At 44.7% G+C, this 144,179-nt stretch overlaps 3 protein-coding genes across 5 annotated transcripts; all 3 read left to right on the forward strand.

Moving 5' to 3' along the window:
- The first annotated feature begins 2,851 nt into the window (after nt 1-2,851).
- LPCAT2 (lysophosphatidylcholine acyltransferase 2) lies at nt 2,852-35,929 on the forward strand. The gene is made up of 14 exons (XM_053400115.1): nt 2,852-3,100; nt 12,760-12,899; nt 14,248-14,465; nt 15,956-16,068; nt 17,773-17,833; nt 19,739-19,797; nt 22,317-22,351; nt 23,273-23,327; nt 25,392-25,474; nt 26,056-26,181; nt 26,660-26,813; nt 32,946-33,044; nt 34,192-34,333; nt 35,609-35,929. The coding sequence occupies exons 1-14, from the start codon at nt 2,903-2,905 to the stop codon at nt 35,836-35,838; spliced, it is 1,713 nt and encodes a 570-aa protein (XP_053256090.1). The 5' UTR covers nt 2,852-2,902; the 3' UTR covers nt 35,839-35,929.
- CAPNS2 (calpain small subunit 2) lies at nt 26,824-29,873 on the forward strand. The gene has a single exon (XM_053400116.1). It carries the CDS (start codon nt 27,265-27,267, stop codon nt 28,177-28,179), a length of 915 nt encoding a protein of 304 aa, XP_053256091.1. The 5' UTR covers nt 26,824-27,264; the 3' UTR covers nt 28,180-29,873.
- Nucleotides 35,930-50,734: 14,805 nt separating the features above from the next.
- Nucleotides 50,735-115,071, forward strand: SLC6A2 (solute carrier family 6 member 2). Of its 3 annotated transcripts, none has more exons than XM_053400118.1 (15): nt 50,735-50,909; nt 55,614-55,923; nt 73,695-73,826; nt 77,260-77,500; nt 84,542-84,680; nt 86,412-86,546; nt 89,987-90,090; nt 92,523-92,647; nt 94,451-94,563; nt 96,882-97,010; nt 97,568-97,667; nt 107,147-107,247; nt 111,853-112,020; nt 113,896-113,967; nt 114,847-115,071. In XM_053400118.1, the coding sequence occupies exons 2-15, from the start codon at nt 55,620-55,622 to the stop codon at nt 114,868-114,870; spliced, it is 1,887 nt and encodes a 628-aa protein (XP_053256093.1). In that variant the 5' UTR covers nt 50,735-50,909; nt 55,614-55,619; the 3' UTR covers nt 114,871-115,071. The 3 variants fall into 3 exon arrangements, with proteins under 3 accessions (XP_053256093.1, XP_053256094.1, XP_053256092.1); XM_053400119.1 differs by lacking the exon at nt 50,735-50,909 and adding an exon at nt 54,921-55,010; XM_053400117.1 differs by lacking the exon at nt 50,735-50,909 and having other exon boundaries at nt 55,370-55,923.
- The last annotated feature ends 29,108 nt before the right edge of the window (nt 115,072-144,179 follow it).

The raw sequence follows: 144,179 nt of genomic DNA on the forward strand, positions 1-144,179 counted from the left end.
TGGATATGGAACAACTGATTTGTTCAAAATTGGGAAAGGAGTACGACAAGGCTGTATATTGTCTCCCTGCTTATTTAACTTATATGCAGAATTCATCATACGAAAGGCTGGGCTGGATGAATCCCAAGCCGGAATTAAGATTGCTGGAAGAAATATCAACAACCTCAGATATGCAGATGACACAACCTTGATGGCAGAAAGTCAGGAGGAATTAAAGAACCTTTTAATGAAGGTGAAAGAGGAGAGTGCAAAATATGGTTTGAAGCTCAACATAAAAAAAATGAAGATCATGGCCACTGGGTCCATCACCTCCTGGCAGATAGAAGGGGGGAAATGGAGGCAGTGGGAGATTTTACTTTCTTGGGCTCCATGATTACTGCAGATAGTGACAACAGTCACAAAATTAAAAGACACCTGTTTCTTGGGAGAAAAGCAATAACAAACCTAGACAGCATCTTAAAAAGCAGAGGCATCACCTTGCCAACAAAGGTCCGTATAGTTAAAGCTATGGTTTTCCCAGTAGTGATGTATGGAAGTGAGAGCTGGACCATAAAGAAGGCTGATCGCCAAAGAATTTATGCTTTTGAATTATGGTGTTGGAGGAGACTCTTGAGAGTCCCATGGACTGCAAGAAGATCAAACCTATCCATTCTTAAGGAAATCAGCCCTGAGTGCTCACTGGAAGGACAGATCCTGAAGCTGAGGCTCCAATACTTTGGCCACCTCATGAGAAGAGAAGACTCCCTGGAAAAGATCCTGATGCTGGGAAAGATGGAGGGCACAAGGAGAAGGGGACGACAGAGGACGAGATGGTTGGACAGTGTTCTCGAAGCTACAAACATGAGTTTGACCAAACTGCGGGAGGCAGTGGAAGACAGGAGTGCCTGGCGTGCTCTGGTCCATGGGGTCACAAAGAGTTGGACACTCTAAATGATTAAACAACAACAAACCAGCATGCAGTTCTTTCCTGATGTTTCCATGGGGGAATCATGGGGGAACAGAGGCACACATGTGCGGAAAGGTTGGGGGAGTATTGGTATTGTCCAATGATGTTCGTTGATGTGATTTCCAGATGGAGAGGTCTCCTTCAGCCCTTGGGTCTGATGTTCTCAATCTTACTCTAACTACTACACTACTTTCTGGAAACTTATGTTCATGGATCGGAAAGACACAATTGCTATATTGTTTATTTCATGACAGCAGCAATCTGCCCAGTTACAGATAGCCTATTATAGGATATATTCCACACTGCAGGAGCAGAGGTCCGAAGTCTAGTCTCTTGCCCTAGCTGAAAAACTTTCTGGAAAACTTGCTGGAAACCACAGGAGGGAAGAGTGCTCTTGTGCTCAAATCTTGTTTGTGGGTTTTCCTTTGAGGCATCTGATTGGCCAATGTGAGAACAAGATGCTGGACTTGATGGGCCCTTGGCCTGATCCAGGAGGCTCTTATGTGTTTTATGCAAAGACCTCTTCCTGAGTTATGTGGCCAGTACAAGAGGTGTAATACAACTGCCACTTCTTCGGAAAAGATTTACAGTGGTACCTCGGGTTAAGTACTTAATTCATTCCGGAGGTCCGTTCTTAACCTGAAACTGTTCTTAACCTGAAGCACCACTTTAGCTAATGGGGGCCTCCTGCTGCCGCCGCGCCGCCAGAGCACAATTTCTGTTCTTATCCTGAAGCAAAGTTCTTAACCTGAAGCACTATTTCTGGGTTAGTGAAGTCTGTAACCTGAAGCGTATGTAACCTGAAGCGTATGTAACCCGAGGTACCACTGTATTACCAATACACTTCCCAAGCTTAGCAGTTCCTGATGGCCGTTGCTAAGTGAATGTTTTCATATGATTAAGCTTTATTTTATTTATTTATTTATTTATGTGTGTGTGTGTTTAAAAAAGACTTCCCTTTTAAAAAAAGCAGGTGAACGGGAAATAACCTGCTTAAATATTTCCTCTTTCTAAAGCTTTGCATTTCCTTTTCATTCTTCCTGTTTTATTTTGCTCTTGGCTTCTCATATGGGGGGCGGAGAACAGCACAGCTCTTTTGTTTGTCACATAAACCCATATATGGGGGCAGAACCTGCTATGAGTAACTCCTCAGGAAAGAGATCTGGGGGTTGTGGTTGACAGCTCATTTCTAACATCAGGTCATTGTATGAAGAGGCAATGCAAAAGGGTCCCAGGAGCCAGGGATGAGTTTGGCCAAAAAGGGAAATACTTTCCTTCACCACCACGATTACAACAAATGACATCTGTCTATGTATATAAGAGACTTTGCCATCCTGGCGCCCTAAAGATGTATTGGATTACAATGCCCATCAGCCCAGCCAGGGGGGGGGGGGATTTGATTCAGTTTGCATTTAAAGGCAGAGTTACCTAAGTTACACTTTTCAAGAATGAGAACTGATACACAGTCATCCTTCAGTTTACGTGCGAGATTGCCTCACTCCATAAAAGCTCCCTGGACCGCTCTGATCTGCAGAACTGGCACCTGTTGCAGGTGCCACATAAAACTTATTCTGCATTTGTCAGAAATTGATCTTTCAGCGTGGCAGCACCTACACTTTGGAAATTATCACCTGCTAAAGTCTCCGCAGAGGAAGCTGCTCTTAAAAGGCAGAGGAGCAGGTTCCGGTCAATAAGTTGGCAACTGTCCCAAACAACCGCAATTTAGAGTCCTAATACAGGTCTTCCAGCACAGCTAACCGACCTAAAATAGCCACCGCCTGCTAGAGTCCGCCGAGAAAACTGCTGTTAAAAGGCAGAGGAGCAGGGACAGGTGGAAACGTTGGCAAATCCCCCCTCCCAGCTCCCAGGTTGATGGATTGTGCGCAGGCGCCCTGGAGACAAGGAGGAGCGAGCGCCTTTCGCAGCATCTCCCGGTTCTCCTTTCGCCTGGCCGCGATGACTCTGTGCACAGAAGCGGCCGTGGCTGCGCTGGGAGGCGGATCTGCAGCCCAGGCGGGAGGCGGCGGCATGTCGGAGCCAGCGCTGCAACCGAGGGCGGTCTTCACCTTGCCCAGGCAGCAGTCGCTCGCCTCGCCGCTGGTGATCAACCCCTTCGTGCAAGAGACGCGCCTGGATGCAAAGGATAAATCCCGGGTACAGGGGATTGACAGCCGCTGTAAACAGACCCCGGGGGTGGGGAAGGAGGATGGCCGGGGGCAGCCTGCGAGCTCGCTAGGGAGGGGGTTAAAGGGGCCCTTTGCAAATGCCTCTTCAATGATGATGATAATAATAACAAAGCGCGCGCGCGACGCTGCGCTTTGCAAACATTGACAGGCGTATTTAAAGCAAAAAGCCATGCTGAAGATTGCAGAAATGAAATCTGTTGCAGTTATTTCTGGGTCTTCGTTCGGTGCCCGCCGACAGAGAAGGGGGCGGCGGCGGTTCTGGCTGAAAAGAGTCTGCCCTCCTTATTACATAAGCAGGCGAAGAATGCGTTCTGTTAGAATTCCTCAGAGCCCCACCTGCCTGGCGCTCCCGGGTCAACTTCCTGCAAGCGAAAGAGGCAGCTTCATCCTTCAGTTGGCAGCTGGATGCTAACCGTTTGCATCCTTTCTCTCTCATTTTTTGTATGGATCATGTGAGGGTTCTTTGGTTTTTTGGGGGGTGGAGAGAGTTTGCCCTGATCTCAGCCAGGGCCTCAGCTGATTGATCTGTGAAATGGGGATAAGGCATCGTTTACAAGCAAGGCAAATAAAATGGGGATAGTTTATATAAATTTTCTAGTTAGCATTGCCCCCTTTTATGGTTCTAGTGTCTTTTAATAGTTGAACTCCACATGTGCTTAAACCAACAAAATCTATTTTCCTGGTCAGAGATATGAATATGTGAACTTGACTGGAGTCAGACAGTGGACTTTGATTGGTGGACAATATCTGGGGTCCTCAGTGGAGGCCCTTTAGCCAAGCTGGAAATGTCAGCATTGGACCCTCCTGGCTGTGAAGCCTGTGCTCTGCTTCTGTGGCCCCTCCTTATATGATGGGCTTCTCCAGATGGGATGCTTATTGAGCATCCTGTTTTGCTTGGATGCTGTGGTTAGTTTATAACTGGCTATATTTATTTAAAGGGGAAGTGCTATAGATAATCCATTTTGCACACAGAAAGTATCCAGTTCAATTCCTGGCATCTCCAGGTAGGGGCTGGACAGGTCCCCTACCTGAAAACCTAGAGAGATGCTGCCAGTCCGTGTAGACAGTACTGAGCTAGATGGAAGAATGCAGTGGAAGGCAGCTTTCTATGTTCCTTCTATTTAAGGGCAAGGGTTGCCGCTCATTGGTAGAGCATCTGCTTTGCAGGCAGAAAGACCCGAGTAAAGTCCCCAATGCCTGGAGTGGGAGAGACTCCTGCCTGAAGCCCTGAAGAGCCTCTGTCAGTCAGTGTAAACAATATTGAGCTTGATAGACCAATGTATGTTTTGTTTTGTTCATTTATCAGTTGAATGTATGTACTGTCCTTCATCCGAAGATCACAGGGTGGTATACAACATAAAAATTCAAAATGAGAGCACAAAATTAATAACCAAGAACCAAAAACAACACCCACCAACAAATTCAAAGGCCAGAGATAGTTTAAACAGCCAAAGGCCTGATTATAGAGGCCTGGTTATGTTCTGACTTGATATAAGGCAGGTTCCTATGTCCACACAGGCGTGGCAGGAAATTGTTGCCGTTCTTATTTTCTATGTGCAATAAATTAATTTGCTTCCTTTTGCTTTCATACTGCTGCTGTTAGGTAAGCCACTATTCTTTCCATTTTAAAGATGAGAAACTGAGTCCATGCTTTGTTGGGGGCATGCAGACTTCAAGCCTGTTGGATCTCCTAAAAGAAAAGAAAAGAAAGAAACCCAAGAAGTACCAACAGAAAGCATACTGTTAGAATTAAAGAATGAGCCTTTGAGCATGTTCTGAGCTCCAAATTTTGTTTTCAATGCAAGAATGTGAATTGAGCTTGCAGCCCTTTAAACACAAAATAAGTTCATATCTGGTTTGCTTTCTGCATTCCTGTGGCCTAATTTAGAAGTGGGAAAAGTATTTTGTTGTTACTATTTTTAAATATTTGGAAAGTTTTGCTGATCTAAGGCAGATTGCCCAGAAATATATTATCAGTGGGTACTGTCCTGTTTTCTCCCCCCTCCCTTCCACAATGTATTGGGAACAGCATAGCTCAGTATGACCAGAATATATTGCTGATGGTCCAAAAGTAAGGGTGGCAGCTGTTTCTCCATCCACTTTTGCCTCTGGCCACACCAACTACTGGCATGCAAACTCCCCTACAACCCCCCCACCCCCCGGCCCAGCCTGGAATATTCAGGGAATATGGCCTTCCAGCTGAACATATGTAGATTCCCCACCCATGAAGTAGGCGGTTCTGGGACAGATGAACAAATTGTCTGACCTGGTAGGAGACCGCTTCTGGTGAACTTAACTTTATAGCTAATGGGATCAGATTTAGACATGTAATCTCCATGTCATCTCACCTTAAGGTGTTTCTGGAATTCCAGACATACTTCAAACTCCAACCTCTGCAAATGGTTGTATTCCAGTACAGAGTATTGTTATTCTAATACTGCCATAGATTAGATGTGAGGGATGCACACACACACACACACACACACACACACACAGAGTGGTACATACCTCGGGTTACAGATGCTTCAGGTTACAGATGCTTCAGGTTACAGACTCCGCTAACCCATAAGTAGTACCTCGGGTTAAAAACTTTGCTTCAGGATGAGAACAGAAATTGTGCTCCGGTGGCGCAGTGACAGCAGGAGGCCCCAATAGCTAAAGTGCTACCTCAGGTTAAGAACAGTTTCAGGTTAAGAACGGACCTCCGGAATGAATTAAGTTCTTAACCCAAGGTACCACTGTACAAACTAGCAATCCTGGCAACTTGATGCCCCCCTCTCCCCATTGCACAGATTTCAGATTAGCAGTTGCTTTGTTCAATATTCTTAATAAAGTGGTATGTTGAATCCTGCATTGTGGTGGGCTTTGATCATAAAAATAAGATTTTTGCTTTACGCAGACATTCTGATACTTTCCTGACTTCTGTTTAAAGCCAAGAGTTGTCAGTGTCTGGTTCAAACTTCTGCTTTCTCACTTCTCAGCAAATTCTCCGCCCCCCCTCCAGTAAATGTTTCCAGGATTTCCGTATTGTAAGTTTCTTTTAGAGGAAGAAGTAAAAGAAGTTTTTTGTGAAATGTTAACCACAAGAAAAGTGCCACTGAAGTGACATTTACCACAGATAGCTGCAAGCACACATTAAACTCTGGTGTAGACAAGTGCTTGTAATCAGAATGAATGCTTCATAAAGATGGAACATTCATTCAGATTTGTTGAAAGGACAAGACTATGTTCTACCACTTGTTGGAGTCAGCCAGTAGACGCTACTTATATTGGAAGATTCAGGGCAGGTAAAAGAAACGATATTTTCATGCAGGAACTTGCTCCCACAGAGGGCAGTAATGGCCACCAACCTAGATGGTTTTAAAAGATTAGACAGATTCATGGAAGAAAGAAGAAGAAGAGTTTGAATTTGATATCCTGCTTTATCACTACCCAAAGGAGTCTCAAAGTGGCTAACAATCTCCTTTCCCTTCCTCCCCCACAACAAACACTCTGTGAGGTGAGTGGGGCTGAGAGACTTCAGAGGAGTGTGACTAGCCCAAGGTCACCCAGCAGCTGCATGTGGAGGAGCAGGGAATCAAATCCGGTTCACCAGATTATGAGTCCACTGCTCTTAACCACTAATCCACACTAGCTCTGGCCATGATGGCTGTACTCTGGCTCCACAACACAACAAAGAGGTGCAGGGACTCAGTTCCAGAAGGAAAAAATCCCTGCCCATAGGCATCTGGCTGGCCACTGTTAAAACTGGATGCTGGACTAAATGGGCCATTGGCCTGATCCAGCAGGCTCTTCTTATCTTTTTTAACATCTGATGTCACGTGTAACCTTACTGCAAACTTTGCACAAGCAAATTGTGTTGAACCCTCAGCAAGAGGGCCATCTGGAAGTAACCTGTGTTGTTTTTAGCATTGTATCATAGTGGATGACCACAAACTCTGCATACAGGAAGTCCTGTGTTCTACTGCCAAATTCTTTAAATGGGGTAGGGAATAACCCTGCCTAAAATTATGGGGGACACAAACACACACACAGTGTCACAGTCTCCACCTCTGCCTTAGTGGCTTTCTAAGGTTGTTCCCAAGTTGCTAGTTTGCCATGGACCTCTGAACTACACCCTGAAGAAAGGCACCCTGCCAACATTTTCTGAGGTCATTTTAATCCTAGGAAGATGACAGGTTGATCCAGAGCATCTAAATCATGCCCATGGAATGTTTTCTGCAGCATGTCTGAGCAGATCAGTGCTTTACCGCACAGTCTGATACAGGTCTACACGGAAGTAAGTGCCACTGACTTCACTGGGACTTCACTTGTCAGGGATTCTTTAGCTGTGATTCCTGCATTGCTGGCAGTTGGACTGGATGCCCCATCGTGTTCCTTCCAGTTCTACAATTTTATGATCCTATGTATGTGTTGCGTTGCAGTCTAAACTGAGTAGTGGGGGCAGAGGGCATGCAAGCCCAGCCAACAGAACTAGACGAGCAAAGAGGAAGCTTATGAAACTTTGTGTGTTTCCTTTATGCGGCCGGAAAAGAGGGCTGACTCCCAGCCAGCCCTGTGAAACTTCTCCACTCCGGACCCACCTTCCGTTTCGTTGAGAAGTGTAGTGCTTCTCTTCTATCTTGTAATTTCAAAGCTAAGATAAACCACTTCCCTTCCAGTCCCCTCCCGCACTCCAAAAATATTGGAGGCCCTTCCACATGCCCAGTAGTGGATGACTGGGAGATACTTCTTTCCTGCTTCCTGAAATTGCTATCTTTCAGGGCATCTGACTGTTTTTTTAGATGCTCTTAATGCGTTTAAGTGATTTCAATGTATTTTTAACCAGTTTAATCCAGATTTACTGTTTCTGCAGGGTTTTGGTTTTTTTTTTTTTAATCTATCCAGATTAAATGGAAACATAATATGGGGTGACAGTTTGGTGAGGATGATGTGACATTGAGACTCCACAATAAACTGCTATGGGGAAGTACCCAGAGCATATCTGCCTTGGTGGCAAAGAGGGAGACTGCACAGTTTTCAAACCCAGGCTATCAAAGCAGACCCTGTTCTCTGCCCTGCTTCCACCCCGCAGATCTTCTGCTTTTTTCACCATGACCTGCAGAAGGGATGTTCTCAGTGCAAATGAATTGAGTGCAGCAGCAGGTGGCATTATGGTTTTTTTTTGGGGGGGGGGGACCTATCAGCAGATTTGAATGTTCAAGAAGGCATGTGGGATGGTCCCTTCAGGACCAAACCACTTTCAAAATGCAGGTTGAGGGTGTTTATATTTTGAGTACTCTCCTAATATATCAGAGGTGGACCTTGGGACTTTGCCCAAGGCACACCCTTCACCAGCCTGCTGTGCCCCCTCATTGAGAGTTTTTGGCTGGCTAGGATGTGTCCTTGAATGGCGATAGTGCCTATTCCCTGCCAGGATGAAAGATGGAAAGGTGTAAACCTTTGACTTTTCAGTGGCTAGATCAGAGCCTCTTGTACAAATATTTTAAAAGTGTCAATTGTTCCAGCCACTGTTGCCTCTGGCCTGCCCACCACTGATGTTCAGCCCCCAAAATGCTTCATGGATTGAAAAAAGTTCCCCACCTCTTCAGTGCAGAATGCTAAGTTTTTCCTATGCACAGGGAAGGTTGTTCTTCCCCCTGCTCTGGGTATGGAAATGGAACCATTGTTGCTGCAGCTGGTGATAGCTGTTGGTTACAGAGGTCATACTCCCTGATACTGTTCCAGGTGAAATGTTATTTACCTATTTACCGCCAAAGATCACAGGTTTTTCATATGGCTGCAGGACCAGCATGTTTCCTCATGTTTCCTCAAAGAGCAGGTATAACCTGACATTCTGAAGAAGTGTTGTAAACGCTCATTAATGCTCTAAGACAGTTTTGCATTACTTGTTGCTCCAAAAGCCTGCAAGGACTGTAATTCTCTTCATGTTCAGTACCATATTTAGAGGAAAGCAATTCTTTTAAAAGCTCTGTAAAAATGTTTGCTAGAGCCTTTTAAAGCCTTTTAGAGCCGCCCAGAGTGGCTGGGGAAACTCAGCCAGATGGGCAGGGTATAAATAATAAATTATTATTATTATTAAAAAGAAAAAGAAAAAAACTTGCGTGAGGGACCAAAAACATAATTTTTGATTTATTTATTTATTTTTAACAGCAAAAGTAAGCCAATAGCTTCTTGCTCCATTTTTCAGCAGATTTGGCCGAAAGTTGCCTTCAGGGATCTGAAGAGAGGCCACCACTCCATGTGAGGAAAGGCTTCTTCATGCATGGGTCCTTTTTACAGGGAGATACAAATCTTCTCCATGAAGACAGTCAAGTCCTTCTCTGTAGTGTGTTGAAATTGGCAGACTTTTTGGGCCTGGGCAGCTTCATTAATAAATACAGTTCACATTCTGCTAGAATTGATAAGCGCCTGAATATGCCATGGTAGAATATGAATGGTAGAAGTGATCTGCATTTGTGGCTTCACACATGTGGCTTGCTCTGTGCCACCCATTTGCTGGGAATCACAAGTGTGGAGAAGGCTGTTGCATTTGGGTGCATGCTTTCCAGTGGCCTCTGGTTGGCTCTGTGAGAACAGGGTGCTGGATTTGATGGGCTTCTGGCTTGACCCAGCAGGGCTCTTCTTAGGTTGTTATTATTATTTTGGGCATTGAATCTCATGTGTGCATGTTTTAAAGTCCCATTTTTCAGAATGGAGGTCTTGTGGATTCCACAATTTCAGTCGTCTGTTTTGTCATGGAGGTAATCTGAGGTTGCATTGCAGTTTATTCTGTATTCCTGATGTTCCCCTGACTGTTAATTTCCACGATAGTTCAGCTTTCATACTACATAAAAGCCACTTCAGGAAATATAGTGGAATATAGCACACTTTTAGCGTTCATTTCAGTGTTACCGGCTTCCAGAATAAATCCATTTGCAAATAACATGGAAATGAGGGCTAAACTTGCTCTATATTCCACTATATTTCTGAAAGTGGATTTTACTTTGTGTGAAAGCTCAAACATAATGCGGAAATTAACAGTTAGGGCAAAGTGGGGAAGTGAGCTGCCATGTGAATGCAGCCAGAGAATGTTGATTCTCCTCCTCAGTCAGGGAGGCCCAAGCATCATCATTCACAGCCAGGGTGTGAATTCACATCAGGGAATTGGGGAAGGGAGTCTGTGGCCTTCTAAGTGCTGGTGGACTCCCAGATCCCATCATCCCTGACCATTGGCCATGCTGGCTGGGGTTGAGGGGATTTGGATCCCATCACAATCTGGTGGGCCACAGGTTCTCCACCCCTGATGTGCATGACATTTTTTACAACAGACAAAATCTTAGGATGTCATTGTTTATGAACATAAGAAGAGGTCTGCTGGGTCAGGCCAGTGGCTCATCTAGGCCAGCATCCTGTTCTCACAGTGGCCAACCAGATGCCTGTGGGAAGCCCTCAAGAATGGAGCAGAGCACAAGAGCCCTCTCCCCTCCTGCAGTTTCCAGCACCTGGTGTTCAGGAGCATTGGTGCCTCTGACAGTGGAGGTAGGCATGGGCCACCCAAACTTCCTCAAACAACACTGATGAAATAACTCAAAAACAGGAAATGAACCTGGTGTCCCTAAACTGCGTGGCTAACCTTTCTTGACCTTCATGAGAAGACATTACAAATGTTTTGTACTGATAGGAAATGGTGATTATTTTTCTGTAAGCTGACCTCAAATCAGGGGGCAGCCACCCCCTTGTTTTGGCGTCATCCATTAGATCATCAGCCCCAGCCTTTTGCACCAAATTTCCAAAGCTTCTCTGTGAATCTGTAAACTTGTATTGAATACCTCACAGGAAGAGAATTTCACAACTTCCTCAGAACTTCGTTCTGCTGTTCCTCCTATAAACATCAGATGACGAGACACAGTGTTTGAAGGTGAAATGCTACTGGTTTAGCCGCAAGTTAATAATAGTAATAATAATTGTTACACTTGTCAGGGATACTAATTGGCCCATTATCTTATTTGGCATAAATAAACTGCTTTTACCCGTCTTGCCCCTGTGCGGACTTGCCCCTTTGCACTCGTTTTAATTTGGAGGAAAATTTGCTTCTGTCTTTCAAGTTTCTCATTCAGTGTGAAGTCGCTTTCTGTGTTCCTGAGTTAGTTATGTAACTTTGGTGTATTGTGATCTGCTGGGCTTCTAACTGATCCTATTCTGCCTTTATCCTTGCAGACCTAGTTGCTGCGAAATATGAGAGAGGGAAATAGGCTTGTTAGAAATAGGAAGCTTGGCAAGGGTTATGACTTGAGGCTTGTTCAGATGTTACGCTGAGCACAGGTACAAACTAGCTCTACCCATGTACAAATGTTTGTGTGGAAGTGTGCAGTGGTGGTGGTGCAGTGGTTAGAGTGCCGGGCTAGAACCTTGGAGACCAGGGTTCAAATCCCTATGTGACCCATGAAGCAGTCATCACCTTTCAACCTAACAGGGTTGTTATGAGGATCAAATGGAGTTGGGGGTAGGATAACGATTTACACCGCTTTGAGCTCCTTGGAGGAAAGGTGAGATCAAAATGCAAGGAGAAACAGAATCATAGGGTTGGAAGGATCCACTGGGGTCTTTCACCCAATGTGGAGCTCAAACCCATGAACCTGGAATTAAGAGTCTCATGCTCCACTAGGCTGAGCTGACCAGCCTCATGCACCATGAATCAGAGTGTCTGCCAATGAAACACCTGTGCATTGCAGAACCTCTTTTTTGGGGGAGGGGGCTTCACATCAGTTTACATATGTCAATGCTCTTGAACCCTACTTCAGTTTGTGTGTGCCATCTGTGACCAGAAATCCAAGTATACAACAATGCATAATGCTGTGTCAGTTTGTCTTCAAATATTTACATTAAATTTGCTTTGAGTTATCACTTTCTTTAAACCAAAAAGGAAAAACAACAATCCCATTCCATGTTAGAGCCAATACTTAGTCAAATAATGCTAATCAGGAAGTTGCTTTCTGTGTATTTTGGCAATTGGTCAATGATTAGGTAACTAGCAAGTTATTTCCAGAGACATCTCTGCCTGGGACGTGACCAAAAGACTAACTGAGAATTCTAAGGGTGTAGGGAGCCTTATAGCAACCCAGGCAGAGCATTTAGCTCAGTACTGCCAACACTGGTTGGCAGCAGCTGTCCAGGATTTCAGACAGAAGTCTTTCCCAGTCCGACTTGGAGATGCCAGGGATTGAACCTGGGACCTTCTGCATGAAAACCACTTGCTCTACCATTGAACTGTCCCCAAGCAATTTTCTGCGATGCCTAAATAAACCAGGACTCAATTGCTTGGGACTTTTGCCCGCTACATTCCTTGTATGTCTGTATGTTACTGGGTTACTTGGCCTTTGATGACTAGGCAGCCTCTATTGGAAACCACAGCATTTTGAGGTTATTGTGTTATTGATTTATTTACTTCTTAGTTGCCAAAGAATCTTCTAAGCCATTTACAGGTATAAACCCAATTACGGAGGGGGGGGGGAATAGGCATGCATAATTAAAATACATGATGAAACAAGGCTACCCTGTGGCATGTGTCCTTTGGAAACAAACAAGTGAATTAAAACATCACTTGTGGTATATCTGACTGGTTGACTCTGTCTTTTTATTTTCCAGGCTTTCTTGTTTGGGCTGATTCTGGTTCCTCTCCGTGTCCTATGCATGCTCTTCATTTTGCTGGTGGCTTGGCCGTTTGCAGTCCTTGGAACTTCCTGCACCCCTGAGAAGGGGACTAAGCCACTTCTGGGATGGCAAAGGTAACATGGCTGTTGAGGATCTCTTAATAGGGAAGGCTTGCTGAATACAGCAGGACTTGTCCTTGTAACTGCTTTGCACATTATTTGCAAGGACCTCTTTGTCCTCATCCTGGAATGACGCAACCTCCACAATCACAGGTACAGCATCTCTCCACGGACTTCCAGGAAATAAGAGTAGTTACATGGCACCCAAGGTTGCAGTCCTAAAAAACATTGCCTAGGGAAGTAACTCACATTGAACTGAGGATTGCGTTGTGTAGGCCAGCACATTTTGCAAGGCAGCCAAGTGTTTTTACTGCCTTTGCGATGTAGAACTTAATGTGGGAGAACCATCGCTTAGAATGTCCTTGTCTTTTTGGAGCACTGGGATTTGCAAGAACCTCAACTTTGTAGCATATTCATATGGCACCATCAGATCTGCCCCTTGGCACACAACGAGGTCCTGTGTCCTTCCCAGTTAAAAATAACAAGAAAGGCTTTTTGGCGTGCCTCTTTTGATGGGGGTTTTAATATGTTTTATTTGTTTTTGAACGTGTGCAGCCGTTTTCCTTGTAGTTTTTTTGTGGCGTATGTGCATTTCTGAATATTACCAGTTTTTCATCCAATTTTGTGTATGGGATTGCTGCCTAAGTCTATGTAAGGTGAATGATGGTGGTAATGGTCACCAATGTAATTGTCATCATAATAAAGTAATAATAACACTGATGTACCTGAGAGGGAGTTGCAACAATATTATATATGTTGAAAGATTTGGGACAGATGAAATAAAGAACTGTTCACACAGTGAACAGTTAAGCTATGGAGCTTACTCCCACAGGAAGCAATGATGGCCACCAACTTCAGTGGCTTTCAAAGAGGGGTAGACAAATTCATGGATGACAAGGCTATCAGTGACGACTAGCCGTGACGGCTCTGCTCTGCCTCTGCCTCTTCCTTCAGGAGTAAATGCTTCTGAATACTAGTAGCTGGAAACCACAGGAAAGCAGAGTGCTCTTGTGCTCAAGTCCTGCTTGTGGGTTTCCCAAATGAGGCATCTAGTTGGCCACTGTGAGAACAGGATGCTGGTTTAGATGGGCCATTGGCCTGATCCAGCAACCTATTCTAATGTTCTTAAGGCAGGCTAAGCTCTTTATGAATTTAAAAGATGTCATATATATTTGTTTATATGGTGCTCTCAGTGTACATAACAACACAAAGCATGTGTTGGGAGCTGCAGACCTGGGGAGCCAATTGTGGTCCTCCGAGCTTCTCTGTCTGGTCCTCTAGTTTCTCTCCAGTGTTAGGGGTAGTGATCTTGGTGATGAGTGAAGTAATGAGGTTCCCAATTTTCTTTTCTGTTTTCCCTTAGGAGAGTATGCTATGCCAGCCTCACGCTCTTAGGCCGTGCCTTATTTTTTGTGATGGGCTTCCGAGTCAAAGTGAAGGGGGAAATAGCTAGTCCTGAGGAGGCACCGATCCTTACTGCAGCACCGCACTCGAGCTTCTTCGATGGGATTGTCTGTGTTCTGGCAGGCTTGCCGTCGACGGTGTCTAGGCAAGAGAATCTCTCTGTGCCCATTCTTGGGAGTAAGTGTTGTTACGAGGCTTGAGGGAACGTAGGCAGAGAGAGGGAGGGGGAGAGAGAGAGAGAGAGAGAGAGAGAGAGAGAGAGAGAGAGAGAGAGGTGTGAATGAGATGGTAGAGTTCTTGGATCATAGAACAAAATCCAGAATGATGCAGCATTCTGAAAAGAGATGGAGAATCCTCTGGTCCTCCTGACGTTGTTGGACTCCCAACTCCCATCAGCTGCATACAGTGTGGCCATTGGTTTTGACATGCCAACTTGTCACCCATGTGTTGGTGACTGCGCTCAGGACTGCACTCCAGATTCTTTCCTTTGACATAAAGTCATGTGACATCATCTGATTGACAGGAGGGCAACCCTTACCCATCTATTAAAATCGCACGAGTGGGAGCTCAGGATCTGGCCTGCCTGCCAGTGTGTGGCAGCTGCGAAATAGGTGAATTCCATGCTAGGGATCTCCAGGAAAGAAATTGAAAATAAAACTTCAGACAGCACAATGCCATTACAGTGGTACCTTGGTTTAGGAACTTAATCCGTTCTGGAAGTCCGTTCTTAAACCAAGGCGTGCTTTCCCATAGTGGCGGGGGACTCAATTTACAAATGGAACACACTCAACAGGAAGCGGAACATATTCTGCTACCAAGGCAAAGTTCACAAACCAAAGCACCTACTTCTGGGTTTGCAGCGTTCTTAATCCAAGTTGTTCATAAACTAAGCTGTTCTTAAACCAAGGTACCACTGTATACAAATCTATGGTGCAACCACATTTGGAATACTATGTACAGTTGTGGTCACCTCACCTCAGCAAGGATACTGTAAAGTTGGAAAAGGTTCAGAAAAGAGCAGCCAAAACGATCAAGGGGATGGAGCAACTCCTCTGTGAGGAAAGCTTGTGACATCTGGGATTTTTTAGTTTAGAGAAAATGTGAGTAAGTGATGTCGTCATTTAAGTTAGTAAAAATATAGATGGCATAGAGGAAGTGGATAGAGGACAGGTTTTTTCCCCTCCCTCTCTCTCAACACTAGAACTCCAACGCTGGAATGTTGGAGGTTTAGGACAACGTTAAACTATGGAACTTGCTCCCAACTTGGATAGCTTTAAAAGAGGATTGGTCAATATCATGGAAGATAAGGCTAACATTGGCGCCTATCTTTGACAGCTGTTCACTGCCTCTATGGTTGGAGGCAGTATGCCTCTGAATACCAGTTTCTGGGAATCACAAGTGAGGCGAGTGCTATTGTCCTCAGCTCCTCTTTGTATTCTAAAATTCTGGTTAGGTATTTTAATATTGTTATACCATCTCCTCCACACATGATATGGGAGATAGTCTAGAAATGTTCTTAATAAATAAACCAATTTTGACTGGTGCTTAGGGTCAATGAATAATTCTTAGATTTTTTGGGGGTGGGTGGATGGGCCTTGGAAATGATAGGAATCTTTCCTTCCTTCCTTCCTTCCTTCCATCCATCCTTCTTTTTTGCTATCAAATAGGGATCCTTAGTGCTCTCCAGCCTGTTGTGGTGTCCCGTGTCGACCCTGATTCTCGGAGGAACACAATCAAAGAAATAACCCGTCGAGCAACTTCAGGGGAGCAATGGCCCCAGGTAAGATTTTTAAGATGGTTTAGCTGCTGAAAAGCTGAACCATCTTTGTGCAAATTGTTCCTCCAGGCTCTTCATGACAAATGTTGAGAAATGAAGGAGTCATCTGAGATAAATGGAGGATGTTGTAAGCATAAATGAAAGAGCCCTGTTGCCCTGTAGGGGTCCAGGTAAACAGTTGACCTAACCTCATTTGCATTATACATTTTAAGCAGTTTCATGCAAATGTAAACAGTAATGGCTTCTCCCAAAGAATCCTGGAAACTGTAGTTTATTGAGGGTGCTGAGAGTTGTTAGGAGACCCCCTATTTCCTGTTAAACCACTCATAGTATTGTGGTTTGAATGATAACTCATTCAAAATTATTCATAGATGGTACCTGATTCCCTGTAATCAAATACTAATAGCCCACTATGCAGGAGAGCTTAAGGAGAATCAGGTGCCTATTTTCATAAGTGGTGATCTTGTGAAAAGATACAGGAAAAAAATATAGATATATATTATGAAGTGGGAGTTATCATGGACCGAATACTGGACTTAGTTCCCAGGGTGGAATTGTTATCTATATTTGATTAAGAAAGTCAAAACATTACAAACAAGGACTCATTACAATTCTTACTATCCATGACACGCTTGACAATAGGTAGAAGTTGGCAAGTTTCAGGAGACAACTTGCTGTCTGAATGGTACCAGCAAATTCGGAAAATTGCATCGATGGTAAAACTGACACCAAAGGTGAACGACAGGAAGAATTTCAAAAAAGGACAGAAAAGAAGTTCCAAACAATGTGCTATCTCCTTATTAAACAAGTAGCACAAAAATACATAACCGGCATCCACATGCGGACTCTTGTGGAACAACTGTGTAAGATGACACTAATAAACAAAAATAATTTTGGTTGTAATTAAAGAGGCACAAATATTTTACAGCACAACATAGATTCAATCAATGCTCTTAGCTATATGCTCCTTACATGTTTATGATAATGTATTGGGTGGTGTCCCCCCCAAAGCAAATAAAGTGATTTAAAAAAAAACAACAACTGCAGGTTTGAAAGGTTCAGTCAGCCATCTTGATTCAAAATGGTTCCCCATGATATCCAGACATAGGAAAAAACCTGCTCTGCTATCTCAGGAGCCATCATGCAACATTTGGTTATGGCATCTTAAGTGGTGTCCAAATGTATAGCAAACAAACACATTTCCAAAATATGTGGCAGATATGGCATATGCAAAGTGGAATGGAACAACAGAGGCGGAATTAGATCAGGGTTATGGAGGCAGAAAACTCTGACAGTGATCCATGGTTTGAGAACTGGGGTGTTATAAAGGTGTTCCTGTTTTTCTTCCATCAGATTTTGGAGCGTATGTATTGCAAGATGCAGGACAGCATTCCTGGAGTGTCACAACAGGTTCTGTTATTGTAGGGTCTTCCCTGGCCACTGTTCCAAACAGCCCTCCTCAGCATCTGACATCTCCCATCAGCCCCAGCCATTGTGGCCAGTGATCAAGGATGATGGGACTTAGAGTCCAACAATATCTTATGGCCCACAGATTAAGAAAGAAAGGTTCAGAAAGATGTGCGCCCCCCCCCCCATTGCTGTCTGAAGGAACCATTGGCAAATGAGTCTTGAACAAGAATTGCTGAATTTGTGGGACAGTTTAAATTAATGGAATATTCATGTCTTCTCCTCTTTTTTTGATCCCAGGTATTGATTTTCCCAGAAGGTACCTGTACAAACCGTTCATGTCTGATCACTTTTAAACAAGGTGAGGAAGGCTGTGTCAGATGCATTGTTGCTGAAAAGCTAGAGGTGTGTGGGGGGGTGTAACATTTGAAAAGCAGATTTAAAGCATGAACCTTTTCAGAGGAATGGAGGAGGTGCATAACCCTCTAATGCAGTGCAAAGCAATCCTCGAGGCTACAGATTCTGAAATGGACCCATGAATAAGAGTTCTGGGGTTGCAAGGTAAAGGTAAAAGATAAAGGACCCCTGGACGGTTAAGTCCAGTCAAAGGCGACTATGGGGTTGTGGGGCTCATCTCGCTTTTCAGGCTGAGGGAGCTGATGTTTGTCCACAGACAGCTTTCTGGGTCATGTGGCCAGCATGACTAAACTGCTACTGGTGTAAGGGGGCACCTTGATGAGTGCCAGAGTACACGGAAACACTGTTTACCTTTCCGTCGCAGTGGTACCTATTTATCTACTTGCACCAGTGTGCTTTTGAACTGCTAGGTTGGGAGAAGCTGGGAGCAACAGGAGCTCATCCCATCATTTGGATTCAAGCCGTCGACCTTCCGATCAGCAAGGCCAAGAGGCTCAGTGGTTTAGACCACAGCACCACCCGCTAGCTGGCCCTACTCAGAGTACACCTATTGAAATCAATGGAATTATTCCAAGTCTACTCTGAATAGGAACAGCAGTGAACACATGATCTGCCTGGATCAAATCAGGAGAGTCTGCTTTGGAGTATGAGTTCAGTTCCTTCCTTACCAGGAGTGAACTTTTTATGCAAGGTAGTGATGTTCTAGTACTGGGGTGAGGGGAATGTATTATTGAGCTCAAATGTGCCCCAGTAATCCCAACTGCATATCTTTTACACCTGGGTCTGGTTGGTAGATCCCTTGGGGTTCTTGTAGAAAGCTAAATAACAATACTGGAACGTGCCTGTTTCTGGAATAGATGTAATCTGACTTGGTTTAAGGCAACATTCTGTCTTCTGTGAGGAATGCTTCTTTATATGGAGAGCTTCCCCCTTGTGGTCTGAAGCGGTAAAGTCCAGAAATGAGCCTAGATCTCACCAACACAATAGACTTCCAAAAAATAATAGACAACCAAAAGTGTTGATGTGCTTTTCTGCCTAGGGAGTTGGAACCGATCTGCACTCTGTTGTTACAGGGTCTTTAGAACAAAACAGAAAGGGGATTTAGGTGGCAACTGTATAGTTATGTATGTTTTATCTGTTGAATTTTATTCCCCCCATTGCAATCTTTAAAATAGGAATGGGGAACCTTTGGTTCCCCAGATGTTGCCAATCTGCACCTCCCATCAGCCCCAGAAAACTTGGCCTAATAGCCAGAGGTGCTGGGAGTTCAGCAACATCTGGATGACCAACAGTTCCTGACTCCTACTTTAAAGCCCAGGCTTCAGTTCCAGACTTCAGCTGTCTATTCCAGTGAACATTGAATCCCTCCACTCTCCTGCTGAGAGCCACCCAGATCCAAGGTAGTGGTAAAACTGAAACTGGCCCCGGGACAGGACCCCATACTATCAAATTTGCCTAGATTGGTGGTCCTCATTCTTCAACCTGGGATGCACCTTTTAACCATGACATGCTTTAGGAGACCCAATTAATTTTTGACCACATATTTGGTGTTAGCGCTTCAGTTGTGATCTGCCTTTGATCAGGAAACTGGTCCAGTAGTAGATCCACCAACATGTGGATCTCAATAACAAGTCTGTTAAGGATGTGGCCCCTAACAGCTGTGATTTCCTGGGATTTGGGAGTCTGAGTGAACATGGAAAGCCCTTAACTCAACATGTTAAACTGAATGGTTCTTGTTGGTGGTGTCCATTGATTATTAATCCTGAGTATGGTTTGTTCTCTAGGCACAAACTATAGTCCATGTAATTTCTCCCCATGGTGATTTTTCTTGTCTGGCTTGCATTTCCAGGGGCCTTTATTCCCGGCGTTCCTGTTCAACCAGTACTCCTTCGGTATCCAAATAAATTGGTAAGTTCCCCCCCAATTATTTTATTGATAGAATAAGTTGGGTAGGGAACCTCAGACCTGGGGGCCAAATGTGCTCCCCTGAACTCATTACCTGGCCCAAAGAAGTCTTTGCAGGCCACACCCCTCATTGCCCATGCTTTACATTCCTCTTGAGTGTTTCTACCTGGCTGGAATGAGTCCTTGAATTCTGATAATGCTCCTTGCTTGCCTGGACAGAGAATAGAAAAGAGCATATTAAGACATTTTGCTTTGCTTGTGGCCCACCTCCCCACTACTGGCATGTGGCCCTCAGAAAGTTGCCAGAATGGAAATATGGCCCTTGGACTGAAAAAAAGATTCCCCACCCCTTTAAGAAATCAAAAGTCTTGGCTTGTTGCAATCCCTCTAGAATGATCCATTTCCCTGATACAAACTATGGACACATCTGCACTATACGTACATTTAAAGTTCTGCTTTTAATAGTTGTGGTTTCCCAAAAAACCTCCAGAAATTGTATATAAAGAGTGCTGAGTGTTATTAGGAGACCCCCTTTCCCCTCACAGAACTATAATTCCCAGAGTCCCCCATGAAGAGCGATTGTTAAGCCACTCTGGAAATTACAGCTCTGTGAGGGGAATAGGGGTCTCCTAACAACTCTCCATACCCTTAACAAACTGCACATGCCATGATTCTTTGGCAGATGGTATGATACTGCTTTAAATGTATAGTGTAGACAAGGCCCCTAAAAGCATTGTTTGCCTGATGTGATCTGAATGTTCTGCCTGTGGTTCTGGGTCTGCGATGGCCCATTCACACATGCTGACCACCATTTGGGTGTGTGAACTATCCCACAATAGGCTCCCTCTATGCATTCTGTCATGCTGCCTGCTGACTAAGAAAACTCCACCTGAAATACAGCTGAGAGCACACTCTGCTATCCTCTCACCACAGACACCACCATCACCAAGGGCAGGAAACTGGTTAAGCTTTTCCACCAGTGGTTTCTGCAAGTTAAACCTCTTGGCATTGCCACATCTAAGTAAACAACAGTTATTTGCTCCTGTGAAGGAACATGACAGGCCTGTGCGGTCTTGCCTCATATCGTGTTAGGTCTGAGGAACCTTTTTCAGCCTGGGGGCTGTGTTCCTTCTGCAGGGTCAGAGACAAAAGTGAGCAGAGCAGTGGGTGTGAATGGTAACCGCCCCCCCCCATTGTTCAGGCAGGCAGGCGAACAGATTTTTCAGAGTTCAAGGACACATTCCAACCCCACAAAAAGATTCAAGGAGGGTTCAAAGCAGGAGCCGGATGGAGAGACTCAGGGGGCTGCATTTGCCTCGCTGGGCCAGAGTCTCACCAGTCATACTATATGTTATGGTTTGGAAATTTTGGGTCTGGCGCTCTGTACCTTGTCTGTTAGCTCACAGTAGGGATGGGAGGATGTGCCAGATCCAGCCCTCTCGGCTTCTCATTTTTCCATTCTTGAAGTAGGTTTTCTACATTTCTGCACCAATTTATGTTTTCTTTAAAAAAAAAATCTGCGTGAAAATTCTTCAAAGTGATAGTGTGAATTTCTCTGCGTGAACACACTTTTATAATGTGGTTTTGATGAATGTACACATTTCACCAGCAATTTCTCTTAACATAACACCATTTTTGCATGTCATTTTCACTAACACATTTTAGTGCACACATTTGCCCTCCAACACATGCATTCTTGCAAACATTGACAGGCATCGCAAATTTCAGATGAGTGCGAATTCTGAAAGATGCCTGCATTTTGGTCCTTGTGTTGTTTTGGGCAGTGCAAATGTGATAAATTTTCCTTTAGGTGCAAACAGAATCAAGTTTTCTCCCCCATCCCTTGTCAGGAGCCACAAACCAATTTCTGCTCTTGCTGTTTGTTTATTTAGAGCATTTGTACCCCTACTCTTCAGCCAAAAAGGCTCCCAGACTGACTTATATACAAACAGTTAAAACAAGACAGCCCCTGCCCACAGGCTTAGAACCTAGAAAAAACACCACATACTGTAGAAGGAGAAAGGCATGGGGAGGGGATGATGGGTGTGGTCAAATTCTGGCACCAGTTCTTAAATAGTTGTTCTTATAATGACCAGTTGGCATAGTTCAGGGGCAGGAGGTGCCTGATGAAGGTGGCCTTGTGGCAAAGCTGATGAAGTGAGTGAGTCCTGCTGGCCACCTCTCCCACTGAGACAGCCTAGTGATATTCCTGTCCCTATGTGACTGTTGAGGGAGAGGAGGCCTGATGGAGCTGTTGAAGTGAGTCCTGTGTCTTCTCCTCTCTTCCATCTGATAAGGTGGGGGGAGGTTGTGGCCCTCCAGGTGTTGCTAGATTCCAAGTCTAGTGTGACCAGTGGTCAAGGATGGTGAGACTTGGTCCACAGCCTCTGGAGAAACACAGTTTTCCTGCTAGAGACTTGCTAGCGAATCACACCCACGTCCTGGTCTCAGCGGTGCTTTGCTTTCCATTTGTCCAACGAGCTGTTTATAACTATTCATTTATTTTATTTGCTTGCCTCTAGGATACCGTGACGTGGACTTGGCAGGGCTACAATTTGTAAGTGGCACCACCCTAATGACAAACGTTCTTATCGCTGGCAGCTGTTGACAATAGTAGTTGCAGCATCTTTGTATGTGCTGCATATACAGATCTTTAGATATGGGTGCCATGTTCAGAAGGTTCAGAAGGTTTATATCGCAGCAATTGTATACTAATGGGGCAGCGGTGGGGAAGCATTCTCATCCCAAGGGCCGTGTTCCCTTCTGAGCAACCTTTGGGGTATGGGGGTGGGGCACATGCTGGTAGTGAGCAAGGCCAGAAGCGAAAGTTGGTGGAACAACACATTACCTCGGTCACTCATCCCTTCCTGTCCTCCATCCAGGTAAGCCAGAAACATTATCCAAGTTCAAGGACAGGCAAAACACTCAATGAGGTTGCAAGCAGGACTGTTGATGGGTTGTAGCCTGGATACGGCTATCAATGGTTACTACCTGTGGTGGCTACACTCTGCCTGCATGATTGGACGCACTATGCTTCCGAAAACCAGTTGCTGGAAATCTCAGGGGAGAGATGCTGCTGTGCTCATGTCCTGCTTGCAGATTTCCCCCAGGCCACTGTGAGAACCATAACTTGAACTCATTTGTGCTGGGGTCTTAAACAAGCCCCTTTCCTTTCAGATTCATCCATAATGATGCTGTTTTGCTTACAGCGTCTAGATTGTCGGCCACTCTGGAAAGGCCTTGTATAAATTGCATAAAATGTTAAAATGCATTAAATAGCCTATCATCTCAAGGCTGTAGCAAGGATGTGAAACACTTCATTGCAAAGCCTAATTATCATTACAAGAGCCTTCTAAATTTTTTTAGATCTGCTTTATTTGTGATGTCCATTTGAAAACGTAGCTGTTTAAATGTCACATTTAAATGGATTGATTTGAAAATGATTTTCAACCATTGTTTTATTTTAATTCTTTTCCAGCAAGGAGGCATTAGTCTTGACTTTGTGCCAGCTGTTTACAAAAGTTGAAGTGGAGGTGAGAACCAGAGAAATGCTGCTATTTTAAATCTGAATGTGTTGATTAGTTTGCAAGCAATTAGTTTGCAAATGTTTGAGAACTGACATGGAGCAATGACAGAAAAGCTTCCTTTCTCTTCTTCCCTGCTAAATTGGACCTAGAGGGTTTGCCCCTCTCCCCAATCTTTAAATAAACTCTCATGTTCTTTTTCTTTTTAAAAAGCACGTACAGCCCTACACCAATGGTTAAATTGTTGTTGTTGTTTAACCCTTGGCCTTTGCCAAAATAATTGGAAATATTTGGTTTGAGAAAGATACATTAATCAGGTGATAAAATTAAAGGAACCAGGGATGGGGGAGAAGGGAAGTCGTAAATGATTGGCTTATTTGATAGAAAGATATGGATGGGGAAATGCTTATTTTAATGTGAAGGTGATTTTGAAAAATGTAACACTGAAAAATATGAATAAAATTAAAAGTTGATGCTTAGCATGTTAAGATGTGAGAAATGCTGAAATCGATTAAAACTTCAGTACCCCCCCTTCCTCCTTCCGTTTTGCAGAAAAAGGAACAAACTATATTCCTTTTTTTACCATTTTTATTGTAGTGCTTGGGGCCACCATCCCTACTTGCATTGCTCACCAACCCCTGCACCAAAAGCCCACTTCCTCCCAAGACATAACCCCCCTCCCTTTATACCTAACCCAACCCCCTCGCATCCCCGCTGCTCCTTCAAGCTCCCCCTGTATCCTCAAAGCTCTGCCATGTCCCTTCACCCCTGCTTCATTCAACCCTCTGCTGTTGTTTAAAACCACCATTTTAAAACCAGCCTCAGCTTTTGTCCCCGTCCCCTACTGTGGCTTCATGCAAACCAGAATTCTGATGATGCACTAAAAATCTTCCATTGCGAGCTGCACAACGACAACCTTACCTTTTTATGTATATAGGAAGAAAACATATATCCATTTTGTGAATCCAGGCCTTGCTTATTGATAAGAGAGACTATGCAGCCACCTTCAAATAGTAGATCATGTCTTGACATGGACACACACTGGGGTCAGCACCATGCCAGCTAGCCTGCCCTCACTGTTGCACATCCTCTGCCCCAGCCCTCACTCCTGATATCCCCATGTCCAGCATAGCTGTATGGGGAAAGGGGAAGCCTAACCCTGCTCCCAGCCCAAACATTGAAATCAATGCTAACTTCCTAAAACGGCTTGTGCCACGACTGTGTTGAAGTAGCCATCTCATTCTTTGTGTGTGTGCACTCTCAAAAAAGAAGAAATGCAACAATTTAAAGAGTTATGTATAGTTACAGACAGTGCTTTTTTTCTGGGGGTACGCATACCACTAAACATTTTGTGAATCTAAGTTTGGCCTCATTGAGGGGCAGTATTTCAATATGAGTAGGAAAATGACATTTTAACATTTTTTTGGGGGGGGAGCACTGGTTACAGAGGTTTTTAGTGCAGCTAATTTTTGCCATTGAGCATTTTGCTTTTTTAATATATATGGATGTGCTGCCATCTACTGGCAGACCTGCTTATCTTCCCCAGCAGATTTCAGCAAGTTTGTATATTGCATGGGTGCATACACACAGAGGCCCAATCTGCACTATACTTTTGAAGCAACATCATACCACCTGAAACAGCCATGGCTTCCCGCAAAAGAATCCTAGGAGGTGTGGTCTGTTAAGGGTGTTCAGAGTTGCTAGGGGACCCCAGAGCTACAATTCCCAGAGCTCCTGGAGGGGGGAGGGGTTGATTGTTATACCACTCTGGGAATCATAGCTCTGTGAGGATTAGCAAACTACAGCTCCCAGGATGCTTCAGGGGAAGCTATGACTGCTTAAAGTGATATGATATAGACCCATTGATAGATTTGATATATGCATAGATAAATAGATATACAGGTGATAGCCAACAATTGACATACATTAGATCTGTTGAAATAAATGGATTCAAAATCAAATCTGGTGGTGGTGGTAGCGCTGGCAGAGCCCTTTAGTAGTCCTGAAATATAACCTACCCAGGTTATTAAGACTCTACTGGCTTGTGTAACTGCATTTTTATTATTATTTCAGTTTCTTCCAGTCTACATTCCATCCGAGGAAGAAAAGAAGGATCCAGTCCTTTTTGCTAGTGGAGTCCGTAACAAAATGGCAAGGTGACATGGGAATCCTTTTGCAAGGTTACCTTAAGGCGGCAGGTGACTGGTGTAAAATTATATCAGGCTTGAATCCTTCCAGCCTGTGTGAGTGCCACTACATAATGGGTGGAGAGCTCCAGGCTGGGGGCCAAACATGGTTCGTCCACCCTCTCTGGCCAACCCTCAGGAGTCTCCCTAGCCAAAACCCTTCTCTCTGGGGTACACACAGAGAGGTCTCCTAACTGTCAGCACCCTTAACAAACTACAGCTCCCAGAATTTTGGGGGGGAAGCCACAACTGTTTTACGTGGTATGGTGCTTTAAATGTATGTTGTATCAAACATTCCTCAGCCTCCTTGAAAGGAAACATGAGCACATCAAAGGCCCTGCATCACACTCAAGAGAAGGTCACCAAAATTTTCACTCTCTTTGATGATTTTTCAGTGCAGTTTTGTTTCTCATTAACTGATGGCAAACAATCAACCAAAATGTGGGGAAATCTTTCAGCATAGTGCTAGTTATACAGTCAGTGCTTTTACTTTGCCTAGAACAAGAAGTGGTGTCCTTCTGAAGTGGTGTCATACATATGTTTAATTTCAGGGCTTTGGATGTGGCCACTACGGACCACACGTATGAAGACTGCCGCCTGATGATCTCGGCCGGACAGCTGACCTTGCCCATGGAGGCAGGATTAGTGGAATTCACCAAAATCAGCAAGAAACTGAAGTAAGTGCTTTGCTTTTGCTTGATTCGGATGCAAGATTTGTTGGCTGTTGGATGCTTGACTTGAAAGATGCTCTGCTTGTATCCAACATCTGGAAGGCCACAGGTCTTCCTGTCCTTGCTGCATATGGATAGCAAACTCGAATGTGGCTCCTTGGGTAGCTAATCCATCCACGCACAATAAAGAACTCCAGGGTTTGCAGGTGTACAAGGGAAATAATGGGGCAGGGGGATAATCCAAAATAGCTCAAGCAGGGTTGAGTGTGTTTAGTGGCCTTGGGATGCTGGCTGACTGTAGGAAGGGGGAGACAGAACCATAAGGTGAAGGGGGAATGGAATGGAGCGTGGAATGGGTCTGGCTGGCTGGCTGGAGGCATGAACAGGAGCACACTACTTTGCTACTTTTCTTTTACTTTTGAGCTCTCAGTGGCCTTTACTAATGGCAAGTGGGGCCTCTGGACTCTTTCTTCCCTTTCAATAGTCTAAAATGGGACAGCGTCAGAGAGCAGTTGGACCAGTTTGCTGCGATCGCCAGCACCTCCAAGGGGGGCAGGATTGGAATCGAGGAGTTTGCCAACTACCTGAAGCTGCCCGTCTCAGATGCTCTCGAACAGCTGTTTGCCCTATTTGACAGGGTAAGCATGCTCCCCCACTCGCCCCATAATCCTTCTTGCAGAAGCTGTGCTTGTAATTCAATCCTCATGCAGTCTTCTTTTTTAATAAAAAGAATCCAAATTTACCATAAGGAGGAGAGATGATGCTTTGCTGGGCGAGCAGGGGGACAGCATAGAATCAGTGCAAGGAAGGAGGCACAGGGAATGAGGTTAAAAAGAGTCTGGTGTCTCCAGGGAAAGGGTTTGCAACTGCCAATGCACTGTGAGAAGCAGCTGCCTTTGTTCGTGTGCAGCAGAGGGCGGAGTCCTGCAACGCCCATGGATTCCAGCTGTGAAAGACGACATGTATGGGCATGGCAGGCGGTAATTGCTTTGACAGATCAGTTGCTCTTGTAGCGCACACCCAACTGTACTCTCCTCAGACACCCTCGAAGCTTTTTGGAAGGTGCTTGGGTCTCTCCGAGTCTTCGCCATGTTCCTCGTTCAGGCTTTGTTGGACACTGCTACCAGTGGCGGTGGTGGCGGTGGTAGCGCTGGAGGAGCCCTTCTGAGAAGCATTGCAGGAGGCGGAGGAGGTGGTGGTGCTGGCGGAGCCCTACTGAGAAGCATTGCAGGAGGAGGTGGCGGTGGTGCTGGTGGAGCCCTCATGAAAGGCCTCGGAGGTGGAGGCGGTGCTGGGGGAGCCCTGGTGAGAGGCCTTGGGGGGCTCTTGGCAGGAGGAGGAGGAGGTGGCGGAAGCAAAGCGGGGAACATTGTGGGGATCGTCGGGGGAATCGTCAACCTCATCAGCGAAGCGGCAGCTCAGTACACTCCTGAGCCGCCACCGACCCCCCGCAGCCATTTTGCAAATGTGGAAGCCAACGAGAGCGAGGAGATGCGCCAGTTCCGCCGCCTCTTTGCCCAGCTGGCTGGCGACGACATGGAGGTGTGCCCCACGGAGCTGATGGAAATCCTCAACAAGGTGATGGCCAGGCACCAGGACCTGAAAGGCGGGGGCTTCAGCCTGGACACCTGCCGGAGCATGGTGTCCGTCATGGACAGCGACACCACGGGCAAGCTGGACTTCTACCAGTTCAGATACCTGTGGAACAACATCAAGAAGTGGCAGTGTGTCTTCAAGCAGCACATGGGCCCGGCGGGGACCATTGAAATGGCCCGGCTGCCTGACGCCTTCAAGGCCGCCGGCTTCCACTTGCACGAGCAGATCTATGCGCTGATCATCCGCCGGTACGCCGACGAAGACGGCAGCATGGATTTCAACAACTTCATCAGCTGCCTGGTGCGCCTGGATGGCATGTTCCGAGCCTTCAAGTCCCTGGACAGGGCTGGCGATGGCAAAGTCCAGATGAACATCCAGGACTGGCTGCAGTTGACCATGTACTCTTGAAAGCAACCCAGGGGGCAGGGAGGAGAATCCGGCACTCATTCCCAGCTTCAGGCTGCAAGCGCTACTTTTTAGTTACATAAGCTGGACTCTGTTCCTTTCTGGAAACGAGGCAGGCTGACTCTCTCGTGCCATCGCTACATTTTAGGCTTGCCAGGGAGATAGGCAAGGTAGGGGAGGTTGTACACTTACATCTGGCATTACTCAAGATGCTCATTTTAGCTTTGTTGTCTATGATTTGCACCGTTTTCCTTTAAGTGCTTTTGTTTAAATAATGAGAATGGCTGGTGTGTTTTAGAAATGCATTGTTTATCATTTTGGGAGCATGGATACACTTTTTTTGTGTAAGCTGTACTCGTGTCTAGGACCAAAACTGTGTATTTTAAAAAGTGTCTAAATTGGGCAGAGAAGACTGTTCCTTTTACAGGCAGCAATAATATGTTGAAGGGTGTGGGATGTCTCTGATATATAGTTATACTGCAGGAAAATGCATCGCTGTATGGTGCAGGGCAGAACCCCTGCCCCCTCCCAAAAAATCCTCCTCAATCTTTCCCCTCTGCAGATGTTTACTGTACACCATCAGGGGCTTGCAGAGACCAGTTCCCATTCCCATGTCACCTCCCATTTTCATTCCTCCCCCACCAACAGACACCTCATCATACTATATTCGCTAGCTTGTTTTTGGGTGGTGCTGTTCCTCTTCTGAAACGTGACTGGCACTCGGCCACCCAAGTCCGCTGTTAGCTGGAATGCTGTAAACTTCGACACAGGAATGGGTACTGGGGGGGGGAGAGCAAGTTGCAAGCTGAGCAAAGTTGTAGTCTGTAGCTTTTTGTTCAGTGTTTTGCGTCATTTTGCCCAAGGGCACATTTGAATCCCAAGCAAGCACTGACAGAGTAGATATTCGGCTAATTCATGGCCATGAAGGGGTGAAAATAAGGGCGAATAAACTTGGATCATAGCAACAAAGAAAGAGGTTTCTGCCATTTATTTGATCATGTTGCAGCTTGGTATGACCCGGGGGGGGGGGTTGAGAGAAACCTATTTTTGCACTCAGCAATGCAATAACTTGAAAACTGGGAGGGTGTGGGGAAACCCTCGTTGATGTTTATAGTGGAATAGAGCCCAGGGCTTCAGATCCCTGGGTGATACCTCATTTCTTCTTAATGCTTTCTTACTTTAAACCAGAGCTGGGGAACCTTTGACCCTGGGAGATGCACGTGGCCCCCCAGACCATTCTTTCTGGCCCTCAGGACTCTCACCTTTCCCCAGCTCTGCTTTGCACCCTCCTCTGTTGTTTTACACCTGACAGAAATCTGTCCTTGACCTGTGATCATGCCTCAAGTAGCTGTTTTTGAAACAGGAGCCATCAATGAGACCTCAGCTGGTAACCTGGTCGCTGCATTGTGAACCCGTCGAAGTTTCCAAATTGCCTTCAAGGGCAGTTTCATGCAGAGTAACTTGCAGTAGGTCAATGTGAGATGCTGGGCAATGCATCTTTCACCTTCTGCATGCAGAGATGCTCTGCCACTGAGCTATAGCCCTGTCCATATATGAACAAAGGAAGCCAGGTGCCTTATACCAAACCAGGTTCTTTCTCCATGGCACCACATTGGCATTGCAATATGCAGCTACATCGCCAGTCTACATATTTGACCTTCTACCTTTGAGGATGGGGGAGAAGGAAAAGAGGTGCACAGACAGAGAACACACAGAGAGAGATAAAACACTGAACTCCACATTGTAACCTCTCTTCTCCCTTTTTTGTACATGCCCCAGGTTTGCACCTCTTCTAAAACCACCTCTTCATGTTTCCACCATGTTACCAGTTCTGACTTTATGTTGAATCTTGCCTCTGCTCTTTCTCTTTTTCAGACCTAAACCCAGGTGTTTGTGTGTTTAGTGAATGGAGTGTACAGAGATGATTCATATTTTCTTGGCAAGCCCTTTCTCAAATTAAGAAACCCAGACACCTATTTTTGGCATGGCTCATCTCCCCACCCAAAGTGGGAACGCCCTGCCATGTCCGTTGTTCTTCATATCGGTTTTTGGAATGGTGTTATTTGAATAGCTGCAGCTAGTCTGGGAGGGCCTCTGTAAACATTGTGTGATGTGCACAGCCAATCCTTGCTGGCTATTTTTCTTTTCTTTTCATAAAAAGGAGCTGTTTTACAAGGGGGCCATTTGGAAAAGTAGGTGATGGTGGAGTGGGGAGATAATGACTGACTTAGCTGTCTTCGCAACAGGTGCTCCATCTCTAGGTAAAGGTAAAGGTACCCCTGCCCGTACGGGCCAGTCTTGACAGACTCTAGGGTTGTGCGCTCATCTCACTCTAGAGGCCGGGAGCCAGCGCTGTCCGCAGACACTTCCGGGTCACGTGGCCAGCGTGACGAAGCTGCTCTGGCGAACCGGCACCAGAGCAGCACACGGAAACGCCGTTTACCTTCCCGCCGGAGCGGTACCTATTTATCTACTTGCACTTAAGGGTGCTTTCGAACTGCTAGGTGGGCAGGAGCTGGGACTGAACGACGGGAGCTCACCCCGCCGCGGGGATTCAAACTGCCGACCATGCGATCGGCAAGTCCTAGGCGCTGAGGTTTTACGCACAGCGCCACCCGTGTCCCAGGGCTCCATCTCTAGGAAGTTCCAAATGTATGTTTGCTCTATCAAAGGTGCTAAAAGCAACAACACTCAAAATCATTTTAATTATTACTTCTCACTCCAATTGCCAACCCTGCCTCTCCACCAAGCTCCTTGTCAACTCACTTCCATTTACACATCACCTACCCCTTGCCTATCCCCTAATACCTCACTCCAAGCCCTCCCCCGACCACTTGCTGCAACCCCACCGCTTTTTAAAAGAGAGGGGCAAGATTCAGAGAGTAGTTTGCCATATCACTCTTTGAAGTGTGTCCCCCTTTCTGTTAAAATGCCCACCTGGGCCTCCTCCTACCCACACAGCTTGCTTGCTCACTTGCCTGCCACCTGTTGGCAGGCAGGTGAACTGCAGCATGACAGTTGCCTTACATTTATATGCATATAGGAGGAATGAAGGTTCATTGTGTTTTCAGTTTTGACAGTTAACCTCTCTTTAGCTCATGAAGCTTCACTGGGCATTTTCTGCATACTTTCCCTGCAACTTTCATATTTGCATCCATGAGAACATAAAAATGCAAGCATTATTGAAGATAACACACAAAATTGCATGTTATTATTCCATTGCCTGTCAGAAATGTGTATATTAGTCAAAACTGCATGTTTACCAGGAGGAATTCACACTAAATGCTGGTGAATTTATAGAAGATTTTTGAAAAGGAAATTTGCAGATTGCTGCAGTGGTGCAGAGAATTTCACTTTAAGACTAGAAATAGGAGAAATGAAAATTGGCTAATTCTTCCATGATGGTAATGGCAAAAGGGATTTGGCAGGTATCTATTGACATCGACTTTTGATGCCAACCCAACACACTAGTACCAGTATGCTACAAATCCATCCTTTATTTTTAGTACAGGAGGCAGGAAAGAAGAGAAAATACTAATCTAGGCTTGTGATCTTTGCTACATTAACAAATAAAATAACTTTTATTTGTCTTTGCAAGCCTGTTCTCTCCCCGCTCCCAAGAGTAGAAATACTTTTTTCTCTCCTTACTGGGGATGCAGATTGGGGTGGGAGGGAGGCAGTTAAATGTGCTAATTCCAGTTTGCACACATTCCATTCTTTTAAGGCAGAGCCCATCCCTTCTTCTGCCTTAAAGTCTGGAAACTGGCCAGTCTCCTGAGGGCTGGTATGCCAGCCTCTTTCAAATGATATAGCCAGTGGCTTGAAATGGAGCCTGCTCCTTGCACTAGAATATTGTGTGTGGGTGCATACACACAGAGAGAAACACACACATACACTACACATATAAATATTTACATAAAGGATATAGTTTGTAAGATTAGATAGATAGATAGATAGATAGATAGATAGATAGATGATAGATAGATAGATGATAGATAGATAGATGATAGATAGATAGATAGATAGATAGATAGATAGATAGATGATAGATAGATATAAATGCATATTAAAGCAAAATAAGCAGAAATGTTAGGGTTGCCATACGTCTGGGAATTCCCAGACATGTCCTATTTTGGGGGTCCTTCATGCACATCTGGGGGGAATTTTACATTTTAAACAAATGTCTAGGATTTTGGTTGTGTGTGTGCACCAGCAGCTCTGGTTCAGGCTCTGGCATGGGCACAATTGCCCTAAAAACAACAACTTTTTGTGTCCCTATTTTTTACCCCTTGAAATATGGCAACCCTAAGAAATGTATAAGACCCAAAACATATTAAGCAGTCCACTCTTATGGGTCAGGGAAAGGCTGGATGAAAAGATAAATCATCACAAGATGTCTAAGCAGCTGGTGGTTGCCGTTTTATGTATATAACAGAGGGGAGGGCATTCCACAGAAGAGGGGCAACAGCAGAAAACACCCATTTTCTGTGATATTCTGTAGGGTGTGGTGTGACAAGTAGAATTCGCTGTGAAGATGAATTGATGGTTGATCATTTTTTTGGAACTGTAGCTCTGTGAGGGGAATAGGGGTCCCCTAACAACTCTCAGCACCCTCAACAAACTACGGCTTCCATAATCCTTTGGGGGAAGCCATGGCTGATTAGAGTGGCATCATAGTGCTTTAAATGTATGCTGTGAATGTGGCCCAACAATGTCAGGGAGGGGAGAGCAGCACATACCCTTTGAATGTTGCCCTGCATTTCTTACAGAATGGAGATGGTACCATAGACTTCAGAGAGTACGTTATTGGTTTGTCCGTGGTTTGCAACCCTGCCAACACAGAACAGACCATTCAAATGGCATTTCAGGTAAGTCCTCAAGCTTAGCATCTTAACTCCAAAAAGAGTTCCACTATACATATAAATTTTCAAAATCCATTGGGGGGGGCTCTAACAAAGTACTGCTCAGAGTAGACCCATTGAAATCAATGGACTTAGTAGAGTAGCCATGGCCATTATTGTCAATGGATTTAATATTTTTAAAAAGATAGTGAAATATACTCGGAGTCGAGAGTGGATTTCATGCTCTTTATTCAGCTGCATTCTGAATCCTATAGTTCTAGGACCAATCAGACTGCTGCCTTTTGGATCCTACTCAACTCAGTACATAACAGATAGATTGCTGCAAACTAGGGGGTGTGTGTGGATTTTTAAAATCTAAATTATTTCACAGAAGCTGCAGCGTGTAGATACAGCCAGAGTTTCCTGATGAAATAAAAAATGCCCAATGGCTCCATATGGCATTGTTTTCCTTTAATTTCTTTTAAAAAAATATTTATCTTATTGATTAAATGACTCATTTGAAGAAAGTTCATGTATTTAATAAATTAGCAAATGCTTATATTTATCTAGTCTCTTGATCTAATCTCTTTATCTAAACTGCAGCCTTATCAAGAGTGCCCATCTCACATTACTTTAAGCAGTGATGTATGGTTTGGGTAAAACCTCAGCGCCTAGGGCTTGCTGATCGCATGGTCGGTGGTTTGAATCCCCACGGCGGGGTGAGCTCCTGTCTTTCGGTCCCAGCTCCTGCCCACCTAGCAGTTCAAAAGCACCCCTAAGTGCAAGTAGATAAATAGGTACCGCTTTATAGAGGGAAGGTAAACGGCGTTTACATGTGCTGCGCTGGTGCCGGCTCACCAGAGCAGCTTCGTCACGCTGGCCACGTGACCCGGAAGCGTCTCCGGACAGCGCTGGCCCCCGGCCTCTTAAGTGAGATGGGCGCACAACCCTAGAGTTGGACACGACTGGCCCGTACGGGCAGGGGTACCTTTACCTTTACTTATGGTTTGCTCAAATTCCTAACCCTCCCTTGATGTGCCGTGCCACCACCCTCCATCTGTCGAGGGTTCCTCCATAATTCCCTTGACTTATTTAACAGTAAAGCCCTTTTGGCTGTTCCCAATGTAACAACAGTTACCACTGCGAAACATCAGCATGTGCCTCTTTTCTCCAGCTGTTTGACATCGATGAAGATGGCATCATAAACGAAGACGAATTTAGCTTAATTATGCGTTCAGCTCTTGGACTTCCTAGCCTCGACGTTTCTAATCTGTTCAAGGAAATAGACGCTGACAACTCTAAAAAGCTCTCCTATGGTAAGTGTCACCAAGCCTAAAGTGTCATGGCTTCCTTGGGAATTGTTGCCTGGACCTGAGGATGCCAAGTTGACTGGGTGAATCCTTAGGTTTTGCCTACAGTCCCAGTATTTCTGTTCAGAAACCAATGATAGCTCAACAAGGTGGACCTCCTTTTACATCCGTAGTGTAACTATGGCCCTCTAAGCATTTATTGTGGTACGTATGGTGCCCCCTAAAAGTTGTAATTAACTATCAACTTTGGATATCACGCTTCCAGCGCTTTCAGTCTGTTGCTCTTTTCGGGTGGGTTTCAAGTTATACATTTAGAGTGGATTTAGTGGTATTTAGCAACCAACTCCCTTTCACAAAAGATTGGACTTTTTGTGACATGGAAAGTGGTGGGGAAATGCTCTGGAAAGTGTGGAACAACACCTGCAACATCATCTAACCTCCCCGCAAGCAAATGAGAATGAAGGCTCTTTAAAGAGCAAGTGGCGTATAATCTCCTTGCAAACAAATCAGATTGAATGTGCAGTAAATGGTCTATCTAGACCAGCGGTTCTCAACCTGTGGGTCCCCAGATGTTGTTGGACTACAACTCCCATGATCCCTTAGCTCTGGCCTTGCTAGCTAGGGGTGATGGGAGTTGTAGTTCAACAACATCTGGGGACCCACAGATACAGAAAGGCTGATCTAGACGTACCCTTAATCATAGTTTAGTGCAGGGGGGAGGAACCTCCAGTCCAAATTGGGGTTCTCAGAGGTATTTATTTGCCCTGCGAGGCTGCTTTTCCCCCAGCCAAGCCTAGCTGCCCCACATCTGATGTCATGGGGAGTCAGGTGTCGGGGAGGTAAAGCTGCGACCGAAAAAGAACAATTGGAAGACTTAAAGTGCAATCTCAATTGTTCCTTAACAAGTAGAGCTTGCAATTAGCAGCTTTTGAATTTAGTGCCAAAAGGAAGGCCCAGTCACACAGATGGGTTTCACTCAGAAGCTCTTAACTGGAGCTCCTGAACGGAGCCAGTTTACCCTGACATGGAAACATGGACAGTAGACTTTTGTCTGAACCTAACACTGTGGTTTAATATTAACTGTGGTTTGTTTAAACAATCCAGTTTCGCAGTACGTGTTTTGAAGTTGGCTACTCTCAGTCAAACCACGGGTTATCAATCCAGACGACATGATGAGGTGCACTTCAGCAAAAGCAGAAGCTCATTCTAAAGCTATGGTTTAACGCAATGCCCAAACTCCCCCAGTGTTAGAAATAACTTCTTGTGCTTTTCGATTTTCAGAAGAGTTCAAGGATTTTGCTCTGAAACATCCCGAATACGCCAAACTGTTCACAACATACCTCGAGCTACAGCGTTGCCAAATATTTCCAGAGACAGAATTTACTTGCAGCACGCCGACTGTGAAAACCCCAGTTTCAGAAATTGCCTCGGTGCCAAGGAATAAAGTTTGTCCTCAGGCCAGTGATGATAACCATTCCAGTGTCGGTGTCTCTGATAAAAAAGAAGACTGAATCTAAAAGGCCGAATATATTTGTGTATGTGTTGATGTTTTGTATTTTATTTTTAATATAAAGAACATACGGATTTTCTTCTTTTTAAAAATATATATATGCCGTTTTTAAATTTTTATCAGAGAAGGCATAGATAAAAAAATTAATTGCTTAAAAAATTATCCAACTAGTTTTAATAAGTCAATTATTCTATTATTTTTATTTTTATCACTTGGACTGCATTAATTGCACCCCTGTTTCATTGGGCTGCTTGCACTGAGGCAAAATGCAATACAATGGTTACTTTCTTGGAAAGAATGCCATTGATTCCCCACCCCCACCCCGCCTTTGTGGCAAATGTTTCCAAACAGTTAAGAACTATTTCTGGACTAGCAAACAGGTTGCTCTAAGCTAACTTGCCCTTTTGGAGCAGAAGTGGAAATGTAAGATCATAAATTAATAGGGTTGGACCTTGCATTTGGGGTGACCTATGTATCAGAACTAAGATTATGCTGTCTCCTTTTTTTGTGGTTGTCCTTGTCTACCCCTTCATTCTACCCCCAGAGTCTATGCCTTTCTCCACCTTCCTCTTCCCTTCTCTGAATTAGTATCTGATTTCAGTTCTGTGTACTGATTGGTCTATTGGATGACCACCTTGATTGACCCCCCCCCTTTGGAAAAAGGAAAGCACATCATGGCTGTAATATGGGAGAAATCTGGTGGGCTGTACTCTTTTATCTCTCACTTAAGCAGGAAGAAGGTAAGAGAAGGTCCTTGCTTGGGAACCGCCTCACTCCCATGCCAAAACCAGCAGTAAGTCTTCCAGTTGGACACTTGATGTGTTGACTGATCAGACGACACCCTCAACGTTCTGGGACAGCTGTACAAGGACTGTATCAGTCCCCAAAATAGTCATAATTTTGCTCCTCACTGTTATTCCATTTGTGGCCCTCTTGAGGGTCATTTTCCAATTGACTGTGTCTGCATTGTACCTACTGAGAAACCAGGCGGGCATGTTGCTCTTCTGATACCTTTCTTGGCCTGTGTCCTGGGGTTAACCTCAACCGGGGAGATGGTAGGATAGAAGAGGAGGGTGTATAGATTAAGAAGAGAAAATCCTCCAAACACTGATACAGATCTGTAACCCCATCCTCAAGGAGCTGCATTTGTCTTTATTTATTTCTTTAATGCAGGAGATCTAATCACGATGTCACACTAGCTGGTCTGATAGTATCCTCACAGGCTATTTTACCAGCCAGCTAACTATCTTTGAAGTTTCTTCAGCAGAGTACATTTGTCTATAGAATAAATGTGTGTGTGTTCAGAAAGGGGAACGTGCTCACTCAGGGGATTTTGGCCTTGTAACTATACTGAAAAGCCATTTTACAATATTTTTGCACTCTACAAAATATTGCCTAGTGTTGTCTATCTTAGCCTAACAAATGCCTGTCTTGTCCTTATCTGACCACCTTGGCTGGAAGCGGTCTTCTGGAGTGGAAACTATGTGAATATTATAGGAAATAAATTAAAAATAAAATAACACGGTTTATTTGCACATGATGCTGTATATGGTTGGCTTTGTGCTTAAAATAAGAGCTGGATCTGCTGCTATAGGCTTTTGTGTATGACTGGTACTAGTTCGGTGTTTTAAAAATTAGAGCTGTAGATTCAGCAACTGTGTAATGAATGTTTACTCCTAGGATGCTCAGGAGAGAAAGTGGACTGAAGGTGTATGGATTGGTGCAATTTCTGAAGCTAATTGGGGCCTGGCTACTTTATTTGAAATCTGTGGATGCTGCTCCAAGGTGGAAAAGAGGAGTAGAAAGGCATCACAGACAAAAACTAAGTGCTCTAGAGTAGAGATAAAGGAGAAATTCAATTCAATGCACATTAGAAAATTTGATCAATTTTGCACTTTTCAAAACAATATCCAAACCAAAACACAGCTTTCCTTCAAATGCCACTCTTACCTGAATTTTGCAGTGCAGTTCTCCAACCAATGTTTTTTTTAAAAAATGCATATATTTGGGGTAAGTGTGGATAGAAATGGACATGCTGAAGAAAATAACATACGAAAGTGCATTTTACCAGGTGAAAGTGCTTGCAGAAATGTAAATATTAGTAAAAGTTGCGTGCCAAAAAACAAAAAACGTTTATCAGGAGAAATTAGCTCTAAAAGAGTGATGAATTTGCATGAGGATTTTTTTGAGTGAGTCGCGAATTGCTGCGAAATGTGGAGAACTGAATTTAAGATCGGAAAAACAATAAACTTAGAAAATTAAAACTGACATATCCTCCCATCCCTACTCTAGAGTACAGCTTTTTGTAGACAGAAAATGGTATCCTTTTCAAAAGTTTGGGTCCATGTTGTGCAGCATCCATTGAGTAAGTCATCCCCTTTGGATTTAAACATAGTGGCTGGTGCTTATTGGGGCTGGTAGGGTGGAAGGCAGGAGCCCAACAGTAGGTGGCGCCAGAGCCAATGACAACTAGAGCCAGATAAGTCTAGTGTTGTTTCCATCCACCTCCCTGATGAGTTCTACAAGAGGCAACACTGAGACTAAGGAGGAGGAAGCTGGTGGTCAGTGCCACCCTCTGGACTAACTGCAAGAAGGCAGGCAGGTGGGGGCTGGCTGAGGGCACACTGTGGCTGGTACGGCAGTGACCTAATGGACCAGCTTCCAGGGTTAATCTTGTGTTGGACTGTAGTCCAATGCTAAGTGCAAGGAAATAGGGCTGATAGCCACATGTGTGCAAAGCAAGCAAGAATTCAGTGAAGGAGGAAATGTACTTTTACTAGAGTTATGTCTATAATTGCAGAAGTGAAGCTACTTACATTTCTGGAATTGCACATGAGTTTAAAGAAGCTCTGTTGGGAGAAGGTGGGTGGGAAAACATAGGGGTTCATTTGAACAGAACTCTTGCAGAGAATATCTGAGTTTCTGGGTCCTAAACAACAAATATCAGGGGAAAACAGTAAAATGCCATCTATACAGTAAAATCTATACAATCTAAACAGTAAAATGCAATCGATAAGCCATAGGTAGGATATTGCCTTTCAAATTAACAAATAAAGTTGCTATATTGTTTCCATGTGCTTTATGGTTTCCTGTTTATGTATGGTGTTTCCTCTTCAAAGTTTGTGGGTTTTATGTGCTTTTTAAATAAACATCTAAATGATGCAGTGTCTCCATAGATGAAAAACTCCAAATGGTTTCTGAATCATTTTTCATAATTGTTGAAATGAGGTGTTCCTCTGTATTTGGGAACCAAAGACAGAGTGAGGGACCTCCAGATTCCCAGACTGTCCCTGTGCCTTTAACCTCTCAGCTGACCTCCCTATCTCTTTGATGTTAGACTGATATGTCTTATGGTTGCATCCTGTTTACAACTTCCTCCTTCTTCTCACACTTCTCTCTCGGACCTCAAGATGAGAGGTGGCCTTGGAACTACCCTCAAAGAGCAAAGGAGCAAGATTAGCTAGGTTAGAACTAGAGACAATTCTATCCAAGTTATGCACTTCCAGCAATTATTTTGTTATTTTTTATTACTTTCAAGTATCTCTCTGTGTGGTTGCAACAGGTAAAGTCTATTCTCTAGCCAGGTTCACTGGCTGTATGCTGCACACTTAGCATACCAAAGAGCTCCATTAGGTATGTGGGGTCATGCTTCCAAGAACATGCTCAACAGCCAGGGAAGGGAAATTCAATTTGGTATGCATTTAAGGCTGAATCTGTTAAATTCACACTTTCCAGGACAATCTGTGAACCGAAACACAACTAGCCATTGAAATTCGCACGTACCAGAATTTTGTAATGCAGTTCTCCAGCCAGCTAAGGTTTGCAAAAAAATGTGTAAGATATCCTAACCAAATTTTGCCTGATGGTCAGCTGCCCTGCCAATAGAGGAGCTATTTCATTTCAATGACCTTTTTTCATCCATTTCATCCGTTACTTTTAAAGCCAAAGTGAAAAAAGCCAAAGATGTTAATAATAATAATAATTCTAAAGAAATTCTCCCTCTCGGGTCGCATTGTAGCAGGCTGTGAGCGCTTAAGAGTCTCACCCTCGATTACTATTTGCAGGAAGTCAGAAGCCAAACCTCTTGTGACATTAAGGAGGTGTGTTTGCCATCTGCTTGAAAATGTGGACATTTCATTAGGAGGGAAGTTAACCTGACATTTCATTAAGCCAAAATGCAAACACAGACATTTAATTTGATCAAAAGGCAGCCGGTATGCTTTGAAGCCTGGTCCTGCATATGTTTACTCGGAAGCAAGGCTTACTGAGTTCACTACGACTTGGTCCTCGGACTGCATATTTCATTGGGGGGGAGCCTGCAGTGGGGGGCTTTAATTGCTTCTTGTTTCTTGAGATATAAGAGAACCTACGGAGAGAAATATTTTTACATGATAAACAGATAGCAGTCAGTAAGCTAAAGGTAAAGGACCCCCGGATGGTAAGTCCAGTCAAAGGCGACTATGGGGTGTGGCACTCATCTCTCTTTTCAGGCCAAGGGAGCCAGCGTTTGTCCACAGACAGCTTTCCGGGTCATGTTGCCAGCATGACATCTGCTCAACAACCAAAGCTAATTTTCCCCTCCCACTCTTATTTCAAAGCAATTTTTGTCTTTGTATCAGAAAAGCATCTGGCCAATTTGGTTGCCAATAAATATTGCTGCAAACATTTCTGACATCATGGCCTTTCCAATGAGTGGCTCCTGTCTAGGTTTGTTGATTGTCTTACTTTAAATGTTGTGAGGATCCTATGCCCTTTTAAAATGTGCTTTTTGGGGGTGGGGGGTTATTGGGTGGTTGTTTTTATTTTGATTATGTATTTTGTGGTTTTCTATTTTGATTTTATTCTGTGAACCGCCCTGAGACCTCTAAGTATAGGGTGGTATATAAATTCTAACAACAACAGCAGGAGGAGGAGCAGCAGCAGCAGCAGCTTCTGATGCAACAGGACATTGTGACAAGTGCCAGAGCTCATGGAAATGCTGTTTACCTTTTCGCCACAGTGGTACCTATTTACCTACTTACACTGGTGTGCTTTTGAACTGCTAGGTTGGCAGGAGCTGGGACAGAGCAACGGGAGCTCACCACCGTTGCATGGATTCAAACCACTGACCTTCCAGTCTGCAAGCCCAAAGAGGCTCGGTGGTTGACACACACACCCAGTCTGTACAGGATGGATGAATCTGCCAGTTCTACTTAGCTACGTTACTCAATTTTTTATCTTAAATTCAAGGTTGTTGAGAGACCCCTATTCCCTCTCTCGGAGGTACAATTCACAGAATATGTCAACAGTCAATCTCTCTTCCCAAGGAATTTAGGGAATTGTAGCTCTTGGAGGAGAATAATGGTCTCCTAACACCACCTTACCACAGTTTCTGGGATTCTTTGGGGGAAATAATGACCCTTTAAAGTGGTGTGCTACTGCTTTAACAGTGCAGATGAGGTCTTATAGCACATGAATCAGGCTGCTGAAATGATCAAACAAAGAATGAAGGCTCCTTATCTTCATTCCACCCCCCATATAAATTTTTATTGAAACTTTAGGCTCCTTCTCTTCAAATGTTCTTGCTGTACATGTAGATTCCAGGGGATGTGACTCCCCACTCGCGCTTTGGGGACAGCAAAGCCACCCTCATCAGATTATGGTTTTGTCACAACTATGGAATCTGAGAGATGTTCACCCTGTGAGTCAGGATCACTTGATCCCAGCTGTGTGAGAGCCAGCTGAGATGTGCTTGGCGAGAGAAGGGCAATCAGAGATGCTCTTTTAATTCTTACCTTACAGGTTACCAGGTTCTGGGTGTTGGTGTTATCCTGAAAGCTGGCAAGGGAGAGTAGAGAAAGGGTGCCCTCTGGTGGATCCACGGCTTATATTGCCTAAGACATGCCCCACAGTGAGAAGACATAAGAGGGCTCCTCCATGCAACCCATCTTTGAGGATTCATGCTAATTTTTTTACACAGAGGTTAGATTATACCCAAGCATTCATTCTGGTTGTTTTGTGGGCCAGTTATATGACAGTAAACATTTGATCTGATTGGCTGGTGTGGTATTTAAACATCTTCCCTTTATACTTTTGTTCATTCCAAACTTTTCGCTGCCACCTTCTGAAATGGAAAAGGCCTAGTTGACATAGAGATAGATGATAGATAGATAGATAGATAGATGATAGATAGATAGATAGATAGGCCTTTTCCATTGTGTGTGTGTGTGTGTGTGTGTGAGAGAGAGAGAGAGAGAGAGAGAGAGAGAGAGCTGTCAACTTTTCCCTTTTCTTGTGAGGAATCCTATTCAGAATAAGGGCATTTCCCTTAAAGAAAGGGAAATCTTGACAGCTATGGTGTGTGTTGATGTTTCATCATTGTGCCAGAGTGACAGAGTGCTTTAATCCACTTTAAATGAGCAATCCCACATCACTCCCTCAAAATACTGACAGTGTCCTAATGAGAGAGGCTTCCACACGTTGCGTTCAGCGAGTGCACAATCTGTATACCTATGTACAGAGGCAGTAGGGCCATATACCTGTACAATTATTCACATGTAACACTTAGGGAGCTTACAGTCTTTGAACATAGTAGTTGAGTTTTACAAAGCAACATATATGTACCCTGTCACAGAAACACTTGTCCACATGCAGAGAGAGCTTGCACCTCCCTCTTTTCCTGGGTAACATGTAAATGAGCCTTTGGCACTGGAAGGCCAATATCTGACCCCACACACTGCTAAGGTCCCAACGAAATCTGTGCCCACTTCTTCCACATCTCTTTTGTTTATGAGCCATTGAACATGGATCATGCCTATTGCTTGCCTGGATGGAAGGAATTGTGGCTTAAAAAATAAATAAAAATAAAACTGGCTGTCTTATAATATAGTGTGCTCACATCTAATGCAGGAGAGCTGGGTTCCATATGGCTAATGTGCTTATGTGAAAGTCGTGCATAGTCAAAATTGTGCTACCCTTGGAGCCGTCCCACAGCTAGCCAGCCTAGGGTGAAGAGAGAGCACCCCCTCTAGTCCCAGAGCTGGCGTGCCAAGCAGGCCTTGGCTGGGAGGCAAGGCTGAGAACTTAAAAGCACTTTTTGCACCAGGTCTGCTTGGGGTTAACCATCACAAAAAGTGCTTTTAAGCTCTCTGCCTTGCTTTTGGGGGCAAGGCACGCGGACTCTTGGAGTACTAGGGATGCTCTTGTGAGATGCCATGGGACAATCTCAGTTCCTGTGCGATCTCACAAGATAATCAATACCCATCCTGTGTATGGTTGAAATCATGCAAGTTAAATGGGCGTCAGATGTGGGTTCTCTCTCTCTCTTTCTCCCTCTCTCTCTGAAGTTGGAGCTCCCTAGAGTTGCCCAGATTCACCACCTGTTATGTCCCATTCACATATCGCTTAAAAGCAAAAATAAGAACACACTGGAGTCCAGCTGGTAAGCAAGAAAGGTCCTTTACTTACTGTTGCTTCATATTCACAACAATGGCTTCAGATTCCAAACTACATGGCTGGAGCTACTTTCATGGCATCCTCGTACCAGGAAAAAGGGAGAAGACAGAGAGTGAGCAGGAGGAAGGGGCAGAGGTTAGGTGTTCAGTGGGAAGCCACCATTCCATATTCCCTGACTACCTCTTCGTCCCATCCCTGCCTCCTACTGGCTGGAGGCATGCAAGGTTGCTTATGCCCAACAAGATAAAGGCTCACACAAATTTACAGCCTAAGTTGTACAAGGCTTCATAGGCGGGACCAGCCTGTCCACGAGGCAAGGTGAGGCAGCAGGCTCCTGAGGGTGACACCGCCAGGCAGCTGACACTTGGCACTGCCAGGCTGCTGTCAGATGCTTGCCACCCCCTCCTGCTCCACCATGACACCAACCCCACTGCCACACCTCCTCCTCTGATGCCTGGAGGTGGCCCAGGGAAGCCCCCTTCCAATGGTGATGCTCTGCAAGCACTTTTCCTCTAGGAGAAGCACTCGTGGGGCCTCAGCCCCTCCTTTCCGATTGTGATAATCTGCAGGCACTTGTGGAGTCTTGCCCGCCCCCAAATGCCTAGCCCCACTCCCCATGATGCTGATTTTCACACTCCTTCCTTTTCTCATCCCAATGCTGCCTGCCATCTCACTGAACTGGTAGGGGAGCCATTACCAGCACCCTGAATTGGGCCTGGAGGCAGACCAGTTGCCAGTGCAGCTGCTATAACAAGTGAGTCGTGTCAGAGGCTGTTTTAGAGTGGCATGACTGGTGCGCTGCAGGGGGCGCCAAAACAATGCTGTAGAACCGAGTGTGAGAGGTTCGGGGGGGCACGCCGAATGGTTAGCATTGCACAGGGCACTGCTGAAATCTGAAAAACCCAAAGTCCTTCATTGGTCATATACTCCCCGTAACCAGCCCTGATCAACAATCTGGCTGCAGCTCTTTGGACCAGTTGCAGTTTCTGATTTTCAAAGGCAGCCCCACGTAGAGCACATTACAGGAATCTAAATGGGATGTGTCTCACTGCGGCTACGTGAATTTTCGTGATGGCTCTAGAAAAAAATTCACAAGCTGGTGCACGCAATGTGGCAAACTGAAGATGGGCCACATCAGAAGCTGAAATGCATGGATTTGTCCTTCTTTACCCACAGGAAGGACACAGCAGGCCAGAAGTTTTCTCCTACCTCATTCTGCTGCAGCATCTCATTTCCCAGACCAAATGTGCTTCAATTAAGCTCCTCTCTTCTAACCTTTTTGCTTATCAGTTCAACTTTATCTAATATAAACTACTAAGGCTTCTTTGGATCAATTATACCTCCTCCCCTATGTAATTTCTAAAGCTTAATATCTCTGTTACTTGTCAGCCCCTGGGGCAAAGTTGTCCGACTGACTCCTATAAACAATCTCAAGCCTTTAATTCAATTGCATCTTCTTCTTCTCTTTCTTTTTTTACCACAGCCCAGGCAATTAACGTAACTCTTTTATGGACAAGGAGCCTCTTTAGAAATAATCCAATCGCTCATATTAAAATATAGGCCCTCGCAAGAGCTGCCAAATAACTTGTCATAACTCTTGAGGACGGAGTTTCCAGCTTCTTCCATTTTGAAGCCATCAGCTCAAGAAGCAGGGCTTCCAAGCAATGCACATGATACACCCTTGGGGGCAACTGCAGGTTCCCCTGGGGCCAGTCAGTGAAACATCACTTAGAGAGAGATTTGTAAGAACATAAGAACAGCCTGTTGGGTCAGGCCAAAGGCCCATCTAGCCCAAGCATCTTGTTCTCACAGGGACCAACCAGATCCCTCTGGCAAGCAGGACCCCCAAGCACAAGTGCCCTCTCCCTTCCGGCAGTTTCCAGCAACTGGTATTCAGAAGCATTGTTGCCTTTAACTGTTGTGGCAGAGCATAGCCATTATGGCTAGCAGCCATTGGTAGCCCTCTCCTCCATGAATATACCGTGGTACCTTGGGTTACATACGCTTCAGGTTACATATGGTTCAGGTTACAGACTTCGCTAACCCAGAAATATTACCTCGGGTTAAGAACTTTGCTTCAGGATGAGAACAGAAATCGTGCTCCGGCGGCACAGCAGCAGCGGGAAGCTCCATTAGCTAAAGTGGTGCTTCAGGTTAAGAACAGTTTCAGGTTAAGAACAGACCTCCAGAACGAATTAAGTTCTTAACCTGAGGTACCACTGTATCTTAGCATTCCATAGTCAATACTTTTAAAAGTACATAATTTGTTTTTAAACTGCTTCTAGTGCTGTATTTTAAACTGGTCCAACCCACCCCAACACTTCTGTGTGAAGGGTGGGTTAATAATATAATAATATTATATTATGTAATATTAAAATAATAATAATAATGTAAAAAACTGCAGTTATAAAAACAATTTTAAAATATTACTTATATAAAAACAGGTAAAACAACCATTCCTTAAACACTGAGTGACAGTAAAGGATATATAATGTGATCATCATCAGCAACAGGATATGTTTTCTATTATACAAATCCTTCTACAGGATGACCTAAATGCTTAAAAAAAATTGATTCTCTCAAAGTTGGAGAGCCTAAAATGACAGATGTTCCCAATCTTAAAATTTCACATTATGCCACAGCAGCCAAAATTGGCTCTCCCCGCAACCCAAACCTCCCCAGTCAGAACTTCTGCAACAATAAAAGTTTCCACTCATCCACCAAAACTATCTTCTAACATTCAGAAGAAGAAGAAAAATCTGGATTCTTTTGTGAATAATTTGATCTGTACAACTGCTTTTGAGAGTGAGTGGGATATGCAGAATTCAGAGTCTATAAATGCTGAAAAAAATGGAGATTTTGGCACAAGCTGAAACGGTATGGGAAAGCTCTCACTTGGAGATACTAGGGGTAGAGATTAGGTTAGTAGTGCTTGGAGTAAGGCCATGGCTCTTTGGCAGAACATCTGCTTTGCATGCAGCAGGTCCTAGATTTAAATTAAGACAATTTAAAAATAAAATCACATACCCTCAGAGGTGTTAATTGCACAGTTTTCATGTCCAGTATCATGTTTTTGATTTTCTCCTGAAAGTCAGTAATGAGTGAGGCAGATGCACCTCACCAGGAAGAGTATTCCACAAACAGGGAGCCACCACCAAGAATGCCCTATTATGGGTCAATGCCAACTGGGTGGCAGCTGGAGGCAAAAGCACCAAAAAGGGATCCCCAGCCAAGCACAGGGCCTGAGATGGTTGTGATTGGTTTTGGTTAATATTAGTAAAGCATCCCTGCTGCATTTGGGAGTCCTTGTGCACATTCTGCTGAATGAGGTCCCGGACATCCACCCCAAATGTCTGCCCTGCCACAATCAAGAGTCTGCAAGCATGCTCCTCTATTTGTCTGTAAAACACTGTAGGGTATGGAACAGGGAATGACTTCTGGCACAGGCCTTGAGGAACCTCTGCAAGTTGGGTATGCTAGGAGTAACCAGGTCAGTGCCCTCTGTATGTTGTTGGACTCCCAACATCCATCAACCCCAGTTGGCATAGCCAACAGATACTAAGGGCCAGTGAGAGTGGGCAGAGCTCTCTCTCTCTCTCTCTCTCTCTCTCTCTCTCTCTCTCTCTCTCTCTCTCCCCTGCCCATCAGGCTCTCTTTGCAGGATTTCAAACTAGACAAGAACAAAAATGAAGAGTGCTGTGTAATTGCAAATCTGCTACTGGTTTTGTTTTTTAAAGGGGTGGGGACAAAGGTTTTATAGGATCTGATGAAAAGGCAGAGTATAAGCTTGCTTGTTTTGAAACCCAAGGTACCCAGTGGAGGCTGATCTGGTAGGGCAAGTGGGGCACTGCCCCACCAACCTGAATCTGCCCTCAGCCAGCCTTCACCGGCCTGCCTTCTTCATGACAAATGGCACTGGGCTGGCAGCTTCCTCCCTCCTTAGTCTCAGCGTTACCCTCATAAAAGTTAGCAGCAATGAGGAGGAAGAGGACAAGACTAGAATGATTAGTTCCACCTCTTGCTTGGGCTCCCTGCCTTCTGCACTTTTTCCGCCCCTCATTGATCCCGCCCAAAGGCAACATCTCTCCTTAGGCTGTGCCTCTGTCAAAGAAAGAAAAGAAAAGCTAGCCTATCTATGCACGAGTTTTAAGGCTTCTTTCAACCCGTAGCTTCTGTGTTTAAACAGCTGCTGCCTTTCCAGCCAAGAGCTCGTTGAATTTATCGCCCATGTCAGCTAATGTTTGCAAAGCAGTACAGCAGGTCTTCCTAGACTGCAATAGTTTCTGGACCTCATTCTCTGCTGTGATTTTCACTTCATATTTCAGCTTGAAAACATCGCTGCTGAAGGCTTTGAAATGGTTTGGGCACCTTCCATCATGGCTGTGGAGCGAAGGAGGTTGTTAATCCTTACAAGGCAAAAGGTGTGATTTGCAGAAAATTAGGCTCATACTAAAATTCATTCCATTTTTCCTTCTCTCTCCACTACTTGCCATAACTTCTCCCAAAGAATCCTGGGCATTGTCATTTGGGCTGCCTTCACACAGCTGTTTGGTCCACTTCCCCGACATTTCCCTAGCTGTTAATTTCTATAGTATTTTTGAGCTTTCACAGGACATAAAAGCCACTTCTGGGAAGCCAGTGCTGAAGACTCATTCCTGTGTTATTTGATTCCAGGAAAAACCCTGTGTGCAGCTCCCTTAACCTGAAAAACAAGGGGAATAAAGTGACAGAATTTGGACCAGTATACAGGCAGACCATTCTTTCCTGCTGTTTTCATGGGGGAATCCTGGGGGAACAGGAGCACGCATGTATGAAAGGGTGGGGGAACAGCTATGTTGTCCAATGATGTTCACTGTTGTGTCATACCACGCCCACTGGTGCAAATGAAATATAGCACAATATGCTGGCATATTGGTCAAAACGCTCTGGTTCTGTAAAACAACAAGCACTAGAGTATGAAAGGAATGTTAGAAAACAGGACAGAAGGGCATACGTTACAACCAGGGAAACAACTGTGATTATTTCCCAGGAGTGAATACACCCTTGGTGAAGATATCCTTGGGCTGTGTACACATTCCTACTTACTCTGTCTCTAGTTCACTTCCACCACTGGTGCTGGAAGCCAAGTAACCAAGGTGTTTGCCACAGTTCAAATGTGTCCTATATAGCTTCTGGAGAAACACTTCTACTGGATGCCCTTTCCCTCCAACCAGTTCCCATTTGATCTGAAAATGGAAGCTGATGTGTGTGCATTCCAGGCACCAATGGCACATGCTCAGATAACAGCACATGCACAAGCGACAGCTTCAGTGAACTGGAGTTCAGGGTGAGGAAACAAATCAGGTAATGGGCTTCAGATGAAGACATCCCTGCCCATCTCCGGTATGTACAGCAAGGTAAGATTGTGACTTGAAACACAGTTGGAGGGTAAACAATCTCACTGCATTTCAAGCTGCCAATGTGTGCAGAGTCTTAGTTAGAGCTGGGTGGGAAATGTTGGCAGGTACTGCTGGGCTACATCTCCCATCAGTCCTGACCACTGGCCATGCTGGTTGGGGTTGATGGGAGTTAACTAGGGGAGCACATTGTTAAACGATGGAAGGCACTGATAACCAATGGTGGTTTTAAAAGATTAGACAAATTCATGGAGGCAAAAGTTCTCAATGACTGCTAGCCATGATGGCTATGCTCTGCCTCCACAATCAGATGTAGTAATGCTTCTGAATATGAGCTTCTGGAAACCACAGGGGAAGGAACTGCTCCTGTTCTCAAGTCCTGCTTGCAGGCTTCTCATGGACACCTGGTTGGCCATTGTGAGAACCAGATGTTGGACTAGATGGGTCATTGGCCTGATCCAGCCGAGTCTTCTCATGTTCTTATATTCATATGTTCTCATCCAGCAGGCTCTCCTTATGTCCTCTAGAGGCTGCTCATGTGTTACATTGAATGCAGGTGAAACCTGTCTCTACGCATATATAAGTGTTTGTGTGAAAGGGATTTGTTGATTTGGGCAGCTCAACTATTCCTGCACACATGTACTCAGACTGTACACCGGTTGGATGCAATGTGTGAACACCACTTCTCTCTCCACCCATGGCCCACCTCCTTTAAGAGTGTCTGCTGTGTCTCTCCCCATCTCCTTTTGCATTTGTAAATGTAGCAAGCATTACAAAAATGTCCTACTTTCTCCAGCGGTGAAGTGAGGCAGGGAAAGGCAGGGATGAAACACAACCACTTGTTTCACAGCAGGAACGATGACACCATCTCCTGGGGTGCTATCTGCCTGTTTTCTGTATGCCAAATAAATAAAGCTCCCCACCCTCTCGAGAGAGAAACCTACCCAATAAGCAAAGCGAAGTTAGGCTAACATGATTAAGTACTAAACAACACCACTGTCTATTTATACGCTACCTTTTCAGAGTTAAAATCATGCTTAAGGTGGCTTTCAGCATGGTAAGAGTTACACAATTAGAAAACATATATATAACAAAAGCAGTCATAAGCAATATATTGAAAATATCAACAATTATGCAATAAAACCAAACAATCCCCACACAACGGAAAGGAGGTGTGGAGGGGCTCTTCACTTATAGGGTGGCTGAATACGTTGAAGAACTGAGTGCTTGTGGGACCCCAGACATTTGCCACCTTAATTTGCCCAGAGCCATCTATATCCACATGCAAATATTTTGCAAATTGGTGCAATGTGCCTATGCCCTGCCGTCGAGTCTTTTAAGTAGCAACACTACTGGAGGTCAGAAACAAAGCAGGAGATGTATAGATTTCACCACCCAAAAAGAATTGTCTATCCTCTGGTCTGATCCAGCCTCTCTTCAAAGTTTAAAGCATCTCAGGTCTCAGGGTGATCAGTGCCACCAACTGAAGGCACCAGATTCTCCTTACCGACTCCTCACCCCCACCCCACCCAAGCAAAAGCAAACACAGCCAGATTGTTTTCTATATCCCCTTTCTCCCTTGCCTGCAACTGCTTCAAGTGCTGTCAAGCCCCATTAGGCACAACGTGGTCCAGACTGATTCAAGATTAAGCCCTTTTTTGGTGAAATCCAATTGAGGACTTTTCTTACCTTGAGGGGGCGGCTGATATTACATTAACTAAGGCTGCCCACACTTTTCCACCCAGAAGCTCCGCAGAAAGAGAGAGAGGGAGAGGGGGAGAGAGAGGATCAAATTCTTCAGGGGAAACAACTATTGGGGGGGAGAGAGAAGGGGTTTCTGGGGCACCCCCTCCTTAATGCACTGAAGATCAAACCCTCTCCCCACTCCAAAGTCTTGAGCCTTCAGGAGAGAAAAGAATCCTTCCAGCTGCTCCAGGCTAAACCTACTTTCTCCAGTAAGGGAAAGCGATCAGGATGCTCCAGGGCAAAACATCTGGGAGGTTTTTATTAATACAGTAATTCAATCACGTGGAAAGAAGAGAGACACAGAGGTTTAAAAAGCTCTCTGGTGCCTTGCCTACAGCTTTTCCTCTGGTCCCAAAGGAGAGCCGGGTCTGCGACACTCATCCTGCCCTGCTGGTCCTGTATATGTCTCACCCACCAAGCTCGGCAACCTTTGGGGCATGGGACATCTATCTTGGTTGAGTGTCGTCTTCTGCTAAGAGAATTAACCTGTCTGCTGGTGAGTTTTCATAAGACCTCTGTTAAAGCAGGGGTTGGTTTTGTGGGGGTGGGGTGGGTTAAGTTTTGTGGGGTTTTGAAGAAGCAAGGTGTGACCTCTGTCTCTATACACAACAATATTGTCTATTTTATGCAGTAGGGAGGAGTGGGTCTGGTGTTTTCAGTTTCTCTTTCTTTCTCATTTTTCCAAGCTGAAATTCAATTCTCCACATTGCTACATAAGGTTGTGGGGTTTTTTGTTTTTTTTATGTCTTCATGAAAATTTACCTGCTAATTTCTCCCATTTGTGTATGCCATTTTTGCCAAATACTTTTGCAAAACAATGTTCCTGACTGTGATGCATTTTTGTATGTTGTTGTCATTAATATATGCTCTCACTCTCTCTTTTGCACACTTTACCCTAATATATACATTTTGTACACATTACTTGGATGGAGAACTGCATTGCAAAATTCAGAGAAGTGCATATTTCAAACACTGCCTGCGTTTTTGGTTCTCATACTGTTTTGGAAAGCACCAATTAGATGTGCCTTTAAATGTGAACTGAACTGAATTTCTGCTCCATCTCCATCTACAGTGTGCAGATGTGTGTCCCGATGTGCACAGCATCATCATGGCAGACTGTGTGTCAGTCTGCTGCACTGCCTGTGCACAAATATGATTCTTCCATCTACAAGGTGTGAAATTTGTCTCAACAATGGGCCTGGCAAAACCTTAACAGTGTATATCTGAAACACAGTTGTGTAAGACAGTGCATAGCTGGTTGTGTTTGGGGTTCTCTCTTGTGTGTCTGTGTGGAGGCATGTTAGTGTGAACAGTTCCTCTGCAATAGCTTTGGCTAACCCTGGTTCTGTTTACACTGTAATTGTAGGTAAATCCTGAGAACCCACATTTATCTCCCATTTCATGCATATGCATTCTAGGAACTATGCAGAACGGGAGTGGGGAATCTTTGGTCCTCCAGATGTTGCCGAACTTCAAGTTTGAAATCCCATTGATTTTCATGAGAGGGGAAAACATGTGCTTAACATTCTTCTTAGGCTGAAATCAATGAAGTAAAAAAACACACACACCAAAAACTCTTGATTTGGGCTAGATTGCCCCAGGGCATGAGATGTGTCACTGTTGCCCACTTCCTTCAGGGCGCACAGATTGGTTAGGCAGGCATTATTTTTTTAATGCATTATTGAAACTGATTTCCCTACCCTTTGTTGTTTCCTACTCTCTGATTCAAAGCTGAATTTGGCTTGTTTTTATTCTTTACCCTTCACTCCAATAAGTGGAACAAGGGCAAACATTTTATAGCACAAATTGGACCACTATTGGATTGCAGTTTGAGCTTGAGAATGTGTGTGTGTGAAAGAGAGACAGACAGACAGATGTCTGCTAAAAACACGAGAATAGCTCAAGAACTATGTTGGATGAAGACTATGAAGGGATGGAGCAGGGAGAGGAATTCACTTCATATCTCATTTAAAGATGTAGATAACTTCTGAAAGCAATATGCACACCAAAATGCAGCTTTCTTTTAGACTTCACTCTTCGCCATATTTTGGGAGGAGGTGTGAAAATGCATGTACTGGGGGAAAGTGTGCATAAAAATGCACATATTGCTGAAAATAACACATGAAGATGCATCATACTAGGGGAAATTACTTGCCAAATATTCCATTAGGCAAGCTTGCAATCCAAAAAAATGTATATAGTAGGAGAAAGTTGCACTAAACTGCTGATGGGTTTTCATTGGGACTTTTTGTTTTTGTTTTTTTAAAGCAAACTGATGTGGAAATGTGGAGCACTGAACTGAAGGTTTGAAAAATGAGGCACTAAGAGAAACTGAAATCGACATATTTGCCCATTCATACAGACATGACATCACTATTCCAGAAGGAATTAAAGCCACCCTCTGGACTATGTTTTGATTTTGTTGTTTGGGGAGGGGTAGTACTTCTGGTGGAGGACATGTTGTGCTCCTTCTGGGGTAGTTTGTCCAACTTTGGTCGCCGCATTGCATTCTGCTCTCATCTGTGCCTCCTAAAAGCTGTCAGCATGGGAGAGTGGCCACACCCCAAAAATGGCTTTGACTAGTTGGCAAAATCAGGTGAAGGTAGCCAATTGGTCTCAAAACACTTGGCGAGTCAGGGACTTCCCCTGCATGCAAAGACAGGCTCTGGTGGGTTGAGTGGATGAGACCAATAATGGGTTCAGTGGTCAAGAAGACAGTTTCTGAATGTGCTGTAGAGGGAAGTGAGGGGCACATGCGGCTCATTAATCTAGGAAGGTAGCCCATCTAGGAGAAGGGAAACTCTGATCCTAAACCTCTGCTGCCTTGTGGGATATCTTCAGGAGAAGAAAATGCTAAGGAGTAAACCCTACACAAATCCAGAGTGGAATCCTTAAGACTGTTGGATGGCACCTTGTATGCCTCCATCCGGCAACCCCTGCAGCCAAGCTGGTGCCAAATGTATTGCTCTGCTTTCCTTTGGACCACATCAGTGAGGCAGAGAGCCAGGTATTGTCGTCTGAGCAGCCCAGGACCTCCATACTCACTGCCCATGCTTGCCCCCTGGGTAGTTCACTTAAGTCAGGGGTCGGCAAGGTTTACCTCGCAAGGGCCGGTTCACTCCAGCAGAGATCCCTCTCTGGGCCAGATTGTGCACATGTGTGAGCAAGCGCGCCCATGATTTCCGGCATCTGCGCAGGCGCAATTTCCAGCACCGTGGAAGTGAGTTACCGCGCTGAGCTGCACCAGTTTAGTGCAGTGTGCGAGGACTCGCCGAGCGGGCGGCTTGGTTCGGGGACGGCTCGTGGGCCACTTAAATGACCCCCGTGGGCCACTTGTGGCCCATGGGCCTTAGGTTGCCTACCCCTGACTTAAGTGCTGCTAATGCAGCGGTTTGACTTAATCCACAGAGGTGCACTCCATTGTCTCTCGAGACAGACAGATGCCAACAACGGTTACTATGTTTGCTTTGTGTGTGTGTAAGCTGCCCTGAGAATATTTTTCTTTTTATTTCTGCAATTGCAGGGCAGCATAAACATTTTTAAAGTAACTACAGGCAAACAAATAAACACACAAGGATGGCCCTATCCCAAGTCTGGCAGTGTTGCATTGTAACTATGATTCTTGGGAACAGCAATGCTGATTTCTCTCCATAGAGATGCCTCCCTTCTTCCACAATTTCCTAACAGTGCCGTTACTTGAGGATAGAGCATTTGCTCCAAATGGAGCAAATGGAGCAGCGATTCTGAAATAGTAATTATCATAATTATTTATTGATTTTATTGGTCACTTTTAAAAAAGTAACTCAAAAGCAACTTACAAAAATAGCACATACCATAAAACTAAAACAAAGTAAAAGCTAAAGACACTTTCAAATTTATGAAAATGCAGGACAAAAACATCCCACTCCCTGAAGGAGGCCACAGGTAATTTAAAACCAAAGACTTGGCAAAAAAGAAGCACCCAAGGACAGGTAATGAAGGTGACAGGTGGGTTTCCTTGGGGAGAATAATCTATCCCTAGTTCTTCTGCAACAGTGGTGGAAACCTATGGCCTTTCAGGCATAGGTGCCAACTCCCTGGGGCCCTGGGTGCCCAAGCACCTACAAAATTCCCCATGAAGGGGCCAAGCACCCACAAATTTGGGGGCCAGGACCATGGCACCCACAGCCCTGGGCACCCATGGTCATGGGGCGAAGTTGGCACTCCTGCTTCCAAGTGTTGCTGAATGTCGACTACTATCCTGACCATTGACCATGCTGGCTGGGGCTGATGGGAGTTGGAGTCCAACCACAGCTGGAGGCCTGCAGGTGCCCCATCCCTGATCTAGAAGAAGTGTGCAGAAGTGTGTGGGCTGGGACTGGGAGGCAACGAGATATCCCTGAGCAACGGGGGGGGGGATCTCGTCTGAAGGCAAGAGTAGGCAGTCCGAATTGTGTCTATTAATCGACGTCCACGATTCTAGAATCCACGCTGAACATTCTATCTGTGTGCCTAAAGAATCTCTCTCTCTGGCACTTAGCTTAGGTGAGCAATATGAGCAACTTCCCTTCCCTCCACTCTCCGCCTCGACGTGCGACTGTGCGCCTTGGGTAAAGCGGTGAGTCCCCAATTGAGGGTGGGAAGCTAACAGAGGCGGGAGAGTTACTCTGAATCCCAGGAGTACCTTTGCCTTGTGCCCTTCCGTGGCCACCTGCTTGGTGCGGAGCAGGGATGGGCGACAAGGAGGAGGGTCCGCTCCGCTGGCGAGAAGAAGAAGGCGCAGACGGTGCACGGCGGCGGCGCCTGGAATCAGGGGCCGGTTTAGTTTGGCCCCCGAGGTGGAGGAGGCAAGCTAGGGTTTTGCTTTTTTTTATTAATAATAAAAAAACTGGGGAAGGGTGTCAGGAAAGCGAATCGCTGCTTTTTCCATTTTTCCTCACACACCCGCCTCATTTGCATGCCCTCCTCCCTCACCGCCTCCTTTCTCCGAGGCGCGTTTTTGCGCTGCGCTCTTGGAGAGCCCTCGCCAAGAGCGCCCTTGCGCGCTCCGGGGGAGAAGACGAAGGGGGCGCTTCCGTTCGCTCCCACTTCTCGCCAGTCTGCCTCGCCTCAAACTCGCGCTTCGCCCCTCCGCTCTCCCACGCTGAGCTTCTCTTTCTCTCCCGGGGTGTGTGTGTGTCTTTCCCCCTCCCTCTTTCTCTCTCCTCTTCGACGTCTCAAGGCGACAATGACCAAGTCCCTGAGCCAGCCCGAGCAGAGGGACTCGGCGGTGGCGCCCTTGCGGGACTGCTCTGACCCGCCGCTCCAAAAGAAGGACGTGGAGCTTCTCCTGGTGAAAGAGCAGAACGGCGTACAGTACACCAGCAGCAACCTTCTGGAGACCCGCAGCCCGCGCTACAGTCCCACCGCCGCGGAGCCTGAGCGGGAGACGTGGGGCAAGAAGATCGACTTCCTCCTCTCGGTCATCGGGTTCTCGGTGGATCTGGCCAACGTGTGGAGATTTCCCTATCTCTGCTATAAAAACGGAGGAGGTAAGAGAAGTCTCTTCTCTCTCTCTCTCTCAATCTCTCTCTTGTACACATATGATCTTCTCTTCTGCATCTTTGTGTTTCTCCATATCATAACCGATCCGACTAGCCTGTGGAAGTTTTACGCGAATGGTTAGGAGAACGTTTGGGGTTCCGGAGCCAGGGAGTGGGAGGCAGGTTCTTGTCCCACTGTGCCCTCCTGCGATGCACACGAAGGCCCATAGCAAGTCGCACGCTCCCACCCCCAGTTCCTACCGGGAGAAGGGAAATAGCAGCGACCTTTCTCCTACGGTTGTTTTGAGGGTGGCCGTAGTAAAGAACACGGGGGCACCCAGATCTGAAACACGGTTGCTTACTTAGACGACAACAAACAAACCTCGAGTTCATTTATTTGCTTATCCTTCACACCTCTTCCTTTCCCTTCTTCCAAACAGTGTCAAGGAAGTAAACACCACCACCTCCTCTTTTTTTAAAAAAAAATTATATTGAGTGACAGGGTTGGCTTGGGATCTCCTAGAACTTCACTGGATGAGTAGAAATTTGAATCCAGCACATCATGTTCCTTGTACTACTGCTAACTGTGCATTTTAAACTGTATTCTAACTTATATTTTAATCAACTGTTTTTTGTGTGAGTGTTTTAATGTTTTTACTGTATTTATATTCAGTGTTAGCTGCCTTGAGCCCCGTCTTGGCTGGGGAGGGCGGGGAATTTATTATTATTTATTATAGGATCTAACCTTGACAGTCCCAGCTGATGCATGTTTTACTTGAAAGGTGCAAGGGGTTACGACTTGAAAGTGTCATCCTATGCATGTTTACTCAGAAGTGAGACCCGCTAAGTTCAATGAAGCTCAGCAACATAGTAGTGATTCCCACTGAGTCTTACCCCACTGATAAGTGTGTTAAGGACTACAGCTTGTGTTTAGGATTGCAGTATGAAACTCTTTGCAGATTAAAGGGGAGTGTAGTGGGAGCAGTTGGTGGAAAGGGCAAGCTGTTTTAAGCACTTCTGTTTTCCTTGACTATGAAAGAGGGAGAGAGCTGAGTTACAAACTGACTATGATGAACATTTCTATACAGATCCAGGACTTCAAAATTTCCCAGCATCTTGGGGCTGATTCATTCCCTGCACTCTAGTCAGTGTCTCATTGCCTGATGACTCTGAATGGGTGATCTGCTGTGCTTTCAAAGACAATTGTGTCTTTTGGGTCATGAAACAAATACTCAGATTGCTTTTGATGATTGTTATATTAATGATTACATTTTTATCCCTTTCTTCCTCCAAGGAGCTCAATACAGTGTAGAGAGGTCTCTTCTCCACCCCTTCCTTTGTTCACACAACAACCCTGTGAGGTGCGTTAGGCTGAGTGAGTGATCAGCCCAAGCTCAACCAGTATCTTAAGTAGGATTTGAACCCAGATCCACTACTTTTGCATAGCCATCACTTGGGGTGCAACAATCCTCTAGTGATTGATGTGGTAGATTTATCCTAAAGAAAATACAGAAAGGCTGCTAAATCAGAACTTTGTTTTTTGTGAAATAGATGTGCACCAATCCACCCACCGTGGCTGTCCCAGAGAAGCTTGACTTATTTTGAGAGTGGATCAAATCCAGTCGCCCAGTGATCAGTGTAGGGCTGTGTACAGAACCCCCCGTCCCTGTGAAATTACTACCCCAGGGACTCCTAAACTGTGGTCTTCCCATCACCAATGGTGCACAAGCTTCATGCATGTGGCCTGTGGTGTGTCTCTAAAAAACAATCACTATTTGAATTCTATAGAATTCTATTGGATTTGGATTGCAATGCAATCCAATACTACATAGAAGATAAACAGGGAATAAAAATGCAAATTAAAATCTAATACAGGGCATTGCAATTGCTACAACAGGTAGAATATATATATATATATATATATATATATATATATATGTGTGTGTGTGTGTGTGTGTGTGCGCGCAGATTTGGGAAGTTTAACCTATCCAAACTTTTCTGCCTTGCCGTATTTAAATTTGGATGAACTTCTTGTGATTTCCAAGCTTCTCTGACACGCAAAGGGGTTTGCTGGATCGCATCAAGGACCCATCTAGCCCACCCTCCTCCTTCCCACGTCAGTCCCCTGCTGGGCCCTCTCAGCAACTGGTGTTCAGTAGATGCTGCCTCTTAATTCCAATTAGCCATCAGGGCTAATAGTTGTGGCTCACCCAACAGCTCATGCACCCATTTGTTCACCACTGCTGGATTTAAGATTAATTTAAGATTCCATTTCCATGGCTATGTATCTGTGGCTGCATACACACCATACATGGAAAACACATCTGCCAGCCTCCTGGCTAATAATCCTGGAAACTGTAGTTTGTCCCTCACAGAGCTACACTTCACAGCACCCTTAAGAAACCATAGTTCTCATGGGGTTTTTTGGTGACTTTTTCTTGTGGGGCACTTTAAATGTGTTGTGTGTGTGCAGTCTATGTCAGGGACATGCGCTCCCTGCTGCCATTCCACTTGAACAAGAACTCCCCCTTCATTCCAGAAACTGCAGGGAACCATGAGGACTAGGCAGTTGTGCAGAGTTGCATGATTTGACAGCTGTGTAAATTTGTCACAGCGCAACCAGGTGCAGAGCAATGAATTAGGACAGTTCAGATTTCATCTGGTCAACAGATAAAAGGGATAAAGGCAGGGCCGGATTTAGGTTTCATGAGGCCCTAAGCTACTGAAGGTAATGGGGCCCTTTATATGTCCAGCTGTCCTTTGTCAACAACAAATTGTCACTTTTTTTGTGTTGAATATATGCTATATGGTAATTTATGGACCTAATAGGTATCTGAAGCCATTTGCACATAACAAAATATGTATTTTATCAAAGTAATTGTTGAACTGAAATACAATTAAGAAGAAGTATATCAATAGTGAAATAATTATTAAGCTCTAACTTAAAATGATTTTTTTTATTCATAACAAACTTAATAATTGGCATTTGGCAATAACAAAAGTTCCTTTAGAAACACAGTTTACAAAGACTCATAATGAGCAAACCAGGGATATTTTAGGGAGCAGGCTAGCAGGCGGGGCCCATTACTTACATCATAGGAGCCTACACAACACAAAACACTGTTGCTGTTTGTAGGTTTTATTTTATTTCTTTTTTGTCTTATATTTTGGAAACGTAGATCCAGGTTTTTTTTCTTAAATTTTTTTTGGGGGCCCCCAAGAGAGTGGGGCCCTAAGCTATAGCTTGTTTAGCTTATACGTATATCTGGCACTGGATCAAGGTGCTTCTCCTTAAGGAGAAGAGCTGTTGCTCAGTGGTAGAGCTTCTGCCTTGTATTCCAAAGTTCCCAGGTTCAGTCCACAACATTTCCAGGTAGGGCTGGGTATGTGCCTTGTCTGAAGCTGCCAGTCAGAGTAGGTGATGCTCAGCAAGATAGTTCAAGGGACTGGTTTATATAAGACTGTGTACACACAGGAGGCCCAGTCCTTCTGGTGTCTGTCTAATTGGACTTGCTTTTGACAACAAGATGCCTTCTGCATGCTTGCTGGAGTAACTCCATCTTTGGGAATCTGCCAGTTCCATGCTGGAGGAACAGAGAGTATGGCAAACAGATGGAGAACTCTTGGCAAGACTGGGGTAGACGTTTGGCTACAAGGGAACCAGCAACAGAAGACACAGCTATGCTATGAAGCCTGGACCACTTGGTTGCCAGATTATTAAACAGTAGCTAAACATACTTCTTGCTTTTCAATAAATGATTTTTATTGAGTTTTAGTCAACATCCAATAAACACAGAGCAATATAGGCAATATAGGGACACAGGTGGCGCTGTGGGTTAAACCACAGAGCCTAGGACTTGCTGATCAGAAGGTCGGCGGTTCAAATCCCCGTGACGGGGTGAGGTCCCGTTGCTCCGTCCCTGCTCCTGCCAACCTAGCAGTTCGAAAGCATATCAAAGTGCAAGTAGATAAATAGGTACCGCTCCAGCGGGAAGGTAAATGGCATTTCCGTGCGCTGTTCTGGTTCGCCAGAAGCAGCTCAGTCATGCTGGCCACATGACCCAGAAGCTGTACACCGGCTCCCTCGGCCAATAAAGCGAGATGAGTGCCGAAACCCCAGAGTCAGTCACGACTGGACCTATTGGTCAGGAGTCCCTTTACCTTTAATATAGGCAAAGTACGTTATAGGAATGTCTGCAACAGGATTTGGAGTGGTATTGCAAAAGTTCATAGCACAGAATATCTGTAGCTGTGTGCGGTGATTCAGAGTGGACCAGTATAAGCGGAAGTTCTCAAGCAGAAGGTAGACATTATAGATATGCCCTCCACAATGTAAGCTGACTCATTGAAAGTTGCAGTGGAAAATAGAACTCAAAGGGGATAGGTGAATGTGTATTCCCCATAGCTTGGTGGGAGAGCATCTGCTTTGCATGCAGATGGTCCCAGGTTCAATCCCCAGTATCTCTGAGTAGGGCTTGGAAATGCTAGATGGACCTAATTGAGCTAGATGAGTCAATGAACTAAATGGGCCTGCTTCTGCAAACCTTTACAATAATGTTTTTTACAGTGAGTTTTGATAGGTATAAATTAGAATTGCAAGGGATGGAACTAGCCTCCTAGAGCTTATGTTTTAGGGCCCAGAAAACAGTTTCCAGTCAGAAAACTTGCTTTGTTCAAGTTTACTTACACTTGCTTATGTTTCTGGTTACAAATGCAACATAATGTTCACATTCTGAAACTGAAGTGTGTTTGGCAAATTTGTCATGTGCCATTCACACAAGGAGGACATCACTTGCTTGCCCTGCGTATGATTCCTGTGCATTTGATATCTGATGGCTGAACTTGTGAACTGACTTGGCTGAGAAGCTTTGCGTTTGAGATCATGGGGTGATAGGAACTTTTGATTTGTTCCTTTCTTTCTTTCTTTCTTTCTTTCTTTCTCTCTCTCTCTCTCTCTCTCTCTCTCTCTCTCTCTCTCTCTCTCACACACACACACACACACATGTACCACATAACTTTATGTAACCATTGACAGGTGATGGACACCCATATCTGAACCAGTTATATGTGGGTCACCAGAACCCTCAGGCTATAATCTTGTCCCCATATTACACTCAATGCATGAGCAGTCTGTGTACCTCTGCACAAAATAGTTGATCTGTATACTCGTACAGTTATTCACATGCAATGTGCAACTGGTGTACAATTTCTATACCTTTATACACAGTAGTTGAGCTGTACAAATCAGCAAGTGTACACTCTTCCACACAAATATGTATGTAGGGTCAGCATGTACCTGTATTCAGTGCAACATGTGTCAACAAGCCAATAAATAAATATCTTTCCCAAGTTAAGTAATATGCATGAACATCCAAACCAGTCGTAGGCATTAGAATGATTATTCCCTCATCTAGATAGCTGTGGTTATCCCTACAAGTCCTCTGGTGACTTGCTCTGACAACCCCAAACCTAAGCAAGCCCTGGGTCCATTGTCATTTTGAAGTTGGAGATATATCAGATTAAAGCTCTCTACTAGCCAGCCCATGAATTTGGGTCTTTCATTTTCATGCACAAACGCCGGATGCTTTAACTTCAATCACCTGGGTTTAAAAGATTTGGCCCGATTCCCCAAGTAGTAGCATAAGGATATTTAAACACACACACACACACACACACACAAATCATTTCCTGCATTCTAGGGCTTTGTTCTCTGGTGATTTATTTATTTATCATTTGCCCTGGGAAGGTCATGGATGAGAGTTCTGGCACAGTGCGTCCTTTGTGCAGACGGCTTATCTCTACTGGCTCTTGCAGTAATTCTCCCCAAAGCATGACAAAGGTGAATGTAAAAGTCCATTTTCTTTGTAAAGGGAAGACATTATGGGTTGTCTGGCCTATGCAGGGCCAGTGTTGGGAGCTGGCACTGCTGGAAACCTGTCAGGGCCTTCGCACCAGAAGCAGTCGTGCTGCTGACTAAGGATATCAAAACACATTTTTTCTGCTCTGCCCTGTATTCATTGCATGCAGCGTGGTTTCCATTCTGCTGCAGTTCATCTTCCACCAAAACCAACCTTTTTCATATCAGTGTCTGCTGCAGAAAAATTGTGCAACTTATGTACTTTATGTAATTCGTGACATTGTTCCACTCTGTTCATTTCAGGGCAAAGGAAACACAATGCAAAGGGAGGGATGTAATCAATTACATATGATTTTGCAAACTGAAAGCAACAACAATGGCAAATGTAAATTGCATTCACATGTTTGATATTAGTTCCGGGCATGGGGTAGCATTCAATGTTAGGGTGGCACAGAGCACTGAAGTTAATGAACATTATGATTGCTGTATTTACTCAAATGCAGTGCTTTTTTTCTTTTAAAAAATGTTTAGGGGTACTCTCATTTTCCTACTCATATTGAAATACTGCCCCTCAATGAGGCCAATGTTTAGATTCATGAAATGTTTAGGGGTATGCATACCCCTACGTCCCCCCAGAAAAAAAGCACTGCTCAAATGTAATGCGCACCTTTTTTGGCCAAATTACATCACGGATTTGATGGTGCATTCAATTTGATTGCAAGCTTGAAAAACACCCTCTGACTTGGCAAATACTTTTTTGCCTTCAAGGTTTTGAAAAGAGAGGTGTGCATTAGATTCAATGGCACATATGATTCGTGTAAATATGGGAATTTCATAAGGTCTACTCTGAGTAGGACTAGTGTTGCATACCACCCATAGAATAGCATATCGTGAGCATCAGCAGCTTTCACTCCCTTTTCTGTTTTCATCTGAATTCTCTGAGATCCCTACAGCCTCACTAGTGTTGCTTCTCATCTTTATCCTTGCTCTTTGCAAGTCTGTGAGTTGTAAGAAGTTCAAGGAGGAGGAGGAGGAGGAGGAGGAGGAGGAGGAGGAGGAGGCTCCACTTAACTTTGCTCTCTCTTGGGTTGTAGTGTGGAGAGTACAAGCAATTTATTATTATTATTATTATTATTAATTATTTATTTGCTCAAGGAACCCCAAAATATGGAGCAAATACTGAATTGCCTCTCTGCCTAGACTGGGAATAATTTAATGCTAATGGTGTACTACATGGTCTTTGAGCAACTGTGAATCTTTCATGCTCCAAAATGCATGCAAATCTAAACAAGGATGCTCCTGCTCCACAAGATTTTAAGCTGAGACACATGGTCAGCGGTGCTGGATGGTGCTAGACTGTCCCAGTTCAAATTGCAAATGGGGAACTACATGTTTCAATGCACTCCATGTAATAATGTGATACAGAACATTACAGTATAGCAAATTAGGGGTGGGGTAAAAAGTCAACTTGAGGGTCACATTCCCTCCTGGGCAACCTTCCAGGGGCCACATGTCAGCGTGTCCTTGGACTCTGATAACACCTCCTGCTTCCCTGGATGGAGGTTATAGCAGTGAGTGTGTGTAGAAACTAGCCTCCTGTACAAAGGTTAGAATTTACATTTGTTGCTGTGTCCACTTGTCTCTGGCTCTGCCGATCTCTGAGATATGGAGCTCAGAAGTTTGCCCAGAAATGAATATGGCCTTTGGGATGAACAGGGTTCCCCATTCTTGGGATGGGGGTGATCTGAATTGCTCACCCAGGCACACACTTATGGGTGTCCATACATCATATGTGCCTATCTTTCTCTGCCTTGATACTGTGTGTGTGTGTGTGTGTGTGTGTGTGTGTGTGTGTATATGTGCAAAGCACTCTGGCAAATCACAAAGCCATTCACCTGACATGTGTCAAAAGCCTTCCTATTGTTCCACGATCATTCTATTGTTCGTTGGTTGGTACTCTGCTCTGCTGGCATGTGTGTAATACGGGGAATCTTTTTTGCTACTGGAGAGCTATTCTTAGCTGATGGAAATAAGAGCCCAATCTACGCCTGCTGTGTCTTGAACCGCTTCCTGTAGAAACCGCATGCCGCACACTAGTCGAGCGGCAAACTATTGGGGGAAAGAGCAGTTTGGAGAGCTCCTTTTGGAGCTCCTCATAATCTCATTTTTCCTCAGACCACCCTGATCAATTTGGTGCCACCAGGAAACTTGGCTGTTTTGCTACTTGCCCCTAACTCCAGGGCATTTATGAAAAACTTACAAAGCATAGGTTCCAGAAGTGATTCTTGGGGGGGGGGGGATCCTACTTTTTACATCCCTTCATTGTAAAACAAAAGTAACAACAACTCTGTATATTTATTCTGACTTTCTGCTTCCTTGGAACTTTGGAAGGGAGGTCCGACAGCTCGCCTGTCAATCATCTGACATATTTATGACATCAGATGATTGGTGCATTATCCTGCCCATCTGTTGAAGTCCTTTGCTCAGTATTTGATAAGTGCTCAACTGCCAGCTGGTTGTTGGGCGCTTGGAAGGTGCAGTGCAAGGTGTTTTGCAAACCATATGCCCAGTGCTTGGGAAGTACAAGGACTGGGAAAAACTGCAGCCTCATGGGACAAATTTGACCTGCAAGTTGTAGGTTCTCCATTCTTGCTTTCTGCCTATAATATATATACTCTCATTTGAAACCAAGAACTCCATCTTACCCATCTTGGTTTGGAGGCTCCTAGCATTAGCATATAAATGCTTTCAGTATTTACAGTGTCTCTCTCCAAAAGTCTTTGGCATGTTCACTTGTTCTATGGTGCTTTGTACTCCTCGAATTGCTGTCATGTCCCCCTTGTGCATACTGATTCCCTAGTTCTACACCACTCCCATTTGCACCATCCTAAACAATTTAACCCTCATCCCTTGGGGATGATTTACCCTGAACTGGAGACTCCTCATCTACTGTCAGCTTTCTGAAAGTTGCTCTGCCAGAATTTCGGCTGTCATGTCCAACAATCTGTTTCCATTCTGGTTCACACAGAGCCCTTCGTCTTTGTATAGTCCTGGCTTGTCCCAAAATGCTCTCCAGCACCTACCAGATCCAGGCATCTTTTCATGACACCAGTGTCATGGCTACCAGCCATGATGGCTAAGCTCTGTCTCAGGGTGGCCCAACTTTTCATACCAAGTGGGCCACAAGAATACTTTGACACAGAACCCACAGGGTGCACACTGCCTTATTGCACCGGTGTGTGTGTGTTAATGAACACTTTCCCCAGCCCTTGCACTGCCTTCCCAAAGCTGGGAAAGCACTAACTAGGCTTTGGGAAGGAGGCAGGAGGACTCTTGAACCCTGCTACAGCCCCGTGTCTCTTTCCCAAAGTCCAGCACCATGCTTGAGGGCAGGGCCGTCTTAAGCATAGCCGGTGCCATGGTGCAAAGATCCCTCTGGTGCCCCTTCAAAACAAGGGAGGAGGCAGTGGAAAATGTCATCTGCCTCCCCCACTGCCCCAATCCCCGGCGTGGTGGCCGTGATCAAGCAGGAAAATGTGCTGGAGGACATGCTCTCAGGGCACCCGAGAAGGCAGCCCAGGAAGGCTGCACACCGCCTTTCGCCAGGAAGCAGGAGGAGGACAATGACTGGGAGCAGGGCTGTCTTTAGCAGATGCAGAGGCTTGGCATCCTAAGCCTCTGTGGGGATCGCTCTCCTCCTGCAGAGGCTTGGTAGGGAAGCTGCACGCCCTCCAGGCATATAGTTGGCAGGGCGCAGCTGGCGGGCATGCAGGGAAAGGGGAGGCTGCCGGCAAAGCCATACAGCTCCTCCACTCACTAGGGCACCCCCGAGAGGTCGGCGCCCTGGCGCAACGAACCACTAAGAGCAATGGGAAAGACGGCTCTGCTTGAGGGCTGGGCTGGGGTTGTCAAATGTTGCTGAGGGCCACCAAAAAAGGCCTTGGGGGGGGCCGCACATTGGACCAGCTTGCTGTATCTCCAAGTGCTTCTGAATACCAGTTATTGAAAACCACAGGGGAGAGTACTCTTGTGTTCAGGTCCTGCTTGCATATTTCTCCTCAAGCACCTGGTTGACCACTGAGAGAACAGGATAATGGACTAGATGGGCCATTGGCCCGATCCAGCAGGACTCGTCTTATGTTCTTATATCCAGGTGGGGCTAGGACAAAGCTTACCTGAATGAAAGCTTGGAGAGCCACAGCCTGTCGTTGTAGACAATACTGAGCTAGGTGGCCAATGGTATGACTCAGTATAAGGCAGCTTCCTTTGTTTCACTAAGCACATGCCCACAACCTCTATCCATCAGGGACATTCTGTACAATACATCCGGCAATCTACCAGCATACCAGTTATTGCTGTTTATTGAGATACTTTCATTTGGAGCCAGGGCCATGAAATGGTGAGGTGAGGATAGTCTGTCACAGCCTTATCTCACTGGTGCACTGAACTCACACAGCTGCCTAACTCACATGTTTCCTTGGCTTGCGAATCAGGGCCTGAGATGCTTCTTTGAGTGGGGCTCTCCTCTTGCTCACAGAGCTGTGATCAAAGGTTCCCTGATGATTTTCTATAGAATGAAGAAAATGCTGCTTAAAAAGGGGTAGGTGGGATCATTAGCAGTGTGGGAGGATTCACTCTTCTGTTATGTGTTCAGTCCCTTTCATTTGGGAGAGCCTCAAATATATATATTATTTTCTTCAGGCCACAAGGTGGAGCCATGTAACTTAAAAATAATAATTAACGTACAACGTATATAAATGTATATGCTACATATTACCAGCTCCTGAAGAAGTCAAGTAGATATTTTCAGGAGTCTTTCTTTATTTTTATTTTTTGTAGTAGGAAATCTTTGGGACACCTTTTCCCAAATTGGCACCTTCTAGATATTTGGACTACTCAGTGGTGCTGGCTGAGACTGAAAGGTTGTAACCCCAGTCATCTGGAAGGCACCAGTTTGAGAAAGTCCTCTCTGGAATCGTAAACATGTACTTTACAGCTGGGAAAAGGACAAATCTGCTGAGCACCAGTTTTAAACAGCAGCCATCTAGATTAAATCATCTGTACATCGTATTTAGCTGGTCAGATCTTCACGTGTACCACAGAATGAAATCTCCCTGATCCCGTAGAGCTGAATTTCAGCCTTCGGTTCAAGGCAAATGATGCAACTCCTATGCTGTAGCTAAGCAGGTCTTGTTCTGTGTGTCAGGCTACTTGGGAAAGCCATGATAGAAGAAATGTGGATAATAGGTTTGTGAATAAACGCAATCCAATTAGCAAGCTTGAGATTGGAGTTCTCTTCAGCTTTTGGTGCTGTATTACTTTCAGAGTAAAAACAGGGGTGTGGAGCCTTTTCCCCTTCCCTCAGAAGTAACTTTCTGAGGACCGAATGCCCATGATAGGTGGGGCTGGAGCCCAAAGGTGGGCAGGGCTAGAAGTAATAAGTAGGCAGAGCAACAAGTGTGACTCTCTAGCCCTTTCAGAGAGGGGCCCAGAGAGACCCAGGTTTAAAAAGGCTGCAACATTTGAGACTTTTTGGTTTAGAGAAAAGACAAGTACAGTAAGAGGTGATACGATAGACGTATTGTGGTAAAACTGGATAGAGAAAAATTCCTCTCTCATAGCACTAGAGCTCATGGACATGCAATCAAGCTGAATGTTGGAAGATTCAGGATGGATAAAAGAAAACTCTTCTTCAACCAACACAGAGCTAAACTGAGTCACTGGACCTGTGACTGCTCCTCCAGACATAAAGGACAGCAGATCTGACCTGGTGTTTGTTTTTGTTGTTGTTTTAATTGGAGTAGCTTCTGCTGAAGTAAACACCTGCAAAGTTTGGAGCTATGCAGAATGCTTTGTTTTCATAAGCAGCATGGATGCTTCTTTTATCCAGTGAACAATTTTTGTATCATTCAGAGAATGGATACCTGCTTTGTATGCAGAGAAAAACAGATTCAGTTAAAGCTCATTTTCTGTTGTATCATTTTATACTTTACATATTGTTGTAACAAGCACCCGCTCTCCTTTGGATGAAATTGCAGAGCAAGAACTATTTCTTAAAAGGCTGTGAAATCTGGAAAGCAGAATTTCCACCTTTACAGGGCACTGTGTATGTTTAATTTGGAAGAGAAACAGACTATTTTTTTAAAAACAAAACAAAAAACTGAGGTTTATGAGCACTGTTACAAGATGTGAAAGTGTGTGTGCGGAGTGGTGGCGGCGGGGTATAATTTCTCCCTTACAGTGTCTCATCTTGCACACTTGAGCCTTTCAGGATAAGACTTGTAAATGAACACTTTGATGTCAAATAACAGTCACGTGGTTTGGAATAACAAGGGTAGGAAGTGCTCTGTCAAAGCATTCGGAAGAGATTGCAGGATCAAAAGGGAGCAGCTGGATGCGATTTGCATCTCTGCAGGACTTTTTTTGCCAGCATTGGGAATCACAGCTCTTCCTGGGGGTGGAGAGGTCAGCCGTGGCTGAAGGAACTGAAATATTACACTGATATCATTAGTTGCATGGCTGTGTAAACCTTCCCATGAGCACCTTAAGGTGGGTGTCCAAAGAGGCTTACTGTTGCCACAGATCAAAGCTGAGGGACACCTTGAAGCTCCCATCTTTGAACTTTATCTGTACTTGAAATCCGTTATGATCTCCGGTTGTGTACCTGCTACAGCTTCATGGGTTGCTAATTTCACAAAATCTGTATACTGCTTGAATGAAAGAAAACAACATCCTAAAAGTGTTTTACATAAATAATAAAACAAAACAAACATCACTAAAAAAAGAGAGAGTTAAAAATGACTTTAACCATTCCAAAAAGATTGAAGTCAACGATGAGCTAAAAACCAGACTAAAGTGCGTGTCTGCTAGTGTTTCACATGTCTGGAGAAACTTGCCTAAACAAAAATGGTTATCAGGTGCAGAAAAGAGTACAATGAGTTTCAGGGTGTGGATGCTGCCATATGGTGTTCTTAGAAATGTGGAAGTGGCTGAGTGGAGATATATAGGGTAAAGTGATTTCTCAGGTCAAGAATATGGGAGAAATTTGATTTAGTTTGCCTTTAAAGGTGGAGTTACCTATTTTGCACTTTCCATGACAATGCGCATAATGAAAGACAGTCATCTTTTGAAATTCACAGTTTTTGGAATTTGGCAATGCTTTTCTCTAGTCAAGTCATGTGTTCAGAAAATGGATATAGTAGGGTAAAGTCTGCATACAAATGCATATGTAAGTGAACATACAAAAATGCATTCTGTTAGGGGGAATGGCTTTACAAAAATGTGTATGTTGTGACTCTTCACTTTAAGGGATGCATCCTGTTTCAGCTGTTGCTTACTTAGACGGTGTCAGGGAGACTTGAACCTTCTGCAATGGCTCCTGTCCAGTTTGAAACCATTCCAGACGCTGCAAATGCACTAGCAGTTTTATTGCTGGACCACTAGGAGATGCATTTGAGGGGCAGCAACGTGACATCCTTGTTCCAGAGGGGCACTGGTACCATGGGCTCATCTTGCCAAAATATTCTAGGGCCTGCATTCCATGCAAATGCTTTTCTTGCTTAGAGTCCTCTAAGACCTGCTGCCTCCGCATAAGGCTTAGTCTAAGGCTGGTGCTTGCTGAAGCAACATCACATGACTCTGGAGGGCCACAGGCTCTTTATCTGTGTTATGATGCAAGCCCTCACTTTGTCATTGACAGGGGTGGGGAAATGGTCCTCTGAGAAAGGGTTGCAGCATTTGGGGCTTACCGTATTTTTCGCCCTATAGGACGCACTTTTTCCCCTCCAAAAATGAAGGGGAAATGTGTGTGCGTCCTATGGGGCGAATGCAGGCTTCAGGAAGCTCTGCGCAACCCTCGGGAGACCAGCTCTGAGGGTTGCGCAGAGCTGCCTGCAGTCCCAGGCTCAGCGCAGCTCTGCGCGGCCACCGGGAGCCGGGCGCGAAGTCCCGCCCCGCTCCCGATGGCCGCGCAGAGCTGCCTGCAGTCACCGGCTCAGCGCAGCTCTGCGCGGCCACCGGGAGCCGGGCGCGAAGTCCCGCCCCGCTCCGGATGGCCGCGCAGAGCTTCCTGCAGTCACCGGCTCAGCGCAGCTCTTCCCGCTCCCGATGGCCGCGCAGAGCTGCCTGCAGTCCCGGGACCAGCACAGCTCTGCGCGGCCATCGGGAGCCGGGCGCGAAGTCCCGCCCCGCTCCGGATGGCCGCGCAGAGCTGCCTGCAGTCCCCGGCTCAGCGCAGCTCTGCGCGGCCACCGGGAGCCGGGCGCGAAGTCCCGCCCCGCTCTGGATGGCCACGCAGAGCTGCCTGCAGTCCCGGGATCAGTGCAGCTCTGCACGGCCACCGGGAGTTGGGCGCGAAGTCCCGCCCCGCTCCCGGTGGCCGCGCAGAGCTGCCTGCAGTCCCGGGATCAGCGCACTTCTCCCCATCGCCAGCCCCACAAGCTCGGGGGACAGCGGGGAGGCAGAGTGCGCCTTCCCGCTGTTCCCCGACCTGGTTCTTCTAGCCCCGCACCTGGGGGGGGGAAATATTTTTTTTTTCTATATTTCCCCCCCCCAAAAAAAAACTAGGTGCATCCTATGGGCCGGAGCATCCTATGGGGCGCAAAATACGGTATATAATTGAGGGGGAAAGGGTGGGGCGTGTTAGAGGTGTATGAAATTATGCATGACATGGAAGAAATGGATAGTTTTTATTTTTCTCTACTTAGAAACCCATTGGGGAATTCACGGACTGACAATGGACTAATGTAGTACTTCTTCACGTATTGCTTGTTGAAGTGCCAGTGCTTTTTTTATTAAAAAAAGGCTCTAGAACTGCCCCCTCTTCCCTGCATTGCTCCCGCCTTGCTCTTAACCCCTTCCATGGCGGGCTGCTGCTGTGGTCACAGTGATCAATATCTGATCATGGTGGTGGCAGCAGGTTTCTTGATGGGAGGGAGAGGTGGGCAGAGGGAGTGGGCAGGGGCCGCCAAGTCAGAGCCAACCAGCCTCTAGGGGGGAGAGAGAAGGGGAGCCGGGAACGAGAGGGAGATAGAGAAAGCAGGGGAAGTGGGGAGGTGGAGGGGAGGACAAGGGGATAATTGAACCTAGAGCAAAAAATCTCACAAGCACTTCTTGGGGAGAAAACCAAACCATAATATATAAGGAGGGAGGGAGGTGGCAGTAAAGCAGAATGAGGCGGCGGGGGGGTGGAAAACTCAGACAGCAGTGGCAGCGGCGCTTCAAATCTCTCAGAAAGGCTGACCCAGCGGCTGCTGAAGGGACAGGCAGAGATTGATTTTTTTTCCTTTTCATATGTATATATAATGCACTTCTTTGGGATGGGGGGGAGAAAAGGTGCTGGGACTGTGCTCCAGTGCGCTCTGGCTCAAAAAAAGTACTGCTCTTAGCCTAAGATTGCCAGATTTTTTTTCAATGAATTTGGGGACGCTTTTCAACTTCAATGGATTTTGTATGGGGACTGATTTGTAAATCCGGGGACTGTCCCCGGGAAACGGGGACATCTGGTAACCTTACCTTAGCCACAGGGAACATAGGAAGTCATCCTGTACCGAGCCACACTATTGAGCCTTCTGCTTCTATGATGTCAACACTAACTAGAGCAGGGGCTGTCCAGGGTTTCAGGCCGAGTCCCCCCCCCCCCCCAGTCCAACCTGGAGATGCCCATGATTGATCTTGAGAGCTTCTGCATGAAAAGCAGATTCTCTACCATGGAGCTGTGTGACAACCTTTCTCCTGCTACAACCTTGGAAGGTAGAGGCACTTTCTGCTTCAGTTGCTTGGCTGCAGAAACACCACTTGTGAATTAAAACACGGTTGATTGTGGCACAGTGATAAGAGCCTTAAGTGTAATCTTGAGACGTTCGTGTTTTTTGTTTGATCCTGCTCTGGGCAGAATTTTCAATCATCTACCTCCTATTGGCTTCCGCATTAATCCTCTTGAAAGACACACGTAGCTTATTTCAGATGTTTTAAAGCACTTTTCTTCACCTTAGTGTGCAGTGGCTCTCAGTGATCCTTCTCCTCTCTGCCCCTCTTGACCCTTTTCTAAGAAGCTGTTTTCTCTTTCCTCTCTAGAATGTGCTCCTTTCAGAATGGTTGTCTGGAAGCTTGTTTGCTTATTTGGGTTTTTCCCCTCTGACAATCAAGGAGGAGTGAGTTAAAAAAAAGAAAGTATTAAAACATTTTGAAGATCAGAAAGAAAGAAAGAAAGAAAGAAAGAAAGAAAGAAAGAAAGAAATGCCTTTGCAAATCCAACACTTGACACTGCCTCTCTCCAGCAGTTGCTACAGCTGAAGTGTTGGACACTTTAAAGTATCAATCCAGTCTTAAAGGGATTTATATGCGAAATTTGGTGGAATCCAAAATGACTGATCTTTGTTCACATCAGATCACGTCTTGCATATTTTAATTTATTTGTTTAAAAGCATTGCTTGACAGCTTTAATATGTTAAAAATCTCTTAAGTGGGTGTATTCTTTACACTGATTTATTTATTCAGCCTATCATTAATTTATTGATTACCTTCCTTCACCCTAAAGTCCCAGGATGGGTTTACAGCATTAAACCACTACATAAAAGCAATTTAAAACAGCTATGCCCCATCCTTGCTCCAGAAGGTTACCAGGCCACCAAACCTAATAATAATAATAATAATAATAATAATAATAATAATAATAATAATAATAATAATATATTAAGCATTATAAAAGCAGTTAAAAACAAACTCTCAACCAGTGATTTCAGGGTTGCCAGGCATGGTATTGTTCTGAGCTTATAGTGTGACAGAAAAGATTTTTGGAAGATGCTCTTTTGAAATACCAATCCTCTGGTTACCAGTATCTCCGAGGGGCCTTGGGGTGGGGGTTGTTGTTGTTGGGCTTCTTTGTTTTGTACCGCAGTGTCTATCAACTCCCCAAATGGATGCATGCAATCTGCCTGATTCTTATTTTATTTGATCTTGAACATCCCCCATTAACGCTTGTTACACTTTGATATTTAAATTAGCCGTGTCCTGATGAGAGAATGCATTTGCTTTCCCAGAGAGACTGTATCGCGGAGATGGATTTACTCAGCCAAGTGTTGTGGCTATTGCTGTATACACACACACACATATGAAAACATTATATTATATCACACATCTGGAATGTTGCTCAGTGCATTGAACACTGTGCAGCCACACAAAGCTTAGCAAATGGGCAGTTGAAAAGTTGGGGGGGGGGGAGAGAGAATGCGAGGTTCTGTGTCTGCAGTGGAAAATGGTGTGGGATGCAGGAAGGGAATCCAGGGACTCAGCTATACAGCTGCAAATAATGTTTTAAGTGTATTTTAAGTGCATTATTAAGGGACGCGGGTGGCGCTGTGGGTTAAGGCACAGAGCCTAGGACTTGCCGATCAGAAGGTCGGCGGTTCGAATCCCGCGACGGGTTGAGGTCCCGTTGCTTGGTCCCTGCTCCTGCCAACCTAGCAGTTCGAAAGCACAAAAGTGCAAGTAGATAAATAGGTACTACTCCAGCGGGGAGGTAAACGGCATTTCCGTGCGCTGCTCTGGTTTCACCAGAAGCAGCTTAGTCATGCTGGCCACATGACCCGGAAGCTGTACGCCGGCTCCCTCAGCCAATAAAGCGAGATGAGCGCCGCAACCCCAGAGTCAGTCACGACTGGACCTAATGGTCAGGGGTCCCTTTACCTTTAAGTGCATTATTATACAAATGAGTCACTAGATGGTGATGGTGAGCTAATGGCAAAGTCAACATATATTTTAAAACTTTCTTTTAAAAGAGCGTTTTCACAGTGCTTTTTTATATATGTCTAGATTCAGCCCAGGAAGCATTGCCTGACTAGATTAAAACAGGTTGCATAATTAAAAGCATAGAATTGTAGAGTTGGAGCTTGGTTGATTTCTGTCTCGGTGCTTCTGTTTCCAGGTGCCTTCCTCATACCTTACATACTCTTCCTCGTCATTGCTGGGATGCCCTTATTCTACATGGAACTAGCTTTGGGCCAGTATAACAGAGAAGGGGCTGCCACCGTATGGAAAATCTGTCCACTTTTTAAAGGTAAGTCCCAGGCTTTCTGCTTAATATATTTGCAATATCTTCTGGAGTTTCTTGATATTGAACACATCTCCGAGGCTTGCATTGAAAGTTTTTGGCAAGGCCAGAATAGCTAACGTCTGTATTTTGAGAGTCACTTGTCACTAATGCCTTTATTGCTCATCAGCAAAAAATAGACTTTAGGGCAGCCTTTAGTAACTTCCAGATGTTTTGTGCTACAACTTCCATCAGCCCCAATCAGCAATGGTGCACTGGCTGAGGCTGACAGGAGTTGTATTCCTAAACATCTGGAGGGCACCAGGTTGGTGAAGATAGACACCATTTTGCATGAAGATATACAGGAGATTTTTAAAAAGGTTCCTCCAGGGAAAGTGTTAGCTATTTGACAAGTCTAAAAATATCTGGGCGAATGCTGATGAACTCTCCCTGCCCAAAAGCATCCACCTTATTAACAACAAAAAGATGCCGTGCTCATCAACAGGTCTGCACGAATCTCCAAAACAAACGAGTCTTTAATAAAACTGTAGTGAATTATTATAAGGATGCTGGATCAGACGGCACATTGGTCTCATCCAGAAGGCTTCTCTGTTCTTTTGCTGCCACCGTTGCAAAACTGCTAGCAAAAGTGAAAACAACAACAGGGGTGGAGTCTGGTGCAACCTCACCCTGAGCTAGGCCAAAATTTGGTGCACCACCCCTGCAGCCCTCATGCAGTGCCAGACTTTGGGAAGGAGGTGGGAGGCTCTGGCAGGATCCTCGATGCTTCCCTCCTCCTTCCCAAAGCTGGGAAAGTGGTAACTAAGCTTTGTGAAGGAGGTAAGAAGACTCCAGGCCCCTGCCAGAGACATCAAGCTTCTTTCCCATAGCCGGGCAAGTGCTTCTATCCACTCAGTACCCAGCGCAGGGGAACTGGCCAGGCTGTCCTAAAACTGCCTCTGATGATAATAATAATAATAATAATAATAATAATAATAATAATAATAATAATAATAATAATAATAATAATTTATTTGTACCCCGCCCATCTGGCTGGGTTTCCCCAGCTACTCTGGGTGGCTTCCAACAAAGATTAAAAATACATTAAAATGTTACACATTAAAAACTTCCCTGAACAGGGCTGCCTTCAGATGTCTTCTAAATGTCAGCTAGTTGTTTATCTACCTGAAAGGGTAGGGAATCAGGGTCACTCCTCATTCTACCATCTTTTCCCACCTGCCTCATTTTTAAGCTAGAACTTCCCCATGAGAATTTTGTCTCACTGACTCACTCTCAGTTTTCCGTTTTTTTCACAACACCCCCATGTTAGCAATCTGGTGTTGTCTGCCTCACCTGAACAATAGGAACAGCCATGGTGGATCTCTGTGTGTTGCCATTTAAACTCTAGTACATTTGGACCTAGGGACGCGGGTGGCTCTGTGGGTTAAACCACAGAGCCTAGGACTTGCCGATCAGAAGGTCCCCGTGAGTTCCCGTTGCTTGGCCCCTGCTCCTGCCAACCTAGCAGTTCGAAAGCACCTCAAAGTGCAAGTAGATAAATAGGTATCGCTCCAGCGGGAAGGTAAATGGCATTTCCGTGTGCTCCTCTGGTTCACCAGAAGCGGCTTATTCATGCTGGCCACATGACCCGGAAGCTGTACGCCTGCTCCCTCGGCCAATAAAGCGAGATGAGCTCCACAAGAGTCGGTCATGACTGGACCTAATGACCAGGGGTCCCTTTACCTTTACATTTGGACCCAGAGTAAAAATGTAGCCGTTGATGAAATGCTGATAAGGGAAAAGCCTTGGACAGAGCTCGGTTCAAAGCTCTAGCTTTGGGTGTCATGGGCTGCAACCTGCTCCAGAGCTCTCATTTTCATGGTTTTTCATGAATTTGAATCTTTAGTGGCGATGATAAGCCAACAGTTTATTCATAATTAGTTAAAAACACTCCTAATTGTGGGGGGGGGAGGGAGAGAGAGAAGTTGGCTAATTTTAGTTTGCTGCACCTGGAAAGACCCTTTGGACCAGAAAGCAAACAGACATTAAACACAACAGGCTAATATTAGCTATAAATGGCAGTGCTGTAAAATCTGGGACTTGGTGGTAATGATGTGAACCCGCCGTGTTTGGCACCAGGAGCGTACCCTGCAATCACTGTGGAAGTATTCATTCAAATGTTGGGATAAGAAGGCTGCCTTCAACCACTTGGGTGTCACCCAGCTGTTGTAAATAGCAGGCTGTGTCCAGATTTGCTTCTCAAATTTACTCTAATGACATGCTAGAATAATATACCCCACGGGTGCTATTCTGGATTTTCAGTTTGGGTTTATACTACTTTTGTACACATTTTTGCTAGGATTGACAAGCCAATCAATTAACCAGGCAGATCATCAGTTTACTGTTAAATGTTGTCAAATATTCTAACATACAGGTCACAGATTACCTTTGCAAGAACCTTTTAAAAGTTGGCCGTTATTGCTATTTTAGCATCTTTCACCTTTACAACAGCATTTTTTCAATAAAAAGGATTAACTTTTTTTTAAAAAAAGGTAATAGAATCGAATTGTAGTGTTGGAAGGGACCCCGAGGGTCATCTAGTCACCTCCCGAAATGCGGGAGTCTCAACTAAATCTTACATGACAGATGGCCATCCAGCCTCTGCTTAAGAACCTCCAATGAAGGAGAATCTGTCACCTGTCAAGGGGATCATGTTTTAAGTCTTCTTTTTTTAAAAAAAGTTTCTATTACTTTCTACTATTGGAAATTTTGTATATTTCAGTAGCTGGGCACCTTTGGGAGGAAAGCCAGAAATAATAATAATAATAAGTGCAAAACATGACCCTGCTATAAAAACCCAAGCAAAGAACTATGCCAGGAATTATTTGCATTTACAGCTTACAATAATTCACTGCACTTTCCTTAAAAAGTTAATTTAAATGTTATCACAATATGTTAGCTATTTTTTTGTAATTAGCATAAATATTTGGGTTGCTTGTTTTAATTATGGTGATTTCTCCCCTACCTTTCAAATAAAAGGCTCTTGGTTTTCTGCTGTAGGTATTTAAGCAGAGACTGGACAAGTCATCTCTCAGGGATGCTGCAGTTGCACCCTGCATTGCAGATCCTACTTTGAGCAGAGGGCTGGACTTGATTACTTTCAAGATCCCTTCCAACTCAATTTTTAAATTAAATCCATATGGTCAGAAATACAACAAAGCAGGGAAACACAAAGGCTGTGCCTTGATTGACCAGCCTATGTACCCCACCCTGAATGAAAGCCGATCTTGCTTCCCAGCACCAAGCAAATGCCTTGGTGTTAGATTATTATTGTTAATAATATTTGGCAAATAGTTGGTTGGGGTGATGAGCAATGGCACCCTCTTCTAGCCCTCACTAGGAAGATGAACCTGATGTGACTTATAGCTTCATGTGTAATCTGGTTTTCCTTTGTCTTCAGGTGTAGGCTATGCTGTGATACTCATAGCTCTATACGTGGGTTTCTACTACAACGTTATCATAGCTTGGTCTCTGTATTATCTGTTTGCATCCTTCACACTGGAGGAGCTTCCCTGGACGAAGTGTGGCAACCCCTGGAACAGCCCCAACTGCATAGACCCCAAACTCATCAATGCCTCAACATTTGCCGCTGGAACCACTTATTCCAAGTACAAGATAACTCCTGCAGCTGAATTTTATGAGTAAGTCTGGGGCTCCTTGTGGCTTTCACTTTTGGAAAACACTTTGTAGTTGCTCTGGGATGTATTTAAGGGCCTCTTCTGACATCCCTTTAAATATGCATCCATGATGATTTGTGCTCGTGATGGTTGTCACCAGTGCTTTTTTTCTAGAAAAAATAGGTGCCAGTACTCACCATGAAGTTGTTACAGTAAGTGTCACACTTTTTAACGACAACCCCCCCCCACAAAGGTGCCGGTACTGCGTACCCTTGAGTACCCTGGGGGGAGCACTGGTCATCACAATAGTTATACACAATCTCACTTTTTTATACACAATCTCACTTTCATTACCATTTGAACCTGCTAAAATTTGGGGTGGCCAAGCTGCTTCATTTACAATTGGTGCATGCCCTGTAGCTTCCTGCTCAAACCCTGCAACATTTTGTACCACAGTTGTCTTGGGTTTGTGCATTTCCCCCACTTTTGTAGCTCAAGGCAACAATAACCTCGTAACATTCGGGAAACATCACAGGAAGACTAATAAAGCTGATTAATATGTGGGCAATCCAGCATTAAAAAAAAAAGGTAAAGGACTCCTGACAGTTAAGTCCAGTCATGAACAACTCTGGGGTTGTAGCGCTCATCTTGCTTTACTGGCTGAGGGAGCCGGCGTTTGTCTGTAGACAGTTTTTCCGGGTCATGTGGCCAGCATGAGTAAGCTGCTTTTGGTGAAACCAGAGGAGTGCACAGAAACACTGTTTACCTTCCCGCCAGAGATGTACCTATTTATCTACTTGCACTTTGACGTGCTTTCGAACTGCTAGGTTGGCAGGAGCTGGGACCGAGCAATGGGAGCTTACCCTGTTGCGGGGATTCAAACTGCTGACCTTCTGATTGGCAAGCCCTAGGCTCAGTGGTTTAGACCACAGCGCCACCCACGTCCAGCATTACTCTACCACTAAATGCGCTCTTATTGCATCAATGACTTGTTGCCAACCTCTCCACTAATCTGAAGGGAGCCTAAGTCATGCCCCACCAGTCATTTTTTGGCATGGGGGCACATGTGTATTTTTGAGTGAGTATTGTGGACACCACTGCCTCTAGCCACTTATTTTTCCTCTGCCCCAGATCAGCTGCTTTTCCTGGGGACAAGAAGCATGATTGCACCTGCACACAAACTTTGCTTTCAAGAGATCTTGATAAAAGTTCTATCTAACAGAATTAACCTGAACCTTGAAAAACACATAGAGATGAAAGTGGAAGTGGGAAAGAGTGCCCTTCTTCCATCCTCCTCCATCTCCTTGATCTACTTTTCAGGGGAGAAAAAAGTAACCAGGGGCCAAGTTAAACCCCTGATATCTCCTGGAAGGGCTGGAAGAGAACCCTATCTGCAATCTTTGGGAGCTGCTGCCAGCCAGTACTGAGCTAGAAGAACCAATAATTTGACTGAGTATGAGTCAGCTTCCTGTGTCCCTTTGTTCCCCTGAACCCACTCAACAATGGAAATAAGTTTCCTGAGTCTGAATGCTGTATTCAGGATGGAGCAATTGAAAATTCAGATCCTCTTGTAGCCATTGATACCACTGTTTGTGGATTGCTGCTGACACATCTGTGGGACCTAGTGGATGCTTCAGTTTCATTATCTTTGAGCCTCTTTCGGTCTGTGTTATTAAATGGCACAGAATTCATGATTGTTATTAGCCAAGGCACAATGTAAAATACTAAGTGGCTGTTTATTGCAACACACACACACACCCATAGGTCTCTATTATTTGATCTAGGCAGTAATTATGGCAGTGGAAGTGGAAATAGACGTGTAGTGTTTTCTATTATTTCCTCTATAGTTGTATCAAAAAGATAACGCAAGAGAGAAGTCCGGAAAGTGGTGCTCCTTACTCAAGTTGGCCTCACAACACAGGGATGGAGGAATTTCCCTCTCAGCAAAGTTTATTTGTTTAACAATCTATTTCGCATTGTAGTATTAATGTGTTTTCTTTTTAGAAAACAAACAAATACATTGACCAGTTTTAGAACCATGGGATCATTTATTACCTTTAAACCTTTAACCATTTCCCCTCATTATTTTGATAAGCTTCAACAAGCATAATCAAATGCCACATAATACTAAAAACAAATAATAAAAATGAAAGCAGCTATTTTCTCCCACCGTCTCTAATCTAGCACCTTTCAGATGTTACTGGACTACAACTTCCATCTTCCCTGACTGTTGGCCATGCTGGCTGGGGCTGATGGGAGTTGGTGTCTGACAACATCTGGAGGGTCAGAGGTCTAATGAATGTTCATATAATGGTTTTGCCATTAGTTATTATTATTATTATTTATTAAATTTATATACCTCCCTTCATCTGAGGATCACAGGGCAGTTTACAATATAACAACACAAGAATACGTACTATAGTAACACACAATAACCCCTTCACACAGTTTAAAAGGCCATTGATTGTTTAATTAGCTGAACGCCTTGGAGAAGTGGAATGTTTTTGCTTGTGTCTAAAGATATGAAACAGAATGAAGGCATGATCTAGGGCACGGGGGGAAATGGGTAAGGCTGTGTTGTAGATAAAAACAACCAAGAACAGCTTTATCATTTTCTTCTTACGGATGTAACATCCCACATTAACCTTGGTTTGGTTTTTATGTGTTTGTCTCATGAAGTTCTGTTTTGTTATTTGGGTTATATGGATAAAATTTAATAAAAATATTTTTTTTAAAAATCAGAAGTTTGGAGGGACACTTTTATAGTCTGATTCACAGCTGTTAGGCTGTGCCTCTGAATCCATGTGCTGACAGAAACGACTTCAAAGTGGAAGCCTTCATATATACAGCTGTGCATGTGCAAAACTCACATGCAATTGGTCCATGAAAATATAGGAGGCATCATTATACCTGGTCAGTCTGTTGGCAGCGGCTCTCCAGGGTTTCTCCAGGTGTCTCTCCCATCTCTACCTGGAGATGCACCTCCTGCATGCCAATCAGATGTTCTACCACTGAACTATGTCCCTAATCACTGTTCTATAGAGACAGTTTTGAGATAACTTCTGGGATCTATTTTTGAAAAATGTGTCCCCATTGCCTCTCTGTCCCAGCATGCCTCTCAGCTTCCTTTGCCCAGCTTCATTACTCTGAAAGCAATTCCCTTCAGCAATATCTTAAGCTTGAAACAGCTGCAAGAGAGGGTTTGAACCTGTTATTTTCCACATGCAAATTTGTGGGTGGTGAAAACTGGGAAATTATTTTGCTGAGTTTTCCCCTCAGGAGAGGAGAAAATCTCTGAACAATATCTATAGAGATATGGTTTCTACGTCATGTGTTTAAGAGTAGGGTGTTTGTTTTTTCTGGCTCCATCTTAAAGACCAAGATTGAAAAACAAAGTGGGCACATCTCATCAAGGCATTTCACATTCTTTTAAATTCTGTTTCCTGTTTAGGCTTCATGTCCTTTTAACAGCGACATAAAGAGTGGACTTTCAATACAGCTCACAAAGGAAAAATTGAATCCACAATAGAGGGCAATCTAAGGGTCTTGGGTTTAGTTTGTATCCCTAATGACCATAATCTTTTTTTCTTTTTCTTTTTTGTCAGAGGTCTCTAAGGCTCCATCTATACCATGTATATAAAGCTGTATCATACTCCATTAAACAGCCATGCCCCCCCCCCGAGTCCTGGGAAATGTAATTTGCTAAGGCTGCTGAGAGTTGTCATGAGACCCCTATTTCCCCCCAGAGCACTACAAACTACACTTCCTAGGATCCTAACCCTCTATTTGCCTCACCAAGCTACCATTTCCAGAGTCCCCTGGCAAGAGGGATTGACTGTTTAAATCACTCTGAGTATTGTAGCTCTGGGAGGGGAAATGAGATGTATTTATGGGAGAACAAATGGTGCACTTTGCCCAGGGCAACAAATTCATGGGAGTATTTGCAACACCACCGGGGGGGAGGGCTGAACTCTTAGCTTTCATTTTTGTACAATTCTCTCCACTGTGAGAAAAGGATGCTGGACTAGATGGGCCATGGGCCTGATCCAAGAAGCTCATTTTAGGGTCTTGGGCTTGGAGGGATGATATCATCAATTTGTCCCTTGGCACCGGGATATTCCCAGGGGAACTGAAGGAGGCAGTGGTGCGTCCGCTCTTAAAGAAAACATCATTAGATCCTTTAGATCTATCCAATTACCGCCCGGTTTCGAATCTTCCATTCCTGGGTAAGGTGATTGAGAGAGCGGTTGCTGAACAGCTTGGTAGGTTTCTGGATGAAACATCGGCTCTCGATCTATTCCAGTCCGGCTTCCGCGCTGGTCATGGGACCGAGACGGCTCTGGTCGCCCTAACAGATGATCTCCGCAGGCAGCTGGATCGAGGCGGGCCGGGGCTGCTGATTCTTCTAGACCTGTCAGCAGCCTTTGACATGGTCGATCACGAACTCCTGGACCACCGCCTTGCCGACATGGAGATCCAGGGCACAGTCCTTCAATGGCTGCGCTCGTTTCTCTCTGGTCGGGGACAGAGGGTGGCGCTTGGGGGGAAATTGTCATCGCGCCACTCCTTGGTCTGTGGAGTGCCTCAGGGTGCGATTCTCACCCCGATGCTTTTTAACATCTTTATGCGCCCCCTCGCCCAGCTTGTCCGGAGTTTTGGGCTGGGTTGCCATCAGTATGCCGATGACACCCAACTCTATCTGTTGATGGACGGCCATCCTGACTCGGCCCCAGATACACTGACCAGATGTCTGGAAGCTGTGGCTGGATGGTTACGTGGGAGCCAGTTGAAGTTAAATCCTTCGAAGACAGAGGTCCTCTGGCTGGGACGGAGCGATATAGGATTGAGGGGGCAACTCCCATCTCTTGCGGGGGTGCAATTAGTGCCAGCATCGTCCGTTAAGAGTTTGGGTGTAATCTTCGATACCTCCCTCTCTATGGAGGCGCAGATTACAGCTATAACAAAGGCGGCATTTTTTCATCTCCGCCAAGCTAAGCAGTTGGCTCCTTATCTCTCTAGCCCTGACCTAGCCACTGTGATCCACGCGATGGTCACCTCCAGACTGGATTATTGTAACTCGCTCTACGTGGGGCTGCCCTTGAGACTGACCCAGAAACTCCAGCGGGTGCAGAATGCCGCGGCGAGACTCCTTATGGGGTCTTCGCTGCAAGATCATATTCATCCGGTACTATACCAGCTGCACTGGCTCCCGGTGGAGTACAGGATCAGGTTTAAGGTGCTGGTTTTAACCTTTAAAGCCCTATACGGCCTAGGACCCTCGTACCTACGGGACCGCCTCTCCTGGTATGTCCCACAGAGAAATTTACGGTCTGCAAATAAAAACATCCTAAAGATCCCAGGCCACCGAGAGGTTAGGCTGGCCTCAACTAGAGCCAGGGCTTTCTCGGCCGTGGCTCCAATCTGGTGGAACGCTCTGTCACAAGAGACTAGGGCCCTGTGGGACCTGACATCTTTCCGCAGAGCCTGCAAGACAGAGCTGTTCCACCAGGCCTTTGGTCAGGGCGCAGCCTGACCCCCTCCTCTGGCAATCTGCACAGAATTTTGCTTGATGGTTGCCATTAATTTGATTTTAATTTGATTTTAATTAATTTTATAATGAATGTTTTTAGAATGTTGGACTATTTTGATTGTTGTTAGCCGCCCTGAGCCCAGCTTCGGCTGGGGAGGGCGGGATATAAATAAAATTATTTATTATTATTATTATTATTATTATTATTATTATTATTATTACCCTTTTGGGCCAGAGGTTCCACACCCCTACCCCTATATCCGGGGTAATTTCACAGCTAAGCCAAAACCTGTGTAAAGTGACCCACTTGAGTATGCATTTTTGCTTAAGGACACAAGAAATGCCTTGATGGGGCAAAAAGAGATCCACCTAGTCCAGCGTCCTTTGCAACAATCCCTGAGTAAACTGCTAGAAATTGATTACTAGCTCACCGCTGAACATGGCCTACATCGTTGCTTAAGAGGAATGACAAAATATGCCTGGGGGGTGCAGGAGGGCTCCCCCTCCAATCTAGGAAATCTAGATGACCAGTCCAGACATCAAACTGAGCTGTGCATTACTTTCTCTTTGTTTTTACTTCTATGTTTTTCAAATCCCTTGATGAGACCTTATCTTGACAAACTGTTCACTGTTTGGGTGTTCAGACCCAGAGACCGCCCCCCTAAATAAACACACATTTGACTCAAATTTTAGTTTTGGTTTTAGGCAGAATTTAGGCCACAACTTTATTGATTACAGAAAGTGAGTGGTTGCATAGGCTCTGGTTCGACTAGCTCCCTGCACCCTTGCAGGTAGCGCTGACCCAGAGCTCTATCATAGGTCAGCCAAGGGTGAACACCTGAGGTAGGTGGAAAGCCTGGGAACAGACTATGTCCACTGCCCAGATGCTCCCCTGGACTCAGGCATGGGCACAACCCCCTCTCAGGGGTTGACCATACCAAGTTGAGTCCATGGATTCCTTTAACAGAATACCCTTCACATAGGGATGGCGAGACTGTTCTCCCATCCCTATCACCTGAACCAGTGCCTATCTGCAACCTTACAGTTGTGACGATTTGCTATGCGGCAAATGAAACCCAAATGGCAACAGCCAATCAGCCAAGTGGGGAAAATTCCTGCCGTGCCCCTGTCCCAACGACAGACAACGCACGATGGCATAGCAAGGTCAATCGCAAAATACCCTAAATATAGGGAGAGGTGGGTGGGTGTTCCAATGCTCGAGCTGAAAGAGGAAGCTCTGGGTCACGTGCATAGGTATATATAGGTCCCTCGATCTGTTTAGACTGCACCCCATTAGCCAGATTTAACCCAGCAATGAGGGACCTACCAGTCATGTGTTGTGGCTGTCCAATTAACCCACCCACAACACAGGAGGTCAGTGTCCAGGTCTCACTGCAACATGTGCCCTCTTTTAGGGAGGACATGCTTTGCTGAAACCAAGTCACACCACTTCAAATAAGTGTGGAGCCAGTTAGTGATTGTTTTTCCATACAAAAGGATCTAACTCAATCCCTCTTCTGTCTCTTTTTGCTTAGGCGGAGAGTTCTACAGCTTCACCTAAGCAGGGGGATTCATGATATTGGCTTGCCCCAATGGCAGCTCACACTGTGTCTCGTGGTCGTGGTGATCACTGTTTTCTTCAGCCTGTGGAAAGGTGTGAAGACTTCAGGAAAGGTTGGCAAATATTTTCCTAATACATACATTTTTTTCTTTAAAAGGGGCTTTTCTATTAGTGTTTTGGTGGTTCAGATGTAACATCAAACCATGGTTTGCACAGAACACTGTCTACTTTCAAGCCATGCTTTGTGTTCCAGACATATAGGCACACAGTGGTTCATGCAGCTTCCACCTTCCCTTTACCTTCTCTGATGCTATGCCAAGCAGTGGAGTACCCCCTAAACTGTGAGCCTGTCATGAACTGGCTGGATGCAGAGTTGTGGTGGGAGGTACCAGCTGGGGAACCCCCAAGGTCAGAAGCCCAAAAGGTAACAGGGTTGGTGAGCAGGAAGAGGTTATGGCAAAGGGCAGCTCGGACTCTGAGGCAGAAGCGGAGGCTGGAGGAGAGTGGGGCCAGAAGACAGAGAGGCAGACTGCTGAAGAAGCCAGGGAGTCTCCCCGTCCTGCTGTGGCCAGCTTCTCTTCCCCTTGGGTCTCCTAGAACACAGAGAAAAATGAAGAGAGTGGAACACAGTTTGCAACTGCTTGGGAGGAGGAGCCTTAGGGAAGGCGGGGACCATCAATCAGTCCCTGCATTTGCCTTGTTAGAACAAAACCTACTGGGAAGAGTTGCTGTTATGGCTTCTGGAATAAATAGTTAACTTCACTGACTCTGGGTTGATTGCTGACCTACATTTGACTCTAGCTCCTGACAGCCTCAACCCTTCTAAGACTGACCTTACCCCACTCACCACACTTTTGTATTGTCTCAATTAAGTTTCAGCTTCTTTGTCCCCATCATCCATTCCAAATTACCCAGGCTATATCCAGATACCTGTTCAGACTTCCATAGCCTCCCTTGATTAGGTGCCAGAGACTGAACATGGTTTGATTGAGGTTTGTTTTATGTAACCACAGTTAGATCAAGCCACAATTTCCTGCATTTAGACTTAATGGCAAATTCTGCTTAGTTCAATCTCTCTTTATACATGAAAAGCAGAAGGGAGAAAGGAATGGGGAGCAAGACAACCTTGTCCTGATGTATATTTTGCTCTAGGAGGTTTAGTTTGGCCAGAATCAAATACACACTCCCAGAGTTGGCACTAATTACTGCTACGTGAGCCACCATAGCCACTAGAAGGCCATGAAAATTTGTGCCCTGGGCTTTTAAGACTCGTCTACCCATGTATTATCTGAAACCAAAGGGGCACATTGGTTGCCAGATATGAATTCCCCCCCCCCCCAGCTCTCCTACCTTACTATACAGAAATGGAAAGATGCTGTTCAAATGGTTGGTTGCATTTCTTTTTTAACAACGAAAAAAGCAGTCAAAGAGAGAGGAGCATCTCCACCCCCATCGTTCAGCCAGGACACTGAGGTCCAGCTCCCAAAGGCCTTCTGGCGGTTCCCTCCCTGCAAGAAGTGAGGTTACAGGGAACCAGGCAGAGGGCCTTCTCGGTAGTGGCATCCATCCCTTGGAACGCCCTCCCATCAGATGTCAAGGAAATAAACAACTATCTGACTTTTAGAAAACATCTGAAGGCAGCCCTGTTTAGGGAAGTTTTATTGTGCTTTTAGTATTCTGTTGGGAGCCACCCAGAGTGGCTGGGGAGGCCCGGCCAGATGGGTGGTGTATAAGTAATAAATTGTTGTTGTTGTTGCTGCTGCTGCTGCTGCTGCAGTAGTAATGCTGTCTTTGCCATTCAAGAGACAGATCAATACTTTTTGTTGCTTGTCTTAACGTAATAGGTTGTATGGATAACAGCCACATTGCCTTATGTTGTTTTATCCGTACTGTTAATCCATGGACTGACATTGCCTGGTGCGTATGATGGAATCAAAGCATACCTCAACATTGACTTTAGAAGATTAAAAGAAGCCACAGTGAGTGCTTTGTTTTAACCTTCGCATTTAACATTGAAAAGGAGATTACAGTAACAAACCAAGTTTGTTCATTCACATGCAGTTGATTTATCATTGGATAGAGAGATGTTTTTACGCCTCTTCCATAATAATAGAGCACTTGGACATCCAACGAGGCTGAATGTTGACAGATGGAGGTCTGGTTAAATAAAGCACCTCTTCATATATTGCATGGTTAAGCAATGGAACTCACCCCCCCACACACACACACAGGAGGCAGTGATGACCACCATCTTGGGTGGATTTAAAAGAGTATTGGACAAGTTCGTGGATAAAGATATCAGTGGCTAGCAGCCATTATGCTTATGGTCCAATGTAGTAATGCTTCTGTACACCAGTTGCTGGAAATCACAGGTGGGGAGAGTTCTCTTGTGCTTGGGATCTGCTGGTCAGTTTCTCAGAGGCATCCGGGTGGCCAGTGTGAGAAGAGGATGCTGAACTAGATGAGTCATTAGCCTGACCCAGCAGGCTCTTTTTATCTTCTTAATTAACAACAACAAAATTCAGTACACCATGTTCTATTAAGAGCTTTCCATGTGCACTCATGCTAAGTGATGCTAGGGAATTGCATCTGTTAAGGGTCATGTACTTAACAGATGTGTTGTTTAGGTAATTCAAGATGAACCTCTGCCTTTTAGAACTGGGTGGCTTGGTGGACCTAAGTTACAGCTTTGTCTATTTGCTGTTCATTTCCAGGCCCAATTCAAGCTGCTTCATATTTGCTATTCTCTGGGGTTATCCCATATCTTCTCAAAGGTACCTGATACTGAACAATGAATCCCTGCGTCTGGAATGCCTATGGCAGGAAGTAGTAACCTCATTGGCTCCCCAGCAATGAATGAATTGCTGTCCTGCAGACATCTAGTGTCTCTTTCACAAAAGGAGCAGCAGTAGCTATCCAGTGAAATCTGAGATGCCAGGAAGAGTGTGCCTCCCTTCTTCATTGTTCTCTGTGAAGAGCTTCCTGCAAATACTTTAGTGTTTGTGGGTGCCCTGGTTGTTTTTCTCTTCCTCAGGCTATAAATCTGCCTATGATTGTTTGCCAGCAAGAATCATGCATTACCACAATGGCGTAGTAATGCTTGCAATGACGCAATGCTGAAGCTTAGAAGAAGAGACTGGCTGGCACCTCTTGGGAAAATATTTAGGAAACTTGAAGTAGTTTTGGGTAAACAGCTCTGCGTAGTACTAGTGCTGTTGAAGTCAACATATAGCACAAATGTAGACTGCAGCCTGCAGCTGTGGTATACTTGGAATTAAAACAAAACAACAGTTGGATTTATTTTTAAATGCATATGGCATGTGTCAGAGGTGAGAAATAAAAGAGTTTTAAGCTTAAACCATGCAGGAAGTAAATTTATTGGTGGGGGGGAATGGAAGGTCAGGGAACGGTTATGGTGGAACAAATTATCTGAATTAGATGTGGCTTAAGGTTGAACCAGGGACGTGGGTGGAGCTGTGGGTTAAACCACAGAGCCTAGGACTTGCCGATCAGAAGGTCGGCGGTTTGAATCCCCGTGACGGGGTGAGCTCCCATTGCTCGGTCCCTGCTCCTGCCAACCTAGCAGTTCGAAATCACCTCAAAGTTCAAGTAGATAAATAGGTACCGCTGTGGCAGGAAGGTAAACGGCAGGAAGGTTTCTGTGCGCTGCTCTGGTTCGCCAGAAGCGGCTTAGTCATGCTGGCCACATGACTCGGAAGCTGTACGCCGGCTCCCTCAGCCAATAAAGCGAGATGAGCGCCGCAACCCCAGAGTCGGTCACGACTGGACCTAATGGTCAGGGGTGCCTTTACCTTTACCTTTAAGGTTGAATCAGATGTAATTTCTGCCCATTGGAATGACTTTTTTCAAAAGTACAGACTGACATGTACATATAACATGGGCCCTAGGTTGACATACCTGTGGGCCTCTGAATGTTGTTGGACTCCAGCTCACATCAGCTCCAGCCACCATGGCTAATGATAAGGGAAGATGGGAGCTGTAGTCAAGCAACCTCTGGAAAGATACAGTTTCCTTACCCCTCACCTAGGGCACAGTAATTGCTAGGTACATCACGCTTGGTGTCAACCAGTAAAAATAAGAGCATAAGAAGAGCCTGCTGGATCGGGCCAAAGGTCCATCTAACCATATAATCATACCAGCATCCTATTCTCGCCCACAAGCTGGACCTGAGCACAAGAGCACTCTCCCCTCTTATGGTTTCTAATATCTGATATTGAAAGGCATTTGCTGCCTGGAGGCAAAGCTAGTAGCCATTGATATCCTTTTCCTCAATGAATTGTCTAATCCTCACTGGCCCTCACTGCCTCCTGTGGGAGGGAGTTCCATTGTCCCATAACTGTGTGCTGTGTGAAGAAGTTATTTCATCTATCGATCAACATTCAGTTTCATTGGATGTCCCTGACTTCTCGTGTTGTGATTGTTTTGTATTACTCATTGCCTGAGTCCAGCGATCCTCTGCTTGAGTTCTGTGTCACATATCCCCAGTCCTATAGCATTTTTATTGGTTACCTGTTTGTTTCCAGGTTCAGTTGTGAGTGCTGGTGCCAACTTTCCCCTCCATTAATGGCCTAGAGTAGACTTCACTGACATAGTGCCTTCCAGATGTTTTCTATGCCAGCTCCCATCAGCCCCAGCCAGCACGGGGGAGTTTTCATCCAAATTGTCTGGAGGGCACAGTCTCTCCTAGTACAAAGATACATTAAGGGCCATCTTCTCCCCCACTCAAACATGTCTAAACCTTAAGAGTGGCTTTGGAGACCAGGGGCTACCTAATCTGCACTTTCCAGTGCAATACACAAACTTGAACACAGCTGCTATTTTAAATAACATGCTTCTCCGAATTTTGTAATGCAGTTGTCCAGCCAAGTAATGCATACAAAATGCATATGTTGGGGGCAAAGTGTTCACAAAAATGCATCTGTTAGTGGCAAAAATCACCCCGTTTGTAATTTAGGCAAATGCATACAAGCATATGCATATTAGAAGAAATTTGCACCAAAATACCAATGAATTTTCATGAGGACTTCTTTTTTTAAAAAATCATAATCATTAGCAAAGTGATTTGGAAGTGAACACTGGAAAAATGAGAAATGGAGAAGAACTGAGACTGACAGATTTGCCTATCAGTCTGCCCTCAGGAGCCCAGTTTTCCTCCTCTGCTTCATGCCACAGATGTGCCTGTCCCCTGTCCTTGAAATATTAAAGTATGGTACCTGGGCTCAAATTCTTGCTCACCTATGCTTTTTGGATTTCAGCAGAGCTTTCCACTATTTCTTAGTTTTAAATCCATGAAATTGATTCCCCCCCCAAACAAATTATATAATTGAAAATGCAGTTGTTGTTGTTGTTCAGTTTTGCTATAATCCACAAACTACCTTCCTCTGTTCTCCTTATGCAGGTATGGATTGATGCAGCCACACAAATATTTTACTCCTTAGGGGCTGGGTTTGGGGTCTTAATTGCCTTTGCCAGCTACAATAGATTTGACAACAACTGCTACAGGTAAGCCACAATGCTGTAAAACAACTCATGTCCCTGTAATCAATTTTATTTGTTTAAATAGATGAGGAATACATATTTTTGTTTGTTTGACAATTTTATTTTCATGTAAGTGTGTATGTTCTTAATAATAATGTGCAGAGTCAGTCTATCTTTACATTTCACAAACTGGGGAAATCAGCAGGGAAAGGTCAAAGCAAGGCCTTGGCTTGTGAGCTTCCTAGAGTTATGTGGTTCAGTGGTAGAATGCCTGCTTTGCACGCAGAAGCTCTAAGGGTCAAGCCTGACACCTCCAGGTAGGGCTGGGAGAGACCTCTGCTCGAAACCCTGGTGAGCCACACCAGTCAGTAAAGACAATGCTAAGCTAGATGGACCAATGGTCTGACTCAGTATTAGTCAGCTTCCTATGTTTGCATGCATGTCTGTACAGTGCTGTCATTGTTCTGGAAAGAAGGTATTCATTCCTGAGGTTACTGAACTTAGGAACCTTACTGGACCCAGCTAGTCCAATATCTCGTTTCCCACACCAGCCAATAAAAAGCCTATGCAAAGTCCAAAAGAGCAACCACTTTCTCCTAATGTTCTTCCCTAGTGACTGGCTTTGCAGGGGCATGCAGTCTCTCATTCTGGAAGGTATTACATCACTTAGAGACAGGAAACCTGTTAAAAGATTAGCAGGGTTGAGTAAATATCAAGATCTTTGTGTGGCATCTAAGCCCCCCTTCCGTGACCAATAAGCACATGACGTCTTTGCCCAGCGTTGCTGGACTAGATGGGCCATTGGCCTGATCCACCAGGCTCTTCATGTTCCGCGAAATTCACAATGCCGCAATGAAGCAAATAGTGGCTTTGGCAGTCTGCTATTTTGTTTGTTTCAGATTTGAACTGGGCTTTAGATTTCCAAGTAAGATATTCCACTGTGACAATGAATGGGCATCATCTTGCAGCAGAAGCAACACCTGCAATCACATGCAGTTATCCAAATGACAACCATCTGCTTTTTTTTTTTTTTTGCAATTAGATTACCATTAACCAATCACTAGGAAGCATGCCTTTAAAATGAGAGAGAGAGAACCGTTTCCTGCATAATTGCTTTTATCCTGTAATCTGAGTAAATTTGCCATGAAACATCTAAAACAGAGTGGGGATGCCACCCCACCCTGGATAAAAACTGCTTGAGGCGATATTCAGTATTGCATTAAATTCTTCAAAGATTAATAATCCTGTCTTCCGCTCTATGGCTCGTGTCATTCACTCTCTTCCATATATATAGCCTTTAGAATTGATGCGGGGAAAGTGGTCCCCAGATGGACTCCAACTTCCATCAGCCCCAGCCACAATAGGAAATGGTCAGGGGTGATGGGAGTTGTGGTCCAGCAACATCTGGTGGACCACAGGTTTGCCACCTCTGCTCTCAAACAATGTTTGGTCCTGAGACCATTTCCATTTATATTACTCTGGGGGTAAGGCAGTAATGACAAGGAGCCTGAGGAGACAGTTGTGTTGGCCATATGGCCTGCCCTCTGCCCTCTCCTCGTGTGCTGCTGTAGGATCTTGGCCTATTGCCATTCTCACCACCTTCTGTTTCTGGAATTGGAAGGTGGAACCATTTTGTCCTTTGCCTCAGCTAACCAAATGTATTGAGATGTCCCTGCTCTTTCCCCTTCATTTATCCCCCTCACAACAACCTTGTGCGGTAGAATAAACTGATGGGGACTGGTTGTCCCACAGTCACCCAGTGGTGGTGAAAACCTGCCCTGCAGTTTCCCAAAAGTTTTCTTCCCTCATGAAAGCGCCTTCTGTTTCTTCCTGCTTCATCTGCAGGGCATTTCAAAATTTCTTTAGAATCATTAAACTCTACAAGTCTGGCATCTATCTATCTATCCATCTATCATCTATCTATATCTCCAGTGGCCTCCTTGAAAGTGAGGAAAGCTCTCTACCCATGAGCGTTTCATTAAAGTTTCCTTTTCCCTTTGATAAAGACATTTTCAGTACAGCACTACCGAGTGATCTTTTGAGGCTGAGTAGGAATTTGAACACATGTCACCTGGCTCATCGTCTTAACACTTTAACCACTATGCCGAAGTGGTGTGGAGATCTCTTGAGATTTCTTTTCACTCGGACAAGGCCCATTGACTCTACCTGAGCTTTCTGTTCCTGACACTCGGAGTATTAACACACTGACACTAGTCCACTCAAAATTGCAATCTACCACAAGTTGTCACCTCCAAACAGATGCTTTGGTCAGCAGAATTTGATGATCTGGGTATAAATTTACGCTGGGTGGTGGCCTTAAAAAACAGTAGTCAAATTGTATACAGTACTTCAAATTTGTGCTTAGCTCTACTCAAATGACATTGCATGAGGTTCTTAACTGGGTTTGGCACTGGGATCTGCTTGCTGCCTTTTCATCATCTCCTGATTTCTCCTAGGGATGCGCTGATGACCAGTACAATCAATTGTGTCACTAGCTTCATCTCTGGATTTGCCATTTTTTCTATACTCGGCTACATGGCACATGTATACAAAGTCAAAATTCAAGATGTGGCCACCGAAGGTAAGAATGCATCTGCACACTTTCCTCGTTTCAAACTACATAAACCTATACACCTCTCCTTTTTAGTTGAAAATGCCACATGACAGAATACAGCCAATGAATCTGAATGTTGCAGAATTCAGGACAGATAAATGACTCATCTACACAGTTTGAAATGTGTTGTAAAGTGCAGTATACAAGCGTGACATTGGATGGCAACAGTGAGTTATGTAAAATTCAATGTATTTTTCAAAACGGTGTTTTTTTTAAAGCATTTTCACAGCATTTGTTATATGTGTGTAGATTCTACCAAAGAAAGCCCTTCTACACACAGTGCATGGTTAATCTATGGAACTCACTCCCACAGAAGGCAGTGATGGCCACCAACTTGAATGGCTTTAGAATTAGGATTGTATCATGGAAGAGAGGGCTATCAGTGGCTGCTAGCCATCATGGCTATGCTCTACCTCCATAGCTGGAGGCAGCAATGTTACTGAATAATAGTTTCTGGAGACCACAAGATGGAATAGTGCTACTTGTGCTTTGGTTTTGCTTGTGAGTTTCCCACAGGAATTTGGGTGGCCACATTGAGAACCAGATACTGGACTAGATGGGCCATTGGCTTCAATTAGCAGGCTCTTCCTGTGTTTTTAAGCACGCTACGAGCAATACCAGATTGGGTCCATTACTGTGTTTACACCACATTGACCACACTGCCACCTCACTCCTCCTCCTCTCTCTCTCTTGGTAAGTGACAGTGACCCACCTACCCATAAAATATAGCAATGGTATGCTGTTATACAGTATGTATAGTCTGGTAAGCCTGCTGGTTGAAAGAATAAAGTATTGTAAGGTTTATTACTGCAGGCAAAGAAAGCCACTCTGAGTACAAGATTGCATGTGGAGGCATGTGGTTCACAAAAAAGAAGACCTAACACTAACTAACTGGAGGAGGAGGAGGAAGGAAGCAAAGCCTGAGAATAAATGATCTACAGATAGTTACTTGTAGGCAACTTATTCTTCCCTCATCGATTCCATCTTGTCTTTCCGTTTATTCTATACCCCACAACTGGTCGCGGTAACCAGCTTCACTCCCAACGTGAAGCACATGTCTAGGCTCCAAAGTACAATTTCTGGCTAATGTTTGTGTGTTCCCTCTGGGATTTATTTCCCTGGTCTATATGCAATGTCTATGTATTTGTGCCGTTGACAAAAGCACTTCTGCACCACCTTGAAGCAGTACTTTTCTTCTTTTTCTCCTCTAGATTTTCACTTCTGGCCTATGTGCCTCTCTCAGTCTTCTGAGTTGCATGCTGTGAAATGAGTGTGGTCTAATCCTGCAGAACTGGAAAGGTTTCTCTGTCTCAGAAATGTTTTAAGAAAAGACTGGTTATTTTCAAGGCTTGCTTGTTTCCTTATTCATTTTATAAGGAATAATATTTTACTGTATCACTTGATGTTCTTATGCCAGGTGACAGTGTTGCTACCTATAACAAACATGAAAACAGCCTATCTTTTCTTAACACATTTTGGGCCCAAAGCAGAAGCCTTTCCAGGCAGGATTAGGCCACATACATTATGTTGCAAGCTGTGCAAGCAGCACTATAGTGACACCTGCTGACATATTACAAGCATTACAATGCAGCATATATAACTTTTCAGCCAAGGGTTGGGTGGGGGGGAAGAAGGGAAGCAACTGAATTAGAGACAGTATTAAACAAGGCTCTCTAACCAAGGCATAACCAACCAATATTAAATATAAATATAAAACCTTGCCTTAAAGTTGTACAATTAGGAAACTATTTTTCTTTCCTTCTTCCTCAGGAGCTGGATTAGTTTTCATCATTTATCCAGAAGCTATTTCAACCCTTAAAGGATCAACTTTTTGGGCAATAGTGTTTTTCATAATGCTGCTTTCACTGGGTATTGACAGTTCTGTAAGTATATGTTCATTTCATTTGCAATTCTTTATTCACACACATATATGAATGTCACTCCCACACTGCTGCTCCATTTATGTAAGAGGTCCCACAGCAGAGATCATTCAGTTTTTAACTTAAGGGTTAATTCTGTTATCAGTAAGCCAGGCCAACCAAGATGGTGGTGAAGAAGGAGGTGTTGCTTAGCTAGCAAGCAGAGCAGCATGAAGTTTGCTGATTTAGCACACTCTCTGGTTGATTATGTAGTTCTGGGGGAGCTTTCCTCTGTGTGGTTAGTTGAATATCTCTCTGCTATGTACAAGGTCTGAAATAAGAAAGACAAAACCCCTATGTTCTTTTCTCAAATCACGCACTGTTTTTGTTTAGCTGCCTCAGTAAAGTTTTACCAGGATTTCATTTCTATCTGGATTCAGCCTGTGTTTACGGCTGGTGCTTGAACAATAATAGTTAAATGAATCTCAGTCATTTCATCATGGATTTCAGTGACCTAAATGTAATTTCACAATCAGATCCCTCAACGTCTGTTACCATATTAAGAGAGCTTTAGAGAAGGGGAACCAGTGGCGTGGGGGAACTTTCATAAGTGTCTGTCTTTACTTTCTTTAAGAGGGATTAAGTGGCTTGCTGAAACTTCAGACTTGCCCCATACATTCAGAGCACTCTAACTGCACTCAGTCCTTCTTGTTCTTGATGCTGGAGTGGCATCAAGATTTCTATATTTAAATCAAGAGTGAGTTCACTTCTGGGAAAAACAAACAGAGCCTTCAAACTACAGTAGGGTGACTGACTGACTGTGATGCTCAGGGGGGCTATTGCGGTTCCCTCACCTTCAAGAGGAATCAAAGCTTGAAAGACACCAGTCATTTATCAGGAGGAAGCAAGAGACCCAATGTATGTCAGCATAAGGTAGAAACTAGAAGTTGTGTCGGAGCCTGTGCTATGGGTGCTGTGCACCCACCCCAAAAAATTGTGGATGTCTGGGCCCCCAAGACACCCTATAGTTGGCACCTGTGCTCCCCTCATGAGGTTTCCAGCAACTAGTAATCAGAAGCATTACCGCATCTGACTGTAGAAGTAGAGCAGGCATAGGCAAACTCGGCTCTCCAGATGTTTTGGGACCTACAGTTTCCATCATCCCTGACCACTAGTCCTGTTAGCTAGGGATCATGGGAGTTGTAGCCCCAAAACATCTGGAGGGCCAAGTTTGCCTATGCCTGAAGTAGAGCATAGCCATTGTGGCTAGCCTTCTCCTTCATGAATTTGTCCAACCCTATTTTAAAGGCATTCAAGTTGGTCGCTATGACAGTGCCCCTCCCCCATGGGAGGGAGTGCCACACTTTAATTACTGTATGTATAAGTAAATTATTATTATTATTATTATTATTATTATTATTATTATTATTATTAGTGCTGCATGGAGAAGTAGTTTTGTTTACATGTCCAAAATCATTCCTATGAGGAGATGTTGGCTATAGAGAGTGGTTGCTGTTGTTCCCTCTCATTTTACTAGCTCTTGGATCATGATGAAACTAATTGGTAATAGGTTCAAGACAGGCCCCCTCCCCCCAAAAAAGGAAAAAAGGGAAAACTTGCACAACAGATAATTGACTTGCGAAATTCAATCACACAGGATGTGGCATTTGGTCATACACTTAATAGGTTTTCTTAGCGAGGGTTAGTTAAATTCATGAAGGATTGGTCTGTCCATTGTCATTAGATGTCATATGGAACCTCTCATGTCTGGATACAAGATATCTTTGATTACCAGATGTTTGTGGCAAACAGCAGAAAATAGCCATCTCCCATTTTGCTCATCTGATGAGTTTCCCTTGCCCAATTTGACTCTCAAGGTGGCTCCAGAATTAGAGAAAGAAGCCAGATTTGGTGGATCTTGGATCATGGAAAGCTGCCTTATACTGAGTCAGATCATTAATCTATCTATTTCAGTATTGTCTATACTGATTCACAGTGACTCTCCAGGATTCTTGGAGCTGTAGTTTCTTAAGGGAGCCAATAGTTGTTAGGTGACCCCTATTCCCCTGCGAGAGCTACAATTTCAGAATGGTTTAACAATCAATTCCTTTTCACAGAGAACTCTGGGAATCTTACTCAGTAGACCCACTGAAACAAATGATTCTAAGTTAGCCATGCCCATTTACTTCTAGGTCTACTCTGTGTAGGAGTTGCATTGGATACCACCCATGGAGTAATTAATTTGTACCAGTTTTTTTAATAAAAAAATAGGACACGGTTAAATTATAAAGCATTTTTGCTAACCTGCAATTTTCTTTTTTTTATTTCCTTTTTGTTTTTAGATGGGTGGCATGGAAGCTGTCATCACCGGCTTAGCAGATGATTTCCACATCCTAAAAAGACACAGAAAACTTTTCACATTTGGGGTCTCCTTTGGCACCTTCCTCGTTGCTCTCTTTTGCATAACAAATGTAAGTGTCCCTTTGGGAAGTCTGTGCCTATTCTTGGGCAACAACTCAAGTGGATAGCTGCCAATCCTTCCATCAAATTTTGTGTCGGGGAGTTAACGATTTGGCACAAAGGCCAGAAACTGCTGCCGACCCAATACATAGATGATAGAGAAAATCCTGTTATCTTATGCTCCAGTGAGAGATTCAAATTACAGAATTAAAAATTAGTAATGTATTTATTGCATTTATATCCCCCTCTCCCCCACTCCCGGAGTTCAAGTTGATGTTCTTTACTTATCATTCCCCATGACAGAACTGTTTCTTTTAAATCTTTCTCTTCCTACTTTTACTCTGCATGATTGGCCAACAGCCTCCAGGATGATAACCCAATGGTCTGTCCATCACAGACACCAGGTTAGGGAAAAAAACTGGTCTGTATTGAGTCAGACTCTCCTAGGACTGAAATAGATTGGTTACATGGGTTGTCAAGCAAATTAGATCCCATCCAATCAGAGCTTTGAGTGTTCGAGTATTTCTGGGCTGCTTGTTTTATTGGATGCTTTCTTCTTGTTACTTAGGGTGGAATCTACATACTGACTCTGTTGGACACATTTGCTGCTGGGACGTCCATCTTGTTTGCTGTTTTAATAGAAGCCATTGGCGTCTCCTGGTTTTATGGTGAGCCAGCGGTGGGGGAGGATTGTTCCAATTGTTTATGACTGCAACCAGTCAGAGTAAACTGCAGTGTTTCCCCCCAAAGTAATTGCTACAGTAACATCATAGTAGTTTAGAGAAAGGGAATGTGGATGAACAAGAATCAAAGAAGAAGAGACAAAGGGGCTATCTAGACCAGCATTCTTTTTCCACTGGGGCCAACCAAATTCCTATGAGAAGCCCAAAGCAGGGCATGAATGCTGTAGCCGTCTCCTGCAGATGAACCTCCGCAGGTATGTGCTGGGTGAATAAGTCCTTCCTTTTGCCTGTCCCGAATCTCCCACCATTCAGCTTCATTGAATGGCTCGGGTTCCAGTATTACCGGGGGGGGGGGGTCTACATCCTAATTAAAAACACATCTCATGAAAATTTGTCAGAAATTTAGTGAAGATTTCTCCTGATCATCATACTTTTTGTGCGCAGTTTTGACTAATGTCCGCTGTTTTCCCTAACATAATGCATTTCTGTATGTTGTTTTCAGTTGCTGATTTTTATGCACATTTCACCTCTGACATATGCATTTTGGTAAACGCTGTTTGATTGGAAAACTAAACTGAAAAATTCTAAGAAGTGCAAACTTCGAGAGACAGCTGTGTTTCAGTTCTCATACAGTTTTGAAAAGTGCATGTTAAGGAGGTTCACTATTAAATGCAAGCTGAATTGAATTTCTCCTCCATCTCTAGCTCTGGAATGTATGACATCAGGCTGCAGCTCATGGGATCAGTGTGACTGCCTATTGAACAAAAGTCTCCATTCCCATATACTAGAATATGCCCGTGAAAGGCATGTTATGGCCTTTCTCCTCGACATCTAGTTTTCAATAGGCTGTTTTTTCATATGCATTTTATGTTATATACAAATCAATAAAATATTGTGAGCCTCCCATCAGCCTTATGCAATAGTCCAGTCCAAACGGAGGTGTTCCTTTTTTCTTTGACGTCTTCATCTGCTGTCTATCAGACAGAGACCAAAACATCAGGTCAAAGACTCCCTTTATTTACACACTCAGCTCAGCTTTTTGAGATTAGTTGCAATTCAACATCAGAGAACAGAGCTTTGCCCTCTGATGCTTTCTGTATGTCAAATAGCCAAAGGACATAAACACAGACCAGTGGAGTAAAGGAGACACAGAGAGATTAATTTCCCCCCTCTTTCCCACTGTGTAGACGATCATAACACTGCCAGCCAGCCAGATGTCTCTCCTCCTTCTCCTGCAAATGAAAATGAATGCGTTTAGATAACCTGGGCTTGAAAAGCTTGCTGAAGCTGTATTTATTATAACAGCTCTTTAGAGAGTTTACTAAACACAGCAGGGCAACCTGGGGGGAAATGGCTTTTTAATCACACATGCGCCTGCCAAGAGGTAAGAGCGAGGAAGCTTCTGACCGACTACTACCTTGAAGGCTGGGAGCACGGCGTTAATTATGCCCTCAATTACACTGTTCCCATCATGTTGTATAAATGCATGTGATTGCAGGGCAGCTCAAGCTCTGCTAGGACAGCGTTCCTTGGGGAGAGGGTTGGATAGTTAAACCACAGTCAGTCCCTCTTCCCAAGAATCTCTGGGGATTGTAGCAAGCTGCAAGCAGAGTAGGGCTCTCCTGACAACTCTCGGCACCCTTAACAAACTACGGCCCCCAGGCATATTTGGAGGAAGCCGTGGCTGTTAAAGTGGAATCATAGTGCTTTAAATGTAACGTGAATGTGCCTAAGAATGGATCCCTTTCTTTCTTTCTTTCTTTCTTTCTTTCTTTCTTTCTTTCTTTCTTTCTTGTGGGGAACCTAGTACCATCGACAAGTTGTTGCATGACAATTCCCTTCAGTCCCAATGGTCAGAGATAGAAAGTTATACAATCATAGAGTCTGAAGGGAGCCCGAGGATCATCTTGTCCCACCTCCTGCAATTCATGGTAGCAAAGATCCAACAACATCTGGAGGATTGCCTCTTCCCTATCCCTGTTTAAAAAGGTTTGCATCAGTGGAGGTGCTCCCTAGCCTAGTCTGAGCCACGAGACCCTTCCCCGCCTTTTTTGCTAAATTTCTTCTCTTCATTGCTCTCCTCAAAATTATCTCCCATTCTGTTGAAACAAGAGGTCCGGAACTGAGAACGCTCCACATTATTGCCATCACGGAATGAAGTCCACCCCCACAGCACTACCCTTCCTTTTTTCTCTGGTCATAGCCAGGTGTCTTCTTAAATGGTTTTCTTATGAACTTTCCTCCCTTTGTTCTTACCATTCCTTTCCCTCATCAAACGCCTCTGCTTGGTCACACACATTCTCATCTTTCAGTTCTTCTGCCAAAGACCTCCTAAGTGCTTTGGCAACTCCAAAAGCGCAATGAGGACACGATCATCCAAACAAGATGATGCGGGTTGTTGCATGCTCCCTCACCCCTTTCCCCATCTGCATTAAAAGGCCTGTAACCAGGTTCATGGAAGTAATTCTTCATGCACCATATCATTTCAAACTGTCCCTATAAAAAGCTCTACGTTAATCAACACCTTCCATAGAGATTGCATTTCTTCTTCATCCTTTTGACTCACTTGTTAATCCTCCAGATTCTTTCCTCTTTGATTCAGCTGTCTCCTCTTCAGTATAACGGACAACATAGCTTCAGTCCTCTCAAAGTTGAAACAAGGTCAACGTTTGTTGTGTGAAATTCATCCTATGCCTTCTGCTTTGCTGCTTATAAATGGGCCTCTACTCTCCCTGCATAAGTATAAATGCTGGGATGTGACTGAGGTTACGGCATATCTCTTGGAGTTTGCTGATCAAAGAATATGACATTAACAACATCCCTATCTTCTTTGGACTCAGAAGTTATTTACTCCTCCTGAACTCGGATTTACTGGCCTTTTAGAATAGCTTCCTTTTGGTTGCGGTTCATGTCATTGACTCTCTGCAATTAGCCAGACTCTGTTCATTTCTTAGAACTAGTTCTTTCCTAATTACTACCATTCTTCCTTCTCTTGCTCATATCCCCTTCCCTTTGGAAGTTCTACACACAAAGGGCCCCAGGTTCAATTCCTGGTGTATCCAGGTCAGACTGGGAAAACATCCTGTGAGTGTCTGAGGGCCCTGCTCTTGCCACTTACCATCTGCCCTGGGGCGGGGCCTGAAGCCTCAAAGGACTGCTCTGCTGCCCAGGAGGACTCCCCTGTGAGTGTCTGAGGGTCCTGCTCCTTCCTGCCACTTACCATCTGGCCTGGGGCGGGGCCTGCAGCCTCAAAAGGACTGCTCTGCTGCCCAGGAGGACTCCCCTGTGAGTGTCTGAGGCCCTGCTCTTGCCACTTACCATCTGGCCTGGGGCGGGGCCCGAAGCCTCAAAGGACTGCTCTGCTGCCCAGGAGGACTCCCCTGTGAGTGTCTGAGGGCCCTGCTCTTGCCACTTACCATCTGGCCTGGGGCGGGGCCTGAAGTCTCAAAAGGACTGCTCGGCTGCCCAGGAGGACTCCCCTGTGAGTGTCTGAGGGTCCTGCTCTTGCCACTTACCATCTGGCCTGGGGCGGGGCCTGAAGCCTCAAAAGGACTGCTCTGCTGCCCAGGAGGATTCCCCTGTGAATGTCTGAGGGCCCTGCTCTTGCCACTTACTATCTGGCCTGGGGCGGGGCCTAAAGCCTCACAAGGACTGCTCCTGCCACTATCTGGCCCAGGTGGGGCCTCACAGGGACGGTTGTTGCCACTGATGCTGCTACTGCCCAGGAGGACCCGGAGGGGTGCAGAGTTCTTTTTAACATGTTTTAAAATGTTCCTTTCCCTTTAGATTTTTATATATGGGGGTGGGATGGATGTTTGGGTGGGCTTGGGAATTCGTTAGATTTTGATGAATTTGTAATTTTGCAGTTTTTATTTGTATTGTTTTATTGTTTTCTGGGTTGTTTTGTTTTTTGTTTTTATTGTTTTAAGGTTTTATTGTTTTAGGCTGTGAAAGAATAACATTAATTGCCATCAATGGAGGCTACTATGAGGCTTGGGGTTGCTACCGTGGAGGGGCGAGGGAGGTATGGCGGTGGGGGCAGATGTTATAGGCGAAGGGGATCGAGATATGGATATGCTCGTACCCCTTCCAATCTGCGCCTCATCCCGAGGGACGAGGGTAGGGCGAGCAAGGACTACTCACCTCCGTCACTGGTGCTGTGCAATGCCAGGTCTATAGGCAACAAAACCGCCACCCTGCGAGATTTCTTTATCTCGCAGGGGGTCGACCTGGCTTGTGTGACGGAGACCTGGGTGCGCGAAGGGGCAACAGTTACCTTACGAGAGATGGCGCCCCCGGGTTTCTCCGTCCTCCACCAGTCACGGACTGTGGGCCGGGGGGGAGGGGTGGCATTATTAATCCGGGAAGATTGTTCTTTCAGGGCTCTACCATCACCATCGATCCCCGGCATTGAATGTGTTGGCCTAGTGTGGGGCTCCGAGGAGAGCTTGGCTGTCTGGCTGGTGTACCGGCCACCTAGCGCACCAGCAGCCACCCTGTCAGGCCTATTGGAGGCGGTGGCCGGCTGGGCCTTGGAGTTCCCTAACCTATTGGTATTGGGGGACTTCAACATCCATGCTGATGCCACTCCCTCCTCACAGGCTCTGGACCTGGTGTCTTCCATGGCGACACTAGGGCTCTCCCAGTTTGTTTCGGGCCCCACACATCAAGCAGGCCACACGCTGGATTTGATCTTTGGTGTAGGTATAGATGTGATCATGTCTCCTTCGATGAAGGTGCCATGGTCTGATCACTACGCTCTGAAAGCCAGGATTGACTTTCCACCCCCACCCTGCTTAGGTGCCGAGCCGATTTGGGCTCGCCCGCAGAGGCTGATGGACCCTGATAGATTCCGCCAAGCCTTGCGGGACCTTGCTCCCCCTGGCGACTCATTGACTGAGCTTGTTGAGGGCTGGAATATCCAGCTCCTGGCAGCCATCGATGAGATCGCACCGAAGCGCCCTCTGCGACCCCGCAGAAACCGGGCTCCCTGGTTTACCGAGGAGCTCCGGAAAATGAAGCGGGACCTCAGACGGCTAGAGCGAGTATGGCGGGGTGCCCGTGACGGAGCCTCAAGAACATCTTATAGGGCTTTTATGAAAACCTACGAGATGGCGGTGAAGGCTGCTAAGAAGTCTTACTTCTCGGCCTCCATTGCATCCGCTAGCTCTCGCCCGGCGCAATTATTTAGTATAATCAGGTCTTTAACGTCCCTTGAAGAACAGCCAAATTTAAATAACAATTTGACACACGGCTGTGAGGCATTTGCGAGCTTTTTTGCGGAGAAGGTCTTGTTGCTCCGCCATGACCTCCCTGCCAATTTGGATACAATAAAGGAACTGGAGGCCCCTCGACTGTCCTCGGGTCCAGTATTGGACCACTTTGACCGGATATCCCCAGCCGATGTGGACAGACTCCTCCGAGCTGGAAAGCCCACCACCTGTCCTCTTGACCCATGCCCGTCTTGGCTGATTAGAGCGTGTCCAGACGAGGTGCGGGCCCTCCTGGGGGATATCATCAATTTGTCCCTTGGCACGGGGACATTCCCAGGGGAACTGAAGGAGGCAGTGGTGCGCCCGCTCTTAAAGAAAACATCATTAGATCCTTTAGATCTATCCAATTACCGCCCGGTTTCGAATCTTCCGTTCCTGGGTAAGGTGATTGAGAGAGCGGTTGCTGAACAGCTTGGTGGGTTTCTGGATGAAACATCGGCTCTGGATCCATTCCAGTCTGGCTTCCGCGCTGGTCATGGGACCGAGACAGCTCTGGTTGCCCTAACAGATGATCTTCGTAGACAGCTGGATCGAGGCGGGTCGGGGCTGCTGATTCTTCTAGATCTGTCAGCAGCTTTCGACATGGTCGATCATGAACTTCTGGACCACCGCCTTGCCGACGTGGGGATCCAGGGCACAGTCCTTCAATGGCTGCGCTCGTTTCTCTCTGGTCGGGGACAGAGGGTGGCGCTTGGGGGGGAATTGTCATCGCGCCACTCCTTGGTGTGTGGAGTACCTCAGGGTGCGATACTCTCCCCAATGCTTTTCAACATCTTTATGCGCCCCCTCGCCCAGCTTGTCCGGAGTTTTGGGCTGGGTTGCCATCAGTATGCCGATGACACCCAACTCTATCTGTTGATGGATGGCCATCCTGACTCGGCCCCAGACACACTGACCAGATGTCTGGAAGCTGTGGCTGGATGGTTACGTGGGAGCCGGTTGAAGCTAAATCCTTCGAAGACAGAGGTCCTGTGGCTGGGACGGGACGATATGGGATTGGGGGGGCAACTCCCATCTCTTGCGGGGGCGCAGTTAGTGCCAGCACCGTCCGTTAAGAGTTTGGGTGTAATCTTCGACACCTCCCTTTCCATGGAGGCGCAGATTGCAGCTATAACAAAGGCGGCATTTTTCCATCTCCACCAAGCTAAGCAGTTGGCTCCTTACCTCTCTCGCCCTGACCTAGCCACTGTGATCCACGCGACGGTCACCTCCAGACTGGATTATTGTAACTCGCTCTACGTGGGGCTGCCCTTAAGACTGACCCAGAAACTCCAGCGGGTGCAGAATGCTGCAGCGAGACTCCTTATGGGGTCTTCGCTGCGAGATCACATTCATCCGGTGCTATATCAACTGCACTGGCTCCCGGTGGAGTACAGGATCAGGTTTAAGGTGCTGGTTTTAACCTTTAAAGCCGTATACGGCCTAGGACCCTCGTACCTACGGGACCGCCTCTCCTGGTATGCCCCACAGAGAAACTTACGGTCTTCAAATAAAAATATCTTGAAGGTCCCAGGCCACAGAGAAGTTAGGCTGGCCTCAACTAGAGCCAGGGCTTTTTCGGCTGTGGCTCCGACCTGGTGGAACACTCTGTCACAAGAGACTAGGGCCCTGCGGGACTTGACATCTTTCCGCAGGGCCTGCAAGACAGAGCTGTTCCGCCAGGCCTTTGGCCAGGGCACAGCCTGACTCCCTCCCTCGGCAATCTTCGCGGAGCTCTGGCCCAGTGGTGGCCAGTGGCTTGAATTTAATTAATTTTATAATGAATGATTTTAGAGTGTTGTTTGTGTTGTACTTTTGTATTGTTTTATTGTTGTTAGCCGCCCTGAGCCCAGCTTCGGCTGGGGAGGGCGGGATATAAATAAAATTTATTATTATTATTATTATTATTATTATTATTATTATTATTATCCTGCCTGAAACCTTGGAGAGCGGCTGCCTGCCAGTGTAAACAGTGCTGAGCTAGATGGACTAATGGTTTGACTCAGTATAAGGCAGCTTCCTATGCTCCTATTCAAATTTACTGCTGCACATAGCTCAGTGGTAGAGCACACATTTTGTATTCTAAAGGTCTCAGGTTCAAGCCCTAGTATCTCCAGATAGCACTGGGAGAGACCCCTGCCTGAAATCCTGAAAGGCCACTCCTTATCGTATAGACAATAAAGGTAAAGGGACCCCTGACCATTAGGTCCAGTCGTGACCGACTCTGGGGTTGCGGCACTCATCTCGCTTTATTGGCCGAGGGAGAGGCGTACAGCTTCCGGGTCATGTGGCCAGAATGACTAAGCCGCTTCTGGCGAACCAGAGCAGCACACTGAAACGCCATTTACCTTCCCACCGGAGCGGTACCTATTTATCTACTTGCACTTTGACATGCTTTCGAACTGCTAGGTTGGCAGGAGCAGGGACTGAGCAATGGGAGCTCACCCCATTGCAGGGATTCGAACCGCCAGCCTTCTGAGTGGCAAGTCCTAGGCCCTGTCGTTTAACCCACAGTGTCACCTGCGTCCCTATCATATAGACAATACACTGATCTAAATGGACCAGCTGTCTGACTCAGTGAATAAGGCATCTTCCTATGTTCCTGTGTTCAATGGAGTTTAAAAGATGTCTAGTGGAATAGACCAGTGGTCTGGCTGGGTAGAAGACAGCTCCCTACATTAGACCAGGGTCATGACTCAGTGGTGGAGCATCTTCTATGCCTGCAGAGTTCAATTTTCAGGTAGGTCTGCTGCCTAAAACTCTGGAGAGTTACTACCAGTCAATGTAGACAGATATATGATCAGCTATAATAGGTAGAAGGCTGATTCCCCCCTGTGGATCAGTATGAGGGGAGACTTTCAAGTCAACTGTTTCAGGAAGCTAAGAGATGGTTTTTGTTGTTGACACATTGCTCTGTAAAACATAATTTATTATGGCTGTAGGGAATGTTAAAATTGATCATTGGTTAAATCTGACATGGCTCTGCCCACCTACTATCTTCGGAGTTGATCTCTCTCTCTCTCTCTCTCTCTCTCTCTCACACACACACACACACCAGCCATCCCGTTCTTTCAATGCCCAGTTGCCTTATTGACCAGCAGAAAACTCTGTTTAGCTGAAAGGCGCACACTTGACATTTTAGCACCAGCCAAAGGAAGTTTTTCTGAAATGTTTTGATGGCAGCTTAAGCTATACCTGTGTCAGTTTATGTGGGGAAGGAATGACTGCATGTAAGAGTTTTTACAAAGAATGATTCCAAATAAGAATTTGTTATTACATGGATAAACTGTGGTGTTTACAAACTGAGTGGATATTCTTATATGTTTGACTGTCATTTTGGGCTACAAAGGGATTTTAGGGAGGGGCAAAATGTGCACATGTTTCCTTCTGGTTCTCTGGCATTATTTTCCCTCTTCCCTGCTTTAGTTCCATTTTCCTGGGCTGGCTTCTTCCTGAAAAAGAGGCACATGGGAGAACCCAGATACCATGGACAACTTTAGGGGTTAGACTAGATGACCCTGGGGATCCCTTCCAACTCTCCAATTCTATGATTCTAACATTAGGAACTTGGTGCTGTTACGGTGCTGCATTGCAGATGTTGCTGCATGATGCCTTTCCCTTTTTGGAGAACTCCTAGAAAATCATAAAAAGAAGTGACTTTTTTGCCATTGCAAAATGGAAAAATGTGCCCATTTCAGCAGAACCCTAACTAGATTTGCTAATTAACATTGTAAATAATGGTACTTTGTTTTTAAAAACCCTCATACTAACAGATGTTAGGAAAAGTTTTGTAGAATTAAGGGACTTTGCTTACAACAATTGAGCTGAATTAGGGTTTTAGAGAGGACAAACCTTTGCTGTGATTTGCTACTTGACAGCATTCCAAATGTATGAAACCTTACCAGAGCTTAGTCCCTCCCCCCCCCCCGAGTTCCTGGGACTTACTCCCAAATAAGCACACACAGGAACTGCAGCAAATTGCTTAAATCTCATTGGATTCAGTGACTTCAAGATGACAGTCATTTGCCCATCATTTCATAGAGCACCATCCTTTTGATGATCCCACAGAACATGAGTCACATTCCAACAGCTTATCAGCTTTAAGTGGGATGGCAAGCAAGTAGTGTGAACATCAAGCATTGCAGTGGCTGTTGTTGTCAAATGTATCCATGCGCTGTCTGCTTCTGTCTTATATTTGTGGTCAACCTTCAGGTGTGGACAGGTTCAGTGAAGACATCCAGCAAATGATGGGCTTCAAACCAGGCCTCTACTGGAGACTTTGTTGGAAATTCGTGAGCCCTGCTTTTTTATTGGTAAGCCTTTCAGATGTTTTTATAGGAATTATAGAGCATGTGAATCTATGGCAGGCATAGCCAAAGTGGTGCCTTTCCACATGATGTTGGGCTTCAGCTCCCATCAGCCTTATCTGACATGACCAATGGTGACAGAAGCTATAGTCCAGTAGCAACGTATGAAGGGAACCACATTGACTACTCCTGTGACATGGTTTGCTCCCCTGCCTCTTCTGGTATAGATCAAAAATGCGGGTCCTGGCCCAGACATGTTCATGTATAAGAAACCTACAATCAGGTAGAGTAGGGATGAGCATGCTAGCTTCCATGAACTGGAGGGTGACCGTATAAAATGGGGAGCCTTTGCTGTTCATACAGACTTCCTGTGTGGTGTAGTACCCTAGAAAATACTGTATTTTTCCGTGTATAAGACTAGGAACGTAAAGCACCATAGGGGAAAAAAAGAGCATTATTATTAATCATAGAATTGTAAAGTTGGAAGGCACACCAAGAGTCGTCTAGAGCAACCCTCTGTGATACAGGAATCACAGCTAATAACTGGCTAATCAAGAAAGTTTAAGCAGCTGCAAAGGCCAGGCAGCATAAAAAATAGTGTTCAAAAGATGCCTGAAAGTTAAAAGCAAGATGCCTGCTGCATCTCTGCTGCAAGAGTATTTCAAAGCAAGGGACCAGTGATACTAAAAGCCCAACTTCTCATTGAAGCTAGTCAGGGCTGTGTAATATTGGAGACAGCTAACTGTGCTCCTCTGGATGATCTCAGTGATCAGGCTGGGATGTAAGAGCTCAGGCATCCTGGATCCAAGCTGTTTAGGGCTTTGTATAGTAATACAAGAGCTCTGAACCTTCCCTGGTAGCATCAAACAGACAGTGCAGATGTTTTAGCGAGGAGGGGGGGTCACATGCTGTCAGTTGCCTGCACCCGCCGGCCATCTGCAATATCAAAAACCTCCTTCTGCGTTTGAATCTCCCTTGACCTTGGACACCTTCAACTTGAAATTGCTCTGCACAGTTCTACTGAAAGGAGTAGGGCTTCAGAACAGCACGTGTTAATGGATTTTGTACAAGAAATAGATTGTTCCATAGGTGCAGGAACATGAAGATTAATGGGAAAGAGTGATCAGTAACTGGACTGTTGTTGAATGGAAGTTTCCACAGTTTTGTTTGTGGGTCTGGTTTTGTTGTTTTATTTTCAATCTTCAGCTGCTGCAGAGGTGCTGGTGGTGGGAAATAGAATCTGAAAATGAGATATTTGTTTATTAATTTTAAAAGGGGGAGAAACAGTAAGCTGTTTGGCGTCATTTAAAATTTTTAACACATGGAAGATGTTTCTGCTTGGAACACTCACAACCCACTTTTGTTAACATTTCCCTTTTTGATTTCCCGCTCAAAATCTGAAGATCCCCCACTCCACTACTTCTAATCATGGGACTCTGTAAGACCATTAAGTGCATCTTTTTCAAATGAAATATAAATAAATAACAGATGTGTCCCACCTTTCTGGGCTCTTTGCTCTCATAAGATTTGAAGAAGATGAAAACACACATACTATCTAATTGCAGTGATGAGCAGCAGATGGTTCCTTTTTTCTTTTTAATTGGAAACAAAAAAAAGAGCAGATCAACCCAAAACGTCTTTAATTTTTTTATTCCAGATGTCAAGTGAAGTGAGTGTGAATGTAGTAAATATATATATTAAGGATAAATGTGCTTTCAAATGCCAGTGGCGGGAGAATTGCAACCTGATGTGGAAAAGGGGGGGGGGGAGGGAGACTGGAAAAATGAGGGAAACGGAAATTGAGAAATTTGTCTATTTCTAGTCCATAGTAGCTTCCTGGAAGCAAATCTCTTGCTTTAGTGTAAAGATGGAGTTGGGTAAGTTTAGGCTGGAGAAGAGAAGCCTGAGAGGTAATATGAAAACCATCTTCAAATATCTGAAGGGCTGTCACATGAAAGATGGAACAAGTTTGTTTTCTGCTGCTCCAGAGGGTAGGACTGTCAGGTTTGCATTTATTGATACAGGAAGTATTGGTTTAAAGTGTAGAGATCTTTCCTATTCTAATTAATTCAAGAAGGTTCTAGAAACTTCTCTGTATGTGACAAGCTGGTGCAAACTGGAAGTTTCTAGCTAACAATCAAGCTTCTATCCTGTCTGGAAACAAGCAGAAGGTTCCTGATGTTTGGGTTATTCCTTCAGAGAAGCTGAACAGCTGGTTCAAGCTGGTTTTGTTAACTATTTCTGTCAAGGTCATGCTGACTATAATAATAGGCCAGAAGGAGCCTAGGTTTCACTTTCTGTCTCTCTTTCCTTCTGGTGTGGTGGTCTGTATATAGTGTTAAGGTTTTAGTCTTTTTTTAAGTTTAAGTTAAGTCTGCTGCACCTTGATTTCTTATGGACTATGATAATCCTGAAGACTTGGATTTGTGACCGTTATGTTCATTTGCCTTCAGTAGTAAAAACTCTGCTGGATGAAGTTGATTGCCTATGGCTTATTTTTTGGGAACCCTGCACCGTGTTAAATTTTTTACTCTGCTAACTATACGTTGGAGTCTGCTCTGGATCAGTATGGAGCAGAATCATGGCAAGGACCTGAACCAATGGGTTCAAATGACAGGAAAGAAGATTCTAGTTAAACATTAGGAAGAACTTTCTGATGGTAAAAGCTGTTCAACAGTGGAATGGACCACCTCAGAAAGTGGTGGGTTGGCCTTCACTGGAGGTTTTTAAACAGAGGTTGGAGGGCCATCTGTCAGGGACTCCTTAGCTGTGACTCCTGCTTTGCAGTGTGTTGGACTAGGTGAGGATACCTTCCAACTTTATGATTCTATTGTTCAGCATCCAGATTTTACTGGGTTATGGCAGTGGTGTTTTTGTTTGCTTGCTTGTTTTCTGTTCCAAAGATGGCATGCTATCAGCAAAGACTATAAACTCAGGCTGAAGCCTCTTCTCCAACATCTAATGCCCTTAATTTGATGTTTGAGCGACAAGCCTAATAGCTAACATTATAGGCAAATCAAAACCCTTTCGGGCTTTTCTTCTGTGACAAGATTTAACTTGACACTCAATATTAAACAATGAGGTGCATCGGGTCTTGTCCCCTTTCTGAGGTTGCCATTTGCACTCATGCTGTTAAGTTTGATAGCTGAGAATGCCACAATCGACAAGCGCATGGTGAGGCTAGACAGCAGAAGCAATTGGAATTTTGGGATGAGAGAAGACACTGAGTTTTTGGATTGTGATACAGACAAATGGGCTCCCACTACAACATTGGTGTGCCTAGGCCAGGGGACATGCAAAGCTCCTCCTTCTCAGGTAGAAGACTGTTCGGGGCAAGTCAATGGGTAGGCACCTTCGCACATCAATATGGCGTAGTGGTTAGAGTGTCAGACTAACAGGTTGGGGACCAGGGTTCAAATCTCTGCTCAGCCATGAAGTTCACTGGGTCCTCTTGGGCCAGTCACTGCCTCCTCTCAGCCTAATCTACCGAACAGAGTGGTTGGAAGGACAAAATGGGGAAGAGAACCATTTACAGTACACCACCTTGAGTGCTGGGGGGGGAGGTATATGAATATATTAAATATATAAAATAAACATCTGTACACCCCTTTGTCCACCCACCCCCTTTCCAGCCACTTTATTCCACTCCTCCCCTTCACTGGGTTTGACACTGGTCTTTTCTTACATATTTCACTTTCCTGTTCTTAAAATCGTGCATGTGTATATACTGTTCCTCTGTAGACAGGGTAAAGCCCAGCTGTGAGTCAATTGTAAAGCCAATTCTCTAAGGTGATTCTAGCATATTACTTTTCAAGTGGAAGCATTTATAGGAAGTTTGATAAGCCGCTTGGTGACTAACGTAAGTGCCAAGAATTATTGTGTGGTCACTAATATGACTGCAGATAAATATTGTATGTTTATTTTACACTAAACCAGTCATCTTCAAATTACAAAATAAGCTTCAGAGTTCTACAGCAGCCTTTGCTAATTTTGTGTCCACAAATCTTCTTGGATGACAACTCTCATCCTCTCCACCCAGCAGGGCCAATGGACAAGTGAGGACAGGAGTTGTCATCCAATAAGATCTGGAAATCCAAGGTTGGGGAAAGATTCAGAGGATGGAGGTAACCATAAAGACTACCTCCTTCCCTGCAGACCCTCCTGGGTGCTGAGAATGGCAGAGAAGGCCCTCTTGGTTGTTCCATTGCCCTCAGAAGCATGGGTGGCGGCGGCCTGCAAGAGGGCATTCTCTGTGGAAGCCCCTAAGTTATGGGACTCCCTCCCCACAGAGGTGTGTCTGACACCTTCATTACACAGCTTTCAGCATATACTGAAGATACACCACTTTAGCCTGGCTTTTGATATTTGAGAGATAAATATCTTAGGACCCACCTTATTTCTGTGATTGTAAATTCTTCTAAAATGTTTTAAACATTGTGCTTTAATTGTTGTAAGCTGCCTTGGGACCTTAGGGTCAAGAGTGGCTTGTTGTTGCTGTTGTTGTTGTTGTTATTCTGAGGAGACACCTGAAGAGTCTCCTTTGTTTCATCTTGGAATAAACATATGGTTCAAAGGAAATTGATCATAACTTTCTCCTCTTATTTCCCACAGTTTGTGGTAATAGCCAGCATTGTCACTTTTAAACCTCTGACCTACGATGAGTATGTCTTCCCACCCTGGGCCAACTCTGTCGGATGGGGAATAGCATTGTCATCAATGATCCTTGTGCCTGCGTATGCCCTCTATAAATTATTGAAGGCGCGAGGGACCTTTAAACAAGTGAGTGGCCAAGCAGTGAAATGTCATGGAAATGTTCTTTGTGAAATGAAAATCGCCAGTATTAAGCTAAGAGTTTGCTTTCATTAATTCCACAAACACTTTTACAGATAGGTGACCTTTTAGAAGCAGCTTTTAAGTAATTTGCCATTTCAAGAAGGGATTTAGGACTCTTTTTCTACTTCCTGTTCTGGAAGTTTGGAAGCTAAAACACCCCAGGACCTGACCTATTAAAGGACAAACTAGGCATGAGAGCCATCATCTCGTTTTCTAGCACGATGGTAGCCAATTTGGTGCCCTGCGGGTGCTGTTGGACTCCATTTCCCATCAGCCCCAGTCAGTGTAGCCAATAGGCAAGGATGATGTGAGTTGTAGTCTAGAGGGCACCCTGTTGGCTCTGCTAGCAACTTGTTCTTAACTTCAAAACATCTGCAAAGATTAGATTAAGGAGTGGAATTGGTTGAGCATTTCTTTTATGCCATTTCTATTATTTGAAATTTGCTCCTTGAATGTGCCAGGACTAATAGAAGCTTCAGACTGGGAGGGATGTGATTCCAATCAGAAAAAAACAGTGTTGGGGAGAACCATTAACACCCCCCACCCCCAAGTGCATCCCTGAGTGACTGTTTTGGCATTAAGTGGTATATCAGTGAATAAAATGTGATAATAATGTATAGAAGCAAAATATAATGGGGAAGCTTTTAAGATACACTTCCTTGCCTTGGATGTGAAAATAAATTCTATGACAGAAAATGAGTTACAGGAAATTCTTCCACACACCAGATGTGAAAATAAATGGGGGAAACCCTTCTCTGCAGTTTTTTTCACACTTAAGTTGTTAATGGAGGCGAATCACTTGCAAAGTAATGGGAATGTGGCTTGAGCAAAAGAGGTCAAGACAGAGGTCAAGGCTGGGACAGACACGGTGACAGTGACACTCCTTTTCCAAATTTAAATCCCAACTGTTATTTCAAAACTCTCTCTGTAGACCAGTGATGGCAAAGGGTTCTAGTTCAGTGCTAGAGCATCTGCCTTGCATGCAGGCCCCTCCAGGTTCAATCCCCCAGGTAAGGATGGAGGGAAGCCCTACCTGAAACTCTGCAGAGCCACTGGCAGTCAGTGTTGACAATTCTGAGCTAGATGGACCAACTGACTCAGTATAAAACAGCTTTCTATGTTCCTAACCTGTGGCTCTCCTGACATTGTTGGAATACAACTCCCATCGCCCTGACTTGACCATGCTGGCAAAGTCTGATGAGAGTTGCAGTCCAACAACATTGGGGGGGGACAGGTTAACCAGCACTGGTATAAGGATACAGAACCCAAAAGTTACCATATTTGGTTTATCTATACTTTCAAAAAGAGAGCCTTGGTTTCTATGGTGAAAAAATGTCTCCCATTATTCTGCATTGCAATTGCACTGTGCTCGCTTCCCAATTACCATCCCTAAACTGTGCAGAATTAAGTTTTGTGATCATATTAATTTTCCTGTCACTGCCATGGGAAAGCCTTCTCAGTGCTGTCATGTTCACTTTAGATGTGCTTCAGCCTTTCAGTAAGAAAGCATGAAGGGACAATTTTCCCTCTCTTGCTTTTCACTTCCCAGCATCTTCTATTGCTGGTTCAAAGAAGGTTATGTTATTATAAGCTTTCTGTGTCCCACTCCTGCCTTTTGTTTAAGGTGCTGTGGTGTCACAGAATCCTCACATGCAGCCAAAGATGTCTGTGTAACTTGTGATGTGTTTACTCCCGCACTAACTAAAGTGTGTTTTTATTACTAAAAATAAAAATAGAAGTCAAGAGCTTTATTCGGTCATCAATATGCAAGTATAATTTTCCTTAAAGTGATTCTTCTCCTCTGCCTGTGCTCCTTTGCAGAGACTAGCATATTGCATCACACCTGAGAATGAACACCATCTTGTAGCAGAAGGGAATGTGCGGCAGTATAAGGTTTGTATTCTTCTCTGAACTTTATTCATTTGTAAATGTACATTCCTTGAAAAGATGTAGAGTGGTACCTCGGGTTACATACGCTTCAGGTTACATACGCTTCAGGTTACACACTCCGCTAACCCAGAAATAGTGCTTCAGGATAAGAACAGAAATTGGGCTCCGGCGGCACGGCAGCAGCAGGAGGCCCCGTTAGTTAAAGTGGTGCTTCAGGTTAAGAACAGTTTCAGGTTAAGAACGGACCTCCAGAATGAATTAAGTACTTAACCTGAGGTATCACTGTACAGGGTAATAATGTACATCAAACAGGAATATATGAATCACAAACGTGTATATGTGTACAGGTAGACAGATGGGTTTAAGAATATATATATATATATACACACACACACACACACACACACACACACACGCCAAACTGATATTTTGATTCTGAGCCATTGTATAAAAGTTTTATTAGAAAGAAAGCCCCTTGGATTTATGTAGAGCAGGGTAGCCAATGTGGTCGCTTCCAGCTGTTGGAGGACTACAACTCCCATCATCCCTACCATAGGCCATGCTTCCTGGGACTGATGGGAGTAGGTGTCCCACAACATTTGGACATCCTGATATAGTGGGATCCATGTCATTCTTGCAAAAAGCAGTTTGGACCTTTTTGCTGAGAAGCTTTCCAAACCCAAAGAAATTTGTAGTTCATAGGCTGTACTTACTGATTTTATATTTATTGCTCACTAGCCTTCTCTTCAGGTTTTAGCCCCGTGAAGTGTGCAGGGGAGGGAGGTCTTCATTATTGTTTTTGCTAGAATTTAGCAATACCATTAACAACATCACCATAGTATTCAGACAAATCTTTTCTTCTTCTTCTTTTCCCCCTTGTAGTTCCAGCATTGGCTATCTATATGATGATTAAGAAAAGGAAAGCCAGTACCTTATAAAGATAAATTGGGAATACCTGTGAAGTCAGTGACAAAGCTCTCAATCATGCTTGGTCCTGGCAGGCTGGCACACTCCGAAGAGTATCTCCAGCTTTCTTTGGGCGAAGATTCATCATTCACACCCTATCACACAATCATTCAGTTTGTCAAATGAACTTCCCAGACCATTCATTGGTTTTTGTTTAAGGTTTACAGGGTGGGTGGGGATTAACATATAAGTTCTCAGTGTGCTGATCTTGATCCTGACCAAAGGAGTCATCTTTGCTAATGACTGAAGCAAAAATGGTGGAGGGGGAGGGAGATAAAAATCAGTGTTCAGCTAAAGGTTGTCTTATCTGGGGGCAGAAAGGTCAACAACATATTTCAAATGCTTGTTTCAAAGGGAGAAAATAGGAAGGTGCCTTATACCAAGTCAGATCATTGGTCCATCTAACTCAATAGGGTTTCAGATTGGAGATATTCCCAACCCTACCTGGAGACTCAATGGATTGAACCTGGGACCTTTGCATGCAAAGCAGGTGCTCTGCCCCTGAGCCTCTGCCTTCTCCCTTTAAAGTATGTCTGGCATTGGTCTGACTAGACAAAATTCTAGTCTCTGAAACAGGTATGTCCATCTGCAAATCAACATTTGATTGTGAAATCATAGACCCCAGTCCCACTGTCAAATTGCTCTTAGCATCAAGATGTCTCCCCCTCCCATGTTCGGTCAAGTGGGTGACTTGCTTAGGTAGTACTTTGGAACACTCCCTTGTCATTTCTGGTGCGATACTTTTCTAAACAAAGGTGGTTGTCTTAGTTGCACATATCTGCCTTTCCTGGAAAGTGGCCAGAGTTGGAATTAGGTTCCAAGCTCTTGAGGCCAAATGGCAGAGAATCTGTGTGTGTGTGTGTCACTGGGCAAAATCATTCCCTTGTAGTTCCTGTGTTTTCTACACAGGTGGAAGTGGAGGACCAGAGAGAGAAAGAAAGAGAGAGAGAAGTAATCAAATACTCTTGCTATGCTTTGTTTATACTTTGTGCTTTAAAAATATTATATACACACACACACACACCAAATTCTTTATGCTCTCACACACATAAAATAAAAGGCACCACCAGCTGGCTGCATGTCAGATGTGGATATGGTGGCTCCTCTGAATGGGTTGACCTATTCCACAAACCATCTTGTCAGTCCTTTGTAACTGAAACATATAGGTGCTCCTTGCTGATATACCATGATCTATCTAAATTCTAATGATATTCTGCAGAAGCTAGAAAGACAAAATTTGGTTAGTAATTTTTTTTTTGGAGGGGTGATAATCTAAAACACCAGTTTTTAAGAATGGCTAAATTCAATAGCTTTTAGGGTTTTTAGTGTATGTTGTATAGGGAGCCCCCCAAAACCTGGTGACTAGAATGTTGGATTTGATGAACATGGTAATCCCAAGGTCATTTGGACAAATCATTGGCTGAGATGGTAAAGCTGTGCATGGGCTCTACCAATTTAGGCTTTTGTTTGGGGGTTCACATGATGTAATGTTCCACCATACCACCCCCAGCCAAATTTCTAAACAAGGTGCTTATCAACCATTTTCAGCCCAAGAACTACATTCTCCCATGGACAACCTTCCAGGAACAGGCAGCAACCCGAGGATAGAATGAGTGGAGCAATGCAATTGGCTCTTACCTTTAGCACAGTAGGCTACAGTCAAGCTACATATATATTCTTTTCAGAAAGGCAGCCAGCCCCTCACAACACACATTTCTCCATCCAGGAAAGCAAAAGGCATGCTCACATCAGGGACACATTCTAGCCAAGGAAGATATGGAGCAGGGTAAGTGTAGCTTGGGGAGAAGGGGGTATAGAAGGACAATGCCTGGGGAAAGTCCAGTAGCTTTGAAGTTCCAACCGAAAGAGCCTCTCTCAAGCCTTCCTGCCTACAACCACTTCCTGACCCCCACTTTCTCCCTCTTTCTCCTCCTTGCTACCAACAACAGATCTTAACTATCAGCATTCTACCTCAGAAAATTCCTTCTCCTCCACGTCTCCAGCCTCATTTCAAGTAGGGTGTGTACACACTCATTTTCTCCTCCACCACCCATAATAAGTGAAGCCAGGCTTTCAGAAGTTATTTGCCACAGAGGAGGGGAAAATGTTGCCCTTATCTGGGGCTCTGGGAGAAGCTTTTGCTCCACTGCATACTCTTCTACACATCTGCCCAGCACATTGATTTCATTTCAAGAAGTCCAATAGCAAGAAGTCCATCTGACCCCAGTGTGCCTTAACATCATGATGTACTTTTAGCATTAGCATAACATCCACACCATATCAGACTGTTGTGCAATTAATGCACCTCAAACACCTTGAGTGTAGATGATTTATGATGTAAAGTAACCCAGACAATACAAATCTCCATTCTTCACTTTTCTATACATTGCTTTCATTGTCCTCTCTTTTCATCTAACATCCCCTTGAGAGTAAGTGCTTTAGATCTGAGGAACCATCAAACCTTCTAAATGATTGTTTCAATACACTGTTGTTATATTAGTGCTGTGCATGAAGGGCAATTTGGAACTGGATAGAAATAGGGAACCTAAGAATACCAAGTCACCCACCTTAGTATTAAACAAAACTCATCCACATGGCCAAGTGCCAACATCGTGTCTCCCTCTAGCAACACTGGGAAGGGAGGGAGACCAGCTACACTGTTGAGGACATGGAACAGAAGCTTATGGTGGAGAAGACCCAAATATGCTCAGTTTGGGTCTTTCCAAAGCCATGTGCAAATCCCAGTATTGGACCGATATTCATTTGAATGGAAGAAGCAGAGGCACTTTTGACAGGGAACACCTTCCAAGACCAACCTGTTCTGTTTTGTTTTCCATCTTTAAGATGGATTCTTGGCAATAATTTAATTCTGAGTGTTTCAGCAGGCAGAAGACCAATAACTTTATGACTCTGTGATCACAAACTGAAGTCAACACGAGTCTACACAAAGTCAACAGCTTCCCCTTTTGGACTCAATATTTAATTCATTGAAGGAGTATCAGAAATAGCATTTGAAAACCGTAGCAGAGGATTATGCCTTTGTGTTACCTCAAATCATCTTCACAGATCTTGGTGTCGTACCCAAATGAATCTCTGGAAGAGTGTGCAATGCTGGTGAGGGGAGCCTGGCTGTTGTTGAGACTCACCTGCTGCCAGTCTTTTATGTACCTGTGGATCAGCCTTTCAAAATTATAAATGATCTGCTTCCATATATCTGTATAATATACCTGATAGCTGGGATCCAAAGGGTTGTTTTAGCCAGGCCCAGTGGGATTTTTGACTCACTTTACTTTGAATAGCAGGAATGAGTTTCACATCAAATTTTCATAAGGGTAAAATTTTCACTGTGAAAGTTGTCATCTCAGGGTGAGACGGAGAGGGTCACCTTCTGCAACTTGCAGTATTCTGTATTTTTTTCTTCTTCATGCTGGTTGGCAGCTGGTTGACTTGCAAAGAGGTGTAGCAGCACACACATAGCAATACACACACACATACATTCACAAAAAGAGTTCCCAACTTGTTTTGGCTCAGCACTAGCAAACATCCATACTCATGAATTATATCCAACAAAATTCTGCTTAAAGTAAATCCATTGAGACTGATAGACCTGTTATGTTAGTCCTGTATGTTAATTTCAATGTGTCTAAACTGAGTAGTACGAACATTAGATACAAATGCTAATGGTCACCTGCCTTGAAGCTCTCTACAGTTTCAGAAATGGTCATGGATTAACAGAGGTGAAGAGAAAAAAGCCCCTTGAATGTGCATACCTAATTTTGTCACCCTTTGGATCCTGGCTCCTATGATCTTTTCTCAATCATGCACTTCATTCTATTAAAGCAGGAACCTTTTCCCAAATATTGCGCAAGTATCTTACACCATATAGTCTTTTCAAGTTTGCCTTACTGAGAAGAGCTTTATAGTTAGCATTTACTTGGTTGCTTTCCCCCTCTCCTTTTGCTTAATTTGTAATGCCTTTTTATAGCAAAAGGTTCAATAAGGGTACCTCTGTGTATATCAATATTTTTATCAGTTTTTTTTAATTATTTTTTCATAAAATGAAAACAAATGTATATTGTAAAATGAAATGTTTTATGCTTTTTATGTGGGAAGCTCCCATCAAACCCAATCTGATTAGCCAATCTAGTTAGATCTGGGCTAGCAGGATGGGTTCGCCTTTTTTGATTCACAGTGTAACGTGATAGAAGGAGAATAAAGCATTGGCATCAACAGTGTTGTGATCTGCAGTGCAATATTCTCCAAAGCTGCCTTAATCTGATAGAGGAAGTCATGTGTATTTGTAGTCTATATTCTCCAGAAACCAGAGAGTATTTTTGTGTGTGTTTATTGGGAAAAAACCTATATGTAACCAAAATTGGAAGTGAGGATGGAAAACCCAACCCATCACTTTGATCTAGCTTTCCATGTATAATCTGCACGCACAAAACACTTAGGCTCAGGTTCCCATTAACTGAGCTGCCAGTGCCCCAAAATGCATGTGAGTCCTTATAAATCATCTCCCTTAATGGAAATGATGGGGGGGGAGCCATTCTAGGTAATCTTGTGTATTCATTAAAAAGCACCCGCTTCACTACTATAATGGACAGAGCACAGGGCTTGGAGCTAGCAATGACTAAGGTCCAGATCTCTTCTCAAAGCAAACTTGGTGGCCTTGGGCAAGACTCTTGTCTCTCAGGCCACAGGGTTGTTGTGAAAATCAAAGGTGACCCCCCACACACACACACACACCAACATCTAAAGCGTCCCACAAACCCTTTGGAGAAGTGGTGGAAGACAAATGTGAGTAACAGACTCATCCATCACTGGATTGGGGCCAGTTTGTTATTGAGACTCTGTGGAACCTGAAAGATCTCCAGGGACATCTTTGGATTCTTCTGATAAGTTAATTAAAGATGAATGAGAGCTCACTCATCCCCAAAGGCGTCAATCTCAACAGAGTACTTGATATCACAAGAAGGTGTGTACAACTGCCCAGGCAAGTCCTGGAAGATTCACAGCTCTTTCCATTGGCTTCAGCCCTCTGTAGGTGCAGTCAGCAACAGTTTCCTTTTAACACAGCCCTGTTATTACTTTAGGCAACTGAAAAGCTTATCTTATTCTATTCCCTTCCCACTACTTGCCCCCCATGAGAGTAGGGACAAAGCTGCATCCCTTGGTATGGAACCTGGAATAGCCACGTCCCCTATAATTATGGACTTAAGTGTGATGTATGCACTGGTTGACTATATTCAAGATGTGGGTCAAGTTGTTGAGTGTGAAATATTTGTCCTCTTTTTTTTAATGTCCTCCTATGGGTCACTGTAAATAAGAGTCAGTGTTTTTGTTTTTTGTTTTTTAAAAAAAGCTGTGCACTGTAAATGTTGGGGGATTCCTCAAATATTGTGTTACAAAGTCTTATTTAAGTTGACATAGAAATATGCACTAAAATGAAGTATATACAATAAAGAGTATCTTCTGTACCAATAAAACTGTTTTGCAAGGTGTTGTATTTTACAAAATAGTGGTTGTGATGTTCTTGAAGGCATCAGTGAGGTTAGATTACTGCAATGTGTTACACGTAGGATTGCCTCTGAAGATGGTTCAGAAACTTCAGCTAGTGCAGAATTCAGCAGCCAGGTTGCTCACCTGGGCAAGACAGTTTGAGCATATTACACCTATCCTGGTCAAACTGTACTGGCTACCAATTAGTTTCTGGGCCCAATTCAAAGTGCTGGTTTTGACCTATAAAGCTTTAAATGGCTCAGGACCACAATACCTCAATGACCACCTCTTTCCATATGAACCTACCCAGAACCTAAGATCATCTTCTGAGGCCCTTCTTGGTGTGCCTCCTCCATGAGGGGTCCAGAGGGTGGCAACACAAGAACAAGCCTTTTCTGCAGTGACTCCCCACTTGTGGAATGCTGACCCCAGGGAGGTTTGCTGGGTGCCTTCATTAAACACCTTCAGGCGCCAGGCAAAAACATGCCTTTTTAACCAGGCCTTTGGTTGACTGACATCCAATGCCCTTTCAAAATGTGTTGGGGGAGGGTTTGGGGGTTTTTAAAATCTTGATTATGTATTTTGTGTTTTTATATTGTGGGTTGATGGTAACTGTCATCCAGAACATCTGGAGGGCACCAAGTTGGCTACCCCTGAGGTAGGTCTTTAGTCAGAACAGCAGAGTTCTTATGCTCTTTCAAATTCCTGTGCTCTTAAGAGGACATACTCGGGGTCATTTAACTTAGCTTTGCCTGATAGGGTTGCTATGCACCTGGAATTTCCTGGACATACCCAGAATACTGTATCCAAAAGCAGTATTTGAGCACAAATCAGACTCGAGCTTCATAATTAATTGTCTGGGAATATGAATCTCAGTTACCCAGAAAGCTCACTTGGAATACAGGGTGGTTTAAAAGAAATTAAAACCCATTAAAACTCAATTAAAATTGCACTATCTGTGGAGCTCTGGAGCTAGCTGCCTGACCAGTCACCATGTTATCCAGAAGTCCCAGTTTGGAATACAGGGTGAGCTTTGTAACTCCCTGCAAGTTCATCTCCACTTGGGCTTTAATCCAAACCAGAGAGGAATTCCTTGTACAATTGCTTACCTCTGCTCCAGCTTCCCACCCTCTACTTCTGAATCACCAGCACACACTCCCCTTCCCAACAACCTGCTTAAATTACACTGATTCTGACTGGTGTGGGGTTAAAAAGGGAGTGGGTATGCCTCTCTGCTCACTCCCATCTCCATTGCTACTACAGCAGCACTCCAGGCACCAGGAGAACTGGGTGAGTGCAATTTCCCCAGTGCTCCCAAAATATGTCTGGGTTGCTGGGAAAGCTAAATTTCCCAGGCATCCTGGTGTGAAGTCCACTGCATTGCCAGTGCCAAGCTTTCTTCCACTGGCGCTTCAACAGAAGTAGCACCTTTGGAGTAAGTGAACATGAATGTGGCAGGCTCAGAAGTGAGCGAACAGGTTTTGGAGGTTCATGGAGTAAGTGGGAGAGAAACCAGACTGTATTATAGATCCTTGCTCTGGAGTCCAACCAGTTTAACACACAGTATTTCAGAATAAGCCAAGCTATTGCCTGATCATCTAAATAGTTTTACATCGGATAAAGCTTACATCCACACCATACATTTAAAGCACTTTTATAGCAGTGCAACAGTCATGCCTCCACCCCCTAATAATAATGCGGGGAACTGTAGTTTGTTAAGGGTACTTAGAGTTGTTAGCAGACCCTCTCACAGACCTACAATTCCCAGCACTCTTGGCCAACTACAGTTCCCAGGATTCTTTGAAGGAAACCACAACTGTTAAAGGGGTATAAGGGTGCTGCAAATGTATTGTGTAGTGCAGTGATGGCCAAACTTGCCCCTCCAGCTGTTTTGGGACTACAATTCCCATCATCCCTGACCACTGGTCCTGTTAGCTAGGGATGATGGGAGTTGTAGTCCCCAAACAGCTGGAGGGCTATAACTGGTGTAGTGTGACCAAAGGAAACTAACTTGCATGAGTCTTTGGATATTATGTGCACACACTTTAGAGAGACTAAGGCAACACAATCCAAAGCACATTTATTTGGCAGTAAATTCCACTGGGGTCAGAAGGATTTGTTTCTGGGCAAAGATGCTTAAGACTCATTACACTTCAAGTATAGCTTTTAATGTCTTTAATTGCTCTCCTTAAGAACTGGAGAGAATGAGAGCAGAATGAAATAAATGTTCTGGTTCACGGAGGATGACGACGAAAATATGGCGAGTACCACTGTCGCCACGATAACTATGGATTAATTCCAAACATCTGATCCAATGACACTGAATTATATTGGAGGGAGGAAATTAACCAAAAGGAACAAGAAATGGCTTTAAATGGTCCAGCTATGCTAGCAAATCACAATGGAAAGAAAAGGCACAATCAGTTGCACAGCTGTGATTTTGCACAATCCATCATGAAAGCTTGAGTGACGGCCGTTGCTTATGCTTAGCAAACTACTGATCCTCATGAATGCAAGGGAAAGCTCTTCATTTTAAAAAATTGCTAAAGGTTTTGCAAAAGAAGAGTCTGGGCAAAGAGTGGTGGTAGGGGTTGCTCTCTCATAGCCTTCTTACCTGGAGATGTTTGTGCCAGTGCATGGATGTCCAGGGGGCAGCCACAGAACTCTGCTTCCCATTCATTCCATTGACCTTCCTTCCTGTGAGTGAAGAGGGCTGTCACATGGCAATGCCTCCCCCTGCCTATGGTTATCTACGGCTGTATAGAACCATGGTCCAATAAAAACACAGGACTATTGTCAAAATTTTCTCCAGCACTTCCTTCTTTTCCCCACCATTCTCCATCAATTGCATTTGAACATAATCATTATTATTGTTAAAGGGAGATAAAATCTCAGTGAAATTATCAGGGGTCTGGTACAGGGCTTTCAAGGTGGGCTAGGGTGCTTGTTGGTGTCCTGCCTTTCAATCAACAAGCTCAGTGAAAGATATCCTGGGGCTTTTTCAGATCAGTAAATGTGGGCAGCAGGGTGCCAGGGTGCTTACTGGGAAGGAAAACACACATGCCACTCTTGGCCACTCATGGAGCAGAAGTATCAATGGGTACTAGTCATTATGGCTATGTTCTGCCTCCATGATTGGAGGCAATATCCTTCTGAATATCAGTTTCTGGAAACCACAGGAGGGGAGAGTGCTCTTGTGTTCAGATCCTGCTTGTAGGATTCCCACTGTGAGAACAGGATGCTGGACGAAACAAGCCATTTGCCTGGTCCAGCTGGCTCTTCTTATGTTCTTATGCCATGATAAAGTTAGCACAAACCCCAACACCTCCCCAAAGTATATAATAATCCTTAAGAAATTCTCAAAGGGCCTGAGAATTAAGCATAAAAATTAAGCCTTTTTCACGGAGGAAGAAACCCTTTGAGAAACCGGAAGACAGATTTGCACACAGCTCTACACAGGGCAGCAGATGAAGTTTTGAGCTCAAACACAAGCATGAAGACATTTCAGAGCAGCGCGTGTGCATGCGCACACACACACACTTTGCTGCTCTCCAGCCCTGTGCTCAGTCTCACCTAATTATTTTTCTAACTCACAAGGAAAATGGGGTTGGTTTTCACTTGGCTGGAGCACTAAGAATAAGGCATGTTTGTGTGCAGCTGAGCTAATGCCAAGCCATTCTTGGGCATCTGGGCACTAAATTAGAGTATGAGGTGAATGTCAAAGCACACAAGGAAAATGAAGTTTGGGTAGGAGAGAGAGATTTGTGTGAAGCCATTAATACCTTGCAATAAGGCCAACTATGCTCTGCATTGCAGAAGGAGACTTCAGGAAGAAGCTCAAAGACTTCAGAACTTAACTGTACTGCAGGGGTGGGTAACTTCAGATACTGAAATCTCCACACCATTCCATCTTCCCTGGCCTATTGTAGTTTCACAGCCCCAGAACAATGTGGCTCCAGCCCATCTGAAGACTGCTGCTGAAAGAGTGAAAAGACAGCCAGTTTCTCCAACCTCAAGCCAATTTTCCCCCAGGCTTTGGAGTGGGCTAATTGCAAGGTGAACAATCTTACAGACTTTAGGTTGAACCAAAGGAAGCTGGGAAGCTTCTCTGCAGATAGAGGCATTGGCTTCTAACCAATTCAGCTTGAAACATAGCCTTTGATTTGAAATGCCTTTTAATTGTGCACAGAAGCTGGAATTTTGTTCTTAAGCCAAAAATACTTGAGGTACCATATTCCTACAGGCAGCTGGTTGGCTGGAATAGATGGGCCATTGGCATGAACCAGCAGGCTCTTCTCCCCTTACCATTCCTAATGCCGGTCCTCCTTAGGTGCCTTTACTAGGCTGGAATGTGCCCTGGAACTGTGATAAGGCCTCTTGCTTGCCTGTATGGAGGGCAGACATGTGGCCTAAATGGTTATGCCACTCCCCATTTAATCCCCACAACAGCCCTGTGAAGTAGGTTAGGCTGAGAGGCAGTGAGTGGCCCAAGGCTACGCAATGAACTTCATGGCTGAATGGGGACTTGAACCCTGGCCTCACAGGTCCTAGCTCAATATTTGAACCACTGCACAACACTGGAATGTAGCATTCTATGCAAAGGGTAAGAGTCCCATACATTGCTCTGAGTGCTGTTACCCATGGCTCTACCCAGTTTCTCATTGGTTCCTTCCCATGACTGGCATGTGGTCAGCAGATAGCCTATTAGAAAGTGTGGCTCCCAGGTGGAAAACCTTTCCTCCCCCCTGCTGTACTGGCTCATACGATCCTAACTGAACATATGGACCTATGACCCATCCACACACCCAAATTCAGATAGCACGTTTGGGTAGTGTTTTGTAGATAGCCAGGTTTGGCCTGGAGCCAGGAAGGTTGGCAACATAAGAAGAGTTTCACTGGATCAGACCAAGTACCGTTCTAATCCAGCATCCTGTTCTCATTGTGGCCAACCAGATGCCCACAAGCAGAGCCTGGCTGCAATGCCAATGCTCCCCACTTGTGATTCCCAGATTGCCTCTGGCACTAGATTCCACTGGCATGCCATTGGATTGCACTGATTCCATAACTTTAATGTAAAGGTAAAGGACCCCTGACAATTAAGTCCAGTCGCAGACGACTCTGGGGTTGCAGCGCTTATCTCGCTTTACTGGCTGAGGGAGCCGGCGTACAGCTTCTGGGGCATGTGGCCAGCATGACTAAGCCACTTCTGGCAAACCAGAACAGTGCGTGGAAACGCTGTTTACCTTCCCACCAGAGTGGTACCTATTTATCTACTTGCACTTTGACATGCTTTCGAACTGCTAGGTTGGCAGGAGCAGGGACCGAGCAATGGGAGCTCACCCCGTTGTGGGGATTCGAACCACCGACCTTCTGAATAGCAAGCTCTAGGCTCTGTGGTTTAACCCACAGTGCCACCCGCGTCCTTTAATGTAGAGATCCCCAAACTTCTGAGCCCAGGGAAACATCTGAAAACCATATGATACCTATTTCACAGAAGTGAACTTGTGATGCTCAGAACCTAATCCCAAACAGGCAAAACTCTTAAACCCAACCCAAAACAAACAATGCAGATTTGTTTTAAAGCAGGCAACAACCCACAAAGCACCCCCAAAAGTGCAAAAAAAAATCATTTAAAAATGGGAGGGGGCTTTGCTAGTTCTGCTGTTCTTTTTTACCAGAGACTGTTCCTATATTGTTGGTACCAGGCTTTGAACCTGGTTTTGCTATCATTATGTCTAGTAAGAAAACCAAGTGCCGGGTGGGTAGATAGAGGCCACATGGCTCTTGTCAAACTGAACCCACCCTATCCCAATAAAATTTTAAAATCCTCAAAAGGCACAAGTGACCCTTTGTAGTGAGGAAAGAGTTCCACGAAGCGTTTCTTATCACCACCTCTTCAGATTAATGATGTGTCCCCTAGGCATTCCCCATTAAAGTTATCTTTCATGTGCTAAGTTGCAACTTCCTTTCAAGTTGTAGGTTTTATGTGGAAAATTGCAGCTTGTAAAATCCTTGCACACTACAGCCAGTAATTGTAAGCAGATGTGCAAAAGCGACCTCAACTTTGGGTTGTGGAGATGATAGCTGGCTGCAAGTCAATGGTAAGACGCTCTACAAGCTGCAACATAAACTCTCCATTCAGAACAATTGTCCATCCTTTTCTCATAGAAGTGCCAGATGGATCTCATTGATGTCCAGAATGTTCTGTCACTGCTGGCAACATGCACTTAGAGAAGATACAATGTGGCCCTTGGAAATTTTGCCGCGGATTATTATTATTTTTGGCTACAAATAATACAATTGGTTTTTTTTAGGGCTGCACAGAAGATGATTGAACAATTAAATGACTCACTACTCAAAACACACAATGGGATATTAAAACAGCAAGACAGAAAAGCAATTCAAATGCAGTCCAAAATTTGACAAAAACCAATTTCTAGCAGAGGGTTGCCCACCACTCCCCAGAAGATATCGATCAGTTGTCTCTAAGCTGGTGACCTCAAAAATGTTTTTCAGTCCAACTTCCAGCAGCTCCAGTATAAATGGCCAGTGGTTAGAGATGATGGGTGCTGTACTTCAAAACATCGGTTGGGCACCAGTTTAGAAAGGCTGTTCTACCTCTTGGCTTTTGTTTGTTACTTGCAATGGAGGACAGCTTGTTTCAGTTTAAATGAATGCAGAGTGCAGAGGAGGACCTTCAACAAAATATGGGACAGTGATTATTGTAATGAATTGGGATGCTACATGCACTTTTATAGAGACAGTCAATTGGAACACAATAGATTCAATCAGGACCCAAGCAGTTGTCATGCAATCCCAAAACACTGCCACCTGTCCCAAGGCCAGTGTGCTCTGTTCTAGTCTGGTGAAAAAGGCTAGAAGACAATGTGGCAAGATAGGCCAGGAGTTTCAGCACCACGGAGAACTCTGAGTAAGCCACTTGAGCTTTTTCAAAGCCTCTGACCCCAAGCCACATTTCCTAGGCTCTGGGCACTCCTACATTCCATGGCCTTCCGTCTGGTGGGCTCCCTGTGGCACTGGACCAATAACATATTGTGGGAAGCATTTGATTCCTTAGGCTCAAAGAAGGATGACCATGAGGGCATTGGCTCTGGCTGTACAGGCCCTGTTGCTATGGGAGATGGCTCCAAGGGCTCCTGCCTGTCAACCTTAGGCTCAGTGGACTCCAGTAGCAGATTCACAGGTATGAACCTGGTCTGGCTATTTAAATGGTGACTCTGTAACCTCTGACTCTGTGTCTTGATCACTGCTGGATTCTGGGGTCATAATAGACAGCCTTCTACAAATCTGGTGCTCTCAGTGTGCTGTGTGGTGCTTCTTATCACTACTCATGAGCCTCTCTCTCTGTGTGTGTGTGTATGTGTGTGTGTGTGTGTGTGTGTTTAAAAATAATGAATGTGTGGAATTAGGGGTCTATTGCATTGCAACCTTATACCCTTGAAAAGGCCAGTAAATTTCACCCGGCGGTTCCTATAAAATGTACAACCTTTTCTGCCCCCAGTGTATTTTCTCTTATTTAATCAGGCTTTATGGATACAATGTAAATGTTGATTTTATTATGTGGCCTACTCAAAAAGGGGTTGGGGTGAATGTCAGGCAAGCTTTAATAATAACAAAGAACACGATGAAAACACACGTTGGCATTACCTTTAGAGAGGGCTACAGCAGCTGAGTACCAGGGGGAGGTGGGGGGAAACAACAGAGCGCCACTGACTGCCCTCGTAAGATAAAGTGTTCATTGCTCACTGCTTATCACTCTTTAAAAAAACATCTCTTCTCACACAGCTGAAGCTTCACATTTGCCAAGACTGATCTCTCCCTCTCCATCACTCTTCTCATCAACTTACCAAAAACCTGGCTTTTAAAAAGAAATCCCAACATTGCTTGCAGGTCTCTTAATCTCACCATGATGTTAAAAGTTTGTTGAGTTTGAAGCAACTAGGAATGGCTAACCTCCTGTTCCCACCACTTCCAAAATATTCCATCTCTCCCAAAGCACACACTCCAGCTACACACAGATGAATAGAAATGAGCATAAGAGCCTGCTGGGTCAGCCCAGTGGCCCATCTGCTCAAGCATCCTGTTTTGACGTGCATTTTTCCCCCATGGTGAACCGATCTTCTGTCCAGGTTTCAGCTAGCAGTGGGAGTGAGAGTTTCCAAGATAGAAGAATAATGTGTTTGACTGCTATGACAACATGCTTATAGACTTCTGACAGGCATTTCATTGGCCACTGTGAGAAAAAGGATGGGCCTTGTCATGTGGTTACATTTTGGGATTCAAAGTCCATGCCCCATCTCAGTCCTTCATTCATCGGAAACACAACCTAGCAATAATGAAGCATTGCGCATGGAGGTGTTTATCTCCTAATTCTGAGCAAGCACAGAGGGAATATTGTGCTTAGTATGGCCCTCCAAACACTGCTGGACTACAACTCCCATCATTCATGAGTATTTACTAGAACTGATGGGAGCTGGAGTCCAACAACATCTGGAGGGCCACATGTTCCCCATCTCTGGAGTAGAGGATTCAACTTCCTGAAGTTCACATTATAATGCAAATGCCCAAATGTCTATGCCATATGACTGTGAAGATAGGTGCTAGGATGTGTGGGTAATGCCTAGTGAAATCTGAGAAGCCAAGCAGCTGAATAAGATGTTAAGGTATCAATATTTCAGCAGCCTCCATAGTTATTTGCTAGGGAGGCCAACATTTCACCAGCTTGACTGGCAAGTGATAAATCCTTCTTATCTTGCCACAAAAAGCTTCACCTGCTTTTTCAATGGATCATGCTGCTAGGAGTGAGCTAAGCTAGTTGCTCTGGTCAGCTGGCAACCTTACTCCTTAGGACTCCCCATGACTGCTAATATTATGTGGCATTACACAATGTTGCTCTACTCAGAATCCCACTTTCCTTGGCTAAATGAATAGAGGTTTGATATATCCTCCTATTTTCTGCTGTGGAATAAGTGGAAGTCTAGAATAAATAATTAAATGTACTTCTTGAAATGACTGCTAATTCGTTGAATTGTTTCATTGTCCTATCCTTTATTAAATGGCTGCTTCGATCTATTTATTGAACAACAGCTAAACTGCAAACCAGTCCAGGCATCTTGATTTGACCTGCCTTCCTTTGTTCAGGACTGAGTTGCTTCATATTGATTTCATGTGCCTTCAGAGGTGGCTAGTGCCCATCAGAGCAAAAGTCGGGGAGGCTATCAGTAGGTAGCACCAGAGGCAATGACTGGCAGCGCCAGCTAATTTTGTTCGTGGAACAGTGCCCCATTTACCCTAATGGGTCAGCCACCATTGGGGGACATGTCATCTTTGTCCAAATAGATTGGGCCGGGCTGCATTATTGAGAAGATTCTTTTGTATGGGAATAGTGTTCTTCTGCACTTTAAAGTAAGAGGAGGTCTTCTTCACTGCTTAGTGCTATCATAAAAACATAGAATAAAGGAAACAGCCTTATACAGAGTCAAACAGTGGTCCAACCAGCTCAGTATTTTCTATGCTGCCTGGCAGAGGCTTAGAGAACCAGTGTGGTGTAGTGGTTAAGAGCGGTAGTCTCGTAATCTGGTGAACAGGGTTCGCGTCTCCGCTCCTCCACCTGCAGCTGCTGGGTGACCTTGGACTAGTCACACTTCTCTGAAGTCTCTCAGCCTCACTCACCTCACAGAGTGTTTCTTGTGGGGGAGGAAGGGAAAGGAGATTGTTAGCCACTTTGAGACTCCTTAGGGTAGTAATAAATCAAATCCAAATTCTTCTTCTCCTCCAGGGCTTCCAATAGGGGGCATTCTCAGTCCTACCTGGAGATGCTGAGGACTGAATTTGGGACCTTCTGCCTGAAAATCAGATGTTCTACCACTAAGCTACTGGCCTTCCCCAAACATAATACAACCTCGTGTTAAGGCCTTCTGGAATTTGAATATAATTTGTCTTTACAGGTGACATGAGAGGACCTGGCATTTTGATATTTCCCCCATCCAGCTCGTTTTCCTCTAGGCTCCCCGCTCCACCCCTCACCACCAATTGTCATTATCGGATGTGAAAAAAGGTCAAACTCAGAAAATTCTTTCAAATTTGGTTAAACAATAAAAGTCTGCAAAGCGACCGCAAACCTCAGCATAATTGTTGTGGCTTTGGGAGAACTTAATCCAATTCAGGGGAAGAAAAGGAGTGTTCAGAGAGCCAGCTTGTATCACAAACTCATTCGGACAATACCGGCACTAATCTAATTGGCAAGATGTTAATCCGCCTGGTTCCCGAGCTAAAAGCTACCGCTGTCAAAGAAAACCCTGTATTCTAATCAAATTTGAATATTTTAAGGCTCTATAAAAACAAATCCTCAAAGGGCACCTTTGCTGAGAATAGCCATTGACTTGAACGTTTTCCAATGTACCTTGGCAGTTAGAATGAAAGCAATGGTCAATATTGTGAGAAGCACAGCTCTTTGAATAAGGGGGTTCAGTACTCTACTGACAGGAGCTCAAAGACACAAAGAGTTTGGTACCTTTTAGGAACATGAGGATCAGCCTTAAACTCGGAAAGAGCATAGATCCCTCTAGCTCAGTACTGGCCACACTGGCTGGCAGCAGCTCTCCAGAATTTCAGGCAGGAAGCGAAGCCCTACCTGGAGATGTTTCAACCAAAGGAATTTCAAAGTACTGGTAAGTATTTCAAGGGAAGCTAAGAGAATGTTGATGACACTAATAAACTGCATCAAAGGGGGTTCATACATCCTTAACCCAAAATGAATAATAGATACCGGTAGGTTGTTTGATTCAGACTTGTACCAATTTATTTTTAACATGCTAGGAGAGTTTTGCCATGGATTGTATCCAAGATTAGTAAAACAGAAAAGAAAAAAAAGATTGGTTTCTTGGGAATCCCTCTCTCTCAAAAATAAAACCAAATTCTTATTTATTTACACATTATGTTTCATGTGGACTTAAGGCACAGAGGTCACTATATTTAGCATTTTCCTATCTCACTCCATTAATTATGTGTGATAGCATAGTCTAAAATAAGACTATGAGACTGCAATGAAATGTCTAATGTTCCAACTAAACTTGGACAAGAACACTTGAGAAACTTGCAACACTGCACACATTTGCTCGTTAATGATAATCTACTATATACTTTGGAAAGTGGTTCACCTGTCTTCTCTCTATGCTTTTGGACACTATTGTAACCAAATTTCACATAATGGTTCCTGACACCAAGGAACAGATTTCCATCTATGTTTGGATGCAACCAGACACCATTTCAAATCAAGTTGGCAGACTGAACCTTGCAAAACTCCACTGTTTTTGACCATATTTTAACCCTTGCTTCCTTGCCCCTAAATTCAGAACTAAGATGCCAGTTGATTGATAGGTCGGTGGCCAATGAGAAGTCAGAGAGATTAGGATCTAGCCCACTGGCCACAAAAGGTCCCCCATACAGAGCCTTGGTCTGATCCACCATAGATGAAGAACCTGATGTGCTCCCCCTGCTGCTGGATTATGGTAATCCCAGATTATTTGCCCTGCTGGTTGGGACCAATGGGAGTTGGAGGGCAACAACAACCAGAAAGCTAGTGGTTCCTCATCCCTGGTCCACACTGCCTGGTGACAGTCCTCCAAGGTCTCAGATAGGATTCTTTCCAAGCTTTATCCAGAGATGCTGTGGATTGAACCTGGGACCTTCTGCAAACAACACAGAGCTACGGACCTGATTCAACGGGTAAGAGCAGGAGGAGTGATTTGAAGGGAGGCAGAGGGAAAGGTTGCATGACTTAGCTATATGGAAACAAGATGAAATTGATTTTTTTAAAAAAAATAATGCCAAGTTTGGGCAGAATCCTTAACTTGCAAATGACATACATGGTGTGTTTGCATACAAATGGATCGCTCCCATTTGCCATCGAGACCCAGTCACTTACAAACAAAGAGAATGGCAGCTGTCAGTGAAGCAAAGGCAGCCAAGGAGACAAGCACATAAGAGGGTGCAAGATGGTGAAAAGCTAAGTCCCCATTAATCTGTCTCTTTGAGAAGCCTTGTTACTTAACGCCGGGAACAAATTTGCCATGGGGCATTCTCCAGGCCTATTGTAAACTCCACACAACTTAACAGTGGCAAATTTGCTTTGTTGAGTTTTAGCTGAGCCCTTGTGGGTCCGATAAGCTTATCTTCCACAACTGAGCTGAACAGCAGGGTTTCAATCAATAACCAGCTGTCTTCAGACTAAGTAGTAGGACCAACTCAGGTGGTTCTGAGTACAAATTGTTTCTGTGCATCCTCATTGCTGGGTAGCATACAATGAATAAATCTGTCAGAATTCAAAGGGTTGGCACAATGACACCCACTTGCTTGTGAAAGGCTCATGCAGACCAGCAGATACATTTTTAAATGCAGACTGTTTTAGTAACCCAATCCCTTTCCAACTTTTCCACTCTCAGTGGTGTGTGTGTTTTTGCCAGCTCTATGGATCACTAAGCTGGCTGTTTACACATGAAGAGTATTCTTTCGTCTTATCGGTGCCTTCCTGCTGGTGAATCCATTATGCAGATGTACCAACATGTACCAACTCCATAATAGTACTAACTGACCAGCAGATATTCGTCCGTCAGCACCATCCAGAAATCTCAGAGATCACAATGATTAATGGTGACTTACTACTCAGGTTCCTGTAAATTCTTAGGTCCAGAACACTCCTGTAAATGTTTGGGATTTTAATCACTGGTACCAGGGCTGGGGAACCAGTGCCCCCCGCCCCGGATCAACAGGACCCCAATTCCTATCTGTCCCAGTCAACAGGGCCAATAGTCAGGGAGGATGGGAGTTGTAGTCAGATAACATCTGGAGAGTCACTCCTGATATAAAGTAATAGTGAACTCATTTTCCATGTGAATCCTTATGTAGACATAATGGCATCATCGGTATGCAAATATTTAGGAATATAGAAAGCTGCCTTATATAGAGCAAGACCCATCTAGCTAATATCACCCTTGCCCAGCTTCTAAAGGGGTCCGGGCAGGAGTACATTTGCATGGGGAATAGGAAGAAGGGCATGAAGCCATTTCCGGCATTCTCCTGGGCATGTGCCACCATAGGGGCAAAGGATACAGAAAGCTAGCCATTGTCACGGTCTGGGTTGTAGTTGGCAGCAGTCCAGACCTGACACACCAGGACCAGGGTATGGATGCTAACAATGGTAGCAGTTCAATGGAGGACGGAAACTCGAGGAGGATGGAATGCAGGAACAGAAACTGGAACAGGATCAGGAACTGGAGCAAGGACAGGAGCGCTGAAACAGGACCAGGAATTGGATCAGGAGCAAAAACAGGCACTGGCAACAGTAGGGTATAAACCATTTTGCTGTGGCAAAGAACCAGGGCAAAATGCTGGCCAAACCCCTTTGGGGCTTGTCTACAGGTGCTGTACATCTCCTGATCTGCCCACACCTGCCAGGCTGCACCCGACTCTCCCAAGACAAACACAGCAAGGGCCTGGTTCTGCAGCTCCTCACTGCCCCTGCAAATATTCATGGTACTCCCAGTGGCGGAGCTGCATGCTCCAGCACCAGGAGCGAAGAACAGGTGGGCGGGGCTGGGGCTCGTCCCAGGGGCGTGGCACGCATCCTGGGGGTGTGGTGCACTGCCTGCAGGGGCGTGGTGCCTGGCGCCGGGAGGTGCGTTGTGCGCGTCCAGGGAGGCGGGCGCGATGGCACCACACCCGGGATGGTACCCGGATCAGGCCGCTCCCCCTGCCCCCACCTTCTTCCGCCAGTGGGTACTCCTTACAGCCAGCCAGCCACAATCCCCTTCTTCTGCAAAATTACAGCATCCCGCCTGCTCTCCTGTTAGGCAGTGTGAGATTATTTGGTTGCCATAGTTGGAGCCAAGTTGGAATTGTTTGGTCCTTTGTGATTGGCTGGTGGAGGGCAGGATTTCTCAGCTACTTCATCCTGTAGTCATGAGCAGCTAATGGTGAGACCTGGATAAATAGGTTGATTAGTTTTGGTCACTAACCAGATTGGGGAGGGTGCATAATGTATATGGGGCCTTGGATGCGTTACCTCGGCCTTTGTCAACCTTGGGTTCCTAGCTGTTATTGGACTGTAACTCCCATCATTCCTAGCCAGCATGGCCAGTGGTCAGGGATGATGGGAGTTGTAGTTTAAGAACACCTGGGGGCCCAAGGTTGAGAAGGAAGTGGCTCAGCCACCTTTGGCCTTTCTGAAGCTTCTTTCTGTCCAACTTCAGTAGCCAAACAGCCCAGGACCAATGAATGCCTAGATCAGGAACCTGCCAGAAAGCAGTCTTGGCTCCAGCACTTAGTCTTGACCAAGCTGGCACCAACTCCCAGCCCACAGCCCAGTCTCTTGAAGAGTTCAGCTAAAAACTTTTCCAGCTCTCCAGTAACCCACATCATTCTTCTTGGTCAGTATATCCCAAGGTGTCCTTTATAAACTTTTTAGTCTCAAGCAGAAGAAAGGGAGATATGCCACAACCCCACCCAAATCTAATTGTGAGCCTAATTTTAAAAGCCAGGATCATAATACGATATCCGCAGATGTAATAAAAGGATGTTATAAGATTTACAAAGAGCCCATGAAGTTGTACGATGCCAGATAGCTGGGAAAGAGCATAACTAATGCTTGGTTTGGCTTTTCAGTGAAACAGTTCCTCTTAACGTAATTAGACCGGTCAGCTCTTAATTTATGAGCAATTGCAACAAGACTGACAGAGCTGATCAACACCCAATTTATATATCTCTGTCTCTCTATCTCTGTTTATTGATCTCTGTGTGGTGTGAGGAACATGGAGAGGTTTGGATGAGGAAGCCAGGGTTCAAATCCCTGCTCAGTTCCAAAGCTCATGAACAAAGATGGTGCCATGTGGGAACTTGGCATGGTCCACATCCCTGCTGAGGGCCCACTGCTAATCCATAAAACAAGATTAAGGAGGCAGAAGCTCTCTTGAGCATGATGCCCTGAGGCAACTGCCTCACCTTGCCTCATGGGTGGCTGGGCCCTGGCCTGTTACGCTTGATTATACTCTCTCTGAAACAATTAGGAACATGGGATAAGTTGGGTGAATTTAGGTCTCATTGAAATCTATGAGTTACGATTCAGGTAGGTAGCCATGTTGGTCTGACACAGTCAAAATAAATAAAAATAAATAAATAAAAATGTCCAGTAGCACCTTAGAGACCAACTAAGTTTGTTCTGGGTATCAAACTTAGTTGGTCTCTAAGGTGCTACTAGGGACACGGGTGGCGCTGTGGGTTAAACCACAGAGCCTAGGACTTGCCGATCAGAAGGTCGGCGGTTCGAATCCCCACGACGGGATGAGCGCCCGTTGCTCAGTCCCTGCTCCTGCCCACCTAGCAGTTCAAAAGCACATCACAGTGCAAGTAGATAAATCGGTACCGCTCCGCCGGGAAGGTAAACAGCATTTCCGTGTGCTGCTCTGGTTCGCCATAAGTGGCTTAGTCATGCTGGGCACATGACCTGGAAGCTGTACGCCGGCTCCCTTGGCCAATAAAGTGAGATGAGTGCCACAACCCCAGAGCCGGTCATGACTGGACCTAATGGTCAGGGTTCCCTTTACCTTTACCTTTAAGGTGCTACTGGACAATTTTTTAATTTTTTAATTTATTTTGGCTGTGAGTTACAATTAAGTGAAGTCCTGTTGATTTCATTGGGAACTAAATTCAACTAACTTAGCCTGGACTTAACCCAAAGGAGATTGAAATTCCCAGAGTGGTTTAACAATCAATCCCTCTTCCTAGGAAATTCTGGGAGTTGTAGATCTCTGAGGGGAATGGGTAGGGGTCCTTTAACAGCTCTCAGCATCCTTAACAAACTCCAGTTCCCAGGATTCTTTTGGGAAAGCCATGAGTGTTTAAAAGGAAATGTATAATGCAGATGGGGCCATGGATGGATGGATGGATGACTATTCCATGTTCCAGTCCTGAATTAAAGCTTAAACCAGGATACTCTTCCCTTCCTGCTTCATATCAGTGCTTTGCCAAACCATCTGTGTATTTTATGGCCCACAAAGCCTGAGTCAACCTTACGACCTCTTGTGATGTGCCTAAAAACTTCTCCCTACAGCTGTCTGTGAATTTATGGACTTGGCAGGCATGGTCTTCTAGGAAGCAGGAATAACTAACGTTCAAAGCTCAGAAATCTTGATTTGCCAACCACAGGTCATCTCAGGTCATGTCTCACTCCTAATTCCAATTCCCCTAAACTTTTTCACGGAAAAACCAAAAGCTACTGAAGAAGCCTGCAGGTCTCAGATTCTCCATCAGGGAACATTGCTGAAAAGAAGCTAATCAAATTGTGTGCAAATAAGGCTTACTGGTGGCCAGTTTGTTCTGTGTTTATAGCTCGATTCTCTCCATTTGGAAACACACCACATCCCTGAAACACTGCATAGACGGGGAATTGGATTAGCTTCAATTTACTGATACAACTTCATCACTAATGCAATAAAATGGAAAGAGAGAGAGAGAAGTTTGGCTAAGACTTCAGCAACATCTGCACCATACATTCAAAGCACTGTTATTCCATTTTAGCAGTCATGGCTTCTACCCAAGAATCCCGGGACATGTAGTTTGTTAAGGGTGTTGAGAATAGTTAGGAGACCCCTATTCGCACTCCAACTCCCATCAGCCCCAGTCATGATCACCAGTCAGGAGTAATGGGAGTTGCAGTCTACAACATCAAAGGTTGTGTACTCCTGGTCTTAGAGTCTAAGGGTGAATTCGAGGTGGGAAATGTTATATTAGTTTCCCTGATGATAATGCTAGTGTTTCTGTCCTGTTTTCTAATGTCCCTATCACACTGCAGCACCTGTTGTGTTATGGAACAGTGGCTTTTTGACCGACATACCAGTTTGCTGTGCTAAATTTCACTCACACCAGTGGATGTAGCATGATGTCATTGATCAACGTTGCTACTCTCTCACCCTTTCTGCACATGTGTTTTTCTGTCCCCACCTCTGTGATTCCCCCATGAAAACAGAGGGAAAGAAGTATATGCCAGTATGCTGCCACAGATTTCATCACTTGACTCCTGTGATTTTCCCAATCAGGGGCTGCAAATGAACTTCTTAATAGAATCAAATAGCATGGAAATAAGCACTAAACATGCACCATACTCCATTAGTTTTCCAGATGTGGCTTTTACATCATGTGAATGCTCAACTATAAGAAAGAAATCAAGAGTTAAGAACAGTGGCGTAGCAAGGTCAGGTGGTACCCGGTGCAGAAAATTTCTGGTTACCCCACCCACCCATTTCATTTCATTATTTCATTATTTCATTATTTCATTATTTCATTATTTCATATTTTATTTTATTTTTTGCCTGTAAAAATGGTTTGACTTTATTTCATTTTCTTTTGGCAGAGCCAAACTTGTTGAGCTTTTTGGGGAGAGATTGAGTGCCTTGCGATGGTGAGTCTGCTGCCCACCCTACAGCTCAAGGAGAGCAGGCAGGTGGACCGTTTCAGCAGCTGGAAGCCTGCGCGTGCCAAAACCAAAGCATCTCACCGCACAACATTTTGTCACACCCCCCCCCTCAGAGGTGGCACCCAGGGCGGACTGCACCCGCCGCACCCACCTTGTGACGCCTCTGATTAAGAAACATTGGGGAAATGCAATAAACTGCTGTGTGAATGCAGCCTAAGAGAGGGAGCAGTATCCTGACTGGGTAAAGTCCTCCTCACATGGAGGAACCCTACCTGTGTACACAAAGAGAACGCTTCCTGGTGCCCACTGAATGTGCAAGCCCCTGAAGAGTGCAGTGATGGCACACAGCAAAAGTGGGGAACTGTGGCTTCTGCAGCTGCCTAGCAAACCCCAGGCACTTTATTTCAGTGGGTGGAGGGCTCCATGTGAGCCTCGCCTTGGAGTGCATCCATGGACCACTCAACTACATCTTCTTTCCTTTTCTGTAGTAGAAACATCTAAAAGCACTCACAGTCTGTTGGTGTTTTACCCTTAAGGTGAAAAGGAACAAGGGGGGGTTGTGGGGGTAAGAAACCTCAACCTAATCACATTATAAATGTGCTTACTACTCCTATCTCAAGGGCACAACAGGAAATTGCTTTTATTTTCTAATTAGACTGTTAAGCTTCTTTGCAGAGGCAGGAGACACAGTCCAAAATCTGCTTGTCCTTTGCTTTCTCGGCTGGCAGCAACCAAATGCCACCTTTGAGTTCAGACACAAATGAGTTTCCAAGTGAAGGAAGCCCTTCCAATATATATATTGCATGCATGCACACACCTGGTTTGTCAAAAATTACCCCTGCATTCCCCCCCCCCAGCTGTACTCCATCAATTTATGAGGAAATAAATGATCAAAGAAAATATTTCATCAATGGAGGTGCAGAGATTTGGGGGGCGGGTGGATAGTTAGCCACTGTGTGAGCAGGATGCTAGATGAGCCCCTCACCTGATCAATCCTGCTAGCTTTTCTTATGTACTTAACTTATTTCATGTGCATTAGCGCCGTTTCAAAATATGTCCTCCATTTCCCCTGTTCTTTTCTTCTTCTGCAAAAGAGGCTTTGTGGGGGTTTTTCTGCCTTATTCTCAAGCCATCTGAGAATTTGGGTGGGTTTGAGGTTTTGTGCTTACCTTCTTGACACAGGGTGACTGAGGCTGGTGTGTGTATCCCCCCACCCCCTACCCCCCACCCACACAGAACTTTCCTCCAGCCCTTTTCAACCTCTTCTTCTGCCCCTGCTTCCTAATCTGAGAAAGCTCTAGAATAGGAATGACCTCACGAGGTCTTCTTCTGGGCTGCAATTGAAATGTTGGTACCCAATAACTTTGCACTTTGCAGAACGCTGGTGAGATGATGTGCAGAATGATAAAAAGGACACTCACAAACCTCAAAAGTGAAGCAAGAGTGGCAAAAACCCTGCACCCCACCAGTTAGAACTTCATGGAAATTTTCTCCCTCATTTAAGAGTTTTCAAATGCAATTTCGTTTTCTTGTTAATTGATGGAGGGTGGTTTGGGGGGAGTGGTATACATTTTCAGCATAGCACTAATCCATGCGCAAGAGCCAGGTATAAGCATGAACTAGGAAAGTTTCTAAACAAGATTGGGGCAATTGCCATCATCTCTGATCATGCACTATGCTGGCTGAGGCTGATGGGAGCTGGTGTTCACCTAAAGGGCCAAGCCACTGGGGCCATTGCACTCTTGTCAAGTAACATACCCAAGGTTTTTTGGTTCAAGGAGGAAGTATTCCTTGCAGTCCTTTGTTCCAAGACCACAGATGTCCCTGTAAACATGCCCAGGAGAGAGGAGCACCCTGGTTCCCCCTGTCCTAGAAGAAGAAGAGTTTGGACTTGATATCCTGCTTTTCACTCCTCTTAAGGAGTCTCAAAGTGGCTAACAATCTCCTTTCCCTTCCTCCCCCACAACAAACATTCTGTGAGGTGAGTGAGGCTGAGAGACTTCCAGAAGTGTGACTAGCCCAAGGTCACCCAGCAGCTGCATGTGGAGGAGCAGGGATGCGAACCCGGTTCACCAGATTACAAGTCCACCGCTCTTAACCACTACACCATGCTGGCTAGGGAACTTCCTGCCCAGACTATATTTGGCTAATTCTTATTTGGTTTGCAGATCCTCTAGACTGTTATGTTTAATAAATATAATCAGTGGGGGGTTTTCTTTTAAAAAATGTTTAGGGGTATTCTCATTTTCCTACATATATTGGAATATTGCCCCTCAATGAGGAGAAACTTAGATTCACAAAATGTTTAGGGGTATGCGTACCCCTGCGTACCCTCAGAAAAAAAGCACTTAATATAATGTCCTTTCTCCATAATACAGTGTCCTTAATCTTCCTTTGGTGTGTTGACAGTGTGCCGCTGGAACCTTTTTTAAAGACCTGAGCTTAGTTCAGCAAGCATCACTCCTGAAAAGTAGCCCTTTTTCTAACTGAGAAGACCAACACTTTTTTGAAAAGAAAAAGAAAAAGAAACCCTCTGAACTGCCTATAATTTGCTAGAGGGGCTTTTAAATGGCACATTTAAAACAAACGCTCCAGCAGTGATCATTAAAATGTCAAAACTCTGTAGTAACTGTTGACAACTATCGACTTTTCTTAAATGTCGGCCACTTGTTAGCCAACACTGGCAATATTTCAACACAGGCTGCCTGAAAAACCTTTGTGCTATTAAACGGGAACTGCTGATTACTTTAAGATCAGCAATTTCCCTCTTCTTTGAGAAACCATCAGCTTGATTGGAACCCCCCCCCCAAAAAAAAGAAAGGCATGGAAGAAGCCAGATCTAAAGTGTTTGTTCACACAGTCATTGGCGTGATTTAATGCAAAGTTGAAACAAACACCAAGAGATGGATGGCAGAAAGGGCAACTACTATTCCTCAGGCTGGAGAGGGTTCTGGCACATGGCATGGTCACTAATTGTCAGAGCTGGCCCAATACATTTTGACACCTGAGGCAAACCACAAAATGGCACCCTCTGCCAGGGAAGAGGAGGTAAGTGAAGATCTACACCAGGAGCAAGAGGGGAAATCAAATCAACTTCACCTGATGGCTGAAGTGAGATTCAAAGGCTGTTGCAGGAGGGAAAGGGCCCCACTCTGAATTATACCAGGCAGGAGCAGACCCCAGGATTCCCCAGAGGGCAGCCCCACCATTTCCTCCTGGGAGGAGACCAGCAGCACCTCCTATTGGGAGGTGTAAATAAATTGTTGTTGTTACTATTACTAGAGCTGTCTCAGCTTGGCCTGGACAAATCTCAGATACACTGAAATGCACAACCCTAATGAGCTCCTATTAGAATTCCTAAATATCGGATAGATCATGCACCCCTTATTGATCCTCCATCCCTTCCATGTGACCAAGGGCAGTAATGCAGAAAGCTAAAAGCACGGAAAACCATGCAGCAGAACACTTCATGGTTGACCCTTTCAAATGAAGAAATGACACCTTTGAAAGCCTCGCTATTATTTTTGATTTATTTTATTTATGAATTGTCTCCCATGGACCACCTCAAAGTGATTTCACAATGCAATGAAAAATATCTCCAAAACAATTCTACGTCTCAAAGGGGTTTAAACAATTGCACATATAAAAACAACTAAATCAATTACATATATAGAAATGGTAAACAGTGGCATTTATTTAAAAACAAGCAGTTGCATACTTAAAAAAAATACCCACTTAGAAGGTATTGTTGAAAAAGGAAATGTATTATGATATAGAAACATTTTTGTAAATCCCTTTCTTAAGTGCTCCATCCCCGTTCAGCAACATATTGCCCATTCAGTCTTACAATTTAGACCAAACAAAAATTATGAATATAACTGGTGGTGAAAACAGTCTACAACAATGTATGGTGGAGGAAAAGTCAGATAATAATTACCTACCGGCCTTCAGCTTCCGTGACCACAACTCACTTCTTACAACAGCAGCCACTGCAGATTTAGACAAAATAATATTGATCAGACAAATGCAATCCGATTAATGAACCCTTAGACTGCCTGGAGGTGCAGGCCTTTCCATAACCTCGTGCCATAATAATAATGAAAACCAAGTGCTTGGTATTTTAAGAAAACAACACAAAAGTCAACAGGGAAAGGGTTACATTTCAAGATACCAAAAAGGCCAGCAAATGTCAGACTGTGTCGGGGAGAAAGAGTTCATATCATAGCAAGCTGATGTCTGCTAGCATTGTTTGTAAATGCCTTGATTATGGCTAGAAGAGAACCCTGTTGTTCCCTTTCTGTTCCTGGAAATGGAAGGACAATAGCAGCCCCCACCCAACCCCTAAAGAAAAGGAGCTTAGCTATCAGTCTTTGTGAGATAATCAAGGCAACAACTCTTTGGCCATTCATCCAAGGCAATTTATAATATACATATTTGTTATTGCTATCACCAAGATTGTTGGTCACAGGGTGGCCCCAGGTGCTAATTTAGCTGTATTCCCTATACAGTGGTACCTCAGGTTAAGTACTTAATTCGTTCTGGAGGTCCGTTCTTACCTGAAACTGTTCTTAACCTGAAGCACCACTTTAGCTAATGGGGCCTCCTGCTGCTGCTGCTGCTGCTGCTGCTGCCGCACCACCGGAGCACAATTTCTGTTCTCATCCTGAAGCAAAGTTCTTAACCTGAAGCACTATTTCTGGGTTAGCGGAGTCTGTAACCTGAAGCGCATGTAACCCGAGGTACCACTGTACGCCCTATATCTGTGGGAGGAAATGGATGCCTGCTGTGGCCCCTCATGCTCAAGCCGCCATTGCGTGGTGAGGCCCCGGGCCCCGCAGTTCCCTCAGAAATAAACACACAGACACAAATATGTTGGATTAATGGGATAAATTAGGCCATAACTTTATTGGTTACAAATGTGAGCAGTTTGGCTTAGGCAATTGGGTGAAGCAAGACTATATCCTCACCCCATGCCCATCTGCAGGAGTCCAGTAAGGGTCAACCACCGATAGGGAGAGCCCTATGATATACTCCCAGAGCACCCCCAGGGTCACCGATGGGGTCATGACATCGCCCTAGCCCACACCCAGGTTTCAGACAGGAACCACACACCTGGATCCCTGTAACAAGACAGCCTTAACGTGGAGGGGCATCCCTTAGGGGAATTCCTCCTGGCTGCCTGGGTAGCTGGCTCAAATGCCCAAAGGCTGCTGCATCCCAAATTGGCCAATCAGTGGCCTCTCCTGGGGGTGTATCTCGCAGGCTGAGAGGGCATTGGCTGCAAATGTGCCCTCACAGCTGACAAGGCATAAAAGCTGGTAGTGCCATCCTGCCTCAGTGCAGTTCCTGTCTTATCCTGAAATCTCTGGTTGTGCACCTAATACTAATTGTGTATTTAGTTATCTTGCAAGAGGGGAAGGATGCAGCCAACATAAATTCATGGACTGGGCATACTTGGATCCATTGATTTAAATGGGTCTGCTGTGAGGACAACTTTCTTGGATACAACCATGTTTCTTCAGGGCAAGCATTAGTTCCTAGCAAAAAGTTAAATTTCTTTGTATTTGGCCATTGTTTTTATCTAGTTGCAAGAGCTGGCAGATTGTTTCTTCAAGGTGGCTGGTGATATTGGCAGGGTGGCATGCAAAATCCGTCAGGGGAAATGGTAAAATGAACAAAAATGTCATGGGTAATTGTTGCTTGATATGGTTCATTCATACCGACACCCACAGAAAACGCTTCTTGGAATATCTGATGAAGAGATTAGATTTGGCTCTTGGTGGGCACAGGTGCACTTAGATCTTACCGCGTCAAACACGGAAGAATGATTTAAACAATTGTCTCCAGGTGCCCAAGCCAGGACCCAGGGCACACCAGGCAAGCTCCAGGGCTGCACGTCAAGGCCGAGAACCCAAATGACGCATTTTTCAAATTCTTCAGGTCAATTTGCTTCTTGTTCCAGCAGACAATGTACCCACCCCCAGCAAGAAAAAAACTAATTAAAAAGAAAATTGCTTGGGATTTGAGATGTGATTCTTTTCCATAATTCTAAAGAGAAGTCACAACGCTGCTCTCGCCAGTTTTGTAGAATGGTTAGCAACAAGCCTTTAGAAGAGAAGAAGCTGCCTTATATGGAGTCACATCATACGCCTATCATGGTCAGCATTGACTACACTGACAGGGAACCACGTACTGGGATTTCAAACAAGGTGCTCCCCCAAGCCTGCCTAGAGCTGTTGAGGTAGGGCTAGAAATGTTT

Source organism: Podarcis raffonei, chromosome 8 (genome assembly GCF_027172205.1).
Source record: "Podarcis raffonei isolate rPodRaf1 chromosome 8, rPodRaf1.pri, whole genome shotgun sequence".
In the NCBI taxonomy this organism is placed as follows: domain Eukaryota; kingdom Metazoa; phylum Chordata; class Lepidosauria; order Squamata; family Lacertidae; genus Podarcis; species Podarcis raffonei.

Coding starts and splice junctions, on each gene's coding strand:
- CAPNS2 (XM_053400116.1), top strand. CDS start 27,265: ATGTTCCTCGTTCAGGCTTTGTTGGACACTGCTACCAGTGGCGGTGGT.
- SLC6A2 (XM_053400118.1), top strand. CDS start 55,620: ATGACCAAGTCCCTGAGCCAGCCCGAGCAGAGGGACTCGGCGGTGGCG. Junction 77,501..84,541: donor CCTGCAGCTGAATTTTATGA/GTAAGTCTGGGG, acceptor CTTTTTGCTTAG/GCGGAGAGTTCTACAGCTTC. Junction 86,547..89,986: donor GAAGATTAAAAGAAGCCACA/GTGAGTGCTTTG, acceptor CTCCTTATGCAG/GTATGGATTGATGCAGCCAC.
- LPCAT2 (XM_053400115.1), top strand. CDS start 2,903: ATGACTCTGTGCACAGAAGCGGCCGTGGCTGCGCTGGGAGGCGGATCT. Junction 14,466..15,955: donor CTCTGTGCCCATTCTTGGGA/GTAAGTGTTGTT, acceptor GCTATCAAATAG/GGATCCTTAGTGCTCTCCAG. Junction 26,182..26,659: donor AAAATCAGCAAGAAACTGAA/GTAAGTGCTTTG, acceptor CCCTTTCAATAG/TCTAAAATGGGACAGCGTCA.